At 37.4% G+C, this 144,179-nt stretch overlaps 4 protein-coding genes and 1 pseudogene across 8 annotated transcripts; 2 read left to right on the top strand and 3 right to left on the bottom strand.

Annotated features, from left to right (window-relative positions):
- Positions 1-24,647: 24,647 nt before the first annotated feature.
- On the bottom strand, positions 24,648-25,669 carry LOC113257777 (small integral membrane protein 8-like; annotated as a pseudogene).
- Positions 25,670-25,737: 68 nt separating this feature from the next.
- MED21 (mediator complex subunit 21) lies at positions 25,738-34,878 on the bottom strand. The gene is made up of 4 exons (XM_026502218.4): positions 34,793-34,878; positions 30,872-30,986; positions 30,220-30,320; positions 25,738-29,391 (listed from the first exon to the last, which is right to left on the bottom strand). Exons 1-4 carry the CDS (start codon positions 34,832-34,834, stop codon positions 29,215-29,217), a joined length of 435 nt encoding a protein of 144 aa, XP_026358003.1. The 5' UTR covers positions 34,835-34,878; the 3' UTR covers positions 25,738-29,214.
- A 7,511-nt stretch (positions 34,879-42,389) lies between these two features.
- TM7SF3 (transmembrane 7 superfamily member 3) lies at positions 42,390-77,780 on the top strand. Of its 3 annotated transcripts, XR_006409937.3 has the most exons (13): positions 42,390-42,685; positions 51,913-52,067; positions 54,938-55,088; positions 57,612-57,732; positions 58,474-58,645; positions 62,762-62,939; positions 67,824-67,910; positions 70,124-70,204; positions 70,827-70,979; positions 73,846-73,943; positions 74,511-74,673; positions 76,146-76,587; positions 77,556-77,780. XR_006409937.3 is itself a non-coding variant. In XM_026502223.4 (12 exons), exons 1-12 carry the CDS (start codon positions 42,595-42,597, stop codon positions 76,406-76,408), a joined length of 1,713 nt encoding a protein of 570 aa, XP_026358008.1. In that variant the 5' UTR covers positions 42,390-42,594; the 3' UTR covers positions 76,409-77,780. The 3 variants fall into 3 exon arrangements, 2 of the variants coding, with proteins under 2 accessions (XP_026358008.1, XP_057174751.1); XM_026502223.4 differs by having other exon boundaries at positions 76,146-77,780; XM_057318768.1 differs by lacking the exon at positions 42,390-42,685 and having other exon boundaries at positions 51,918-52,067; positions 54,997-55,088; positions 76,146-77,780.
- A 6,052-nt stretch (positions 77,781-83,832) lies between these two features.
- On the bottom strand, positions 83,833-115,656 carry FGFR1OP2 (FGFR1 oncogene partner 2). Of its 3 annotated transcripts, none has more exons than XM_057318766.1 (8): positions 115,369-115,623; positions 98,563-98,711; positions 94,647-94,764; positions 93,152-93,294; positions 90,686-90,799; positions 87,878-87,991; positions 86,290-86,434; positions 83,833-84,270 (listed from the first exon to the last, which is right to left on the bottom strand). In XM_057318766.1, the coding sequence occupies exons 2-7, from the start codon at positions 98,695-98,697 to the stop codon at positions 86,297-86,299; spliced, it is 762 nt and encodes a 253-aa protein (XP_057174749.1). In that variant the 5' UTR covers positions 98,698-98,711; positions 115,369-115,623; the 3' UTR covers positions 83,833-84,270; positions 86,290-86,296. The 3 variants fall into 3 exon arrangements, with proteins under 3 accessions (XP_057174749.1, XP_057174750.1, XP_026358011.1); XM_057318767.1 differs by having other exon boundaries at positions 83,833-84,142; XM_026502226.4 differs by lacking the exons at positions 83,833-84,270; positions 90,686-90,799 and having other exon boundaries at positions 84,396-86,434; positions 115,369-115,656.
- A 110-nt stretch (positions 115,657-115,766) lies between these two features.
- Positions 115,767-143,920, top strand: INTS13 (integrator complex subunit 13). The gene is made up of 17 exons (XM_026502227.4): positions 115,767-116,318; positions 117,285-117,519; positions 119,487-119,561; positions 123,456-123,658; positions 124,029-124,109; positions 125,200-125,290; positions 126,845-126,973; positions 128,496-128,580; positions 131,996-132,085; positions 132,306-132,395; positions 133,880-134,058; positions 135,338-135,508; positions 135,759-135,913; positions 136,221-136,451; positions 138,209-138,348; positions 142,665-142,800; positions 143,560-143,920. Exons 2-17 carry the CDS (start codon positions 117,295-117,297, stop codon positions 143,597-143,599), a joined length of 2,121 nt encoding a protein of 706 aa, XP_026358012.1. The 5' UTR covers positions 115,767-116,318; positions 117,285-117,294; the 3' UTR covers positions 143,600-143,920.
- The last annotated feature ends 259 nt before the right edge of the window (positions 143,921-144,179 follow it).

Below are 144,179 nucleotides of genomic sequence, written 5' to 3'. Positions count from 1 at the left end.
TTCATCTAACAAAGTCTAATTCTGACTTATGTTTTCTAAGATCAGAAGTATTTTTACCCATAAATCCAGTGGAAGAAATTGTTGGTAAATTTTAATGTCTTTTAAATAAATAACATATCTAAAAATATCTGCATCACAGATTATAAACAGGCTAGATGTCTAACAACAACAAATTATTAGAATACCAAGATACTTAATTTTAATGAAATACAAATTTATTTTCAATATGTGCTTACATATATAAAAGGTTACATAAAAATAATATGTATTGGGGCACCTGGGTGGCACAGCGGTTAAGCGTCTGCCTCCGGCTCAGGGCGTGATCCCGGCGTTATGGGATTGAGCCCCACATCAGGCTCTTCTGCTATGATCCTGCTTCTTCCTCTCCCACTCCCCCTGCTTGTGTTCCCTCTCTCGCTGGCTGTCTCTATCTCTGTAGAATGAATAAATAAAATCTTTAAAAAACAATAATAATAATATGTATTATGGGGGCGCCTGGGTGGCTCAGTTGGTTAAGCGTCAGGCTCTTGATTTGGTTTAGGTCATGATCTCAGGGTCATGAGATCCAGCCCTGCGTTGGGCTCTGTGCTGGGCATGGAGTCTGCTTAAGAGTCTCTCTTTCCCTCTCCCTCTGTCCCTCTCCATTCCCACCTGTGTGCACGCTCTCTTGCTTGCTCTCTAAAAAAAAATTAATAATATGTATTATGATTCCACTTTTTAATAGAAACAATATGTATTATGTAAGAATGAAAAAAAAAAAAAGTCTGAACAGATAGACACCAAAATGTTCATAGTGGTTATTTTGGGGTGATGAAATGATGGATGGTTTTTATTTTCTTCTTTTTTAAAATCTGTACCTTCTAAATTATCTCCAAGAATATTCATTACTTATGAGTAAATGGAAACTAAAAATAAAAAATATAGTTTTATGATTGTGGAAATATATTTTTTCTCTGTGGGAATCTCTAAGGAAAATGAAATATAGGGGCACCTGGGTGGCTCAGTCAGTTAAGCATCTGCCTTCGGTTCAGGTCATGATCTCGGGGTCCTGGAATCGAGCCCTATGTGGGGCTCCCTGCTAAGTGGGAAGTCTGCTTTTCCCTCTCCCTCTGCCCCTCTTCCCCCTCATGCTCTCTTGCTCTCTTTCAAATAAATAAAATCTTTAAAAAAAAAAAAAAGAAAATGAAATACATTAAATTCCTCTAATTCAATGTAATCACAATTTCCATAAACTGCAAATTTAGTAAGGAGATTTTTTTTTATCCCATTGCCTTAGATATCTTAAAGCACTGAAAGGTATTTTAAATAATCTTGCTTTCATTACCTTGGATATTTTAATCATTTATTCTCACTTATCTTCATTAGTTATAGATAAATAGTTTTATGTTGATTTAGTATAACCAAACCTTTATTTTATTTATTTTAATTTAAATTTTAGTTATCGGACATACAGTGCAATATTGGTTTCTTGAGTATAATTTAGTGATTCATCACTTACCTACAATACTCAGTACTCAACACAACAGATGCCTTCCTTAATGCCCATCACCCATCTAGCCCATCCCCCCACCTCAGCCCTCTGTGTGTTCTCTATCATTAAGAGTCTCTTACGGTTTGTTTCCCTCTCTTTTTTTTCTTTTCACCCTTCCAAAATGTTCATCTGTTTTCTTTCTTAAATTCCACATATGAATGAAATCATATGGTATTTGTCTTTGACTAACTTATTTTGCTTAGCATAATATACTCTAGCCCCATCCACTCATTGCAAATGGCAAGATTTCATTTTTTGATGGCTTAGTAACATTCCATTGTGTGTGTGTGTGTGTGTGTGTGTATCATGTCTTCTTTATCCATTCATCACTCTATGGACATTTAGGCTCTCTCCATAGTTTGGCTATTGTTGATAATGCTGCTATAAACATTGGGTTGCGTGTACATTTTTGAATTTGTATTTTTGTATCCTTTCAGTAGATACCTAGAAGTGCAATTGCTGCCACATAGTGTAGCTCTATTTTTACTTTTTGCGGAATCTCCGTGTGGTTTTCAACAGCGGCTGCACCAGTTTGCATTCCCACCAACAGTGCAAGAGGGTTCCCCTTTCTCCGAATCCTCTCCAACACCTGTTTTTTCTTGTGTTGTTAATGCTGACTGGTGTAAGGGGGTATCTCATTGAGGTTTTGATTTGCACTTCCTTGATGATAAGTACTGTTGAGCATCTTTTCATGTGTCTGTTGGCCATCTGGAAGTCTTCTTTGGAAAAATGTCTATTCATGTCTTCTACCGTTTCTTAACTGGATTGTTTTTTGGGTGTTGAGTTTGATAAAGATCTTTGTAGATTTTGGATACTAGCCCTATATCAGATATCTCGTTTGCAAATATCTTCTCCCATTCTGTAGGCTGCCTTTTAGTTTTGTTGTATAACCAAACCTTTAAAACAACTCATTACACTAAATTTGAGAACTGAAGTAGAAATTCTATGAATAATATCATTTTAACAAAGTTTCTACAATGTAGCAAATAACAGAAATGAAAAGTTTTTAGGCATTATTTGAGGCAAGATCAATGACTACTTAATTGAGTACATTTTCCAAGAGCCAGAGAGAAAAGTTAAATATACCACCTCACCAGTACTATCATTAGGGAGATTTTACTAGATCACTTTTGATTTGCCCTTCTTCAAGGGTGACTTTGTTTCTCTTCAAGCTCAATTGTTTCTTCCAGACTCATCTGTGATCCTTGTGGTTTTTCCTTCAATCTCCCTTTAAAGGGTTCAACAGATTAAGTAAAATCCTTGTGAAAATACCAGATGCTACTGTCTCTTTGTTTTTACCCAAGATGGGAATTACTTTCTCTCTCATACTGAGAACCTAAAACCTAAAAGCCACAGTAAATCCATACCTTGGGGAACTGATAAATCAATATATTTTAATTTGAGGGAAGTCAGACTTGAGGAATAGAAGTTGACTTTTGTTCTCCCACAAAACTAAGAAACCAATTTCTGTCACTGAATCAGCTATTAACTCATTAATTCACATGCCTTTTATAACCCCTAGAAAGTTATTTCGACCTTGCTAACTCTGCAACTATCCTCTCTAGCCATCTTACTTCTTTTGTCCCTCTGGGGAATTCTCATGTGGCCTGTTGAAAACTTTCCACCTTGCTTCCCTTGAATAGGTTCTCAGATTAAGAAAAAAAAAAGTTCTGAAAAGATGACCCAGTTTTCCAGAGTGAATAAAAATGTTCACCTGCAATGGAAATCTTATAGTATTTTTCCCCAAAGCTGTAAGATGGTGGGACAAGGAGTATTTTTTATTTAGAAATATTGAATAAAGGTATAAACAATGTCAAAAATCTTACTTAGAAAACCTACCAAGAATCAATAAAGAAAACACAAAAAACTACCAAGAGTTTTTTTTAAAAAATTAAGGCAAAGCTTCCTTCTCTTGTTATCTAATTTCTCTATTTACTGAAAGTTTCAATGAGCCTTTCTATTCCAAACCTTACAGTATAAAGACAGTTTGTTAACCAGTGATACTAGGTTAGGAAAATATTTTACTCAAGAAAACAGCCCTTTTATGCCATATAAAAAGAGAATAATATTTCAGAAAAACACTCAACTAAAGCTCAAAATAGAAAGTATTAAACTTCTTCAATCTATATAAGAAATTTATCAAATTTTTCTGAAAAGCTGAGTTTTTCATATTCATTCTTATATGCTATTTTCCTTAAATTTATTGGCTATTTATCTCCTGCTGCTAAATCTACAAGGAATATTTTTTAACTATCTTTTATAGTGCTTAAAAAGTTAACTCCAATTTTTCCTACTGCCTCCTCTTGCCTGCCACTTCCAGAAATCCATTCTAATTACTTACATTTAAGATCTTTCATTTATTCATTTATTCAATAAATATTTGAGTGCTTACTATGTTCCAGTCCCTTAGGCTCTCGGATGCCATGGTGAGTACAAACAGACACACGGAGCTGACTGTGAAATGGGACATTCAGGTATCAATCAAATAATCACAATGACGGAGGTATAATTATGAACTGAGGTTCATGTTCTGGAAAAAAAAAAAAAGCACAATCCTAGAGAGTGCAAACAATAGGATACTCACCTAGACTGAAGGAACAGGTAAAGCTTCTGAGGAAACAACACATCAGGAACCAAAACTGAATAGATCTATAACCCAAGATTTAATCTCTTCGTAAAAACATTTGGTAAGTCACACAGTCTATTTAGTAGTTCTAGGGTGAACAAAACAAAATTTCATCTTGACCTGACCCTTTCCCCACCAAAAGTATTCTTCTCATCTGATAGGAAATACTTACCATCACTCATCTAAGCATTATGCATTTTAGAGGTCCCCCCACAACCTGCTGGGTATTTCCGTAAATTATCTAAGTGAGAGAAAAGAGTAGAAAAAAAAAAAAACCAGCGTTTTTTCACCATTTTGCTTCTCTGTCAAATGAATTACCCTTTTGAAATATTTTCTATAAAAACAAAGATGTTTCACAGAATCTTATTTGCGATCTATTCCATAAATATTGCTATTATAGAGTTCCAGTGTATTCTTTTTATATCGTCTTTTTGCTATCAACACAGCATTTCAATCTACAGAAATCACTATGAATCCTTATTTTATTATCTGTCATTTTAGCTAATCACCCCCCACTTTTGTGTCATCAGAGAGCTTGAAAATAATTTCATCTAAGCCCTCATTTAAATCATTAATAAAAATGTCAAACCATTGAGAGGATATGGTAAGACTGGCTAAAAGAGAAAGGACAACGGCAAAGTGGCTCCCCACCCCAACTCCAGTGAAAAGACAACAGGAGAAAAAATATAGGAAGGAGCCCGCAGCTGCAGAAAAGCCTCTTTCTGGGTGCACAGCCGGAGTCCAGCATGAGAGAAAGGAGGGAAGCCAAGCTACACTGCATATCGAAAGCAGTGTGCACGGGGTTTTAGGCATTGCATGAACTGTCCTAACAGCCAAAGTGCTCAAAAAGGGGGAAAACTTTACATAAGCCTCCTAAATTAGGAATGATTGCCATAATTAAAGCAATAACACAACAAAGAGCTAGCTAGCTTCGTTGACAGGCTCTTCTCAGGGGCTCCTGGTTGGAGAGTGATAAAACCCACCCTACATCTTTTTAAAGGGGATACATTCCCCTGCGCTTTTACCCAAAGAATACAAAAACACTCATTTGAAAAGATACATGCACTTGTATGTTTATGAAACATTATTTACAACAGCCATATTATGGAAGCAGCCCAAATGTCCATCAACAAATGAATGGATAAAGAAGATGTGGGTGTGTGGGTGTGTGTGTAATGGAATAATATTCAGCCATAAAAAAGAATGAAATCTTGCCATTTGCAACATGGCTGGAGCTAGAGAGTCTGGTGCTAAGCAAAATAAGTCAGTCAGAGAAAGACAAATGCCATATGATTTCACGCATATGTGGAATTGAAGAAAGAAAGCAAAGGGAAAAAAAGAGACAAGCCAAAAACACACTCTTAAATATAGAGAACAACAACAAATAGAGAATAAACAGATGGTTACCACACGGGAGGTAGATGGGGGGATGGGTGAACGAGGCAAAGAGGATTAAGAGTACGTTTATCTTGATGAGCACCGAGTAGTATATAAAATTGTTGAATCACGGTATTGTACACCTGAAACTAATAAACACCGTTAACTATACTGGAGTTAAAATTTTAAAATAAAATTTAAAAAATAAGAAATAAAGGGGATTATATTAATCAGAAATAGGTTATTCTGGAATAACGAACAACTCTTCCATTAACAAGGGCTTACAATGATAAATCTTTACCTATTTTGGAGGTTTTCTGGCAACTGCAAAATCTGCCCGATTCTGCTGCAGCTCTGTGTTATGGCTCTGCTCCAAATGCCTTCTTCATTTGGGTTCGTAGATCAAAAGTGTTGCCCCTACCCCTCTCTTGGCAGAGGGAAGAGGGTAAAGTGAAACAATGCAATGGCTCAGAAGCCTTCTGCTTGGAAAGAGGGAGAGTTGCCCCTCTTATATCCTATAGGTCGGAGCAGGTCATAGGATCAAACCCGCTCTCAGGTGTGGCAGTTTCGATAAAGGGTTAACAAAATGTTTTCTCTGCTGCTTAAGATTTGACCTTTATGGGGCACCTGGGTGGCTCATTTGGTTAAGTGTCTGCTGCCTTCCGCTCGGGTCATGATCCCAGGGTCCTGGGATCAAGTCCCACATCGGGCTCCCTGCTCAGTGGGGAGCCTGCTTCTCCCTCTGCCTCTGCTGCCCCTCTGCTTGTACTCTCTCTCTATCAAATAAATAAGTAAAATCTTAAAAAAAAAAGAATTTGACCGTTATTGATCTCACTAGCTCTGTTCCCCCTGGAGCCCCAGGTTAGAGCTCTGTATTAGCAATATTCCTTGGCCACACTGCTTATGATTAAAATGATCTCTGACTGGAAATTGCATCTGGCCCATGATGAACTACAAATGCCCTACAGACACCTGCTGGAGGCTGTGTAGCTTCTAGCTTCCCTGAGTGTGGTGACTGTTTCACTGGGTACATCCTTGTGCGGATTTAGAAGCTCTGTTTCTGAAGTTGTTGAAGAGATACTGACTCCTATGGGGAATGAGACTCTAAGTCAGTGTGATTCCTGCACCTGCCCCAGATGGATCTCGTCTTCCTGCATTTGAGCCGTTCCTGGGCAGCCCTGCGATTTGCCGTCCCACGAAAGAGGGACATCTGACGCTGCTCTGCTGACAAACTGTGGTTCCTGTCCTGTGTTTTTTTCTGAGTGAATCAGGTGCCAAAGTGGCCGACGGTAGTTTTGTGCCTCTAAATGCTGAGTAGAACCTAAGAATACCCCCACGGTGAGCTTCCTAGACAGAAGTGCGTATTCACACACAGTGAAGCACTAGACGGATGTGTGTTCTTACGGGGAGAGGAGCAGATGACCAGAAACAATAATAAAATCGACACAGGGGATTCTACAGGGCTCCACTGCCTTTCCACAGATGATGGACTGATGGAGAACTACTCATCAACAGACGTAAACAGAAAGACGTGTGTGGCTCAGATGCTCGAATCTGCTGTTTACTTCTTATAACTTAGCACCAGAATCTCATCTATGAATGCATTATTTTTCAGGCCTTTTTACTGAAAAGAAAAAACCCAACTGGAAATCAGTTTAAAAAAAAGTGGACTTATTCATGTAATTGCAAAGGGCAGGGATGGAGCTATAATCGAGTGGACTTGAGTCTCCAGCACTCTCTCAGTTCCTATCTCTAATTATTTCAGCTTTTTTTTTTTTTTAAGATATATTCATTTATTTGACAGAGCAAGAAAGCACAAGCAGGGGGAGCTGCAGCGGGAGCAGGAAGCAAGGAGCAAAGCAGGGGGCCTGACTCAGGTCTGCACCCCAGGATCCTGGGATCATGGCCTGAGCGGAAGGCAGGTGCCCAACCAACCAACTGGGTGGTGAGCCACCCAGGTGCCCCTAATTTTTTCAGCTTCTTGGCTTCATTGCAGGCTACTCCAGGAAGGATTTTTTCACCTGACAGAGCTGATAACAGCTGTGGCTCACATTCTTACAGTGAACATCTATCTTCATTTCATTAAGGATTTCATTTAAAAATGCGATAGGGTGCTCTTATTATCTTACTTGTCTTAATTGGACTGAGCTTTCTTTTTAGGCTGATTGTTCTTCCATTTACAGATTGAAGACAATCCTTCTTGCTAGAGAATCCCGGGGGAAAGTAGAAATTGAGTAAACTGATATCATGGAGGTCTACTTATGGTAGGGACCATGGTGGGCCATGAGTTCTGCCTTCATCTAACATTAAAGTGTCCTTCCCAGGATGTGAGCCTACCCTTCATTTGTTCTTATTCAGATCATGACTGAAAAGTCTATTTTTGTTAAGGGTTTTCACAACTGCTTATTCTGGACTTTATCTCTGCATTAGATGGGTTCCCTGCAGACAGTTTCTGAGGAGTTTTACACAGGAAGTTGCTAAAGAGTGATCTCGGGAGATACACCTGTAAGGAAGTAAGGAAGGCAGGATTGGGCGGTGGGGGAAGTGGTCATAACTGAGGCCTCGGGCCTCTACAGGCTTCTCTAGAATTATTCCAAATTGGGGCAAGGCTTTTTTTATTCCTGCATCAGCCACACCTGGGAAAGCTCTAAGCTTGGGTCAGGTCAGTCGCCTGCAGCCAAGGGCAATTTCAAAAGTGGGATGCACCTGTGAGCCAGCAAGTACATTGGCCCTGAAGGTGGGGTCCTCGTGGGGAGCGTAATACCTACATTCTTCTTACAGACACATTTATATTGGGAGAGATTCCCTTCTTTTCATTCTCCTACTCGTTCTTCTACATCAGAGAGCAACTTATCGCCGCCATCTCTTTATGTGTCTCCCCTGTTTTTTTAATTACTCACATTTATGCAATTATTATTGTCAAATTTTCATTTTTTCCCTTGTACATATGGTGTTTGAATCTTTGTAAGCCTGCTTTTCTAAACCATCCATTCTGATAGAATGCCATTATTTCATACAGTTTTCTCCCACGGAACCAATCTTTCCTTCCTCATTGGATAGAAACAAGTTAGAATATTAGTTTGCCCTCTGACTTTCTCTACTTTCAAAGAATATTTCAGAGCTCTTGGCTGCAAACAGAGAAAATAAATCTAATCCAGTGAAAGAGAAAAAGAATTCTTGGAAGGGTTAAAGGTCACACATTAGGCAAGAAGGCTGAAAAGACAGACTTGGGCAGGAATGGAAGGGACAAAGCCCAGCCAATGTGTTGCTAAGAGAGTCGCGGGCACAGGACGCTTTCCGGGAACTGCCCCTGCTGGAGAGTCACGGCTGTGCCTCTGGCATCGGCTGCCTCTGGACACTCACCCTCCTCCCTGGAACTCATGGCCCCTCTGTAGACACAGTAACTATACTGACGTTACCAGAATTCACTACTAACCAGAAAGACTGTCATTCCTTTTCAGCTTCCATGCTGCAAATCAGAGCCCTCCATTCCTTATTTTTTCCTTGGGAAAAAAAAAAAAAAGATGTTCACGTGCTGGGTTACCAAACAATAAATGACCTATAGGAAAATACCCAAGAAATGTAAGGATTTGTCCGTGTTATTCCTTGAGGACAATTAATTTTCAGAATATCGGTATATTTGAATTCTTACCTTATCTCTCTAACTTGTCCCTCTGCAGTGTTTATAATTTATATGAGGAAAGCAACTTTTATGGAATCGACCTTCCTATGTCCTCATTACACTCCAGCAACAATAGCATTTTTGCTTGTCCCTGTTTTTTATCCTTGTCTGAGGTCCTAGTTTGAGATGTGAAAAATGTGTTCTGTTGGGGGAAAAACAGGTCTTTAGTCAGGTAAAATGGAGAAGCATTAAAAAAATAACTCCCTTTTGAAAAATCTCAAAGCACAGTGGCATATTTGGGGAAATTCTCTTTTTTTAAAGATTTTATTTATTTATTTATTTATTTATTTATTTATTTATTTATTTATTTGAAAGAGAGAGAGAGAGAGCAAGCATGAGCAGGGCAGAGGGAGAGGGAGAAGCAGACTCCCCCAGCTGAGCAGGGAGCCTGAGGGGGGCTCGATCCCAGGACCCTCCGATCATGACCTGAGCTGAAGGCAGCCGCTCAACCGACTAAGCCACCCAGGCGCCCCTGGGAAATTCTGAAGTAGAGAAATGGATTTAGTTTTAATTCAGCTTCGACCGTTCATTACCAGAGTACTGTTCTAGCTATTTGTTGTCTCCACTCCACACCATCCTCCTTTCTGTACCGCAGGGGCTGGAAGCCTGAATGCTCCTGAGCACAGACTCCCTCATTAGGAAGCAGGAAGAGCGAGGAGCCTTTGTTTTCCTTCTTCTGCTCTGGCTTGGGCAGTAGCAGTGGCAGCCCATTCCGGCAGAGGACGGTGAGCAGCTCCGGCAGCAGCGGCAGGTCTGTCAGCACAGATGGGACTGCAGCATCCAGCATCCTGAACCATCAGTGGGACTCCTGGCGTTAGCCTCCACCACAGCCGTGGCCGCAGTGGTGCTCCTGGGATGTGGGCAACACCCCTCTCCCTTCTGCTCCTCTAGCCTCAGGGGTTGACATCTTCCCGTGGTTATTGCAATCCAGGTAGCATCCTTTCACCTCTGCCCCTTCGACCTTCCTAACACTTTGGCCAACAATTCTCTGTATTCAAGGCTAAAGGTTGGAAATCCCTGGAGTTGTTGCTGTTGTTCTGACTGCACACAGAAAGAAACAAACATGGTATTTTCCTCCCAGAAACATAACCACCTTTATGACTATATATTCTGCCTGACGTAGTTTAGGAAATGCCAACAGCCCAAATCCTCTCTACCTTTCTTCTATTTTCCAGTTGTTGCTTTTTCTGCAAATAAGTACTTTGTTAATGCTATTATTCCTTACATTTTATTACGTATTTTTGACCCAAGTATTACTTCAATTCCATGTTCCATTCACACGTTCCACCTAAGAATTCTCACTGATACCTGTAAGATACAATATCAAGTTTATTTTGTTCACCATCCTTCTCTGCGCTGATACAGAGACAGATACAACTCCCAACCAACTATTTGTTTACTTTTGAGATAACTTACATGCAGCTAAGTGCACACATCCTAAATGTGCAGCTTGATGAATGTTTACGTATATATGTAATATACGTGTAGTATACATGATACCCCTACACACCCAATGTATAAGCATCCACTAAAGATATAGGACATTTCCAGCGTCGCAGAAGGCTTCCTCATGCCACTCAGTCAATACTGCATTAAACATAATGAGTATTCTGAACTCTATCACAGATTAGTTCTGCTTGTTTTGAACTTCATACAAATGGTATTATATAGTATATATCCCTTTATGTCTGGCTTCTTTCAGTATTTTGTATGCCAGTTTCATCCAGGCTATAGAGTAGTGGTTTGCTCATTTTTATTGGCATATTATTATTGTAGTACCACTTTATCATTCATTCACAACTTATTTATCTACTCAACTCATGATGGACATTTGAGTTTTTACCAGGTTGGAGCTATGACAAATAATGCCGCTATGAGCATTCTTACTCTATGTATCTTTTGATGGTTATAAGCACTCGTGTCTGTTGGTGTCATACTCAAAAGTGAAACTGCTGGCTCACAAGGTATATGCATGTTTGGCTTTAGTAAATACTGCCAAGAGAATTTTTCAAAGTGTTGTACAAATTTGCATTCCCATGAGAAATGTGTGAGTTCCATTTGCTTCACCTTCTCACCAAACCTCGGTGTTGACATTCTGGTATTTCGACCTTGGTATTTCATTATGGTTTATATTTGCTTTCTTGATATCTAAGCATGAGGAGAGCCCTTTACTCTTACTGGCTATGTGGACATCTTCTTTCTGTGAGGTATAAATTTCTGCTCATTTTTAAATATTGGGTTGTGTGGGGTTTTTTTTTTATTATTGTGGGAGTTTTTATGATCTAGGACAAGTCCTCTGTCAGATATATGTATTGAAAATATCTTCTCCCAGTCTATTGCCTATATTTCCGCTCAACTGATTCCATCTTTTGTTAAATAGCAGTTCTTAACTTTAATGAAGTATAACTCGTCAATCTTCCTTATTATGGACAGTGTAAGGTATTTTTATCTACACCAAGGTCTTGAGGATATTTTCCTTTGTTTTCTTGAAAAGCTTTACTTGGGACACGTTCAGGTCTTTGATCATCTCAAAGTAATTTTTTAGGTAGAGATGAGGGTGAATTTTTTCCGTATAGATATCCAGTTGATCTGGCACCATTTATTGAAATGACCACTCTTTCCCCTCCCGAATTCCAATGGGCTCTTGATTGTAAACCGTGTGACTATATATACATAGATCTATTCTAAATTCAGCATTCTATTTGCCTATTCTTGCCCCAATATTACACTGTCTTATTGTAGCTTTAAAGTTATTCTCGATATATTATAGTTTAAAGTTTCAATTTTTTACCTCCATGATTGCCTCCTTCATTCTCTGCCCTTGCATTTCCATATATATTTTTTCAAAGAGAGTCTTTAGTCCAAATTAATGTAATGATTGAAATACTTGGGTTTAACTGTAGCATTTCTACTGGTTTTTTATTTGTCCATCGGTTTTTATTCCTTTATTTCTCCTTTCTTGCCTTGTCTTGTATCACACAATTATTACTCCATTTTCCCCTCTGTTAGCTTTTTAAACAGCTTCATTGAGATACAATTTACATACTATGCAATCCACCTACTGAAAGTATACAATTCAATGGCTTTTAGTGTATTCAAAAAGGTGTGCATCTATCACTACAATCAATCTTAAAACATTTTCATTACCCCAAAAAGAAATCTCATAACCCTGAGCCATCATCTTCCAATCCTCCATATCCCCTCAGCCCTAGGCAGCCACTAATCTACTTTCTGTCTCTATAGAGTTGCCTATTCCAGACATTTCATAGAAATGGGAACATTCACTCAGTGGTTATCAATGTGGTATTTTCTAGTGTGTGCATAAGTGTGTGTGTCTGTATGTGTGTTTGTATGTATGTGTAAGAGACTGAGAAGGAAAAAGGAGAAGTTGTGAATAACACATTGAGTGAGGAGAAAATGGGAAGGAATTAAAAGTGAGGATAGAGTAAGATTTTATATTTTTTGAGCATGGACAAACAGATGTATAAATAAGGATACTGAATTTCACATCCTTGGTGAAGTCCGCTAAGAGAAACTAACATTTCACAGATGAGCCAGTACTCCTAAGTGCAAAATTTGGGTTCTCAAATATCTGCTGATGGAAGACTGTACATATTTTAGCACTATAATAAGAGTCAACAAGCTGAAACCAGTTTTTCCCTTCAAAGTACTTCAAAGGAAAGGTGTACCTCAGCCACTCCTGCCCTTTTTCTAGAAGGTAAATAAAAATGACTAATGCAGTTGGTGATCCAAAGCCTGTATTTTTCTTCAATGAACAAAAAAGACTTCTTAAGAATTTTGAGGTTCATCATGTTACATTTATTATTCATATCAACCACATAATTCCGTATGCTAGGTCATGATTATTCTTATTTTATACATACTGTATCTGAGACACAGAGTAGTGATGTACCTTGACCAACGTCATATGGCTTGTAAGTGGTATGGTCAGAGTTCAAACCTAGAGCCTATGCTCTAAATCATTATGTCTTATGTCTCCCAAATAGTAAAGAGTTATTCAAAGGTGATGTATCAATAATCTTTCAACCAAGAAGTTCTTGCAGCAATAATCAGGAGACTGCCTAGTAAGATTCTACCTCTCCTACGCTCACCTTATGCCCACTGAACTTAAAGCCAACGCTTCTGATATTTCGCAGTGGCTCCATCTAATTTCCAGCACAATCATGGGAGTGAGATTCAATGCTCAGTCACCATGTAAGTCCTGCGTTCTGCAAGGTATGCTTTAGCGGGCAACTATTTCTTTGTTTTGATTTAGCCAAACTGAAAAAAAGGCTGACATTGAACTTGCATCTCAAATCTGAAAAAGTCTTTCTGAATTCCTGTGTATCAACCATTGTTAGAAAGAATAAGTACAAATCAAGGGAATTAAGTTTAATCCCTCTAATAAATAAAGAGAGCCTCAGCCAGGGTTAGGGAGAAATCTCTCCCAGCAGGGCTCTCAGGAAGGATAGGAATTTACTGTACGATTCTGCATTATTTGCTGAAGCACTGAGAATAAGCCACTGTCTGAAAGGGCTTACTATGTCGGGGTGAAACTTAACTCTCTTCCAAAATTAAAGTGCATATTCAATCTCTTATTGGACTTTTTTCTTTGGAAAAGACTTGTCTTCCTTAAGCCATTTCTTCACTGTGGGTTGAGAACAATAATTTCAAGATCACAGATATGACCACGGTACCTAAGGATTTTCTTAAATTTTTAGCTGTGGAAAGAGAAAATTGTCATTTAAAAAGAATTTTCCAATTTTAGCCAATTCTTGGTCTGAAACATAAACATGATGAATGTAAATAGTCTGTGTAACTGCAAGGAAATACTCCACTTGCACGCCCAGCGGGGCCATGTGACTTAGGGAGGCTCACGGTATTGTCAGAATGCTTCCTGCCATGATAAAACAATTAAGATAAAATACCAAGCCATAACAGACCTCACCTACAAAAGAAGAGAGTAAAAAGAAAAATGTAACCACTAATTGTTGTATCTATCCCATCACTGTTTGATGTAAGCATCTTCTTTCACCTCTACCCTTAACCAATCTTAGCAAAGTAAAGGGATCATGCTGTCTTATCTTTCTTTTGAAGACAGCAGTTCTCAAACTTTCTGGTCTCAAGAGCCCTTTATGTTCTTAAAAATTATCGAGGATTCCAAAGAACTCTTGGTCATGTGGATTATATCCATTAAAACTGAGAAGTTGGTAAGGTATTGATTTATTTTACCATATAAATAATAAACCTATTATATGTAAATATGAATAATATAGATTTTATGGAAATTAACTGTATTTAAAAAAAACAATTAGTGGGAACAGAAAGATTTTGCAAATTCTGGATTGTCATATCTGCTTCTGCATTCAAACTATTCTAATATGCCGTTTTGGTTGAAGTATGTGGAGAAAATCTGGATACGCAATTTGAACAGGGAAGAATATTTTAATTGCCTTTTCAGATCATTATGGATATTCCTTTTTGATACTGCCCTAAGAATCAACAAGCGGCAGTTTATTAAAAGTCAGTTTCCATGTGGAATCCAAAATCCTTATCAATGAACTTTCTGAACTGCGTTACATTAAAATCCATTGCATTTGAATGGATATTTTACTCGCAGATTATTTTGTAACATCAAATATCAGCCCATTGGGGAAATTTGGTTTGCTGAGCTACTCAGATCTTCATACATTAACACATTTCATTAAACGATATTTTAAAAATCACAGTTGTTAATATCACCACTAATCTCATCAGAAAGATATCAGAAAAGTGTTTAAGGAAGCTGTCAAGGTCATGCAGAAGATAAAAGGTTTCCAGAATTCTAATTGTTTTTTATAAGCAATGAGGTTTTTAAAAATATTTTTTTTATTTATTAGACAGAGAGAGTACAAACAGGGGAACAGCAGGCAGAGGGAGAGGGAGAAACAGGCTCCCTGCTCAGCAGGGAGCCTGACTCTGTTCCATTGATCCCAGGACTGTAGGATCATGACCTGAGCAGAAGGCAGGCACTTAACCGACTGAGCCACCCAGGCGCCCCCAGAATTGTGATTTTCACTTGAAAACTCAAATTTTATCATTGGTATCAAATACTGTCAGTTGTGTTCCTTGAAGTGACAGGATTACTTGATTAATTTTTGAGATACTGTCTCTCAAGTTACTAAGTCTGAATAACCATAATTTGTCTCTTAGTCATTAGTAAGTGATATTCACTGCAAAAAGCAGCTAGTAGAACTCACAAGTCAAAAAAATTGTGTAAGTTCTTTCTCCTTGATACAACCATAGTACTTGGATATGCAGAAGTGCTGTACGTATGCTTCATATTTTTTGTCATACAGTATAATAAAAAGCTGTTTACTCGAGGGTCAGGATTTAATAAAATTAATTCAGTTTTTTGTTTCTGTGAGTGCATGACAGTGAAGAGTATCATGACTAGCTGGGACCCAGGGTCTTGATTCATGCTAAGGCGCCAGCAGTTTTATCCACCATTTCTTTTGCCCCATCAGTACACATGCCAAGAGTGAAAAAGGCAAGTAATGTCAGCATTATTATGAAAATAGTTTTGACTTTGCAGACCCAGGGGTCCGTGGGCCACACTTTAAAAACTGTTCACTAATAATAACTTAGTACATTAATACCCAAATTAAAAGTACCACTTTCCAGGTTTTTTTGAGAGGAGGACTGCCCTAGAAAAATATTTTGACTAAATGTTGCCATTGAGATGACCTGATATTTACTTAAGTATATGGATTGTTTTGTCATCACATAGGCCTATGATCCCCAAATTTTTTAACTGGACACCCCATCTAAGCAATGTTGAGCTGATATTACTGATACATGCATATTTATTTCTTTATAAACTACATTGGTAGTGCTGTAGTAATATATTTTATACATTATAAGTCACACCTCCAAAGATAGAAATTTTGAAAGGATGAGATAGAAATAAATACTATTCCTAATAATTTATATATAATATAACTTATATTAATTATATATTATATATAATAATAATTTATAATAAAATAGATTATTTTTTTATAAATAAAACATTTCTTTGCCTTCACCAAAGTAATTTTAATGAGAGAAATGTAATCAAATAGTTTGTTTCTATAAAATTTGGTTTGGTACCATGGGATAAAGTGATACGAAGTTCTAGTTACAAATTTAGTTTATTTCAATATTTGGCATTAATGGCTCTCACAGCTAAAAAAGATCTTGCAAATAATTATGAATTCAAGTTGAAGAGTTAGCTGCATTTACTAAATCAATCCATCTACCTATTTTAAAAATATTTTTTGACATTTATGTGGTAAATTTCTATCCTCCCAGATATCAATAAGTTGTTCTTGCAAACACTAAAAGTTTTTGCATTTTCATATTTTAAACAAATGGGTTCAAAACTAACCTTTTGGAATAGTTAAACATAGATTAGTTTTATTTTAGATATATTTTAAGTGTTTAGATAATAAAATTTTATAGATGACATAAATCATGTTTGGCAAAAAAAAAAAAAATCCCATAATGATGGAAATATTTTCAAACATCTGTTATCAAAATGTCTTATATGTTTGTACAATGTCTTAATATATACAAATGTCTTATACCGAGGAGTTTCTTTCAAAATGCAGATGCATATTCTTACTTATTGTTATATGTTCCCTTTTCATTGAAATGAGAGATTAAATGTGGTTTTTTGTATGTTTATTTTGTTTCTCATTCTTATTTCCATGCAACCACGTTGAAAGCAGTTTTGTAGATTCTTTTAAAAAGTTTAATATACCCCTATTATATAATCCAGTCATGCTACTCCTAGGTATTTACACAAGAGAAATGAAAACATACATCCATACAAACACTTGTACATAAGTGTTCATAGCACTGTTTGTGTTGGACAAAAATTTTTAAAAATCTAAATGTTCATTAACAGATGAATTGGTAAACTGTGGTATATCCATACAATGGAATAATACACAGCAGTAAAGTGAATGAACTATTGATACATGCTGCAACATGGGTGTATCTCAACATAATTATGCTAAGTGAAAGAAACCATACAAAATACTACTGTATGATTCCATTTATATAAAACTCTAGAAAATACAAACTAATCTATAGTGACAGAAAACAGATTAGTGGTTGCCCCGGGACAGGAAATGGTTACGGGGGTGAGGGGGGGATAAAAGAAGGAATTTTGAAGGGGCTTGACGAAACTTTTGGGAGTTACTACTACACATCTACTAGAACGGCTAAAGTTCAAAGACTTCACTAAGTGTTGGTGAGGGTGTGGAACAACTGAAATTCTCATACGTTGCTGATAAGAAAGTAAAATGGTACATATTTGTAAAATAGTTTGGCAGTTTCTTAAGAAGTTAGATACATACCTAAAAAATACTCCAGGCATTCCACTCCTAGATAGTTATTCAAGAACAATTAAAACATGTCCATACAAAGAGTTGTATATAGCAGCTATATTCATAAAAACCAAACCTAGAAACAGACCAAAAATTCATCAGCAGGTGGAAGGATAAACACATTTGGTATATCCATTAAATGGAACGCTATTCAACAGTAAAAAAAAGAATGGATTACTGATAAACTCAGCAACTCGTGCAAATCTCAAAATCATTATTCTTAATGGAAGAAACCAGACAAAAAGACTACATACTGTATGATTCCATTTATATAAAATTCTAGAAAATATAATCTACAGTGACAAAAAATGGATCAAAAGTTACCTGAGAATGGGGGTGGAAAGAGGAATAAAAGGGGTAAATTAAAAAGATTCAGGAGGAAACTTTTGGGGTTGATGGAAATGTTATCTTGACTTTGATAATGGTTTTGTGAGAGTATGTGTATGTCAAAATTTATCATCTCCCACCCACATATATCGATTGTACCTGAATAAATTTGTAAAAGAAAGAGGGGTTGGAATACGATGGTTGTTGCTAAGTGCTATCAATCAATGCAAGGTGGGGGGGGCGGGGAATAAAATGCTAAAGGTACTAATCACCAATTTAAGGCAAAGCCTAAAAGCCAGAAGTCTTCCTTGGTAGTAGACACTAAGCTCTTGTAGTCTAAAGGCAGAAAAAGGTGAAAATCAGATTCAGCCTTCAATTATAAGATAAGTGAAGCTCCAGAAATATTTGATTTTCAACCCAGGCAAGTCAGCTTTACCAAGGTCAGGGCATTGATTAGAAAGGAGTGATCCTAAGACTTAGAATGCGGACTCTGTGATTAAAGCACGCAAAAATCTTAAATCCTCAAACTCCTCCCCATTGAAAACTAGCTCTGTCTACTCCCTGGAAGGTGATGCAAAATCTCTGCTTTGCGTGATGAATGCCATCCCCATCCACCCTTGTCCAGGATATGACCATACCTTATATCCCAGCTGCCAGATAATAACCCAGCGTCAATCACAATCTGATACAGCTGAGGAGGTGCAAGACCTGCTGAGGAGGAAAAGGTGCTGTAGGACCCGACAAAGGTGTATTGGCAGGAGCCGAGAATATATGTTATGGGACTGGGACATGACAGGAGGGTACAGAATCAAGAAGATAGAACATAAAGTTGGACAAAGAAGAGTTTATCAACATAGAATCATTCTCCTATCCTATAACATTTAACATCTTCTGTTTAACAACTGGCTCATAATATTCCTAAAAAATGTAACAGCTCTTGTGAGAGCTGGGAAGAGCTACCACACCAGAGCTAGCACACCAGTGGCCAAGGAGACACTGGTACCACACTGGGCTACTTAACAGAATGGGAATGAGATGATCCCTAAAAAGCAGGGACCACATGGAAGTGCTTAACTATCAGAAGCAAGGTGGGCTCAATTATCATAATGAGCTGCAAAGTCAGGGTGGCTAGTAATGGGGACCCTGACTCAGAGAGCAATGGAGATTGTTAAGAGAGCACAGGTCCTTAAGGGCAAGAGAGAGAGTCTGCAATCCTCAATCAATACAATCAAAAGACACCAATGATGGATGATTAAACTCCTGAGAGCACCTGTCTCAATAGAAAGTCATGGTCTCTTCCCTATTTCCAAACCTAAACCCCCTTTCAGGTTCAGAACCCATTGATTTTATGTGGAGCTCCCATGAGAAAACCATACAATATAGCAAATGTTTATGATAATTCTCCCAGACCTGTACCAAAGGGACCTATGGACATTTATTCAGGTCACTGTATACAAGGGAAGGAGAAATACCAAGGCATCTTGAGGAGTGTTGGCTCTAGGATCTGATTTGACATTAATACCTAAGAATCCAAAGCACTATGATGGCTCCTCTGTTGGGGAAATTAATAATAAATAATAAATGGTGTCCTGGCCAAGATCTCACACATAGTAGGTCCATCGGTTCCATGACTCATCCAGTCATCATTTTCCCCATCACTAATCTTTATAGTAAGCAGGACTCCCCACGTCAGTTTTTCAGCCAATAGCATAAGAGCTATAGAAGTGGAAAAAGCCAAGTAGAAGCTCTGAAACCGTCCCTCCCACTCTACCTTGGCCAACATAGTAAACTAAAAACAATGCGATATTATAAATAAAAACAAATATTGTAAAAATTTGAAAAAATATTATAAAATGTCATTAGAAACATTGCAAATAAAAAAACAATATTGCCTGGAACTGTGGCAGAAATTAAAGCCACCCTTAAAGACATGAAAGGTACAGGGACTGTGATCCACCACATCCTTATATAATTCACTAGTTTGGCTCCTACAAAAGCCATGTATATCCTAGAGAATGATGCTGCACTACTGCACATAGATGAATTCATTTAATCTTGATAACAACTCCATGAGGTAATTAGTAATACTATCCCTGCTTTGCAGTTGTGCTGAGACACAGGTAACTTGCCCAAGGTCACACCGCTAGTAAGGGGCAGTGCTTAAGCAGTTTTTACATTGCTTTTCCATATAGGGCTGCCCTTCAGCTAGGATGTAGCAGATTTCTAATTTGTGCCCCCCCCCACACACACACACACACGAACATGCACATGTGGCTACTGCCACCAAAGTAGCTAATCCCCAGGCATCCCTCTGGGTCACAAAATACCCTATCCAACCAGTTCGTGAATAGAACCAAAAGTCAGGGTCAAACTGCCCTCTTGTGGTGAAATATTGCTGTTTGGTCTCAGAAGCTCCGATCTGCAGCACCAGGGCCTTAACGGAGTTCTCCTACTATCTGAGGCCTTCCTTGGGCAACCAGAAAGGAAAAAAAATGAGAACCCTAAATAGGCAGAGACAGGATGAGGAGCAGAAGCATGGTGACAAGAAGTTTATCTTGCTAAATTCTACCTACTGTTGAACTTTTGAGAAGGAGTATGGCGGACAGAATGTGGGTCAATCATGTGGAAGAAGATTGAACAGCCTCTTCCAGCAGCATCTATAATAGTTAAGAGCAAGCCAGTTTTGCCTAAATTCAAACACAGATGAAACAATATAATCATGCTGCTTAAAACTGTGCTGCTTTATGCCTTATTATTGAAAACATGACCCTTAGATATAGCTTGCATTAGGGGCGCCTGGATGGCTCAGTTGGTTAAGCATCCAACTCTTGATTTCAGCTCAGGTCATGATCTCAGGGTTATGAGATCGAGCGCCACGTGAGCTCGTGCTGGGCATGGAGACTGCTTAAGATTCCCTCTCTCCCCCTGCCCCTCCCCACCTGCTTGCACCTGTTCTTTCGCTCTCTCTCTCTCTCTCTCTAAAAAAAGAAAGAAAATAAATAGAGTTTGCATTAAATATTGTTTTATTAAATACATACCTCCCAGTTCAAGAATATTATTACATTACCTTAAAAAGTTCCTCTGTGCTCTTCCCTAATGGCATCCCTTTCCCCCCACAAGAGGTTAATCACTGCCCTAAATTTTGTCTTTGGAATCGCCTTGCTTTTCTTTAAGTTATATAAACCTACATTTACAGGCCTGCCCTGAACATATGTAGCCGTGTTCAAGAATACATGGAAACCTATGGACCACATATCCAAATGTATAAAATTTATAAATCAAGCTAGCAAAGCATTAAATTAAAAAATAAGTATGCTTATCTTCCTACTTTGAAAAACAAACCTTCCTAAAGACCTAGAAAGCCAGATTCAAATTTCTCTGATTACCAAGGAGGTGGTGCATTTTTGCTTCTTTAGTGGCCATTTCTCTACTATGAAATTTTGCAATTTTTCTAATGGGTAGTTCATCTTTTTCCTATTGATTCTTATTTCATAGGAGGGTTTTATCTATCCTGGATACTAACTCTTTGTGCAGTTACAAGTGTTGCAAATAACTGCTTCCAAGTCGAGCTTGCATTTTCACTCTCTTTATGGAGTCTTCTGATGAACAGAAGGTCTCAATTTTAATGCAGTTCAATTTAACCTTTTCTAGAATGGTTAATATATGTAAGTTTGAAACAGTGTCTGACACATATTGCTTATTGTAATTTTTGTGTTATTTTCCTTTATGATGTGAACTTTTTTATATCTATTTTTAAAAACGCTTTCCTATCCTGAAGTCATGAAAATATTTTCCTAATAATGTATTCTAAAACATTTTAGGTATTTGTCCTTCACGTGTTTTTAATCCACCTGGCATGGTTTTTTATTTTATTTATTTTTTTTTAAAGATTTTATTTATTTATTCGACAGAGATAGAGACAGCCAGCGAGAGAGGGAACACAAGCAGGGGGAGTGGGAGAGGAAGAAGCAGGCTCATAGCGGAGGAGCCTGATGTGGGGCTCGATCCCATAACACCGGGATCACGCCCTGAGCCGAAGGCAGACGCCCAACCGTTATGCCACCCAGGCGCCCCTGGCATGTTTTTTTAAAATAATGGTTTAAGATATAATTCACATACTATAAAATTAATCTTTTTACAGTACACAATTCAGTGTTTTTAGTATATTCACAGAGCTGCATGACTAATTCTAGAACATTTTCATCACCCCAAAAAGAAACCCTGTAGTCATTGACTTTGATATATGGCATATATATAACCAATGTTCCAGCACCATTTCTATTCTTTCCCCAGTGGTTTGTAGCATCATCTCTGTCAAAATCAAAATTTCCTATCTGTGTGGATTTCTTTCAGATATCTCTGTTCTCTTCCATTGGTCTGTCTATCCCTGTACTAATATGTGTTATTACTATTTTTAAAAGATTTTATTTATTTATTTGAGATAGAGCAAGAAAGCAGCAGAGGGAGGGAGAGCAGACTCCCCGCTGAATGGGACGCCCCCCATCCCAATGTGGGGCTCCATATGGGGCTGGATCCCAGGGCCCTGGGATCATGAACTGAGACTAAGGCAGACGCTTAACCAGCTAAGCCACCCAGGCGCCCCTGTGTTAGTTACTATTAAAGCAAGCTCTGTCATTATGTTATCTTTCCTCATGAGTGTCTTGATATCTATTGACACTTTGTACTTTCAACAAATTTTAGAAATAACTTGTCGATTTCCACAGACATCTCAGTTGGAAACCTAGTTAAAATTGTATTAAATCTATGAGTTGTTAAGGAAAATTGTCATATTTACAATATTGACTCTTCCGTTCCATAAAGATAGTATTACTGTTTCTTAGGTTTTTAAAAATGTTTAAAAATTAAATTTTAGAATTTTTTCCTTAATTTTTGTCTTACATTTGAGTTGTACTTATTCCTGGCAACATCATTTTTGATGCTATGGAAAAAAATTTTTTTAAAGATTTTACTTATTGAGAGAGAGAGAGAGAGAGAGAATGAGTGGGAGGGGCAGAGGGAGAGGAAGAGAGAATCTCAAGTAGACTCTGTGCTGAGCCTGGAGTCCGACAGGGGCTCCATCCCATGACCCTGAGATCATGACCTGAGCCCAAACCAAGAACTGGACACTTAACTGACTGCACCACACAGACGGCTCTGGAAAATATTTTTTGAAAGTATTTTTTCTGGGGCACCTGGGTGGCTCAGTTGGTTAAGTGTCTGCCTTTGGTTCAGGTCATGATCCCAGGGTCCTGGGATCAAGTCCCACATAGAGCCTCCCTGCTTGTCGGGGAGACTGCTTCTCCCTCTGCCCCTCCCCTACTCGTGCTCTTTCATGCTGTCTCTCAAATAAATAAAATCTTTTAAAAAATAAAAAGTATATTTTCCTACCCTTTGTGGCTGGTGTGTTGCACATTGTTTTTACATTCAACAATCATTCCAAAATATATCTATGGAATCCTCTTGATTTTCTCTTCAGGTTATTATTTCATCCTTAAATAATAAGAATTTTGTTTCCTTCTTTTTTTTAAATCTTATAATTTTTGTTTCCTTTGGTATTGGTTAGGACTATCAACACAAAAATAAGTGGATATGTTTAAAGCAGTCATCCTTGTCTTGTTCTCAAACTGAAAGGAAATACATTTGACCTTTCAATATGATGTTCACTGTATTTTGTAAGATACCCTTCATATTTTAAAAAAATTTGTTTCTCCTTGGCCAAAAGTTTTTTTCATAAATAGATGTTGAATTTTATCAAGTTACAGGATCATATGGTTCTGATTTTAACCTACTGTGACAAATTACTATTTTTAATCAAATCAAAGATTCTAGCAATTGTAAATCGTACCATTATGTTACAATAAGGAAGGAAAAAACAACCACCCATTGAATATTCCAATTAAGATACAATTAAGAAAAAAAATGGTCAGCATCTCCGTACTCATAAAAATACAAAGAACTTAGAAAGATAAAACTCTCAAGTATCCCTGGAATTAAACATAAATTTGTGATATATTCAATTTTTAATACCTAATGGCTTTTAATTTACTAATATTTTTGCATGTTCATGAGCAAGATTGGTTTTAATTTCTGTACTGTCCATGAAATTTTGATAAGCTTTGTTTTGTGTGAAATTAGAATTTTTCTCTCTGAATGTTTAACAAAACTAATAAAACTCTCTAGACTTAGTGCTTTACTCATGGAGAAGACTTTTGACTGAATTTTTTTAAAGGCTATATGACCATGATTTATATATCTCTTTGAGCCTATTTGCTACGTTATTTTTTTCTACGGATACATCCTTTTTATCAAAAATTTTCAAATTTATTGGTATAACATTCCTCAAATTTTCACAATATTTTAAAATCAATGTGGGTGCTTGGGTGGCTCAGTCAGTTAGCATATGCCTTTGGCTCAGGTCACAATCTCAGGGTCCTGAGTGGGAATCGAGTCCCATATTGGGCTCCCTGCTCAGTGGGGAGTCTGCTTCTCCCTTCCCCTCTGCCCCTCCCCGCTGCTTGTGAACTCTCTCTCTCAAATAAATAAAATCTTTTTTAAAAAATATTTTAAAATCAGTGCATGACTTCTTAGCTATTTACATCATTTTTTTTCCTTGACCAAACTTGCCTAAGTTGTCAATTTTATTACTTTTCAAGCCCAACTTTGAGCTTTCCTTATTTTCTCATAGTATGGTTTTCTTATTTCTTCTGTTGCCTTTATTTCCTTCTTTCTTTTTTTTTCAATTGGAACCTTAGCTCGTGAATTAACAGTCTCTTTTTTTCCTAATACAAGCAACGAAGGTAATACTTGCATTTTCTCCTAAATGCTTAGAAGAATGTCACAAGTTTTTGTTTCATTTTTTGTTTTAACAGTACTGGGTACTTTTATTATATGGAACTTAATAAACAAAAATGACTTCCATTCTCATGGAGGCCTCATGCGAGGGCTTAATAAAAGAAAAATATTGAGAAGCTCTCTTTGTGGAGACTGAAGTAAGGGCTGCAGTTCTGCAAGGATGAAATTTGCTCTGGTGGCCTGGTTGCAACTGGCTTTTCCTCATCAACATTCTAGAACAAGAGGCATGACACTACAGTCTTTCATCTGAAGATTCCAGAGCCCTCAATAAAGCTCCATCTGCTGTATCCAGCACTATTAATCCCATTTAGATGTTTTCCTCCTCACAGAACTGTGTCCCTCACTATCAGAGAGGTTCTTTGTATTTTCTTGTGTTGCATGTAGATAACCAATGTAAGCCACGGGAATCCAAAAGCCATTACAGGTTTGTTAGGTTTAATGAAGAGCTCTGAATTCACAACTTGAAATAACGTTGTTGTACAGACCTCTGAGCCCTGGGTTTCAAAAGTCTGTCTCTTCAGGCGGTTCCTTTTTAAAGCTGGGAGGCTCAGTCGCTGAAGACATCTTGATTAATAATTTATTACCTGCTGCAAGGTCACCTCCCTTGAACACCTACTACATTCCTCATTTCTATGCATAATATTTTCATTAAGTTCAGAATTATGTCTTAATCTCCATTATAATTTGTTCTTTCATCCCGGAGTTATTTACATCTCACAGGGTTGGCTTTTTAATGTTTACTGTTAATATCTTCTTCATGAATTTTATCCTAAATGTATATATAAGATGCTCTGAGAGATAGATTTATTACTTCACAGCGAATGAGTGTCTCAGCCCACTTTGCCCCAGCCTTAACCCCTGGGGGTATGTGATGATAGATCAGGCTTTTTTCCTACACAAGTGGTACCAAGTAAAAACAAATCCAGGCTTAGGTACAGAAAAATTTATTGGAAAATATTGTGGCAATGAGAATGCTCTGACCATAAGATCTCCAACTGTCTCAAAGACCAGGTGGAAAAGAACTTTAATAGAAAGAAGTATGTAAACAATGATAGAAAAATTTCAGTGTGAAGGAGTGAGACGAGCAGGTGATACAATGGAATGGTTGATGGGTGAAAGCCTTTTTTAGTGGTCAATTTTCAGGAGGTGTCACTGTGGAGATACTATTCCACATTCCAGTGCAGGTGCAGACAGAGGGTGGATTAAAGCTCAGGAGTTTGTGAGGGGAGAAGCCTAAAGTTTGATCAAGTCATTTTAGGGCATTTTGTCCAGATTCGTCTGTGGAGACAAAGAGTTCAACTAACCATTTATGAGACAAAGAATGGGAATTTGGAGGTCTGGGTCTAGCTTCATCACACGTGAACAAAGTCATACCAGGAAAAGGTTCTTTGCAGTAAGCCATTGCCAGGAATACAAAAGGATGGAGGAACTTAACTGTTTTCCAGGAGCACAGTGTTCAATTGTCAGTGGCCAGGCACTTCATAGACAAAGGACAGGGAGATGGGTTGGGGATTGTTTTACAGGTCACATGACTACCTCTCTACCTTTAGCGTGTCCTGAATGGGAGTATCTTCTCTGGCATTTGTGTGAGGAATTACAAGTGTACAGGATGTCTAGTCCAATAATACATTCACAGAAGCCATGACTACAGTGTTACCAGATTGGCCTCAAAGTTATATTTAGCAATAAAGTTATATTTAACTTTCTCACTGGTTACTTTGCCTAGACCCAAAGTTGAATTTGCACATCCCTTCTCCCCACTGGACCAAGTATGATAGTAACTTGGGCACCCATATCCAACAAAGCCATGAAGGGTTGTGTCCCTCCTTTCCTTATTCTCCAGAAAACTCCAAAAGGGATATGGGGTCTATGGTCCTTTGGGAAGAGAGAGACCATAGCCCCATCTTCAAGGATTTTTCTCTTAAAACAACTTATATATGGGTAGAAGGGAAGGGTGGGAGGAATCGGGAGATGAAAGACAGAGATATTCATTGTTTTCTGTCCTCCCAAAGCTGTGTACCAGGCAGCAAAACCATCACTGCCCATACAACCATTTCAGCTTTTGGGACTTTCTCATCCAATAGCCATATCCACAAAATGATGGCTAAGAGAAGCTGTTGTATAGTCTTTTTATGTTATACAATCTTTATGAATATTTCAGAATGTTTACTGTCTTTCTTCTGTAACACCTTAAACCAGAAAAAACAGACAATTTCAAATATAAAAAAATCTCAGGTAAGGATGAAGTAGTCTACCAGCTTAAGGCTGTAACTTTTTGTACTTCTCTCTTGAGGCTAACTGTATTGTTCAGTACGTTGAATATTACTTTCTTTTGTGAGTTCTTTATCTTCTATCTCATGCTAGTATTTAAAAATAAAATTCAATTTACGGGGTGCCTGGGTGGCCCAGCCGGTTAAGCGTCTGCCTTAGGCTCAGGTCACGATCCCAGGGTCCTGGGATGAGGCCCTGCGTCAGGCTCCTTGCTCAGTGGGGAGTCTGCTTCTCCCTCTGCCTCTCCCCGCTCCCCACCCCCGGCTTGTGCTCTCTCTCACCTTCTCTCTCTCTCTCTCTCTCTCTCTCAAATAAATAAAATCTTTTTCAAAAAAATAAAAATTCATTTTAAATGGGTGCCTGGCTGTCTCAGTCAGAGGAGTGTGTGCCTCTTGATTTTGGGGTTTTGAGTTCAAGCATGTTAGGTATAGGGGTTACTTAAATGAAACTTAAAAAAGAAAGAAAGAAAGCATGATTACTCATGGGGCCCCTGGCTGGCTCAGTCGGTAGAGCATGTGACTCTTGATTTCAGGGTTGTGAGATCAAGCCCAAAAGATTACTTAAAAAATAAAAAAATCTTACATAAATAAATAAAATGCATTTTAAGTGATGCCAGAAAGAATAAGCCAACATTTTAAATAGTTATTAGTATAGATAACACTTAAGATAACTTTAAAAATTAATGACGCTATAAATTGTATTTTGGAGTTAAAATGTGCCTCCAAGTAGTATTTTTCAAGAACTGTGGAAGAGCTTGATTATGATGGGAATAACAGGCAGAATCTCAGACTATTGTTCTTGCACTTTTCTTAAACTCTGGATAGTAACAGACTGCAGGAAAAGTAGCTCAGGATATCGTGAAAAATGTAGCCTCAGGAGACAGAACCAGTTACAATGTAGAATATATTTCAACTCCAGCATTCTTGTGGAAATAATCAGAGGCTTCAAGGAGAAGGAAGAGTTGGGTGCACAATCATACTTGATAATATTGACACAAATGTTAGCAATAACAAAATAAGGTGGAATGCAGAAAATAAAGTAACCAATGTAGCAGAATTATGTTCTGGTCAAATTAGAATGCAGGAATAAAGACTGAACAGTTAACAAGATCAGAAGACAGAACGTTCAGATAAAAAGGATGAGAAGGAATCGATGACTCTGGGAACATACTTCACTATGCAAATTAAGAAGAATGAAAAAAGCAGGTCAAAAGATACAGGAAAGGATAGTTCAGGATGAAGAAAAATCCTCTCACAATAGCACGGGAATGCTATAGATAGAGAAGATGATTTCTTAGTAGAAACACATGTGGAGATGAAGTAGAATGGGTATGAGGTTCTGGAAAAAGAGGAATGTTTCCAGAAAAGTGATCTAATCTCTCATCCATCCACACTAGCCCTCTGTTTCTTTCTTTTTTTGAAGATTTTATCTATTTGACACAGAGAGAGAGAAAGAAAACACAACCAGGGGCAGCGACAGGCAGAGAGAGAGAGAGAAGCAGGCTTCCAGCCGACCAGAGAACCTGATTCAGGGCTTGATCCCAGGACCCTAGGATCATGACCAGAGCCAAAGGCAGACACCTAACCAAGTGAGTCACCCAGGCACCCCATAACCCTCTTGTTTCTTAAAAACAACATGATTTCTGAAACTTTCCTTGCTCAAACTCCAAATTTATATAACGTCATCTCTGAAGAGGCAGAAGAACACCACCCTAAATTGAAATGTCCCGTATCTCTAAACTTATCATCCCTCCTCTGGCTTGAGGAATGTTTTGATTTGCAAAAAAGACTGTAGAAATTTGATAAAAATAAAGATAGAAATGTCACAATAGAATTTTAAAGTACATCTGTTTAATTACATTATAACCATTAATGCTATACCTGCCTCAATAATTTCATTTCAATAATAAAAAATGATGGTATAATGATGGTTTAAAGTTGGTTCAATTGCAATTTTAGAGGCTTAAATATCAAGAGTGAAAATAGAAGACTATTAAAAAATAGCTAAAAAGGTAACATGTGTCATAGTGCTTAATGTTTCTGTAACTGTTGGTAAGGCTTACATCTAAATTTGATGCAGAATTCTTAATGGCACTGAAATAGTTCTTTTCTCAGCCATGTGGTATATACCGGTACTATGAGTCTGGAAGAGACTGGCTATGGGTACCACTCCTTGTCTTCAGTTGTGACTGCGCAATATCAGCAAGTGCACTTTGTATCTTTTCCAGAAGCATGTCCCCTCGATAAACAACATCCTCCAGACATGTAGCAGCTTCGTGGTTTTCTTCTTCGAGCTTATACAAACTAGCAGCCTTTGTAAGAAAGAAATTAAAAAATCTTTTGAGAAATGAAAAACTTGGAGATTAGTAAGAGTTGAGAAGGGAAAAAAACTACAGAAGTATTTACTTTTAAATCTGGATGCCTCTGAAACCATTATGATAGATTTCTCAGTGTCAGAAATTCTAAAATCAGATAACTTTTAAGAGTTTTCCCTGTATGAATTATTTAAAATAATGAATTTTCAATTAGAGATCTCTGGATGTTTATATGTGACTCTCTTCCACTCTCCTTTAGACACTACAATTCTACTCCACATCCCAGAATACCACCCTCCTCTCATTCTTTGCTACAGAAAGAGTCAAACTGAGAAAAATACGTTTCCTTAAAGCTCAAAATTGGACAACCATATGTATTCAGCATGGTCTTTAATAGACCACAGTACTTTACAATTAACAAAACTTCAATTTTAAAATTTAATCTTGGGGCACCTGGAGGGCTCAGTCTGTGCAGCATGCAACTCTTGATCTCGGGGATGTGAGTTCAAGCCCCATGTTGGGTGTATAGATTACTTAAAAATAAAATTTAAAAATACATACATACATACATACATACATACATACGACTTAATCTTAAGGAAACTCTGAATACTATAATAAAAGATATTGAATCTCCTTTGGGGCACCTGGCTGGCTCAGTCAGAGGAGTATGTGACTCTTAATCTTGGGATCATAAATTCAAGTCCCATGTTGGGTGTAGAAACCACTTTTTTAAAATAAATAAATAAATCTTTAAAAAAAAATCTATCTCCTTCCATCACAATTCTCTACTAGCAAATTTCTCAAAGGAAAAAGGATTTTTACCTGTAAAGCAGCTGTAGATTCTTCACTGGGTAATGAATCTATCAAAACATCAATGTCTTTTGCTGTTCGTGCAATCAGTGCTGCAAAAAGCTGGGCATATTCTAAAGAAAGATATTACTCATTCAGAGTACTAGGGAATGTCAAGTTTTCAGAAAAAGAAATTAAATTTGAAGCTAATGAAACCAGAAAAGTTCACAAACTTTTTCTGTACTAGGCTTTGAATGATTAAAATGTAATTTTAACACACTAATCCTATTACAAGTTTGAGAATTAGCCTTACTGTTAAGTCAAATTGGGAATTAAACATAATTATTTCCTTTTTTAGGACAATATGCCAGTCAATTGAATAAAGGAATCTGTAAATGGGATGCCTTCCTTATTAAGGTCCCTCAAGTGAAATTCAGCTAAATTCATACAAACTCATCTCTAAAGGAGTAACAATCTGTTATTTGACATGAATAAAATTATGAGATGTTATATAAATTGACTGTAACAAATTCATTTCTTTTGTAACAAAACTTGCAGTAATATTCTCAAACAAGACTGTAAGAAAGCCATAAGTAAGCTACATTTCTCAATAAATTTAATTTTAAAGGATTACAAGTAATATATATGATGGTCAAACTAAGAGAAGCCAAGAAAATCTATTTACCTTCTGTAGGATTAGCTGGCTGATCTTTGTTAATTGCAGTCTGAATATTACTAAATGAAGCAGGAGGACCACACTGCTGCAACACTCCAATGGCATTACAAAACTGATCTGCAAGCTTGAGGCCAAAGAAAATGTGTCAGAATTAGAAAGGATTTATCAGCTTTCAGGATTTTATCAGTAATAGCAACAAAAATAAGTTTCTATAATAATGACCTCTGAGCAAGGGAATAGAACAGGAATAATTTTGGATAAAATTAGCCAGTTATTATTAACAATGGTTAAATGTTTTAATCATGCAGAGAAACAAGATTTGGTATCAACATATTTGAAAGTTAAAAGGAACTACAAGATAATCTTTGTTTTCTTCCCCACCTAACAGGATGATAAGAGAATTGTATGCCAATATTTGTTACAAGCATAAGTAAAGATTTTTTGGGGGGTGGTGGTGGGAAAGAGCAAATTTGACTGGCAAATAAAAGTATGGCCCTAGGACAATTTTAAAATGTGTAACTCATATACAACGTACATAGTCCCTTTTTTTTGAGATTAAAGTAGTTACAACTATAAAGAAATTGTGTGGGAAAGACTCCACCTTAAGAAGTCTTAACGCCATTGATGGATGAACGAATAAAGAAACTGTGGTATACACACACATAGGAACATTACTCAGCCATTTAAAAAAAGGGAGGGGAATCTTGCCATTTGTCACATGAATGGACCTTGTGGGCATTATACTAAATGAAATAAGTAAGAGAAAGACAAATACTACATGATGTTACTTATATGTGGAATCTGAACAAAATAAAAACTGAGCTCACACACAGAGGACAAACCAGTGGTTATCAGAGGTGACGTGGGGGTTAAGGTGGGCAAAAAGTACAACCTTTCAGTTATAAAATAAATAAGTCATGGGGATATAATGTACAGTATGGTGACTACAGTTAATACTGTGTTATATTTTTGAAAGTTGCTAAGAGAGTAAATCTTAGAAGTTCTCATCAAAAGAAAAAAATTTTAACTTTGTAACTACAGTATGGTGACATGTTAACTAGATTTATTGTGATTTCACAATATACACAAATATTGAATCATGTTGTACACCTGAAACAAATATTCTGTCAATTATACCTGAATTAAAAAAAAAAAAAAAGGACTCCACCTTAAGTATTTGGGAATGTTTTTCTCCATGACTCAAGTTGTAAATTCCCACTGCTCTAAAAGTGTCCTTAAGCAGTTCTGAAGACTGAGGATATCAATTCCTTACCATCAGCAAACTTAAGACTCCTATCCTACCCACCAGCTTCCCTCAATAGTCCTGACCTCTTGAACCTCACCTCCTTATTTCCAATCAGTGAATGACCATTTCCACTAAGCTTCTCTGCCATTATTTAAATGACAGAACTCAAAAATCAACTGTTTCCTTTGTTTAGTATCTAAGATGTATTGAGAATCTCCTAGTTACCAGCCAGTCTACCTTCAGACTCTCACTTTCCTTTCATCTTCACATCCTTCTATTTCCTTTTCCTTCTATCATCATTGCCGCTGTGTTAGTTCAATCAATTACCTCACAACAGAAATGTTGCAACAGTCTTCTTATTGTTTTCCAGTTCACTATGTTATTTTACCCTGCTTAAAAATTCTGAGCTCAGGGGCGCCTAGATGGCATAGTTAGTCAAGCGTCCGACTCTTGGTTTCGGCTCAGGTAGGTATCTCGGGGCTGTGAGATCCAGCCCTGACTTGGGCTCCATGCCGATTCGGCTCAAGATTCTCTCCCTCTGCCTTAGCCCCTCCGGCTTCTGTGCGCTCTCTCTCTCAAATAAATAAACCTTAAAAAATTTGAGCTCACTCCAACACGGCCTTTAAGATTAATCACCAATTCTTCAGGCTATTTCAAACCTTTCAATAATCTAACTCAACTCTACTTATTCATTTTCTACTAATCTTTCATATATACCTAACTAGTGACAAATTCATTCCTGACTATACTGTGTTGTTCACATTTTGCTACTTGTAATGGAGCAGTAGTAAGTGCTCAGAAGCTGTACAAATGTGGATTCCAATTCTGGTTCTAGTAACCTGAGCAGGGTTTTTCATTTTTAAATAGGGAACATTTTCACATTACACCATTGTTTTGAGGAATAGAGAAAACACACACACAAATATTCAACACAGTGTATATCTATTGTGTTCTTCAAAAGCTCTCAAAATCCATTTATTCAACAAATATTTCTAAAAATAAAACTCTATGATAAGCATTATATATAAAATTACAGTGATACCGTGAACAAGACATAGTTTCTGCCCTCATGGAGTTCTCAAGTGGGTAAATCAAATGTTATTTTAACACTTTTACAAATAATTATAATTCAGATCAACACTAAGAAAATTTCCTCTATTTTAATTCATATCACTCTATATTCTAATTTACCTCAGCACTTACAGTTGAAAACACTTGATTCATTATAACTACCTAATCAAATACTATTTTTGTATTATTTAAATGTCTCTTGAGTATATGACATCTTTCTAATTAGACTGTGAACTCCTCAAGGAGTATTTCTCTGTAAACATGATAGTGCTTACATACACAGTAGGCATTCATACTAGTTAACCTAGAGGTTTCTCCAAAATCCAATTATCAGCATGCTTACCCTGGAGTTAAGGCCATATTTACTTTCTCCTACTATCTTTCTGATTACAAGACATGTATGAATATGCAACATTTCTCCTAAAATAACATTTCTACCCAGCAGCATCATTACAATTTGATTTTGAAAAACCTCAAAGGAATATCTCCCAGAGGGAAGTTGGCTGGCAGTCCAGGCAAGTCACCATAAAGTAGAATTTATCTTACTGAATTCATCAACATTTAGAGGCTAGCCCTCTCAGTCCTGAAAAGTCTTATTTTGTTTACAGATAGATCAGTTTTTCACAAAGAGATTCACGCCCTTGAAGTGAACAAAGATTGATGCAACAATAAGAATCCTAACTTCTCAGCCTCCACTGTGAAAAAATTGGCGAGGGACCAGATACTTAAGATTTTCCAGTCAACATATTCTCTATGCAGTCATTTTACCTGGGACATGGAGTTATAAACAGAATGACAATGAGAAGTATAACTACTAATGGGAAACTCTTTTAACTGTTAATGGTAATGAGTTTATGAATCCTTCGGTTTGCATAGACCTTCCAGTTAGGCATAAAAGGAAAAATATTAAGAAAGCTCAAAGTAAGGGGGCCCTTAACAGGAAATACTTTTTGAGACACATTAAAGACGACTTAAATGGGAACATACACAGGGATTAGAAGATTCACTCCCATAAAGATGTCAGTTTTCCCCAAACTGATTTATGCTAGGGAGCGCCAAGAGATGGCATAAGACCCTTTGTCTACAGGAACCAACTAAAATTAAACAAAACTTCTCACCTCACCATCACTCCCGCCTCAACCTGAAAGTCCAGGGGAAGGAATACTCTCGGCTGACATTTAACGAAAAAGCTCCAATCATCAACAGCCTATTTTCTCCTCCGCGGCTTACCACTCATAAGGGAAAAAGAAGCTTCTGCTGCTTCTCCCCTTACCCCAAAAGAAAGAAAAGTGATCCCATAAGCACTACTGACAATAAAATAAAACTGTTCCCAGGGAACAGGACAGGACCGCGACGCCTAAGTGTCCTGATTGAAAGATCCTCTACTTTTCAGGCGAAAGAGGCTGCTTCCCTCCCTCAGCTCTCCGCAAAGCCGGCAGCCGGCCTCAAACCTCCCAGGACGCCGCGCCGCCGCCCGCCGCCTCCAGTGCTTTTTGCTGAAGACCTGCCTCGGTCCGCTCCCCACTTGGGGGTGTTTCTCTCGGATCCCTTTTCTTTTCTTGTTTTATCTCAGGAAAGGGGAAGACAGAGACTAATAGAGCGAAATTGCTCACCGAGTTCACCGCGTCCTGCAGCTGTGTGAGCCGGTCCGCCATGTTCCTTCCGCAAGCTGAGGAGGCTAAAGCAGCTGCTCGCACACGACTGGGCAGCCTCGGGACGCGTCGTGGCCAATCACAGGGCAGCGTTCTTGGAAGGGGTGGAGTCAGAGGAACTCCATGCCTGGCGAGAAGAGGGAGGGTGGGACTTTCCCGAAGCTTTATTTAGGCTAGCTCCACCCGCGAAAGAGCGCTGCTGGCCGTATTTTGAGTAACTTGGGGGTTCTTCCGACTCCGTTCGTTTTTTGGGTCCAACATACTGTTCTCGAGGTTTTTGGGTGTTAAACATTTTACGGAGATTGTTAGATTCTGCGGTTTTAAAAATAATGTTCCCTACCCTCCCTTGTATTCATGTCTAAACATTGCCTTGAATACTTGTGTTCCATTGGATTTCCAGGTGGACCCACAAAGCATATACACGGCAGGCAACTCAAGAATACTTGGGGTCGCGATACCGATTTTAACTTCAACAAATCCAAATTAAAATTCACCAGGCAATCTTGGCTGCGTTAGGGTGCCTCCTCTGTTGCTTTTGGGGTTGGGGTCTCCCAAGCGGAGAATGGGTGCGTGCTTTAATTCTGAGTGTGGGTGTGCTGGGGAAGGTGACACACATGGGATGGAAAGCATCCGAAAAATTAAGTACTAAATCGAGCAGTATTGACTGTGTAAGAAGAGAATGGTCAGAAGAGCAAGGTTTCTGTGGGCAAAGGTGAGTGACGGAAGAAGAGCAATTTGGAGTTCAGAGGTAAGGTGTGAGTGTGGGTAACTAATAAGGATTTCTTTCCTTTGACAGCGAGGAACTTATTGAGAAAAACAAGAGGGTTCGTGGAAAGGAGATTGGAGGTTTCAGTGTGTAGTTGGGAGAAAGAAGATTCCTGGAAAATGAGCCTTATGTGTAGGTAGGGCAGGAATAATTTTTAAACAGATAAGATGTGCAATTTAGACTTAGCCTTGAGATCTGTTGAGGGTTTAGGTGTGAAGGAACATAATAGAAACTTGGGTGTCTGGCTGTTTCAGTGAGTGGAGCATGTGACTCCTGATCTCCTGGTCGTGAGTTCAAGCCCCAGGTTGGATGTAGAGATTACTTAAAAAAAGAAAGAAAGAAAGAAAGAAAGAAAGAAAGAAAGAAAGAAAGAAAGAAAGAAAGAAAGAAAGAAAGAAAGAAAGAAAGAAAGAAAGAAAGAAAGAAACTTGGTATCTAAGGAAAGTTAGATAGTGTTAGGTAGTGTGGCAAGAAATGAGTCTGGAATCAGCAAATGACTGGTTTGTGGACTTGGCACAAACTCATCTCATATACCCCTCCTTCTCCGACTGATTATCCCTGATTACCCTGCTGGGGTTGGGGGAAGGTGGGGACAATTATCCATTGAAAACTCAGCTTGTCGGATTTACCCCAACGCTAGCTGGGAAGCTCTACTTCCGCTTCACCACTCCTTCCCCTCAAACCCCAATCTACAGACCTGCTGGGACCTAATTAGGAACCTCTCCAGGTGAGTCCCCCCTCCCATAATGGGATTTATGAGAGATAACTCTAATGTGTTTTAACCGTAATATGGGGTAATCTTGTGACTGTCTCTTCCCACCCTCAGTTGAGAGTATACCTTATTGAATGCTTGCCACGTACCAAGAGGTATGTTAGGTTCTGGGCTTGCAAAGATGAATAAGCCAGGGGCTCATTGGGAGGAGGGCTTTGCAGTTTCAAGAATGAAATGGGTTGGGCCTAGACGAGGGTGTTGACTATGATAAGAGAAGAAAGGCTTTATTTGAAGGAAATGTGAGTATGGATTGGTGCCCAGTAAGATATGGAGGGATGAATGAGAGAACCCATAAAGGAGAATACTGTTTTGTGGCCTAATTGAAGAGAACTTGGGCACCAGGCAGAGAGGAGCCACTTGAAGACAACTCATGTTCTGACACAGCTTTTGTCCTGTCGTTATCTTCTTACAGGTTTTCAGGAGCTCCACCGAAACCTCAGGTTGATGGACAGCCATCTCTGCCTGGTTTTCAAGGGTCACTATAATCTGTCTTCAGAGAACAGATCCAGCAGTCTCTCCCAATAATATTTTGAGTGAAATCAGATTATTCATCCATGGTCCCTGAACCCTTGGTTTTCCTGGGCTTCTCAGGACCCTTCTGGCTATGGACACCTTTAAGAATCAGATGAAATCTATGGACCCTTTCCCCAGACCAGGCTCAAAATGTTGCACACATTTTTAAGGGGTTTATGAATCTCTTGAAGCTGTGGACTTCGGGGAAAAACCCACTGCCAAAAACAGTCTCTACTGACATTTTAGGCTGGATTATTCTTTTTTTCTGGAGTGCTGTCCTGTGCTTTGTAGAATGTTTAGGATCATCACGGCCCTCTACCCATGAAGTGACAATGGCAAACTCCCCTTCCAGTTGTGACAATACAAAATATCTCCAGATAGTCCCAAATGTCTCTTGCAGGGCAAAATTGCTCACAGCTGGGAACCACTTGTCTAGCTCTTTCCTCATTCTTTACCTTTTTCCAAATAATTTCTTTGCTGCTATTTCTTTACTCTTTTACAGTTTTACCTTTTTCATGTAAATTTAATGAATTACTGGAGTCCACATGGACCTCTCCTTTTTCCCTTTTATGATTTTGACACTTTTTCATATGATTTTTCACTTGCTGTTCTTGCAACCCCAACTGGATTATATGGTTTGAAGAGCAGAAACCCAGTGTTACATATCTCTTAAACACATAATTTTGGTAAGTATGTTCTTTTAAATGTCATATTATTTTTTAAAGTTTATTTACTTATTTTCGTAGTAATTCCTACACCCAATGTGGGGCTTGAACTCACAACCCCGAGTCACATGCTCTTCCGACTGAACAAGCCAGGCACCCCTAAGCTTCATATTATTAAAAGTTTCAAACATATACAAAAATAGAATAATAAGGTGGACACTCATGTATTCACCACCAGCTTCAATGATCAACTCATAGCTAGTCTTGTGTTAATTACTTTGATTTTTTTTAAATCTGCAGTGACTCCTTATTTTTTCAGGAAAAAAAATTGTTAACAATACTTCAGCTTAGTATTCTAGATTCTTAACTACCTTTATTACCTACTCAGTCACAATTTATTAAACTTCTAAAACATTCCAAGCACTGGGCTGAAATATTATAAATAAACATTTGCTATTCTAGACTCCCTTTGTTCCCTTCCTGACCATCCACTCACCTTATTTTAAACATTTCTTTTTTTAACAAAACCCTTCCTGAAACCCTACAGTAAGTTACTCCCAATATTCATTACAATTGTTTCTTATACTTCTGTTATTGCACTTAGCATATTGAGATGTAATTATTCATATATGACGAATTCACTCACTACCATGAGCTTCTTGTGGGCAGGAAACATTTTAATTTTCTCCATGTTTCCAAACCTAGTACCTAGCATTTAGCCTGGCACATAGAAGCCAATGAATGCATGCTTGTGGACCAAATGAATACATTTTCTAACGTAAGGATTTCCATATAGTAATTACTAAGTAAACATTTATTGGATTTAATTTAGTAAACACAGTCAAAAAAATGCAACCCACAGGAACAAAAGAGTTTAAAAAAATACAGAGAAAGGTGAGATTAGAGTGGGGTAGGATAAATGGACAAGTTTCACAGAGCGCCTTTCCTGCCTTTCCCTTAGAGCCCTGTTCCCATCTCTATCCAAGGTCTTGGGTTTTATAAAGTATCTAGGATAGATTGCTGGTCTTCCTTCCTTCTTTTTCTAAATTTTAAGCAGGCTTTAGGACTCTAGCTATCTGTATCTTGGGTTTAGGAATCGTCTCAGTTTTTGCATTTCCTTTTTTTTTTTTTAAGAAATTTATTTATTTATTTATTTATTTATTTATTTGAGAGAGAGATCATGAGTAAGCAGAAGCAGGGGGAGCCGGAGAGGGAGAAGCAGGCTCCCTGCTGAGCAGGTAGCCCAAAGTGGGGGCTCAGTCTCAGGACCCTGGGATCATGACCTGAGCTGAAGGCAGACACTGAATCAACTGAGCCACCCATGTGCCCTTGCCTTTCCTTTCAAAGGAATGACAAACTCATCGGCAAAGCTGCTGAGTCCATTTGCTTCACGGGTTGCTAGTGGACCTCTGACATGAGCAAGGAAACCTCAGCCAATATTCTTCCCATGCTGTTGCAGTATTTCAGAGCCAAGGTACTAAAGCCCTCTTCTGACTGCTGACACATCTGTCACCAGCTGTCCTCTGCAAGCAAAGGGAACTGCAATACAAAGGTATGGAGGGGAGACAGTGGGGTGAGTCCAAGAAACTGAAATTAATTCAGTGTGGCTGGCATAGAGGAATTGAGTTTCGTTGCAGCATGAGCCTGGAGAGGTGGACAGGGGCTACATCATGAAAACCAGTGTGTCATACTCAGGAAAGTGGACTGTTATCCTGAATGCTTTTATAAGAAAATCTTTAAAATTATACATACCTTTTAAAAATTAATGTTTTATTCAAAACAATACATATTCAGTGTTGAATTTTTACAAAGTGCAGAAATGTGGAATGAAAACCATTCTTGAGGCACTTGGGTGGCTCAGTTGGTTAAGCCTCTGACTCTTGATCTCAGCTCAGGACTTGATCTCTGGGTCATGAGTTCAAGCCCTGCACTGAAATTAATTATTAAAAAAATTAAAAAATTAAAAAATAATCATTCTTAATCTAATCACCCAGAGATAACTATATTAAACATTTTGATATTTTTCAACTTTTCTATGCATATAAACATGATTAAAATGAAAACAAGATAAAGCTCATACTACATATATTTATTGCTTTGTAACTCACCTTTTCATAAACACTTCATAATCAGTTGCTTTCTAAAACACGATTTTTGAAGGGCTACACAGTATGCTATTATAGATGTATCACAGGTTATTTAATCAATTCCTTATTGTTGGGCATTTAGATTGGGTTTTGTTGCTCTAACACCCTGATGAAGGGGCAACTGGGTGGCTTAGTCAGTTAAGTGTCCTACTCTTGATTTTGGCTCAGGTTGTGACCTCAGGATTGTAGGATCAGGCCCCACGTGGGGCTCTGTGCTCAGTGTGGAGTCTACTTGTCCCTTTTCCTCTGCTCCTCACATCACTTGTGCTCTCTCTCAAATAAATAATAAATAAAATCTTGAATACCTTGATAGTTTTGTGCACTAATTTTATTCAGATATTTATTGTTTGTACTTATATACATACTTAAATCTCAAAGTGGAATTATCATAACAAAGGTATAAATATTTTTAAGATTTTGGGTGCAGATTATGCTATAAAAAGTTGTGTCAATTTACTCTCCCACTGGTCCTATCTTAGAATGTCTACTTCTCAGCTCTTGCACCCACACTGGATATTCTTTTAAAATATTTACGTCTTACGTCTTAATTTTTTTTTTTTTAAAGATTTTTGTTTTGGGGTGCCTGGGCGGTTCAGTTGGTTAAGCATCTGCCTTCGGCTCAGGTCATGATTCCAGGGGCCTGGGATGGAGCCCTGAATCAGGCTCTCTGCTAAGCGGGGAGCCAGCTTCTCCCTCTCCCATTGCCTGCCGCTCCCCGTGCTTGTGCTCTCTCTCACTCTCTCTTTGTCAAATAAATAAATAAAATCTTAAAAAAAATAAAGATTTTTGTTTTTAATTAATTTATTTATTTTGAGAGAGAGAGAGTGCAGACGTGCACTAGTGGGGGGAGGGGCAGAGACAAGGGAGAGAGAATCTCAAGCAGAGTCCATGCTGAGTGCCGAGCCTGAGGCAGGGCTTGATCTAACGACCCCAAGATCATGACCTGAGCTGAAATCAAGAGCTATAAGCTTAACCGACTGAGGCACACAGGCACCCCCTCAGTGTCTTAATTTGATTTTTGTTACTAGTGAGTTTAAATGTTTTTCATTTATTGGCCATTTGTATTTCTTTTTCTTCTTTTTGGTCATTAACTTGGCTCTTCTTCTTAAAGATTTATTTGTTTATTTTAGAGAGAAAGAGTACAAGCACGAAGGGCAGAGGGAGAGGGAGAGAGAATCTCAAGCAGACTGCAGGGTGGATGTCACCACCCTGAGATCACAACTGGAGCTGAAACCGATAGTCATTCACCCATGGAACTGGGCCACCCAGGTGCCCCGTAACTTTTCATAGTGCTGTTGGTGTTTTTTTGACTTTCATACAATTTAAATTTTTAAGTAGCCAAATCTATCAATCTTTTCCTTTATGGTTTCCTCCTTTGTTTTTTTTTGCTTAGAAAGTTCCTCCCCTGAATGCTTCTAACCACTTCCTGCTTGGCGCTTCCAGATTCAAATAGATTTTTGCTTAAATGAACTCTTTTAAAAGGAGGTTCCTTCCATTTTGAGATCAATTTTTTTTTTTTAATCATTTATTTCAGGTCACCTGGGTGGCTCAGTCAGTTAGTTATTAAGCATCTGACTTTGGCTCAGGTTCTATCTTGCCATCCTGGGATCAGCCCCACCTCTGGCTCCCAGCTCAGCGGGGAGTCTACCTCTTCCTCTCCCTCTGCCCCTCCCCCACTCGTGCCTGCTCTCTGTCTCTCTCAAACAAATAAAGTCTTAAAAAAATAAGCATGTATTTTTTCTCTCTCATGGTTTTAATGAATACTTTGGGATTTCATTTTGCTAGGGTGAGATAGAGTTCTAATCCTGCCTCCCCAATAGGGTGCAGTTAATCAGTTATCATACAGTTTATTAAATTTATCCATTGATTAAAATGCTACCCTTATAACCACTCGTATCATCATCCTGGGATTTCATCTGTTGAGAGTTACAGGAATGAGGACATGTGGGACAGAAGGAAAACAGGACGAGTTGTGCCTGTTCAGATTATGGTGATTGCTATAGGTGTTTAGTAGTGGAATAACCGAATATGTATTTTTCAAGATAGTTACTCATTAAAACATCTACATGAAAAGTTTAACGAGCAGGCAAAAGAGAACAGAGCAATTTTCCCCTATAACTAATTCCACAATTAGCTCACGAGCCATCTGTCACATGGACCGCTGTCCTTTAAACAGCCCTCAGGTATAAAATGTGAGAGAGGAAGTTGGGTTAAGGTTTGGAGTCTTCGAGGATATTTCGCTTTGAGAAAATGAAACTTAATTTTTAACTGTGGAGCTCACCACTACAGAAATACAATTCGCCCCGCATTTTCGTACTAACATCGGCCTGAGCAGCTAAGGGAAATGACCTATTGCTCATGGGTTTTGAGTACCGGATTCGTATTTTTCCTTTTTGCAAAGGGCAGTTAAGCCCGGGAGCAGGAGCCTGGAGACGTTAGGCCGCAACAGAAAGTTATTTTTTACTCTAACGGCGGTTTTCTTAAGTGGGAAAGATACAAAAGTGAGAAGTACGGGTTACATCACAGAACTTTCCGGGGTCTCCCCTACCCCCACCCACGCGCGGAGTGCCGCGGGGACTCTGGGGAGCGCGGCGCAGGGCAAACCCGTCGCGCGCGGGGAGGAGGCGCGCGCCGGCTGGGACCGCCCCTCCTCTTTCGCCCTTGGCGGAGGGGGACCCGCGGCGGTGACGTAAAGGGGGCGGGGAGAGGCGCGGTGTGGGGTTGCGGGGTTTTTGCCGGAACAGGAAACCTCTCGGTGGGGCGCAGGCGTGTGGCTGGCCTTGGATGCCCGCCCTGTGGGGCTGGCAGGTGTGCGGCGTGTGCGCCTCACTGGTGATGGAACCCGGCGCGAGCGCCCCGGGGTAGTGCGGGCGAGGCGGCGGGGCCCGGCCTGGGCAGTCATGGGGCTCCTTCGGCTCCTGGTTCTGGCGGTGCTGGTGTCCGAACCCAGCGTGGCCGGTGGAGCCGAGACCGTCGGGAATTTCAGCGAGGGTAAGGTCAGGGGCGCCTCACTTCTGCAACCTCAAGTTGGTTTTGCATTTCTTGCAAGGTTGCAGTCCACCTTGGGATCTGTGCATCTCGTAGGGCAGGTGGTGAGTTCAGAACCGTCAGGAGTGCATCAGGGTCCTTTCCTGCTGAAGGAAACGCGCATTGCCAAGGAGGACTCACCGTCAACCTTCCAATTTAGGCCGAGGAAATGGGAAGGGTTAAGTAACCTGTTCAGACACGTTTTTATCTCCCTTAGGGAGCAGCCCTCTGTTTGTAGGTTTAATTTAACGCATTAGTACACCTCTTTTGCTCTCCAGTGGTGTATCTGAGACTCGACAGGAGGGCTTGGTGCAGAACTAAGGGCTTTATTAATAATGTTCCTCCAAGCTGCTGCGGTTTTTTACACTCCAAAATCTCGATGCTTTTCAAATTGGTTATGCTCTACGGAGTTTGAAAGGAAAAGCGAGCCCAGAATGGGACTTTGAATAGTATAGGTCACGTGCTGGGTGAATGCCTTTTAGTGGTAGCTCCTGGTTTCTTAATGTAAACCATAAAAAAGCACTAATTGTCCTAGGCTGATGATAATCATGTGCTTTTCCGTGACGTTAATCACATTCTTAGTTTTATTTCGAGCTTAAGAGACCAGTTGCAGTTCTGAACCAATGTGTTTTCTGAATAATGTGGTTGTGTTCTAATTGCTCATCTTAGAAAAGCTCTTGTGCAAACTGAATCATAGAATCATTGCACAGGAGTTAAGGCCAAAGCTGAAAAGGGCAGTTATATTTTTGCAGAAAAAATAGCCTTGTTAATAATAAGGGCACTGACATTTCATTGTGTGCAGTAAGTGCCAGCTGCTTTCCATAGCATTCTTATTTAATCCTCACAACCTATGAGATCAATTACCTTCTTCACTCAGCAGGGGATGAAGCTGAGGCCCTAGATGATGTTCATTACACAGGAGAACAGTTAATAGGGGCACAGGCGGTATTTGAACCCAAGTGTGGTTTGCTGCAATTTTAATTTTCACAGTCCTTCCACTTCAACAAAGCTGCCCTCCTATAAGAATATTTTACTTAGTTTGGTGCTTTACACTTAATTCTGTGAATTTTCATTCCTCAAAATAGCCTTATGAGGGAGGTAGTGGTGGTGCTATCTCCATTTTATTTTTTAAAGATTTATTTATTTTAGAGGTAGCAAGTGAGCGAGTGTGAGGGCGGGGGCAGAGGGAGAAGGGGAGAGAATCCCAAGCAAACTCCCTGCTGATCATAGAGCCTGATTGTGGGGCTGGATCCTCCTGACGACCCTGAGATCATGACCCGAGCGGAAACCAAGAGTTAGGCACTCAACTGACTGAGCCACCCAGGTGCCCCAACTATCTCCATTTTAACAGGTGAAGAATTGGAGAGATTGAGTTTGTCGTTCTGTTGTAGGCTCCTGAGTCAGGAGGGCTGTGATCCAGATCTTTTCTGGTTCTGTATTTTTGTATTTAATATCTTTCGTTCTTGTTTTGGATTCATATCCAGAAATTTACATGGAATTACATAGTAATTGGAGTTGAGCAGAATGTCGTGTGGGCCTACTAGTATTTGTGTTATTGCTGGTGCTGAATTTAAGGTAGTAGGCCATTTGTGTACTTCGTTGTAAGTGATCTCTTTTAAAAGTATGTGAAAGGTAGTGTGTACATTTCTGTGTTTCCTTTCAGCTTTTAGGGCTAGTGAAAATTCATAAGATAAATGAGACTTGGGGAGGGGCAGTTGAATGCCAACCAATTTAAGTATCTGAACCGTTTTTTTTTAATAGTTCACTGAAAAGAATTATGAAGACTTAGCTTTCCGAGATCTAGAATTTGGTTGTGTCAAAGCACAAACAGGTAAATTTTAGTAAAACAAAAAATAGAGTTGGATCATTTTAAGGTTCGAGTTTAGGATCTGATTGGGAAAGAAAAGGAAAAGATTAGAATCGGGCAGCTCTTTTTAGAAAGAAATTATTGGAAAGAAAAATGACTCTGGGTAGAAATGGAGGAAGGGTATGAAAAATAGAAGAGAGTGCCTGGCTATGGGTCAGAAGGCAAAAAATATCTTTGGCAGAAAAAGCAGAGCCATTGCTTTTTTAGAGGAGAGCCACAGCCTAAGTGCTCTGTCTCCACGTTAGCCATTTGTCTGCAATATCATTTGATGTGCTTTTTCCTTCCCACTCACAAAGTCATAAGATCTAATTATGCCTCATAAAGTGAATCCTTTTCCAGATGTCTTAGAGGAGAAGTTCCTGTTAATTTCTTCAGGATATATTTTGGATACATGTCTTCTTTTGCTGTGTCTATTCTTTGAGTAGAAATTAAATGCATTTTCTGCCAGACTATACTGTTAAGTCTTGATTTTTAGTATTTTCCCCTGTCACTCCATGGAAGTCTCTTTCTCATTTTGATGTTTATGATGGACATGCTGGGTGTGTATAGTCCCCGTCTTTCTACTAGTTTATTTGTAGGGCCTTATTGAATGCCTGACTTCTTTTTTTTTTAATAAGGAGATGGGCCTCTGTAATGCTGGAAAGCTAAGGGAAGTTAGTAACGATACTTTATTGTGTAGCATTGGACAGTTTAAAATTTGTTTTTCCTATTTGTTTTATATTTTCAGCAGCCAAATGATGTATGCACTACATGACTTCCATTTCATCATGGGGAAACTGAGGCCCACAGGAAGTAAATTACTTTCCTGAGGTCATAACATTCAACCGTCATTCACCAAACATTTACTGTGTGCCAACTATGTGACTGGTACTGTACTAGACACCAGGATGTCAAATATAACAAGGCCCTGCATAGCCAAGAGTCAGACCACAACTGGTTTGGTGAATTTGCAATCTTCTATAAAAATTGTGAAATGGCTAATAGACTGCCAAGGTAATACTGCCGAAGGATTTTCACACAGAAGTTAGGTTAAAGATGACTAAAAATAGGAAAAATATATTTATCCTTTCCTAATTCATTAAACATTATGTTAGGAGTTCTCAGACCTGGCTGAACATTAGAATCACCTGGAGAACGTTTTAAAAAGGCAGATTGGTGAAGAGACAACTAGAAATTGAAATTTAAAAGAAAAAATGAATTCCCATTAGCATCAAGGAACATAGAATATTTAGGGGTAATTATAATGGAATATGTAAAGATGTCTACAGAAAAAAACCGTACGACATTCTTGAGATAAATTGAGAAGATAAATAAGCAGAGGGATATCTCAGATTCATAAATTAGAAAATTAATACATTCATTGTCATCCTAGTCAGATCCCCAGCAGCTTTTTTGTGGAAATTGATAAGCTGCTTTTGAAAATATATATGGAGTTGAAAAATGGCCAAAATAGTCAAGACGGTCTTGAAAGGAAGGAACAAATTTGAGGCAGAAATGAAGATGATATAATACTGGTGTTAGGATAGACAAAGAGACCACTGGAATACAATTAAGAGTCCAGAAACAGACCAACACTTGTGGTCACATATGTGAAAACTGGAATTGCAGAGTGGTAGGGAAATGGTGATATTTTCAATAAAGGCTGCTATGTCAACTTGATATGCATATGGAAACATGAACCTTGACCCCATGCCTCACACCATGTGTAAAAATCAACTTTAGGGGCGCCTGGGTGGCACAGTCGTTAAGCATCTGCCTTCGGCTCAGGGCGTGATCCCAGAGTTCTGGGATCGAGCCACACATCAGGCTCCTCCACTGGGAGCCTGCTTCTTCCTCTCCCTCTCCCCTGCTGTGTTCCCTCTCTTGCTGGCTGTCTCTCTCTGTGTCAAATAAATAAAATCTTTAAAAAAAATCAACTTTAGATTGATTTTAGACTTAAATGTCAAAGGTAAAAGGTCTGGAAGTTAACATGGGAATATGTCTTCATGATTTTAGAAGATGTTGGCAAAGATTGGGTTAGAATCACACAAAAAGGACTAAGCATAAAAGAAAAAATCAAGAAATTGGACTACATTAAAATGAAAACTTCTGTTAATCTAAAGGTAACAAGAGTGAAAAGATGAGCTACAAGAATCAGAGAAGATACACTGACAGAATGCTCATATCAATGATGTATAAAGAACTAAAATTCAGTAAGGATAGTCTATTTTTAAAGTGAGCAAAAGTCACGAACACAGACCCTTTTACAAAGGAAGTGTCCAAATGACCAGTAAACAAAACAAGATATTCTTAACATCTTTAATGATTAGGGAAATGCACATTGAAGTCACAGTGAGATACTACTATGCACCCAACAGAGACACTGATGATACCAAGTGTTGGTAAGACAGTTGGGCAGCCAGAATACTTTTCCACAAGTTGATAGGGGTGTAAATTGGCAGAATGATGGGGGAAAACTGTTTGGCAGTATCTACTACAGCAGAACATAAGTATACCCTGTTACCTGATAATTCTACTCTTGGGTTCTACCTGGTAGAAATGTGTACATATGTGCACCAGAAGACAGATACAAAAAATGTTTGGACTTATTCATAATAACTTCAAATTAGAAGTAATCCAAATGTTGATTAAAGAAGAATAGATAAGTAAATTGTGATATATTCCTTTTATGAAGTATACAACAATGAAAATGAGTAAGTCATGGTTACTATAGTAGCTTGGATGTATTTCACAGGTATAGTATTGATTTTTTAAAAAGCTAGGTACAAAAGAATTCATCCTGTATGATTCTAATTAAATTTCAGAAAGAGGCAAAGCCCATCTATGGTGTTTGAAGTTAGGATCGTGGTATTTCTGGGTGGGAGGGAAGGCTTAGTGATTGGAAAGGACCACAAGACCTCTAAGATGGTAGAATGCTCTTCCTTTACCTACAGTGTAAACTTTGTGCACTTCTCTGTGTGTATGTTATTTCAATAAATGTTTTTTAACTGACACTTGTACCCTAACCCCTTGGATTTTTATTTAAGCAGTCTGGAAAGGGGCCCAGGCAGCAATAGTTTTTAAAAAGCACCTCCAGATGATTATAATATACAGCCAGGAAGGATAACCACTGTATTAGAATTTCTTTCTAATAAGGACACCTTATGAGTTCTATAGAAAATTTGAAAAATAAAGAAATGAGCAAAGAAAAGGAAAAAAAAATCATTTAAAAATACAACACCAGAGGCACCTTCTTTTAAAACCACTACTTATTTTGTCAAGTGATCAGGTTTTTAAGTCATGAATACCGAATCTCTTTTATTACCTTGCATCTGCCAAGTTCCTGCCACAGGTATTTGGGGAAAGAGGGTTAGTGAGGTGTCGTCTTTCCCATGGCTTCTGGAAATCCAGGAAGTAATCAATGAAACTTGTAGCCGGGTGTTTTCTTGAAGTCAGAAACAGAGACTGTAACTTCATGTTTTGGTCCTGATCATTATATATTTTCACATGGACTGCTTGTTTTTATTTCTGATTTTCTTAATGCGAACAAGACTTACTAGGTAGTTTAACCATTTAGGATCAAAGGTGATCTGTTACGCTGTCACAGCAAAAACCTTCTCAAATAGGTTGCCTGATGTGTATGTATGCTTTCTAGAAGACTCTTTCACAAAAACAACTATTTCTTATTTTTTATGCTGGAATGGTAACAGCGTATATGTTCATCAGTTGGGGATTTGTTGAATAATTATGGTTACATACAGAGTGGAATACTACGTAACTTTTAAAATGGTAAAGCTAGAATTATCTATGTTGATACGCAGAGATGTCTAAGATCTATTAAATGGGCTATACCAAACATATTTATATTTTTCCCTGTATGTAGAAATACTCATTATGTCTGCCTAGGTCCTAAAAGATGTATACCAAACTGTTAATAGTGATTATTTCTGCACAGTATATTTGCTGTAGGTATTGATTTTATCGACATTTCTTGCCTTTTTTATAATAAAGGTTATATATTATCTGGAAAAAATATTACCATTTTAAGGGAAAAACAAAACAAGTGATGAAAGTGTTGAGAGAGTGTCATCATTTTGTCCAGGGTGTGTTCCTATTTTTATAAATTTGAGATGAAGACTTGAGGTAGAATCTGTGTTTTGAGTGCTATCAAGAATGGAGGTTTTTTCCAAATTGTGCAGTTTCTGATAAGAACATCTTGCTATTATAGAAATTTGATAAACAGTGAAAAGTGTAAAGAAAAGAAAAAATCCCTTAAAATACACTTGCAGTGATACCTATTTTTAATACCCCTATTTACCTTAAGTTATCAGTCGTTTAATAATGTGTTTTAATTTCTATGGTTCTCTTTCCTTACTGTCTTTTAAAACACTGAAATTTTTGGTTCTCCAAGTATTTCTGAGTTGTGATTTATTTTCATCCCTGTGTGATAGGTTAAGGGAAGGTTAAGAAAAGCTTGACACCAAGACTTAACTAGTTGATAGCTTTGTTTATTTATTTGTAGATTTTATATTTATTAGAGCGACAGAGAGAGAGAGAAAGCACAAGCAGGGGGAGCAGCAGGTAGAGGGAGAAGCAGAGTCCCTGCTGAGCAGGGAGCCTGATCCGGGACTGGATCCCAGGATGCCTGAATCATGACCTGAGCCAAAGGCTTGGTCAAGCTTAACTGACTGAGCCACCCAGACATCCCTAGTGGATAGCTTTAATCTCTTCCAGGGCTTTTAAACGTTCTGGGTAGAGTTTTGATTCAAGGCCTGTGTAATGGGGGATAAACATACAGATTTCTGAACAGTTTCTAAGATACACTTAAAGACAAATTTAGTGAGAACTATGGAAATCTTGGACAACCTTCACAGATTCATTTGAACCAGTTTTGATCACAGTACCCAATAGGCAGAACAGGTGGTCCATAAGAACTTCATAAATGTTTGTTCAAATAGAGAAAATGGGGGAGAAAGGGGAAGAACTAAAAAAAAAAAAACCACTTAAAGACAAAGTGTAACTAGAAAAGGCAGATGGTAAATGAGCTGACTGCTACACCTGAAGCTAATATTAAACTGTTAACTACACTGGGATTTTTTTAAAAAAAGCAAAATAAAAAATGAGCTGAGTGCTTTGAACAGTTAAAGGATGGAGATCCAGCTAGTTCCTAGGAAAACAAACATAGTGCTTTTAGTTTAACAGACAAGAATTTGTGGATATTTTGAAGACTTGGAAGACAGAGGGTAGATGGGACCAAAATTAAAGTATGATACGTGCAATGTTTTTAATGCCACTTACTGAGACCCACTTAATTTTATGTATAATTTGGTTTCCTAATAAAATAATCACGATGATGGGAAAACCTGGAAAATGTAAAAACTGTTTTTCTTGTTTCCCTTTATAAAAAGGAAAACAAAAACTCCCTCGCATTTTCTAGACTTCCCTATCCAGATTCTATTAAATTCTTCCTAATATTTTTACCTCTGTTCTGGCTGGAGTTTAGTTCTACATAAAAGGTAAAACATGTGTCTGCTTACATAAATAGGAAATATGCCATCTTCATTTGTCATTGTTGCCACTAATTAAAATTTTCCCTGGAGTTTCAGAAATTAAATCGTAGCCACCACTGACTTTTTTTTCTATCATTAATTATAAAAAAGTTATGAAGGTAATTAATGGCATCGCGAGGTTTGGGGAACTTACGCAGAGTAACCTTTGATCTCAGCCTAGCATTATTCATATATTCTGTTTGGCTTTCTTGGTTAGCCATTGTTGGTAGTCTTTTTTAAATCATCCAGATGGAGTACATGTGTTTAAAAAAAAAAAGTGTTGAAAATTAACCTGTTTGGGAAATAATACGTAAGAATGAGTTTGAAGTTGTTTAATGTCTGGAGTATTTTCCTTTACCACCCACTGACTCTGATTTCCTTCTAAAATAAAACGATGGTTCCACAGTGGGACTCTGGTGACTTAAAATCTTTTGTCAACTCTTTTTCATCTTTCTTAAATTTAAATCTTTTTTTTCTATTTTTAGACTCGAACCCCCCCAAGCCTGCTTATGTAATGTGTGGGAGCTTGTCTGCAATTTCTGCAGAGAGATGCTAACTGCAGGGTAGAGGATGGGATGGGCATCCAGGACCACACAAGTAAAGGCAACCTATTCGGTGGATTGTTTGAGAATTAGGTTGATGAAAGAAAGAACCGGGTGCAGCTGGGAGAAAGACATAGTGAATGGATGAGTGAAACAGAAGCGGAGACAAGCAGACAGACGAGAAAGGCCTAGATGAGGTGTTGCAAAACTGGTGTGGACTCTGAGCTTGATCCTTAAACAAAAGCTTCTTTTTCCAGAATGCCTGTGGTTCACGACTGTATGATTGTCTGTGAAGTGCCTCATGTAAGCACTCAGACATTTTTGTCAGTGTTGATGGTACCTTCCTTTGCAAGCTAGGTGCTAACAGTCCCATTTGACAGATGAAGAAATTGAGCTTTAAGGAAATTAAGTAACCTGCCTAAGATCACACAGCTCGTACTTGGTGGGATAAAATTGAAGCCACCTGTATCCCTCTGGCCTGGGCTGACTTCAGAATTCACTAGATCAGGTTCTGTTTTTAATATTAGTGTATTCACAATTGTTAGTGCTTCTTTAGGGTAGTTAAATCCTTAAATTCAGGGGCTCCGTTTTTGTTTGTTTTTAAAGATTTTGTTTATTTGAGAGAGAGCAAGAAAGCACGTGCACGCGCATGGGGGAGGAGGGGCAGCGGGAGAGGGAGAAGCAGGCTCTCCTCCAAGTGGGGCGTCAGCTGCAGGCCTCTATCCTAGGACTCCGAGATTGTGACCCGAGCTGAAGGCAGATGCTTACCCCACTGAGCCACCAAGGCACCCCCCCTTTTTTTTTTTAATAAAAAGAATTATTTTTTAAGTCAACTGTACACCACACGCGGGGCTTGAACTCATGACCTTGAGACCAGGCGTCACATGCTTTACTGACTGAGCCAGCCAGGCACCACCTGGAGCCCTGTTTTGAATGGAATTGTTATGGCTGCTTACAATGGGGAATGTTCTCGCTCTAGGCGCTGGGCATCTTAGGCATCCTGAGGATTCTTTTGTTTGCGTCTTTTGAAACACCTTTCTTATATTTTAGTGCTCAGTTCCACCATTTACTAGCTGCTTCCCCTTCTTAAGCTTAACTGTCCTCATCAGTAAAATAGGGGCAGTAATAATAATATTTATCTCCCCCGGTTTTTCTGAGGATTAAATTAGGAGTGCATGTATGCTTATGTCTGTGATTTCTGCACGTCGATATTACAGGTACAAATGTTACAATGAAATGCTTCTCCCATTGCAGGTCTTCTTGAATTTTCCATAGGGAAGTTTAGATACTTCAAGCTCAAGAGGCCCTCTCCAGAGGACGCCATTTTGCGTCATATTTCGAGCAATGCGTCTTTCCTTATTTTCCAAATACACTCACAGTATCAGAATACAACAATTTCTTTTTCTAAGGTAAGTACAGAGAGTTATTTCTGTAAACACCATTTCCATATTTTGGGGTCTTGTATTTAGTAGAAACATTAGAATTTGATGCCTCTTTATGTTTAACTTTATGGCCTTAGAAGAGAAAAGTCAAGATTGGAGTCTGTCAAGTTAGTGGTTTAGACTGGCTAAGAGGTGTGTGTATCAGGCCTTTCTTGAGTGTGGTGATCTCTGACTTAAAGAGGGGGTGAGCAACTGCCAAGTTTTGGAGAAGGTGGCCTTTACCAGATGTTTCCTGGCTGCAGTTAAGCTCTCCTCATGATTTCTCACCTGTTTTAATGGGTTTAATGGGTTTCATCATTGTACAGCCATATAGTGTTAGTATACTAAGTTTACTAAGACCCTTGTAGGATCACCTTTATTCTTTGGAGTCTCATGGAAACAAAAGAAGCCCAATATTCAGGTCCTCTAGCCCTGTGCTCAGCTTCCTGCATTTAAGACGCTATTTCAGAGAACATCACTAACCCCTTCAACCACAGCCTCACCTTTGGGAAGTTTTTCAGATGCCCTGGATTAGCTTAACCCATGAAGGATCTGCCATTTATATTAACTTTTTATACATCTATTTATGTTCAGCCTACATGAGCCTCATAGACTAATAAATGAATTTCACTCAGTATGAAGTCGTGCTGCTTTTCATTTGTTCTCAGCCTATCTATTGTTATAAGCCTGTCTTTTAATATTCTGGAATTTGCTAAACAAAGTGGTCTGAGTCCAGTTCATATATATTCTATAGGCATTGCTCATGTTACCTTTCAAACTAAATATTTTACATGTTTTATTCTAGCCTTCCTGCCCCTACCATGAACGTTTTGAAATTGTGTGTTTGGTAGTTTAATAGACAAGAAATGGAAGAGTATGATCAAGGAAAAGAGGAAGGAATAAATTATGTTAATTGCAAAAGAGTTAACAGTGTTTATGACCCCCACTCAGATATTGTCTGCGTTCTTTGCAGCCAGAGCCGAAATCAAAGCATGTTAAATGTCATAACTTTCTTAGAAGGCAAAATCATTCCAGTTCCTCAGGGGAGCCAACCTTTTTTTCTGACACTAAATTCAGAAGGAAGCTTCCTATTCAGGCCCTTACATAGGAGACAAAGTAAAATGCTACAAAGATGATCTCCTTCTTCATAACATCACAGCAAAGACAGCATTTGAAGGAGGAGAAAGGACTGAAAAAAAGGCATTTATATTTTTTGCATGCCTACTAGGGACTAGGTCAGTGGTTCTTAAGCTCTCCTGGGGCCACAGACTTTGAATCTGCTAAAGTCTCTGGACTCTGCCCATCAAAATGCAGGGATACATTTGTATAATTTCATGGGGACCTCTGGAAACTGATTGGGGCTCTGGGGCTCCTAGTTAGGAACCCCTGTGGTTTTCCATATAATTAATTTAATTCTCACAACAGTTCAACAAAGTACTTACAACGCAGGTTTTTACATGTGAGGAAACAGAGCTTGGATAAAGGAGTGTTGACCTAACTAATGTGACTGAAGTGGCCTGAATGGGCAGCACGCTGGGCCTCAGTTTTCACGCAGAGTGGATCTTAGTTATCCTGAATGTTCCTTTCTTGGGCTGCCCTTAGTTCTCACTGTATTTATACTACTGAGAAGATGATGACCAGAACTGCACGTCGCTCTAGAAATGAGTGGTCTGTGTGAAGAGAGTAGTTCCTGTTTCCTCTACGCTTCTGGAAGAAGTGTGGCACTTTGGATTTTTTTGGGTCATCAAAGAAGTTGGTTCTTTGAAACTGTTGACTCTGCAGCTCGATTAGTATTTGAATCGTTTTCCCTTATACTTGTCAAATTGAAACCCATCTGGCACTTTTTTCTTCCCATTTTCTTAGCTTTAAGAAAACACTCTGAATCTACTACCTCTTAACTTAGTATTTTGTTATTCTAAAAGCTTTCCAAATGGATGGTCGAGTGGAGGAGTGTGAGGGAGGATTTGAAAGGAGCACGGAGTGGATAACTTTTTTTACTGTTCTGATTGCGGTGATGGCTTACAAGTGTCTATGTATATCAAAACTTATCAAATGGTATTCTCTATGTGTAGTTTATAATACGATGATTATAGCTCAGTTTTTTAAAGAAACTTTCCGGAACTTGAATTCTTCAGGGGTGGGGCTCATGTTTGTGGTGATACAGTTATTTTGTATATTGGACCTACAAGATGGAGGCTGCCTCAGTGGCCTGGTCCATGTCCCAAATCTAAACCTGAGTCAACTTGCACTTACGGGAAACACCTGTCCAGGAAACCTACCATGACAGTCACTGTTCTCCAGCTCTGCTCTAGCCCGTTTACCTTACCTTAGAGAATAGGACCTGCTCACCGTCCTTATAAGGAAATCCCTGACCTCCTAGCCGATCATGCTAGGAAAACCATGTTTCTGTTTTGCTTTTTTCTAACACTGTAGAACTCACTTTTGTCCCAAATCCCTCAGGTGCTTCTTCACAGCTTATAAGGCACTGTACTCCCCTAATCTGTGGGTTGTTTTTCCTTGAATAAAGGACACCAAACTCTTTACTGAATTGTTTCAGTTTTGTCATTTGACAGTAGTCTTAGTACTTGACATAGTAAATCTTAATTTGGGGAATTGAAAAACTTGGAAATGTGACTGTGTGTCTCCTATTCCTATCAGAGATCATCTATTTAAATAGTTCTTCCATGATATGCTTGGGTGCCTGCATATAGAGGTGAATTCTTTATAAGGAAGGTCTTTGTTTCTTCCTTCTTGTTTTGAGAAGGTTTGGAATAGGACATACAGACTAGGTCCAGCTTACAATTTAAATATTTTGCTCAACACCCTATTCGTGATGACCCTTTTCTACCTAATTGCAGACTCCTCTTCGCAATACCTCAGGAACAGGCACTGACAAAGGACTGGTTTTCATTCTTAGACCAGAACAGAGTATGTGCACTTGGCACTTGGAGACTTTAGATGCTGAGCCTGTCCAAAACATGGCCATCCCACTCTCCTACTCAGAAAGAGGTAACCTTTCTATCTTCGACTTCCTATTGACTCTCCAAAATGTGGAACTTATTCATGAAAATTCAAGGGAAACTATAATCCTTTTAAAAGTATTTATTGCAGGTAGAGTATATTGAATCAAAGATTTTAACAGCAAGGGAGCCAAAGAATTGCATAATGATTGAAAGCCCAGGTAAGGGCATAGAAGAATGCAGTCATTAATTCAAAAAAAATTTAAGGAGCCCTTGGAGAAGCAGTAACAGGAAGGCAAGACACAGTTCTGAACACTTTAGCTGGTTATTCTAGGCAGAGGAAGGCATGGAAGAAGAATGGAGAGTATTTGGAGAATGGCAGAATGGTGGGTGTGGCTGGAACCACGAATGTGAAGGGCCATGTATGTAATTTGAGGTTTGTATTCTATTCTGAAGGAGCATAGAGAATTTTTAAGCAGAGGAATGATATGCATTTCATCTGTCAGAAAGCCAACTCTAGAAGCAGTATGGGGGGTGGTGTGGAGAGGGCATAGCAGGGTCAGGACTCAGCACACCTTTAAGGGCTCAGAGTGAGATGTTTGGAAGGTAGCATTGATGAGACACAATGACCAGTGGTTATGGATTATAAAAGGGAGGAGCGTAGGCTTCCCGTTTGGGCTGCTAAGAGATAGCTATGAAAAATAGGGGTGAAAGAGAGTTGTCGTGGTGGACAGTTTAGGCAGTCGGGATGGGATAGATGGTGACTTCAAGGACACGATGGATCTGAGATGCTGTAGGGCATCTGGATGGAAATGCACAGTAGGGAGTTCAAGGGCGTGGAGTGGAGACCTGAGGTTAGATGTCCACCTGCAAGGTTCTGAGTAAAAGCCATGGAGGCGAGTAAGATTGTCTAGGCATGTACTTAGGGATTGAGGGGCAAAAACAATAGTGGATATTTTCATAGTGCCTGCTACATGTCAGGCACTGTTTCTGGGTGATGCTAACTGCCGAGGAATAAGTGTAAGACTAAGGAGGAGTCAGGGAGGTAAGAGAAGAGCCTGGAGGTTCTGCTTTAAGTCAGGAGTGGTAAATAGTACATTGCAGAGAGGTCAAGGAGGTGACTCTAAGTGTCCATATGATAGTGCAACGAAGAGTGGCCTTTAGTGGGGATGAAAAGTAGATTACAGTGATTGAGGAGTAAAGGTGAGGTGAGGTTATTTAGACTACTCATTTACTCTTACACAGTGTTCTATGTAGCAAAAGGTCATGACCTGATAGAAAACCATAGACTTTGGGTTTTCATTAAGGACAGTATACAAAGAAAAATTAGAGTAGAGCTTCCATTACAATCCAGATCATTTTCTCGGGTGTGGTAGAGATTTGTAAATGCAGGGAAAGGAGAGTATGAGAGAAGAGCAGCGTTGAAATAGATATGCACATTGGGTTTCTCCATTCCAGATGCGTCCAGGGGAAGTCAACCACCAGAATTCCAACAGTTGGTGGAAACCAGGACCCAGCTGTGGGAATGATTGGATGAGTGTATGAAGTTGAGATCTTGTAGATCTTTAAATTGGTTTATCTTTATCTGTCTTATTTTGATCTTTCCACTTGAGTCTACCATAGACAGTCGTTTGCATAGAATTGAGCTCATATCAAGTGACTTCTCTTAAGTTTTGTCATGCTTAACGTCATGAACAGGATTCCTAATAAGAAGAGCTGTTTTAGCTACATTATTAATATAAATGAAATACCTAAAATTTGTATGAAATTAAATATTCAAATGCTATTCCAATACATGGTCTTGGGAGTCTCTGAGGTCTTTTTTATTTTTACTTTTTTATGTGCACAAAGACTTTTCCAGCACTGAGGATGACACCATCTTTTTTCCAGTTTAAAGGAGCATGTGAAAAGTGGACACCCCTTTCTTTACTGCCCATGGAGTGCCTTTTCTCTTTGGCAGTGTTTTTTCCCCTCTGTCCCTGGGTTCTTAAGCTCTTTTTATGGGATCACGGACCCCCCAAATCTAGTAAAAACATCTCTCCTTAAGAAATGCATGCATTCAACCTTTGGCATACAATTTCAAGGTGTTCATGGGACCTCTAAAGCCCATTCTTGGATACCAGCTTAAGAATATCTGTCTCCAGACCTTTTCAGCTCTAGAGCAGGGGTTGGCAAACACAGACCATGAGCCACATCCAGCCTCTGCCTGTTTTGTACATAAAGTTTTACTAGAAACAGCCATGTTCCCTTGCTGACATATTGTCTGTGGCCGCTTTCGTGCCTCAAGGGCAGGGTTGGGTAGTTGCCACAGAAACCATCAGGCGTGTGAAGCCTGAAATAGTCACCATCTTACCCTTTACAGAAAAGACTTGCTGACCTCTATTCCAGAGCCCTCAATCTCAATTAACTTTTCCCTCTTTAACCTCAGTTCATGAGGTAGTACAAAACCAGAAGCTCTATTATATTTAACTTCTGTATGGAAAGTTCTTGTAAGAGTAGAGTTCTGTTTTTCTGAGTACAATTTGAATGTAGGAGAATTCTGTGTTGAGTAACTAACTTATTTTTCGTCCAGATCCTGTCCCTGGAGGCTGTAATTTGGAGTTTGATTTAGATATTGATCCCAACATTTACTTGGAATATAATTTCTTTGAGACAACTATTAAATTTGCCCCAGCAAACCTAGGCTATGCAAGGTATGTCTGTCTTTCTATCTCTTAAAACTGCTTTTAGGACAGCATGACTAGCTGTTGTGTAGAGTCAGTGACCTCCGCAAATCCACGGTTCTCTTTCATAAAATTGAATTAATGTTTAATTTTATTTTGGAATGGAGGTAATTTAAACATTGTAAGTCATATGTGATCTGTCACTTACAATTAATATTGTCTGCCCTCCATTCTTAGCAAGAGCCAGATGTTGACTCTCTATTGTGAGCTTAGAAGTACATTTAGTTTCTGTAGAGTTTTGAATATGGAAAGCATTCTGAAGCCGTGAAACACCCTTATATTTTTGTAAGCATTTTGTTATTTTAATGAAAACTCTGCCTTAGTTTCTACTTTACTAGCAATGCTAGCTAACATTGAGTAACATGTGAATGCTGTCTGTGTATCATCCATAGTGCTGAGTGCTCTTTGTTCTTGGTCATTTAATCCTGCCAGTTTTATTAAGAAGAGGTGGTGGTTCCTTAAGGGTCACTGAGATTAAGTGACATGCCCATATACACATAGCTAACAAGTGGCAAAGCTGGCATGTCACTCCACGCCTGACTAACGTTAGCATCTGGTTATTTAACCATACTGCCTCTCAGTATGTTACTTTTCTTCATAATGCCAAAACTGGAATTGCTGCAGAAGTTTGAAATTTGAGCTTTTGGTTCCTTTTATAGATGAGACATGCACCACAAGAGATTGATGTTCCGTTTTGTTGGTTGACTTTAGAGGCACAAATCCTCTGCCGTGTGACACTGGGACGGGACGGGACTCTAGGTGGAGGTTGCTGTACGATGTCTATCAGTATTTTCTGCCCGAGAATGACCTCACCCAGGAGGGCTTGCTAAAGCATCTGCAGAGGATGGCCGAGGTGCCGCAGGTGAAGGCCAATGCTATCAAGGTAAGTCTGGTTCTTACAATTTGTGTGGCCAGATTGTGACACTTCTGTAAGAGTTGAGAAGGGGAGAAGCTACCAGGAGCTTTTTTTCTTTATAGTTTCCTTGATCTTTCTGGGGTTCTCACTATTCTCTTTCATTCTGTCATTGTCTTGCTAGTGATACCCCAAAGTAATGTTGGCTTTTGAGGAGGTGCATGTAAATTACGTTACATTTTAGTTGCTGTCACATAGATGACTGGGTAATCTTGAGCTACGGAGGAAAGTGATTTTTCTATGTACTCCCATAACTATTAGATAGAAGCTTTTGGCAAATATAAAAGTAGAGTATTTTTTTTTTTTTTAAAAAACAGCAACTGTTTAAGGATATACACATTGTCATTCATATTTACTTATTTATTTAAAATACTTTGTTTTTATTTATTTTAGGGAGAGAGCACCCATGTGCACGTGGAGAGAGGGGGAGGGAGAGGGACCAGCAGACTCTGCACTGAGTACAAAGCCCCACATGGGGCTCAGTCTCATGACCCTGAGATCACGACCTGAGCCAAAACCAGAGTCAGCTGCTTAACCCCCTGAGCCACCCAGGTGCCCCTGTCATTAATATTTAAACCCAATCTCAGAAGTCTCTAACTGGAAGCAAAAGTTTTCTCTGACCTTTGGAACCCCTGCAAGCTCTTGGAATACCCAGTGTGGGGTATGGGCCAGCAGCATCGGCACCACCTGGGAGTTTGTTAGAACTGAAGACTCCTTGGCTCCACCCCTGACCTACTGAATCAGAATTTGCATTTTGAGGTCTCCAGGTGATTCCTATGCATATTAAAATTTGAGATTCATGTTACAGATGATTTTTGTGGAGGGCAGGATTTATGTCTTAAAAGGTACCTGATAGCAGTCTAATATAGAAGTTTATCTTTCAGTCTGATGGTTTATGGGTAGAGTTTTTCTAGACTGCTCTGACTTCCAGAAGGTTGATGGGTTACCGGATTTTATAGAAAGCAGTGGCCTGTGTCTATTGCAGAGCAACGTCTCATTTCATTGTGTCCCCTAGGATGTCATGGTCACATGCTAAGAAGGAGCCTTATACAAGAGAACTTATCATGCTTATTCACAAATTTGGAAGCTCTTTGGATAAGTTTACCAGTTGCCTTTTTACATAAAAAATTTTAAAGATCATGTTTCTTCTCATGAAGGATATAAGAATTTATGTAACAGGACCGTTTTAGGTTACTCTTTAACTTTCAGTGAAGAGTTAGAATATCGTATGCCAGAGTTCAGGGAAACCCTCGTTGACTCATGAGGGCACGTTGAAAAGAGTCGGAGCCTGTTTGAAGAGGCTTGCACCGGCCAACTTTGGAGCAATTCAGTCATCAAAAAGAGTAATGATTGATTATAGGTTTTGAATAAATAAAAACAAGTCCATACTGATACTCATTGGGAGAGACTCCTATACCAAATTACTCTGGAAATCGATGTAGGGAAGGAATTTATGATTAAGCCTTTTCAAAGAGGCACTGTAATTCATCCTCATTGATGAAAGAAGGCTCCTCATGGAATAATGCTGGCCAGTCAATGTAGAAAGAATAATAAGTTTAGAAAATCACCGTTTTCCGCCCTCACTGAAATAATTCAGGGAAGAATCAGCAGGTGAAAGACTGTTGAGAACGGGGTATTCCCAGCATGCTCAGATTAATTCTAATTGCAAAGGGAAAACTTACTTTTGGAGTGGGATGATCTGATGGTCTTGGTCTTATCCATGTGGTCAGTTGGCTTCACTGGTAGCAGGTAGCTTGCCTTATGTGCTCATGTGACTCAGTCTGACATCATCCCCATCACTTGTGAAGTACTCTAGCAAAACATGTTTAACCGGAATTCAGTCTATTGGAGTTCCTGTTTATAGGAAATACGTGGGGTAGAAGAACAGGTTGGACACCTAGAGCATACTCTGACAAATCCAGATTGTGGAATGTTCTACGAAACAACTGCTTTTTTTTTTTAAGATTTTATTTTTATTTATTTTTTAAAGGGAGAGCATGAACAGGTGGTGGGTAAGGGGCAGAAGGAGAGGCAAAGGAGAATCTTAAGCAGACTCTAGCACTGAGTGTGGAGCCCGACAAGGGGCTCAGTCTCACAACCCTGAAATCACAATCTGAGCCGAAACCATGAGTGGGAGGCTTAACTGTGCCACCCAGGCACCCCTTAAGATTTTATTTTTAACTAATTTCTATATTCAACCTGGGGCTTGAACTTAACAGCCATGAGATCAAGAGTCACAGCTTTATCAGCTGAGCCAGCCAGGTACCCCTATACAGCTGATCTAGGGGTGCCGGGGTGGCTCAGTAGGTTAAGTAACTGACTCGATTTCAGCTCAGGTTATGAGCTCAGGGTCATGAGATTGAGCACTTTATTGGGCTCTGCACTGGGCAGGACGCCTCCTTAAGGTTTCTTTCTCTCCCTCTCCCCCACCCCAAAACAAACAAACAAAAGACAACTGCTCTTAATCTCTTTAAAAATCATTGGGTGGGTGGGAGAGAGTGATGGGAAGGACTGTCCTAGATATCAGAGACAAACACCATGCGTGAAATGGTTGGATTTTGGTTAAGGGGGAGAAAAGCTAGGAAGACATGGCAGGAGAGGGAGGCACCTGGGTTGCTTAGTCAGTTAACTGTCCGACTTGTGATTTCGACTTGCAGTTTTGGCTCAGATGGGTAGTAAGATGGAGCCGTGGGGACACCCCCCACCCTGCCACTTGAGATTCTCTCTCTTTCCCTCCGCCGCTCCCCCCACTTGCGTGGGTGCTTTCTCTCTCTCTCTCTCTCTCTCACAAATAGGTAAATCTTAAAAAAAAAAGATGTGGGAAAATCTGAATATGGACTGTGTATTAGAGAAGAGATTACTGATTTTTTTAGGTGAGCTAAGGTATATGGGTATAGAAGAGAATATCCTTATTCTTAATCTTGCTACTCAGAGTGTGGTAGATGAATGGGTAGCAGTGGCATCATCTGAGAGATTGCTAGAAAAGTGGACTCTCAGGTGCCTCCTCTACCAAAAGAATCAGGATCTGAATTCTAATACCCTCCCCCCAGTGACTATAGGCACATTAAATTTGAGAAACGCGTTTTAGGATGTGCCCACTGGAAGTGAAATGTCATGATATCCGACTTATTGCAAGATGATTCAGCAGGAAAAAATAGAGGGGAAGAAGGAGGAATAAAAAAAAAGAAGTAGGATTAAATATTAACAATTGTTAAATCGAAATTGTGGTATATAGTTTATTCATTGTATTATTCTTTCAGCATTTCTATAAGGTTGAATGTTTCACCATAAAAATGGAGTAGGAGGTAATGTTAACGTTTTGTTGAACTTGACCAGTCCTTTGCCAGAAACACATTTTTGAAGGCTAAGCAATATTTTTAAACAGTAGAAGTTTTCTAAGAGGCTTATAATTATTCCTGAAACTCTAATATTAAATGTTCTCACTTGTATTTGCAGGAATGTATTAGTGTATTATGGCTAAAAAGGGCTTTTGTTTCTTCTGTTACATATATTACCTAAGAGACGACCTTTAAAATGGAAGTTTTGAAGTGAAGGACCACTGCGTAATGTAACTATATGGAATGTTTTCTTATTGCAGAAATAAGGACCCAGGTAAACGGGTCCTCTCTGTGAGATGTTCATAAACACTTGTCCGTTGACAGTCCCATAGGCAGTAGTAGTAGAACACTTACTGTGTGCCAAGCATTGTGCTAAGTACTGAGGGAAGAAGGACCAGTGAGCGAGATCTAGTCCTTGCCATTGTGTTGTTTACAATCTAGTAGACGACAAAGTTTTTTTTTATTTTGTCCTGACTAGTGTTTACACTTTATATCATATTTTACTTACATTGTTAACGTCTGACGCTATACAAAAACTTGAGAAGCACTTTGTGTAAGAACTTGCTTATATTAGCACATATAACCTGTGTAGGACAGTTGTTTGAGAGCGCTGAATGGGTTGGTGTGTATTTTAAACAAGAATTATAATTTAATATTACAATTTAATATCACATGCAGGTGGGGTTATAATAGGATAGCCTTTTAAAAAAAACTCTGAACGCAAATCACACGTTATTTTTGGCTTCAGGTGGTTACCCTAACAGCTAACGATAAGACAAGTGTTTCCTTCTCCTCTCTCCGAGGACAAGGTGTCATTTATAACGTCATTGTTCGGGACCCACTTCTAAATACCTCTGCTGCTTATGTTCCTGCTCACACTTATGCTTGCAGCTTTGAGGCCAAGGAGGATAATTGTTCTTCCCTTGGTGAGTATATGGATTTAAACTTCGAAATTTCTTCTTTGACTTTGCAGATCTAGGTCAACCAATCCAGAACTTAAGAGTACTAAAAAAATGCTCTTGTCTAGTCTTCATTCATTCAGCAAATGCCTTTTGAGCCCCTCCATTGTTCTGCTCTCTGTTCCAGGCACAGGGATACAGCAGAGAACAAAACAGACAGAATACTGTGCTCCCAGAGCTTGCGTTTTCTCGGGGGAGATGAGACAGACGAGATAAATTTGTAAAATATGCATCATGTGAGACTGCTGAGCGCTAAGAAGCTACATTCAGTAGGAAAGGTGGATGATAACAAGTGACAGTGAGGGGAGAAGTTCGAGAGCCATGGCCAGGGAGGCCCATGCTGAAGCTAACCGTTGAGTGGAGACCCGAGGCGAGGCGGGGAGTCATGCGTGTCCGGGCAGTACTGCTGGACAGAGGGAGCAAAGGCCCTCAGCCAGGGGCCTTCCTGGTGTGTTTAAGAACAGCAGCGAGAGCGTGGCTGGAGGAGCCTGAGGAGGGGGAGAGGTGCAGCCTGGTAGGTCACAGTGCAGGCAGAAGCTTCTACTCAGAGCAAAATGGAAAGGCGTTGGTGGGTTTGAGCAGGGAGTGCCATGATCTGACTCCTGTTTTGGTGGGATCACTCCAGCTGCTTTTAGGAGAAAAGTCGGGGGCAGGATGAGACACGGAGACGGATCGTGGTAATTCAGGTGATAGAGGACAGTGGTTTAGATCGGAGGGTGGCGGTGGAGGCGTTGCAAGATCATCCTGTGTGTGTTTCTGAAATAGTTTCACAGAAAAGATGCAAAAACACAAAGAGTTTCTGCATCATCTTCACTCGGATTCCTCACATGTGAACGTATGATGCTATTTGCTTTTTATTCTTTATGGTGCGTTTGTGTGCACGCTCTCTCCACACGTACGTACACATACACGACTCTTTGAGCTGCTTGAGAGTAAGTTGCAGACAGAAAGATATTTTTCCCTTAAATATTTCTATGTATTTTTTATGTAACCATAGTAAAAACGACCAAATGCACAGTTAACTTTGATACAGCACTGTTATTTAATCTACAGTTGTTATTAAGTTTCACTAGTTATTCCACTAATGTCCTTTATAAAAAACAATTTGATCACATGTTGCATTTAACTGAATCATCTCTTTGGTCTTCTGTAATCTGGAACAATTCCTCAGTCTGGTTTTAACTTTCAAGACCTTGACCTTTTTGAGGAGTACAGGCTAACTTTTTAGAACCCAGTTTGGGTCGTCCGATGTTTCCTCATGATTAAATTCACATTGTGCATTTTTGGTGGGAATACAGAAAATCGATGTTGTGCCCTTCTTAGGACGCACTTGATATCTATTTGTCCCATTACTGGTGGTGATAACCCTGACTGTTTGGTTAGTGGTGTCTGCCAGGTTTCCCCATTATATTTTTCCCTTTCAGCATTTATTACTAGGTGGTTGCCAATGGCAATTTTGTAATTTCATCATTTTTTAATATTAGTTGGCATTCTATTGTAAGCAAGAGATTTCTTTTCTCCCCTATTTATTTATTTATTTATATACATGAACCCATGGATTCGTAATCCTCTGGATAATAATCCATTACTATCATTATTTTCATGTTAAATCGTCCCAGATTTGGCCAATGAGTGGCTGCATATATTTTGAAAGAGAGCCAGGGAATATTGCTGATCAGAGGAGTGGTTGAAGAAAGGTGTAAAAGATGACTACGATTTTGGCCGGGGCAACGTGAGAGCTAGAACTGCCATTCTGGGAAAGATTGTTGGAGGAGCGGGTTTGGGAGGACGTATCAGGAATTTAGTTTTGGACACGTTCAGTTTGAGAACCTTAGGAAGTATTCAAGTGGACATGTTGAATTGACGGTTTTAAGTATGCTGGAATTCAGGGGAAGGGTGTGGGCTGGAGATTACCTTGAACGCCATCCAATGAAATAGACAGCATTTAAGGCCATGGACTAGATGGCCTTCCTGTGGAGTGAGAATGTAGAAAAGATGGGTCTAAGGACAGAGCCCTGGGCACTCTGGCACTTAGAGGTCAGGAAATTAGGAACTGAAAAATGACCACCGGATTTAGCAACGTGGAGGCCGTTGGTGTCAGAGCTGTTTCGGTGGAGCACTGGGGTAACCTTACTGGAGTATGTTCAAGAACAAATAGGAGGAGGGGTGCCTGGGTGGCTCAGCCGTCAAGCGTCTGCCTTCGGCTCAGGTCATGATCCCAGGGAAGTGGGATTGCGCCCTGCATCGGGCTCCCTGCTTGGTGGGAAGCCTGCTTCTCCCTCTCCTACTCCCCCTGCTTGTGTTCCCTCTCTCACTTTGTCTCTCTCTGTCAAATAAATAAAATCTTTAAACAAACAAACAAATAGGAAAGAAATTGGAGAAAAGTCCAAATGGCACTTTCCAGGAGTTTTGCTCTAAAGGGTAAAGTCTATCCATTGTGTTCAGGGCCTAGGGTTCCTTCTCCTCTGGCATAGCTGTATCCCATCCGGTCTTCCACTGTCACACTCAGGATCCTGGAGAGATACAATGTAGGAGACCCAGGCAGATAAAAGTTCTGTATTTTTCACTGATAGACTTAATCTAGGTTCCTAGTCCCCTTCCCTTGAGCCCTTCCTCACCAGAGCCCCTCCTAATTCGAAAGCCCCCCTCCCCTGGGTTTCCGTCTCTAAGTGTTAGGCCAGGGGAAAGGGGGCTCTGATCCTGTTCCTCCAGCCTGGAGTTGACCCCTCCTAGTGATGCTGGTCCTAGTGTTGCTTTCATTTTCAAGCTTGATGTGTATCTTTCCTGAGCTTGGAGTAGGGAGGAGTTACCCACATTGCCTTTTATTTAAAAGCTCGGCCTATGTGTCATAACCTAGAGTGATACCGTGATGATTAAACACTGCTCTGCTGGACTGTCTTCTATCCTCCTAGTCCATTCACCCCTTTGTCTTCACTGCCCCCCAGAGTGCCCATTTGTCTCTAGTGTTGTCTCTAGAGTCTGCTTCTTATGAAACCTTCTGCTCTCTGTTTTTTCCTGTATTTTTTTTTTGGTCCTTTCCTGGTACCATGATAGGGGATTCCATTTAGTTCCTCTCTGCTGTCTGATATCGGGGAGGAAAGCTAACTGTGTGTGTCCGTTTTTATTGGGTTGGAAGGTCTTGCTAACTTTGATGATTGTGTTCTCTGGAAACTGCCACTAGATTTGCGTTTGAAAAAAAAACTATCCCAGCAAACTCCACGCTTGTGGTGTAAAGATTAAATCATAGAACAGCAATCAACCACAGGTCTGTAAGAAGCAGAATGTGGCGTTTTATCTTTTGTTTCATCTTTCTTTTGGGCGCTTTGTTCTCAGAAAAGCTGCTGTGCGGGTGTGTATCACGCCCTGCAAATTCTGGTCTTCTGGCTTGTGTTTGTGTAACAGTAGGTCTTCCGGGTACCTCCATGTGAGCACTCTTAAGCGTTTTATGCGTTTTCATCTGTGGTAACATTGCAACATTTTCCACATGAGATTATATGCGTGTTTTGTTTCCGTTTTGAGTTCAGGGATTACTTTCTTGTGTTGATCTCAAAGGTCATGATGGTGAATTTAGTAAGTGTCGTTTTCTCTTTGGTAAACTGCATCTTTTGGTTCATGTTAGTTATATTTAAGTTGGCGCCTATTAAGGACCATGAGCGTTGGGATTCTTGGGCATCATGGGCTATTGTGCTTTATTGTTCGTTATAAAGCTACATTTTTTCCGTTATAAAGCTTCAGTCCAACATGTGGACTGAAGACGGGCAGTAATTTGTTCATGTGTGACTTACGGTGTACGACATGTTCTTTTACTTTAATCTTAGTTTCGGTCAAAACTTTTTATGATGGAGAGCTTCAGAGAACCTTCATATACTAATTTTTCAGCATTAACGATTTCGATTCATGGCACGATTTGATTTCAGCCATATACCCACCTGGGTCTCTGCCTCCTAGTCCTCCTTACTGGATTTTTTTTTTTTTAAGATTTTTTTTTTTTTTAAGATTTTATTTATTTATGTGACAGAGAGACAGCCAGCGAGAGAGGGAACACAAGCAGGGGGAGTGGGAGAGGAAGAAGCAGGCTCCCAGCAGAGGAGCCCGATGTGGGACTCGATCCCGGAACGCCAGGATCACGCCCTGAGCCGAAGGCAGACGCCCAACGACTGCGCTACCCAGGCGCCCCTGGATTTTTTGTAATAGCAAATCCGTGGCCATCATTTTGCTCACAAAATTTCAGTGTGTACGTGTATGTGCACACGTGTGTGTGTGTGCATCTTAAAGATAAGCTCTGTTTTATCACCAACACAAGTTTCAGTGAAAAATATTGAAGATAATTTCCTAATAGCATCAAATTAACCGCCAGTATTTACATTTTCCCAATCATCCTAATTGTTTTTCAGTTTTTTTTTATTTGAATCGGGTTTCAGATGACGTCTGTACATCTTATTTAGTTGATTTGTCTTTTAAATCTTTTAATCCCTAGTTCCCCTTTCTGCTGCCTCCTTTTTTCTTGCAGTTTGTGAAGAAACAAAACTATTTTATGCACACACAGCACCCCAAGTATGTGTCAGAAGTAGTGCTGCATACCTCGTCAGGAAGCATAGATTGTCGCTTCCTCTTTTTGTTACAGCGGTAGCATTGCTATTCATTGCCCACATAAAATCATTTGTTGGGGTAGCAGGGGTATTTCCCAAGTAGGTTTATAATTTATATGCTTGTATTTGTATAGGCATATATCATGAATTAAAGTATATATATTGTCAGCTCACTTTGCTTTTTTCATGAAGCTTTGTTCTAGTAATTAAATATAAGGTATTAAATTGGACATATTATCCACTAAATTCTCGTTATTTTTAGGAAGAATATCAACCAAAGTGTTCTTCACCCTTTTTGCCCTGCTTGGCCTCTTCATTTGTTTTTTTGGACACAGATTCTGGAAAACAGGTATTACCGATGTAGTTATTTACATGGTATTTACAAGCTATTTACATGGCTTGTGGGTTTTTTGCTTAAATTCTGCTGGAAAATTTATGACCTTTAAGGAGATGAAGCAACCGCTTATCTCCAGCTATCTTCATAGATTGTGACTGGGTTCTTTTCAGTAAAGATTTTACTTAGTTGCTGTGCATTTTAATTTTTTCTCTTAGCAAGGGAGTATAACCTCCTCTTATTAAGAGGGAAGCAAAACTGGATTTACACACCAAACTTCTTCAATTGCTAGGTCAGCTAGCTGACTAAAAATAACTGGGGTTGGAAAGCAGGACATTTGTGTAAGAATGTGTGGATTTTGAAGATGGTGATTGACGTAGTTTCAGATACATCAAGCTGCAGGTCTGTGGTATATGTAGATTGAAAAGTCTGCTTAGTTCCGGGAGGTTCAGACTGCAAATAGGAAGGCCACAATCTTCTCCGTGAAACCTGTTCAGGGAGCGGAATACAGTAGTTCCCTCTTATCCGTGGGGCATACTTTCCAAGTGTTCTAGTGGATGCCTGAAATTGTGGACAGTACTTGAACCCTATATATATATATTTTTTTTTTCCTATCTATACATACCTATGATAAAATTTAATTTATAAATTAGGCACAGTAAGAGAGTAACAATAACTAATAATAAAATAGAATAATTATGGCAAGATGCTGTAATAAAAGTTATGTCAATGTGATCCCTCTTTCTCAAAATATCTTTTTGTCCTGCACTTGTCCTTCCTATGCTGATGTGAGATAATAAAATGCCCATATGATGAGATGAAGTGAGGTGAATGATGTAGGTAGGAATTGTGACATATGTTAGGCTACTATTGACCTTCTGACGGAACCTCAGAAGGATTATCATCTGCTTCTGGACCATGGGGTAACTGAAGCCATGAAAAGAGAAACAGTGGATGGGGGGACTACTATATAAATTATGCTCGCTGAATTGCTTTGAATTTTTGGGCTGTCTTTTATGTAACAGTGTTTGCAACTAAAAAAAAAATCCTTATTTAATTCATTAACAAGGAGTATAATGGAGCATCAAGGGAAGAGTGAAAATAATCCTGATCTCAAACTTTTTAAAATTGTTTTAATAAATTATGAATTATGGGGGTGCCTGGGTGCCTCAGTTGGGTAAGCGTCTGACTCTTGATCTCAGCTCAGGTCTTGATCTCAGGGTCGTGAGTTCAAGCCCCGTGTTGGGCTCCATGCTGAGCCTGGAGCCTACTTTAAAACAAAAAAAAAAATTTATGGGGCGTCTGGGTGGCTCAGTTGGTTAAGCGACTGCCTTTGGCCCAGGTCGTGATCCTGAAGTCCCAGGATCGAGTCCCGCATCAGGCTCTCTGCTCAGCAGGGAGTCTGCTTCTCCCTCTGACCCTCCCCCCTCTCATGCTCTCTCATTCTCTCTCTCTCTCAAATAAATAAATAAAATCTTTTTAAAAAATTGTGAATTGAAGTAGGCAACTCCTTCATTATTATGGATGAAGACAGTGATTAATTATTCATCCTAAAGGATGAATAAAAGAAAGATATAAAAGTCACTTTTTAAAAAAAGATTTATTTATTTATTTGTTTGTCAGAGAGAGAGAGAGTGAGCACAAGCAAGGGGAGCGGCAGGCAGAGGGAGAAGCGGGCTCCCTGCTGAACAAGGAGCCCGATGTGGGACTCGATCCCAGCACCCTGGGATAATGACCTAAGCTGAACGCAGATGCTTAACTGACTGAGCCACCAGATTTCCCAAAAGTCACTTTTGACTTTGGAATATTTTGTTGTTTTTCCTTACCTTTTATTTTTGCTCATGTAACAAATTGAAATGTAGTGTGTTGTTTCAGATCAGACACAGTGACAAAAGTATACTATTCTTGTTTTCAGTGGGAAGTATGAGGATGTTAAAATGAGCTATGAAATTAACAGTTAACAACTTACCAATTGAAATTGACCTCTGTGCAGTGTATCTAATAGTTAATACTTTAATATTATATTCACTTAATAATATTTACTCCCAGTGACTTCTAAATTTTTCCTGAAAGACAGAAATTTATTTCTTTCCCTGAATGTCCTAATGTGTGTAAATTCTGGAAGTTTAAGCATGTATCTGTAGGTTAGAAATTTAAATTGCGCTGTGAAAAGAATACCTAACCATACTTGTATTTTTTTTTTTCTTTTTCTGATGGTTTGCTGCTAGAATTATTTTTCATAGGCTTTATCTTCATGGGTTTCTTCTTCTACATACCGATTACAAGACTGACACTTATTACATATGATGGTAAGTGAAAATAATACAGTTTGATTGGGAAGAAAGGGGTTGTGTTCATACTCCCCCTTTCTTTCTATAGTTTGACCAGTACTGTGTGTGATAGATATGCTGTTATGTGTGTAAATAACGGGCCACCTATACTCGAAACATCTTTTCTAGGCAACTCATTTAGATCTTCTCTTCTGGATTTTTAGTTTGCATGGTGAATTCGTTGGTACTTAGGAAAGTGAAGGGCTATGTTGATTATAAACCCGTGTTCCAGCTATGTGGTATATTGAAGATACGAGATTTACAACAATCAAAATATTAAGATTTTCTTTACCTTAAACACAACCCATCCTTCCTTGTCATATTTGACAGAATGCGTGTCGCCCCTTCTTCCTTAGTCCGGTTTTGTGGGTTGTGCCAAGCCACACCTACCACTTGCCTGGGAGGTTTAGCTCACCTGCTGGTTTCTGCGGCTCAGAGCAGCCCCTCCTCAGAGGCCTCCCCACGCTGGTTTCATGGCACCGCCTTAGTGCCTGACGTGCTGAAAGGCTAAGGTTGCGTCTGGTAATGGTACTGTGTGTCTAATGCATGTGGTAGGAAAAGCTGCCTCTGATCAAACAGTTCATCTTCTCCTTCTGTGCAGTTCGTCTGATTCTGACAGCCGTCGCTGGAAGCGTTGGGGGGGTTCTCTTGGTAGCTGCTTGGTGGCGATTTGGAATCCTCCTGTTCTGCATGCTGTGTGTCGGATCAGTGCTGGGCTTCCTCATCTCCTCAGTGATGTTCTTCACTCTGCTGGGTAGGACGTGTGTAATGTTTTCTGTGTTCAGTTTACTGTTTGCAAAACCTTGTGTGGGTTCTCTAGGTACAAACACTGCCCCATCAGGGGCTTGGGGCCTTGCCTGTAGAGTTCTGGAAATCTCTATGGATGATGTGGCACTTTAGAGAAGGCCAGTACAAAGTGAATCTTAAGCAGAAGCCCAGTATATCCCACAGATAAACTTGGCACTGCTCTGCCAGCAGCGGAGTTGCAGCCTGGTGCTTCGTTCCTGGTTGTCTTATACCCCAGCCTTCACTCCCACCATCTGCCAGACCCCAGGCGTTCCGACGTACCTACTTGTCATCTAGGGCCGTGGCACAGGGGATAGTTCAGGGGATTTTTTTTTTTTTTAAGTAATTCAGTTTCTATCAATTTTTAGAATGTGGTTAACTTGTAAGTTAACTTTCTTTTGTAGGGGAGGAAAATTTTCCCTTTTATCCTTCCAAGGTTCTTTGGCTGGTCTAATCATTAAATTGACATAAGATAGATTAATAAGAGAAGAACAAATTTAACTTTGTATGTACAGGAACCCCTTAAAAATAGACCAAAAGGCAGTCAGGCCCTTGAGGCTTCTTTGTCATCCTGAGCTAAGGAATGGGGTAGTCGCTGGGAGTTTCAGAGGTGGGGAGGGCATTTTGCAAGAAAAGAAGAGCAGACGTTTGGTAATCAGGCAGTTTGCCCTACCAGGCAGTTAAGTATTTCAGATAATGTTGTTACCACTGGTAGTTGCTCTTTCTGGGTCCGGTTCCCTATGTAAATTCTTTTAGGCAGTTATCGAAGCGATTCAAGTTTTTCTGACTCTGCTGGATCTTGATTGCCTTCAACTCAGAATAATCCACATGCCAAAGTGGCACGTTTTGGAGTGGCAACTTCTGCCCCCCTTCACTTGGCAGTTGTAATAATAACTTACATTTCGGGATTGTTGCCAAAAATGCAAAAAAAAGAAAAGTATTTATATTCTAAGGTACACTTTTAGGCTATTTCCTTCTTGTGATAATGTTTAGTTCTTCTGTTATGTATATCCACATCAGATTAAAGTTAATGGAAATGTTAGATATAAGAAGAGCTGTCTCTGGAGGCTGTCCTCTCTTGAGAACACAGGATGTAATTTACAGAGTGCGGTTGGCTCGCTGAAACTTTTCTTTTTTTTCCAAGACCAGAAAGAATTGACATTGTAACTGACCACTCCAAGGCCCTTAATTCTGATTTTAGCCAAATCTATGGTCAGGTTCATTCCCACAGGCCTCTTGCAGGTAGCTTTTTATCTACACAGTCTGAGGCAAAGTAGCAATGTTTAGATTTGGCTCAAGGACAGGTTCACAGGGATGTTTGTTGAAAATGCAGATTCAGGGCCCTACTCCAAAAGTGCTAAATCAATTACTTAATGAGCTCCCTTCCCTTTCTTTGTTAATGCTTGGAGAATGGAGGGATGATTGGTTGGACCTTTTAATAGTTAATGTGTTTTTTTGTGAACTGTCTCATTGATGAAGGACAGTTAGGGTGAGTGTCTCCAGTGGGTGCAAAATCATATTTTTTAAGCATTAAAATTTGAAAAATATTGGCTAACGTCTCTGATCTAATTAAATTACTACTGTTTTCACTTTATGATGTTGCTGGCAAAGAGCTTATACTCTGAAAGGGTCAGTCTTCACGTGCCTGCATCACAACTACCATTTTTTTTTTTTTAAGATTTTATTTATTTATTTGACAGAGAGAGAGACAGCCAGCGAGAGAGGGAACACAAGCAGGGGGAGTGGGAGAGGAAGAAGCAGGCTCATAGCGGAGGAGCCTGATGTGGGGCTCGATCCCAGATCGCCGGGATCACGCCCTGAGCTGAAGGCAGACGCTTAACCGCTGTGCCACCCAGGCGCCCCACAACTACTATTTTTAATCCCTGGATTCCTTGACTTTTTTTTTTTTTTAAAGCTACATGTGTATTTTGTGAAAGTTAATACAGCTAACCTACAGAATATGATCCATAAATTCATCTCACTGCAACATGTTGTAATTCACTTTCTGAGAATGTGGAGTCCCAAGGTCACATCTTACTACAGAACTCCCCCTCTTCTGGGATTTATGGGTCTCAAGATACAGGGCTACCTCCAGTTGAACTGAATGATGGTGCCAGTATCAGTATAGTTGTCAGGCTTATGTTCTTGCTATTTAAATTTAATTTATAAATAGGAGTTCTACTAGAGTCTTCCTGGGTCACCGCAGGCGTGCCGCATTTTGGAGAAGGGTTTAGTAGAAGCGCAGGTAAGCGGTTAGCTCCTTTCTTTCCGGATGCTTGAAGAATCGCATCTTCCAGGATGCAGTGGCTGGGCAGGAAATGCATTGATGGTAAAAATCTAGTAAGTGGATTTTGCTGCTCCTCTTGGGTAGGAGTTCATATAGTTAGCTCTGAATGCCATTTACTTGCACTTTTTACTTTGCAGTACAAAATCATAGTGTGATAGAAACATAGAGCAAGGAAGGATGATTTGGAGCTTGGACACGAAATAGTTCAGTCTTCTCATTTTATGGTTTGGGAAACTGAGGCCCAGTATCACAGCTAGTGAATGGAAGAGCTTGGACTAGTCCAGCCTCTTCTAAGTTTTCCTGGGAATAAATGCAGAGCATTTACCTGCTTGATTTTCCTCCCACCCCTCAACCTTCTAAGACACAGCCTTCAAAGGGGATTGTATTGGCAGTTAAATGAAAAAAGTCAGAATTCATTTCTAATTGCCAACCTCTTCCCTGGTGGTTATAATAAACCTTCAGTGCATGTCTGTGTTTAGATGTTGAGAGAATGAAATTGAACTTGGTAAACCTGTTGTTAACTCCTGCTTTCTTTTTGCTTTTTCAGGAAACCTGAAGATTTTTCAAGACGATGGTGTGTTCTGGGTGACCTTCTCTTGTATAGCTGTTATCATTCCAGTAGTTTTCATGGGCTGCCTAAGAATAGTAAGTGTTTCATCAAGTGAGATTTATTCATCCTGTTGTCCCGGACCTTCAGTTGTTCCCTTACTGCATCATTTTGCATGTTTCATTTACCTGGGAGAGCTACACGAGACGCTGTAGGAGATGATTAATTTTAAATAGCCTTGTTACTGTGAAAGCAAGAGAAGTTCTGATTACAATTAGCGCACAGTGTTTTTTTCATCAAGTGGGGCAGGTCGCCGCTGTCAGTGCTTTGAACGGTGGGAGCAGAGAGGTTGGGCTCACTGTAAACGCACAAGCCGGTAGATCATTAGTTTCAACGGTCTCTCCAGAGGAAGCGTTCTTCGTCTAATTAGACTTTATTATTGAGGTTCTTTCACAGGGAAGACATTTCCTATGATTAAGGTAAACTGTGTTTGAAGAACTCACTATGGGTGTCAAAGGTGGTTTTCAGTTTACTTTATTCAGCTCTGAGACTTGACCCTGTTTCATGTGCCCTGAGGGAGAAGTGATTCCCTGTGAGTGAGCAGGGTTAGAAACTATTCCTTGTTCTACCAGTGGCGATGCCTAAACGCTTGTATTCTTCCACAGCTGAACATACTGACTTGTGGATTCATTGGCTCCTACTCGGTGGTCTTGGCCTTTGACAGTTACTCGTACACAAGCCTTTCTCACATCACTTTGAATGTACTCAAGAGAGCACTCAACGTGAATTTCCACAGAGCTTTCACAAATGTGCCTTTTCAAACTAACGGTAAGACTAAATCCAAGAACCAGAGTGACAGCCAAGTAAGAATAGTGGCCCACTTGTGCTAATAAGAGCACTCGGTAACTAGATTGAAAGAAGGTTAACTGGACAGGAGGAGGAAAGTCACACGATACAAATGCTATTAGAGCCTTCTGTTAATGAGCATTTATCATAGGAACAAAGAATTTAAATTTGTAAGGTGGTTGAAGTTCACACTTCTAAAAATCTTCTAAATGAACTTTGTTAAGAAATTTCTCAACCGGGGGGTGCCTGGGTGGCTCAGTCGTTAAGCATCTGCCTTTGGCTCAGGTCATGATCCTGGGGTCCTGGGATTGAGCCCCTCATCGGGCTCCCTGATCAGTGGGAAGCCTGCTTCCTCCTCTTCCACTCCCCCTGCTTGTGTTCCCTCTCTCCCTGTCAAATAAACAAAATCTTAAAAAAAATAAAAATAAAAATAAAAGAAATTTCTCAACCAGGATTACTTACGTTACCTGGTCAATTCCCAGTGGTGAGAAAAATCCTGGGAAAAAGCTGTTTGGTTGGGGTGGGATGAGGGATGAGAATGACAGCCTGATTGTTAAAGTTATTCCCTTGTTTCCCTCTGTTAAAGAAACATGTAATTTGCTACTTCAAAGTGAAAAAGTGATTTTCAATCAGTAGGTGTTATTGTTTCTGCTATTGTAAGATTCTACCCATTGAAGGTTCTCTATTAACTTTTTGAAGAAAAAAAATGACTAAATGTTCACAACGAATGTAGGATGTATTGGTTTCAGAAGTGTTAAAATATGGAAGCTAGAAAGGCATGTCTTGGAATTGAAGATATATAAGCAGTCATGATTGCTGTGAATATTTAAGGACAAGTCTTTCCCTCTACCATCCTGAGCCTGCCCTCAGTGGTAAGAGGTTGGTGGTGGAGACCTTGAAATCCACGTATCTTGCAGGTTTTACATGCAAAACATTATTTTGTCAAGCCTTTTACTGGAAGCTCAGTTACAGTTTGTTGAATCTCTCCAGGCATTTCTGTATCCACTCTGTGTGAGGGCGTGGGGCCCCATATTGAGTGGAATGGGAAAAAAGAGAGCAGGGTGGCATCTAGTTTCTGTGATATATGTTTGTGAGGTGTAGCTAGAGGACTGCTTTCTCCCCACCCGAGCCCCAGAAAAACACAACCACCACACCTGTGGGCACTGGTCGTAGAATACTGGAATTCCAAGGATGCAAACAACGGATTCCTTACAGCCTTTCTGGACTTTCAAATGCCTATACTAGAAAATTCCTGTTTTAAAACTGAAGACTGTAGCTTCCTTATTCATTCCTTGGTTGTAAGTGAAGAGGTAGACGTTTGGCCAAACTCACCAGAAAGTCTAATATTGCTGAGAGAGAATGACACAGATTTATTAAACTATGAAAGGTTAAGTGTTAGAGCTGTTTAGGGTTTAAAATACAAGAGTTCAAACTGCTTTTCTGCTGTTTTTTAGACTTTATCATCCTGGCAGTATGGGGGATGCTTGCCGTAAGTGGAATTACATTACAGATTCGAAGAGAAAGAGGGCGACCGTTTTTTCCTCCCCACCCGTACAAGTTATGGAAGCGAGAGAGGGAGCGCAGAGTAACAAACGTTCTGGACCCTAGCTACCACATCCCTCCATTGAGAGAGAGGCTCTATGGCCGACTAACTCAGATCAAAGAACTCTTCCGGAAGGAGCAGACGGCTGGAGAGAGAACACCCCTGCTTCTGTAGATGCCGAGGGGCTGGGTCGGTGTGATCTCGAAGTACAACTCGAGCGTTGGCCCAGCTTTGGTGTGTGTGCCCAGCCTGCTTCGGCCATCTCCGGTGCACGTCTGAGAAGAAAACAGGCTTTTGTATCTATCTGTGCTTTGCACAATATTGTGGTGTCCTTACTGATATATTATCAAAAGGTACCTTTCTTTTGTTTATTTTTAATTATGGTAAAATTGCACATTTACTGTGTCAGTCATAAAGTGTATATAGTTCAGTAGGCACTTTGTTTTTGCCTTTTATTGCTCCAAATGCTAATTTGAATACTAAATTATGTCAGTTATTTGAAAATAGGTCAGCTTATATGGATAATAAAACTTTGATCTGGATATAATGGCCTCGTTTTTTTTTCTTTAAGGGCCTTTTAAAGTAGCATTGACATCTGATTTCCAGTTTAAAGCATTAGAATTGTTTCTCAGGAAACCAGTTGGCTCCTACCCCAATCTATAGTCTCATTAGTAAGGAAACCTTTTCAAATTTGCATTTTGTAGTTCTTTCTGCTAAATCGGTTTTTATTAGCATTGATGTAAAACACAGGTTTCAAAAATTTTCTCTTTCGTATAAAGACTTCGTACCATCTGTGTTTTAGTGATGAGGAGGGAGTCAAAAAGGAATTAGGTGTTTAAAGGAGCTGCTTTGAATTAGGACCTTGGATTCTGTAAGCAAAGTCCCTTCAGTGTTGACCCTGTTTGCCCACAAGCAAGCACCTGGATGCCCTGGGCTGCACACCGATTCCTCATGGCCTTTTCTCTTAAGTGTCAGAGATGCTGCCTCTGGTTCTGTTGTGGATTGTAAGCTGGTGATTCTGACATAGGCCTGAGTCACAGCGAGGGTAGTTGTGGTTGGTGGCATACACATTGTGAGTTAACCACTATTTAAACGATGCTGCTTTTAAGAGTTTTTTCAAAGTACAGTAGATTTTTGAAGTTTCAGGTAACTGGAAAGTTTTCAGTTTTTGCACTTAAAAGTGTTTTGAAAAGGCCGAAACAAAGTGCAGACATACAAAACTAATCATTTTTGCTTTGCAAAATTACACAGGTGTTTACCATTCTGTAATCCTGTTTATATAAGTTCAGTAATACTTGAAATTTTTTTTTAATCACTTTAGGGATTCTGGCATCTGCCATATCTTCGTGCATTCTAACAAAGTTCTATGGAATGTTTGTGAGTTATTTTCTATACCATCAAAAGGTATTGCCACTGAAGACTGTAAACACAGAGCACACTTTTTTGGAGGCTTGAGACAAATTGTTTAAAATTTTTCATAATTTGTGTAATAAAAAGCCAGTTTGTATAATTTTTTAATAATAAATACCACCTATTTTGAAAAAAATGCTGAAACGTCTCATTATTACTAAATTTTTATAAAAATTTGTTACCAACTGTGTGTACCGCAGCAATAAGACAAGATAGAAGTTTCATAGGTATAGCATTACTTCATCTGGAGAAGTAAATCTTTATTTTCAAAATTCAGTTTAAGCCTAAATGAAATAATAGGAAACGAAGGAAATCTGAGGCAGTGTGTTCGAATTTATATCCCTTGTTAGAAGGAGAGCTGAGGGCTTCGGTGGCTTACTTTGTGTCGGTGTCCTTAGCACTTCAGGTTTGTCCAACCGAAGACAAGTAAAAAGTAGTAGTATTACCTCAAGTGTTTTAGTTCTGATTAACCTGTTACGGGTTAGCTACCAGGTTGCCAAACCACAGCAGCTAACTAGTGCTATGGACCAGTAGAGTTCTGTAGAAGGTTGGGATGAAAAATTGATTCTACCGAGGAAATTGCTAGACTGTTAGACCAGGTAGACCTTAGAGATCATGTGATCTGACCCCTTACTTTATAACTGAGGAAATTCTTGATGACAGAGTCAATTATATGAAGTCACTATTATCAATAATGGTGCCCAGATCAAAATTTGGGATACCTGACTTCGCATCCAAGTGTGCTTTACGCTGTATCATAATGGAAATGTAAATCATTATTTTCAATTTTCTTCTGCTGGTGAATTGGTGACAACACAGTGAGACGGCAGCCTTCTGCAGGCAGAGAGGCGTCAGTGGAAACCCATCTCGATCTGGGACTTCCAGCCTCCAGAATGGTGAGAAAATAAATTTCTGTTGTTTAAGCCATCCCGTGTGCGGTATTTTATGGCAGCCCTAGCTAGAAACTAACATACTTTAGGAATCATTTTACCCTGATTGTTGATTGAAAGACTTCTGGGCAATGTGACCAGTGCGTTTGCAAGGACCACTCTATGCAAGGGAGGTAGAGACGGGCTCAAGCTAGCGGAAACTTGGACTTACCCAGGGACTACCACATAACCATTACACTGGGGAGGTTGGCAGGTCTGGATCAGGCTATATCAGCAGAAGAGGCAAACAACAACAAAACCCCCCCACATACAACCCCCCCCCCATACTTGGATCTCACCTTTACTCATTACATAAATCTGTGTTGAGTTCCTAAGTGCCAGGCTGTGCCTTGGGTACTAGGAAGAAGATGGTAACCTATACTGGCAAGGCCCCCGCTTCAGGGTTTAGAGTGCGACGGGACGGATACAGGGTAGTTAGAGGAGGTGCTGTACGCGATGAAATTTAAAATGGACGAGGGCATGGAAGCCGGGATGCCAGGGAAGAATTCCCTGAAATGACACTTAAGCTGAGACTTGGAAGATGAGTAGGAGTAACCGAACCACAAGGAGGCTGAGTGCGTTCCATGTAGTGGGGTTGAAAGCCTACGGAGAAGCTTTGAGGCCTGCCCTTCTCTGTGGAGAGCCCCCAGTGGAGTCTCCCCCGTGTGCCCTGCCAGTCCTTGCAGCCCTTCACTTCAGTGCTTGATGGGGTTAGTGAACCGATTCTCAGCTTTTCACGTTTTGATCCAGAAAGGATGTTGTTGTTTTTTAAAAATTGAGATGTTGGGGCGTCTGGGTGGCTCAGTTGTTAAGCATCTGCCTTCGGCTCAGGTCATGATTCCAGGGTCCTGGGATCGAGCCCCGCATCGGGCTCCCTGCTCTGCTGGGACCCTGCTTCTTCCTCTCCCACTCCCCCTGCTTGTGTTCCCTCTCTCGCTGGCTGTCTCTCTCTCTGTCAAATAAATAAAATCTTTAAAAATAAATAAAAATTGAGATATATTGACCTGCAACACTATGTAAGTTTAAGGTGTACAGTATGTTGATTTGATATTTATATATTACAGTATGATTACCATAGAGTGAGCTAATGCCTCTGTCGTGTCACATAATTATCATGCTTTTTGTGAAAACAGGATCTAGTCTCTTGGCAACCTTGAAGTTTATAACATAGTATTGTTGACCATAATTCCTAGTGCATTTGAGCTCCAGATTTTATCTACTAATTGTGAGTTCATTCCTTCCTTAGATAACATTTCCCCAATTCTCCCACCTCCAGCTGCTGGTAATCACCATTCCACTTTCTGTTACTAGGAATTTGGGTTTTTTAGATTCCAACATAGACGTGATATCATCCAGTGTTTGTCTTTCTCTTGACTTCTCTCACTTGGCATAATGCCCTCAAGGTCTATCCATGTTGTTGGAAATGGCAGGATTTCTTTCTTTCTCACGGCTGAATAATATTCAAATATAATTTATGTATATATATAATATATTCATTATATATATATTCATTATATATATATATTCATTATATATATATTCATTATATATATATATTCACTATATATATATAATGAATGCCACATCTTTATCCATTCATCCATTGATGGACACTTAGGATGTTTCCCTGTCTTGGCTATTGTGAGTAATACTGCAGTAAACATGGGAATTAGCCATTTTTTTCAAGGTCTCGCTTTTCATTTCCTTTGGCTATATACCCAGAAGTGGGATTAATAGATCATATGGTTGTTCTGTTTTATTGTCTGTCTTCCTCATTAAATTTAATCTGTACTGTAAAACTACTCAGAGCATACCTTGTCTTTTTATTTACCTTTCTTTTTCATTTCCTCCCAAGCTCCTAGAATTTACCAATTGTGCCCTGGCAGGTGGGTCAGAACACTTGAGTGATCCACAAGCTGTGGTCCTCAAATTCTTTCCTTCTGTTCCAGAGTATACAAGTATAATATACAAGTATATTCTACACAAGTAAACAAGTATACTCTATGCAAGTATAACATATCTGACTGTTGCCCCCAGGGTGAATTCCTTCCCTTGGAAGGAGGTAAAAGGATGGCCACAATAACCTTTTTACTTTGACGTTCTTAGGAGCTAGAAGGCTTATTCACCTGAGGTGCATGGCTCCTCCTGCTAATGGTATCTCTGTTGTCCGGACTGGTTTGCATGTTCTCTGGCCTGCCTGAACTTGTGGTGGGTGCACTGGGCAGGGCATGGATGCCTGTGTCTGGGAGCTTTAAGGAAGGGGGTGGAAGAGCAGAGAATGATGCAGGTGGAAGAAATAGTTGAAACACATTAAGTGTGCCTTTGCTCTCCAATTCTCCAGTGTTTTCAGCAATTGAACTGGACCTCAATGTTTTTGGTTTTTTAAAATTTATTTTGGGCGATGAGTGCATAAGCAGGGGGAAGGGCAGAGGGAGAAGGAAAGAATCCCAAGCAGACTCCACGCTGAGTGCTGAGCCTGGCGCGGGACTCAGTTTCATGACCCTGAGATCATGACTTGAGCTGAAACCAAGAGTCAGACACTTAACCAGCTGAGCCACGCAGGCTCCCCAACACCTTTTTAAAATAAACTAGCTGCCTCATTTGGAGGAGACCATCTATCAAATTGCTTAAAACTGAAATATATGTATTTCGAGGGCTGGGCCTAGGGTTCTAGAGGACTACTCTCATGGACAGAATTAAAGGCTTTTCTCTGAAAAAAAAAAAAAAAAACAAAAACCCAAAAACAAAAACAAAACCCAACTCATCTTGCTTATTAATGCCTGAAAGTTTTGGGGTGCCTAAGTGGCTCAGTTGGTGAAGTGTCTGCCTTCGGCTCAGGTCATGATCCCAGGGTCCTGGGATGGAGCCCCACGTCGGGCTCCCTGCTCAGCGGGGAGTCTGTTTCTCCCTTTGTCCATGCTCTCTTTCTCTCAAATAATTAAAATCTTTTAAAAAATGCCTGAAAGTTTTTCAACACAGGACAGTCTTCCATTTTACAAGTAGAGCTACTCTTCTTCCAAACCAGCTCTCCCTCCTGAATTCCTGTACCAGTGATTCTCTACTTAATTTTCTCCTGAATGATGTTCTTAAACCTCTTATATTCTATAGGTCTAGAGTCTGCATGACCAGGAATAAAAATCCTTATATAGAGTTTTTATTTAAATTTCAGTTAGAGATAGGTCTTAAAATGAACATATTCCAGAAGTTAACATTTGAGAAATTCATTCACTTGATCTCATCTTGCATCAACCTGTGATTTGATAGCACTGAGTACTTGACCACTGAGTGGTGCTGAAATTTGGGATGAAGCTGATAAATCCTTGGCATTTTAAAGTAGCCAAGGGCTAGCCCTATTCATCTTGAACTGTGTATACACACAGAAGCAATGTGCTGAGGCTTGAGGTTATCCACTTGACAGGGACAAGCTCTTGTAACACCGATTCTAACCAGCTTTCTTCTTCGTTTTATAGAAAGCCCAAATGTAGCTTTCCTAGCAATGTCTGATACCCAAGAAGTATATATCCTTTGCTTCAAGATTAGGATGTTTTTACTCTGGGTCCAGTTCTACCTACTGATACTGATTTCAATACAGTGAATTTTCTGAAGGCTTTAGTTATTCCAAAGCTGTGCGTTTATGCTTTTCCTTTTATGTAGGTTTACTCCTTTTGTCCTCACATGGAAAAAAAAAACTTGCAAGGGATATCATTAACTGAAAAAAAAATTGATGAACCAAGGTGTATTTGAGATTCCAATTTTGTGTGTGTGTGTGTGTGTGTGTGCGCGCACATGTTTAAAAGCATTTATAGATTAAGTTTTTCTGATTCACAAGAAACTTGTAATTACCTCCGGGAATACATAGGTTGTAGGAAGATACTGGCCTTGAACTGTAATATTTTCTGTATGCTGGATTTTTAACTATGTACATTTACTTTTTCCTTTATGTAAAAGATGAATTGTAACAAAAAGGAACATAACAAACTTTTGAGAATTTATACACCAAAAATAGGTACAGTACATAAAATATGTACATAGATGTTAAAGGAAGCATTGTTTTATGTTAGCAAAAATTACAGTCTGAATATCAGTAGGAGAAATAGTTGAATAAATTATGACATCTATACAAAGATAGTTTCTGTTGCCTGCAAACCAAAGATTTTTGTAACTGGCTAGTGTATGTAAAACAACAGACTTAGTTGGAAGTATACTGATGTTATTTGCTTCTGGACATTTCCCCCTATGCATTTGATTTTTACATAGTTGTAATTATATGTGCAATTTAGTATTAAGGTTTTTGTTATGTAAATTTAGGTACATATTTTTGTTCCTGTTGCTAAAATCTTTAAGCTGTAGTATATAATAAACTGTACTGGGTAGATACTGAGAGTAAATTAATGATCTGGACATAAACTATTTCCCTGTTGTATGATATTTAGGTTGAATCTAATTTGTTCACTGTAGCACCTATCATAATGTGGCTTTAACCTGGGGAAGCAGTGGAGACGGTGAGAAATGGTAGGATTCTGATCTATTTAGAAGAGGGGGTCAATAGGATTTGCTGATGATTTGGGTGTGTGATAGGAAGTAGAGTCAAAGATGCCACCAAGGTTTTTGGCCTTAGCGGCTGAAAAGATGGAGTTGTCATCAGCTGAGATGGCTGGAGAGTAAGACTGCTTTGAGCATGTTGAGTCTGAGATCTCTCTTTGATAGAGTTGAAGGAGTCTGGAGTCAATGAGAGGTTTAATGAGAGCTGTAAATTTGGGAGTCATCAGCATTACAGGTGGTATTTAAAGTCATGCGACTGGATGAGATCACCAAGGAAGTCAGTAGGAATACAGAATAGAAATAAGGACTGAGCCCTGGGGCTCTCTAATTTTAAGTCAGAAGAAAGAACAAAAGCAGCCACTGAGGTAAAAAGAGAGCCCCTTCAAATTCCAATTAGAAGTTATACTTCATTGATGTTTCACTGAAAAATGCACTCCTATTTTACTCTGACCATAAGAAAATACCGGTAGAGATCACCAAAAATTGAGTTATGGATCTATGATCTTCCAATCATTGAGACAGTTTAGAAATAAAAAATTTTGGAAGTCACCTTTATATTAAAGAATATCAATTTGAGCAGATAACAATAACACTTTATCTGTGAGGTTGTATGTAATTGGTTTTTTAGAATTGTATTTCCGATATAAAATAAAAAGTATAGTGGATAGATGATAGATACTCGTTTTCCAGGGCTGTCATAACAAATCACCACAGGCTGGGTGGCTTAGCAGAAATTTATTCTCTCACAGTTCTGAAAAATCAAGACCAGAAGTCTGAAATCAAGCAGGGTTGGCCCCTTCTGCAGGCTCTGAGGGACAATGCATTCCATACCCTTCTCCTGACTTCTGGTGGTACCACAGGGCCCTGAGGCTTGCATAACTCTCTGCCTCTGTCTTCACATGGCTTTCTCCTCATGCCTCTGTTTCAAATATCCTTCTCTCTTCTAAGGATACCAGTCACTGGAGATAGATAGGGCCCATCCTGGACTTAGGGTAATCATATCCCAAGATCCTTAAATCTGCAAAAACTTAAAATATGGTCACATTCATAGGTGCAGGAGGTTAGAACCTGGACATACCTTTGCGGGGACACTCTCAAACCCACCACATATAATAAAAAGGCTTGCAGGATCAGGAATAAGTTGCTGGCCAATTCCTAAGAAATACAGATAGAAGTTGTTGCTAAGTACTAGTTCTATGGTAAGAGAGAAAATGCCATAAAGATAAACTATATGTAAGAATAAATATAGGCGTTGTTCTCAAATTAACTTGGAGACCATATCAATTTCAGCCATTCATCTTTATTGATAAAATAGGCTCCCATGCAGTACACACTCTCTGACATAAATTTAAGGTTTTGCTTTAAAAAAAAAAAAAAAGTATGGATGGAAAACGGTTGCTATATAACAAAGTAAATGTCTTTAAACACCAAGATCTTAAAATTATATCCAAGTAAGACCAAGAATAAATTAACTTGGTTTATAAAAATAATTATCAAGTAACAAGTAACATTTTGAAATAGAGCTGCCTCAATGAATTGCCTCAGACTTAATCTCAACTGTGTAGCTTATTTTCTTTAATTCTGACTTGGGATTAAAACTATATGAATGAATTAACAGATACTTCCCCCAAAACCAATAGAAAAGTTTAAAAATAAAAACTGTCATTTATAAAATATCAATTAAGGCCTCTGAGGAAAGAAATCTATTCAGTGTTTGGGCCAGTAGCCCTTTGCAGTCAGCCCCATCGACCCCACTTACCCCAAACTTAAGATAGAAAAATTCCAAAGTGAAAAGCAGTTTTGAATTTTACCAATATATGAAATTATACACAAAAATTACCATGTGAATATTTCTTTAACAAATTACATACCCAAAAGCGGAATTTGCTACTGTGCTAATTTTAATATAAATCAGTATATTTATCATATGTGACATTTTTCTTTTATCCTTTTATTCTATAATCACAAAATAAGAAAAATTTAGATTTCAATTGATGTTAAAGTACATTTCTATTTCTAGTGGCTTTTAAAAATTTACATACTGGATATTATTTTGTAAAAAATAAAACAAATACTTATAAATCCATAGATTCCCCCCCCCCCATTCCCCTTTTGACTGAGAGGTTATAAGAAAAATCTTACAGGTTATGAGGGTGAGATAGAGCTTAAGAATAGATCCAGAAAACAATTTTTTTTTGAAATTTTAACTTACTTCCTGTATCTCTTAAGAATACTTTTTAAAAAGGGTTCAATGAGGCAGAGCAATTCTCAATTTACTTTGAAATGACCATACCTAGCTTGCTATATCAAACGTTTCACCTCTGTTAGCTAAAAGAGCTACATAATATCCTTAAAGATCAACCAGAGAAGAGAAAAATCTCATCTTCATTATTGATTTAGAACCAAAACTTAATCTTCCAAAGGAGTAGTTTAACCTACTAATATGTCTCTTATAAGATCTTCTTTCTTAGAAAGTAATATTCTTTCTCTTTCATTCCTGAAATGATTATTTCATATACTTAAACAACTTATGGACAATTGTTCGCTGACTATTTTAATTATGGTAAATTAGCTAAAATTAAATTACCTCTTTTGTTTATGGTGCATATAAAACATCCTTACAGCCTTGCTAACTGAATTTTCTTTGACAAAATTTATATTTATGGGAAAGTAGACAGGCAATCATTAAAGCTGAAGTCTCATTGTACATAAAGCTGTTGTTAACTCTGACACGATACAGTGAGGAGAAATAAAATTTAGTATGACAATCTTCCATTCACAAAACTGTGGCAAAATGTGTATTTTAAAATTTGGATAATTTTATGAATCCCCAAACATTTACTGGGGATATTCATGCTTATCCAGGTATCATCCAGAATGCCAACTGCACTGCTGAAAGCTCTTGACAGTTCAGCAGTCACTCAGAAAATCTTTAGTTTGTTCATCAATTAACAAAGTTTCTATTTTAAATTTATTTTGGAATAAAGTCTATGACCATTAACTATGCATTTTTTTTGTTGCTATCTCAAGAATGTCATTGCCAGTGCACTGTACATACTATAGAAAAAAATAAAGCAAAGGGTAGCTTGAGACAGATTATTCTGTTAATTCATTCACTTTAGTAGGCCAGTCCCAGTGACCATTTGGAGCCTTGTAAGAAGCTCACAGACTTACAGGCTCTTCAGCTCTTCCTCAGACTCAGGTCACTATTGGTCACTAATGCTGACAAAGATGAACTTTCAGACATATCATCCTTCCTAAGGTTCAGAAATGATTCTCGAGTTATTTGAAGGATCTCTCTCAAGCCTTTGTTTTCTTGCTAAAAGAGGGCAAAAACAAAGATGTAGTCAGCAAGATAGCCCCAAGAATACAAACATATCTTAAGCCAAACGAAGGTGTGTCAGAAGGTTCTAGCATTCAAAAACAACAACAACAACAACAAAGTTCTATCATTAGCAGACATATACTAAATCATATATGCAGTTGAAGTTGACAACTTGAATCCAGAGAATACTTTTTTTTAAAGAGATGGGAACTGTGCTCAGTGTTTTGCACCAGTGCAAAGCCTTCTTATTTATGCAGCTGTGACTGTCGATGGAACCTCCGAAACGGCCTTATTTTACACTCACAGTACAGATGAAAAAGATAACATCTAGATTTATGTTTCTATAAACTCAGCAAAGCCTGAGAATAGTACCCTGGGACTAGAATGTCTTAGTACTTTAGTACTTGTACTCCTTTCCACAAGAGCATGGAATGCAGGACAAGCCATCTGGTTTGGTTTGTTGTCTTCACTGGAATTTGAAAGCAACAGGGCTGGCTGAGTGAATCGTGGTATTTTTCAAGAAGGGAAGTGACTAGATCTAGCACTGATAAACAACTTTTTTTTTTTCTAAATTAGTTACTATAAGAAATTAGACATTTAAAAATAACTTTTGTAATTCTCAACCACTTTGTCTTTAGTCTTACTTTCTAAGTTTCATTGGTACAAAGCAGGGATCAGCAAACTACATACAACCTGGCTTGAGGTCTGTTGTTTGTAAATTACACGTTACAGGACTATAGGTAAGCTCAATCTTTTTTGTGTAATTGGCTGCTTTGTGTTACAACGGCAGAGTTGTGTAGTTGCAACAGAGAATGTCCGGTTTGCAAAGACTAAAATATTTTCTCTCTGGTCCTCTACTGAAAAAAGTTTACTTACCCCTGTTGTAAAGAACGCTCAGAGACAGAAATCACTTCTGGCCCTCTATAACCAATAATATCGCCACCATGATTTCAAAATGGAGCTTTTAAAGTATAAAAGTCTATTCTACTGATTTGAATTATTCAACAATGACTTATGCTTTTGCTACCACAAAATAAAGGACGGAAAAGCTTTTACACCCCCTAGAAAAATACGAGTGCCCAAGAAATCTGTAGATTAAAAAAGTTTTTCCTGCATCATCATGATCTCCAACAGAATGGAGAAATTTTTTAAATTACTAAATTAAAAAGCATATTCACCCAATAACAGGAAGCAACGTAGGATCAAAACATTAATTTTCTCAAATATTGCTGTAAGTTACTAATGATCCTGGACTCTTCTATTACTATGGAAATGGTCTTGCATTATATACCTGTATAACCAGTATCCAGGTTAAGAAAGAGAACATTGCCAGTTTTTCAGAGAAGTGTATACATATATTTTTCAGTAGGATGTATTTTCTGGCATAAATCTTTTTGTATGGGCAGTTTTCACGCACATTTGCAATTTAAAACTTACTTCAAGTTGAAATATTCGCTCCTGTTCCTTGCAACCCTGTTGCTCGTCAATTTCAATGGCTTTCCTCATTACTGCTGCCATTTCCGTTATCTGATCAACATGTGCTTGTAATTCCTGAAAAAAAAAGAGATGAGAGTTGCAAATCAGTGAAATACTTTATTTTTATTTTTGGATTATCTCCTTTTAAAAAAATTTGCATTGCCACTTAACATGAATGTAATATTCTCACATTGCCATTTAACATGAAACTACTACGTCAAACATATTTACAAGAAAGTTGACTGACCATGAATGTGCTTTTGAAGTCAGATTTCTGTTAGGATTACAAGTAAGGATAAGCAGCACAGTATAACTAAACCCACTAGCAAGAAGATTACTCATATTTCACATTCTTCTCACCACAAATGATCAACACTTTTTCCTTTTTTATACCTACATATACTAATCAAAGTAATGGGGAAGACAAAAATTATTGACACATTTGATCTTTTTACCCCTAACATCTTCATGATTTACAAATCTTTTCTGTATTATCCATGCCTAAAAATTGATCTCAAACCAACCTAGAAACTTTTCCAGATTATAATCTTCCTTGAGAGCAGGAACTGTATCTTTATATTTGCCTGTGTCTGATACATAATGGATAATAAATATTGAATAAAATGAACAGAAGCCTGCTTTTGAGTATTAAAATATTAAATGGCCTTCTTTGCAAACTGTTCAAAATATCACTTACGTATAAAATAGCCATATTTATTTGGTGCAGCAGGTAGCATACATTTCTTCCAATCTCATGCTATTATCCTTTTTTGCACACCTATGATATGTCAGGCACCATGCCAGGCAAACGGGAATATGAAACCTATCAAGACATGTTCCCTGATTTCAAGGAGCTTAGAGTCAAGTGAAAGAGACAGATAGGAGGTATAAAAACCAACAGAAACTTGAGAATAATCATTTTTTCAACAAACAGCTTCTAAGACCATTGTTCACTGGCAGTTGAGGGTGATTTTATTAAGGTCAAAACTCAAAAGCTAAAAACTCCCCCAATAAACTTGTCTCTTAAGTAATTGCATTTATCTGATTTGTAAAAATCAGAGGACCTCCAAAACCTTCAAAACTAGTAAACTGTGGAAGAAATATGTAGAACAAATAGTATCTTTAGCAAACCACACATTTAGTACGTTCTAACCAACAAAAATGCAGGTCCCTATATTATTTTAATGGGGACACCTATACAATGCCAGTATGCAGAAAGAAGGCAAAACAGAAGGACTAATCTACACCATCCAATATGATGCTATATAAATGTCAACTAAATAAAATTAAACACTTCTTAAAAAGTGAATTCAGTCCCTGAGTTGCACTAGTGACACTTCAAGCGCTCAGTAGCCACGTGGGGCTGGTGGCTTCTATGTTGAACAGCACAGATAAAGAACATTTCCATCATTTCAGGAAGTGCTATTGGACAGTCCTGGATTAGATTATGGTAGCAAGAATAACATCAAGACAAACATCTGTCATATTCTGAAATAGTTCTTTAAAAATAATTAAAATTCCTCCCCCTGGAAAGGGAGCAAATGTCTAAAAACAAGTACAGACAACTGCAGCAACAGACTGAGGATGATGAGTAAAAATTCTGAATACCAACATTTTCTTCAGTTTATCATTTAGTGTCCTCTTAGGGTAAAAGGCTGTACAAGAAGCAAATAATTCTTTGCCTTTAAAACAGAAGAAAACGAGATTCCACTAACTTTTTCAGGACAGAGTCTGTTCTAATTAAATCATAAGAAAAAAATATCCCAAGACTTCAACACAGAATAGTATTTTTATGGCCCAGTTCATGGATGGTTCATTTATTACAATAAAATCTTTAGGGAAGTATCCTAGGTCTTTTAATGAACACAAGAGGCCAAGAGCTGTGCTTTCAAAACTGTTTGAAAGGCAAGAAGTGTCAGTAACATAATCCTTGAACTGTCAGTAATATAATCCTTGAACTTTCTTTAAGTGCCTTTCATTTGTAAATTTTGTTTAGGGTTATTTCAAATTTGCTCGATAAAGACCTGCTGCAATAATAATAACAAAAAAAAGAAAATATAGCATATATTACTAACATATACATATAGTATAAAACCTAAACAAAGGTATTTTAAGTTATAGAGAACTCAAACTGAAGAACTACAAACTATCAAAAATCTGAATTAAAATTGTTCCTTTAGAGATGCCTGGATGGTTCAGTTGGTGAAGCATCTGCCTTTGGCTCAGGTCAGGATCCCAGGGTCCTGGGATAGAGTCCCGCATTGCGCTCCTTGCTCAGTGGGGAGCCTGTTTCTCCCTCTGCCTGCTGTTCCCCCTGCTTGTGCTGTCTCCCCTGCTCTCTGACAGATACATAAAATCTTTAAAAAACAAAAACAAAACCAAAAACTGTTCCTTTAATAGTTCAAACAAAGTTTTTATGAAATCAGATTAAAATCGCTTCTAAGAGAACACTTTGATGTCCACAAAGAGGATAGCTGTTCATAAAATTCTGCAGCAACAAAATGAAAATCTGGCTTCAACAACCTTTAAAGCCTGCAATTATCTAACAGGCTGTGTGTGATACAATACACAGAGAATTAATGACAGATTTAAAGTTTCTACACTGAATTATTTCTGCATGGCTATCAAAAGCATAGTATATTTTTTAAAAGCAATTTCATTTATTTGCTGATTTAAACTGGCAGGAAAATTCAATGTCAAAAAATGTTTTAAATGGACCTCCCCCCCTTCCATCCACACCCCAAAAGTTGACTGTCTTATTTAGTGTACATTCTGATTTGCTTCCAAGTGCCTCCTCTCCAGTCCATGTTGAGATGCTTCAAAGATGTGTCGAGATGCATCAAGGAAGAATCCTTCGGAGCTGTTACGATGTACCAAGTCAATCTGTAGTACAGAGTCATTATAATGTTAATACGGATATTATCCGTAATTTAAAAACTGAATGAGTGTTAGTTCATGCGTGTTAGCCAACTGTTTGAAATGTTTGTTTTTTTAAGATTTCCAAAAAGGCATGTGGTCAAAAATAATGTAAAAATGAGTACTTGGACAAAAATGAGTTCTTCTCAAACTTTCTATTGATTTTTCAATCTGTGCTCAAAACCTTCTAAGTGAGGGTGAAATTCTGTACTACAGTGGTCTCAAAATGATCTCTTATGCCAAAATGCTGTTATGTGTAACTGCTTGTTACCCTTAAATGTATTATTAGATTTTTTTGTGTTCAGGCTCATCAGAGTGTCAATACTAAACACGTCCTGGAATCTCATATTTCTGCACCTTTAGCATACTAGTTTCTCTGCTCACCCACTTCTGCTTATTGACCCTCCCCCCCCATAATTAATTCAAGGCTAGATTTAGATGACCTTGTCTTTCTTTCCTGATACTTGCCCAGATTCTCCTCATGAGAACTCATCTTGCTTCCACTAGTATTCCCGTATTAAATCATCTCTCTATTTTAAGGATTCATTACATTTTACCCTATATATTATGTTCCTATTTCCCTTTATACTATAAGCTCTTATGGCAGAGTAATGGAACTTATTATTTCTTCATCTTATTATTAATAAACTAAGCCAGTGCAAGTGTTAATAAATGTTTGTTTAACTGAGTTGAAGTGTCTCCTTTTTGGGAAAAATCAAAATCACAAACATTAATATGTATTAGTTGGAATTAACAACAAGTAACTGAACAGTCATTTTATGGAAGGATCAGCACTTAGATGAATTCAGTCTACATAATAAAGGATGGTTTACAGCTACCTTAAGAAACGTTTAACTTTGCTAATTAATGAAACTGCTCTAGTGAATGGTAAAATCTGATGTGTTCTAGAAAATACTTGCTTTTGGCATAGCTGCTACCCAGTGGAACTAGCAACCCACAGTAGCTTACACTAAACATTTTTTGGTAGAGCAATCTCTTTAGATCTTAACAAATTTATTTCTTAGGTTTTAAACATAAAGGCCTTTTGAAATTTCTCAAGATTATATTTATTTTACCAATAATTTAAGTCAATTCATCTTTGTATCTTTAAAAGAAACACTCAAGTTATACATTTAAATTTATGTTTTTATAATGATATCTCATTAATGATAGATAAATTTATATTCAAAAGGCCGCTACTTAAACATCCAAGGTTATTCCTTTCGGTTAGAAGATGAATAGTATAATTAGATAACATTAAACCCATATTTATTAATTATTATATAACCGACACAAGAGGTATCTATTAATAATTCTCTTAATATGTAAACTTGTCACACAAAGACCTATTTACTAGATATTTAATTTTAATAGAATAATTAATACCTTAAAAATACTTACAAGCACCAAGATGGAAGAATTATTTTAAGGACTCTAAGATGTGTTTCAGTAATTGAGAATGATAAAAACTTGTCTTAAAACAGTATTTCTTAAATAATGTTAGTTTTAACCAATAATAGCTCCCCATTATCCAATGCAAGTAATAGCTAGAAATCACAATATTCTAATATTTTTATTTCACACCAGCAGTTAAAATTCAGCTTAAAATGTAAATAGGAAAGGATTATTCTACTTGTCTTCATAGCAGTTGCTAACGAACACGGGGACAAACAAAAAGCAAACAGACACAGCGATGGTAATAAGTAAAATGAACAGAGGAAAAAACACTAATTTCTACCCAGTTCAGCTCTGTCTCTAAAAATGGTGTTAAGTGATATGTGATCGGAGAGTGGGGTGGGGTCAAATCTTAATATGTTGGTTCTTTTCCTTCCCGCCCCTCATGGTTTTTCCATCATAATCAGTATTATTTACAGTCTGGATTAATTAGCCTCATTCAGAAAACAGTCTTAAGAAAAATAAATCTACCTTTAGCTGGTTTCAGATTTCTGAAAACATTTTTCAGCATTTCAATTTTTGTTTTTGCAACAAATGTCAACACACAAATTTATTAGAAGAAATATTTCTTAAAAGCAGATAACCTTATAAAATGATTTTGAATTGAATATACTTACCTTTACTTCCCAAATAAAGTTTATTTTTGAAAATATGTTAAAGCTACTAGGGAACAACAGGAGTTAAGAGAGTAAATCAAACAAAATATGTAACAAGAAATGACAAAAATAAGGAAAAGCAGAAAATGCCAGAAAGATGAAATATTCAGTATCATGTTAGATACCTGTGATTTAAAAAAAACCCTCAACACAAGTTAACCAATTGTGCTTCTTTTTCATTTTAAATTATATTTATAAAATGGATTACCTTGGAGTGCTGCTCTTTTAACTTCGTTATTATACCCGGATCATCTTTTTTGCTAGCCATTAGTAGTCTAAACATTTGCTCTCGATACTTGCTCATGATAAGTTCCAAGGCAGACTGATGTTCTTCCAGGGATGTACGCAATTCTATCAAGAATCACAAGGATAACAGTATATTTTACTCAAACTTGAGTTAAAGATGTACAAAATATTCTCTTCCCTATTGTATTTACCAAAAAAGCAACTTACAAAGAGGGTGTTTTGAAAAGAAAACGTGTAAATCTCTTGCCATAAAGAAAGAAAGCACACCAAATGGAGTCTTTTTAAGTTTTTTAAATGACCATTTAAAGCTCATTTAAAAAAAAATCATTTCAACAAACATTTACTGAATAATTAAGTACCAGATAATGCTCTATATTAGGAATACCCAAAAGGCCAAGAAGCTCAGAGTCTAGTGGAGAAAGCAAATACACTCTAATTATATTACAATATGTAAAGTACAGAGCTCTACCTAAATATATATATAAACAAAGTCTGTGAGGAGAAACTGGTGCAAGTTTCACATTATTGAGATGAACTTGCACTCAAGCTGAAAAATAAAGGAAAGGGCATTCTACACAGGGAGGCATGAAAGCAGATGCTGTGTTCAGGAACTGGTTCAGGAGGGCAAGAACAAAGGTTTCATGAAGAGAGATACGGGAAGAAGACAGAGTAAAAGGCCTCGAGTTGATTTTGAAAGACTGGATAAGGAAGTTAAGTACACAATGAAGGTTCTAAAGCAAAAGAGTAACACGGCCAGATATGTCTAGGAAAAAGGAATCTGATGCCTGTGTTGGAGACAGACTGAAGGGGGAAAAGAGACTAAAATCACAGAAGCCAATTAGGACAGATCAGGCAAGAGACTATGAAAACCAAAGCAAGGGACCAAAGCCCTGGTTCTGCAGAGAAGGAAAGTGTTACTTCACAGGTAACAACAATGGCACAAACTGGATATTGAGGGTAAGAATCTAAGATGACTCCAAGCAAGGCAGACATTCATAAGTAGGAAAGGATAACGACTAGTGCATATGATTTGGGCATATGGATCAGAAATGAGAATACCAAAAAGGAAATTTAGTTGGCCATTTCCCCATTTTTGAAAATACTAATTGGTCCTAAGTTAAGAGTCCAATTGTGTATTACAGGTCTTTTAATTTTAACTAAATTCAATTTTAATTAAAATCCAATGAACTATGTCCTTCAAAAGGGTATACTTTATGGTATGTGAATTATATCTCAATAACGGTAATAAAAGATCACGGGCAAAAGAAATGAAAAATGTTTTTAAATAAATGCGAATCTAACTTTAAAGCCCACTCCTTTATTCCCAAGGCATTCTGTTGAGCCACTGAGTAACATAATTCATTATAACATTCCTGGTTCTTAATTTTAGTTGTCAAACTCCTTTTTTTTTTACAATGACATGTTCTTACATATAATCTTAAGATTATATGTCTTACCTTTGTTCTCTTGTTGCAGTTCTCGGATTTGCCTGTTTTCTTGCTGGATTCCCATAACTAATGTGGCCCGTGGTCGATGCCTTGCAACTTCATTAAGTTCTTGAATTTCTTCCTGATACTAATAGAAAGAACATGGGGGGAGAAAATACTTGAAAGTATATATCTCAGATATATATCTGATAACGGTCTAATATCCAGAATATATAAAGAATTCTTACAACTCTAATAATAATAATCCTAACTTAATAATAATACATTTAATACATTAAAAAATGGGCACACACGATGGGTAAGTTCTGGGGAATCTAATGTACAGCATGGTGACTATAGTTAACAAGATTGTATTATATGCTTATAAGTTAGTAAGAGATTTTAAATGTTTTCATCACAGTAATTATGTGAGGTGATACAGGTGTTAACTACTGTGGTAATCACTTTGCAATATATATATATGTATCAAATCATCTTGCACACCTTAAGCTTACACAATGTTATATATCAATTCTATCTCAATAGAGCTGGAAAAAAGTGGGCAAGGGTTTTGAAGAGACATTTCTTCTCTAGAGAAGGTATACAAATGGCCAGTAAGCACATAAAAAGATGTTTAATATTACTAGTCATTAGGGAAATGCAATTCAATACAGTAGTAAGATACCACTTCACAACCACTAGAATCCAGAATGTATTTTATTTTATTTATTTATTTTTTGGCTTTTTAAAAAATTAATACATAATATATTGTTTCAGGTGTACAGGTCTATGATTCATCACTCTTGCACAATACACAGCGCTCCCTACAACACATACCCTCCCCAGTGTCCATCACCCAGCCACCCCATCCCTCCTACCTTCCTCCACTCCAGCAACCCTGAGATTGAGAGTTTCTTATGGTTTGTCTCCCTCTCTAGTTTCATCTTGTTCATTTTTTTTCCTCCCTTCCCCTATGATCCTCTGCCTCGTTTCTCAAATTCCACATTACTCAGCGAGATTATATGATAACTGTCTTTCTCTGATTGACTTATTTCACTTAGCATAATACCCACGTCATTGCAAATGGCAAGATTTCATTTTTGATGGCTGCATAATAATTTCATTGTATATGTGTGTATATATATACACACATCATCTTTATCCATTCATCTGTCAATGGACATCTGGGCTCTTTCCATAGTTTGGCTATTGTGGACATTGTTCCTTTGAACATTGGGGTGCAGGTGCCCCTTCAGATCACAACACTTGTATCTTTGGTGTAAATCCCTAGTAGTGCAATTGCTGGATTGTAGGGTAGATCTATTTATAACTTTTTGAGGAACCTCCATACTATTTTTCAGAGTGGCTGCACCGACTTGCATTCCCACCAGCAGTGTAAACGGGTTCCCCTTTCTCTGTATCCTAGCCAACATCTGTCATTTCCTGACTTGTTAATTTTAGCCATTCTGACTGGTGTGAGGTGATATCTCATTGTGGTTTTGATTTGTATTTCCCTGATGCCAAGCAATGTAGAGCACTTTTTCATGTGTCTGTTGGCCATTTGGATGTCTTCTTTGCAGAAATGTCTGTTCATGTCTTCTGCCCATTTCTTGAATGCATTATTTGTTCCTTGGGTGTTGAGTTTGATAAGTTCTTTATAGATTCTGGATACTAGCCCTTTAACTGATAAGACATTTGCAAATATCTTCTCCCGTTCTGTCAGTTGTCTTTTGGTTTTGTTGACTGTTTCCTTTGCTGTGCAAAAGCTTTTTATCCTGATGAAGTTCCCAATAATTCGTTTTTGCCCTTGCTTCCCTTGCCTTTGGTGATATGTCTAGAAGTTGCTGTGGCCAAGGTCGAAGGGGTTGCTGCCTGTGTTCTCCTCAAGGATTTTGATGGATTCCTGTCTCACATTTAGGTCTTTCATCCATTTTGAGTCTATTTTTGTGTGTGGTGTAAGGAAATGGTCCAGTTTCATTCTTCTGCATGTGGCTGTCCAATTTTCCCAACACCATTTGTTGAAGAGACTGTCTTTTTCCACTGGATATTCCTTTCTGCTTTGTCGAAGATTAGCTGATCATGGAGTTGAGAGTCCATTTTCTGAGTTCTCTATTCTGTTCCATTGGTCTATGTGTCTCTTTTTGTGCCCCACTAGGATGACCTTAATCAAAAAGTCAAATAGTAAGTGTTGGACAGAATGTGGAGAAATTGTACTGTTGACTGGAATGTAAAATGGTGTAGCTGCTTTGGAAAACAGTCTGGCAGATCCTCAAAAAGTTACACACAGAGCCGATGACCCATTCATTCTACTCCCAAGTATGTGTATGTATGTATGTATGTATATATATACACACACACACACACACACACCCAAGATAACTGAAAATATGTCTACACAGAAACTTGTACACAAATATTCATAGCAGTATTATTTATAATCGCTCCCAAATAGAGACAATCCAAATGTCTATCAACTGATGGAGAGACACAATGCACTATATCCTTATGATGGAATATTATTCAGCAATAAAAAGGAATAAAAAACTTATTAACATGCTACAACATGGATGAACCTCAAAAACATTACGTTAAAAAAATAGTTACAAAAAGCCACATACTGTATGATTCCATTCATATGAAATGTTCCAAAGAGATACATCCACAGAGATAGAAAGATTAGTTGCCAGGGGCTGAGGGAAGGGAGAGCTAGGGAACAGCTGCTAATTGGAGGTGAGCATTTGGAGTGATAAGACTGTTCCGGAATTAGATAGTGCGTATGGTTGCACAACCTGTGAATGTACTAAAATCCAATGAACTATGCCCTTCAAAAGGGCTAATTTTATCGGTATTGTGAATTATATCTCAATAACAATAGTAAAAGAACATGTGCAAGAGAAATGGAAAAAAAACTATAAATAAATGTGAATCTAACTTTAAAATTGTACTCCTTCATTTTCAAGGCATTTTGATGTGCCATTTAGTAATGTATTCATTATAACATTTCTTGTTCTTTAGTTGTCAAACACCTTTGGTTTTACAACTCAATACCATATATATGTTCCTTGGAATGCATGAGTCAAGCTGGAGAGTTAGGGAGATATATAATCTGTTTAGGGCAACAAAACAAGTAAACTTGCTCCATTATTTCCAGCAGCTTTGTTAAAAGCGATATCCCAGGGTTGCTTCCTTTTACAAAATGGATGAATTTCACAAGAGTAGGCTATGAATATACATTTCCCCCAACTGATTTCCATCATAATATAAGAAATTGTATAATTCTCTTTGAGTTGAAAATTTTTATCCTAAGAAGGTTTTTAAAATGGTAGCTAAACTCCATGGACCACTGGAAAGTTCTTAAATACAAGGTCTTATATGAGAAAGTTCTTATATATATTATAAGGATAATTAGAAGTGAAGCCCTTTTCATTTTTTAACTGGTAGCATTAAATGAAAATTAAGGTAGGAAGTACAAATTCAACAACTGTATAATGTATAAACCAGATATCGCCTTACATCGCTTTTGAAAACTACTTTGTTGTTAAATAACATCACCTAAGTACTTTTATAAAGAAAAACATAAACATTTCTACATTATAAAATTTGAGACAGAGCAAAATATGTCACTATTAGTAAAAGATATTATTTGATCTTTGTCAAATATCTCTGAACATAATATATTCATATAATTTCTAAACAATATACAACTTTGTCAGAAAAACAAGTAATCAAATAAACAGTTTTCAGAATATACATACATATATATATCACCTGGACATGACAAAATGATATGATAATCTAAAGTAAAATTAAAACCTACAGATCAAACTACTTTTCAAGTTTTACAGAACATTAAAAAATGACTAATTAAGAAGTTTATGACTCAAGCAATACATAAATGTCTGACTGCTTTTTTCAAAATGGAATCAACAAGAAAGAAAAATCAAACCTGCTTCATCGCTTCTACTCGCTTATTGAGAGCTGTGGTTTGCTCAATCAGAGATTCTGCTGCATCGTCATGATCTCTCAATCTTTCAACAAGAGCTTTAGCATCAGCAAGTGCCTTCTCAATTGTGCAACTCATTTCTAAAGGAATGCCTGTAAAATTAAGGTACATTTGTTACAGGATTGTTCACTACACAGAAAAACATGTAAGACACTTGCGGTTTTGCTTCTGTTAGGATGGCAAAAGCTTGAGAGTGAATTTATAATATTAAAAGAAAAATTAGAGCATATATAAATGATTTGCAGACATAATCAGAGTGTATTTAAAACACCCTGAATTTATGATGGGGAAAAAAAATACAAATCAAGTGAATACATTTTATATTATATAGAAATTATACTCTTCATGAGAGCATTCCCTTATCTTGTTATTTGTGAAAAAGGTCACTTTACTAAGTCTGTACTCTGTGGTCCATGACTGTGAGCTGCTAACTATGAGATCCTTCCTAGCCTCTGCTTGGTCAGGTGACCTGAGACACCATTCACAACACACACTTATTGACCAGCCAGAGTGGTCTCTGTGTCATGCTATGTCAAAGTGTCCTTCTTTTGGAGGAACTGCTTCTTATATGAAGTACTATAATCCTAACGCCTGTGCTTCCTTAGTAAATGGTTAAAAAAAATATGACTTAGAACACCAGCCATTATGGGAAATTTTTGATATGTTAAAATCAATAAATAATATGTTTAAGAGGAGCTCAAAAAATTAGCAGACAAAATATGAAACAAGTTAGCTTCTTTCTTCACTTAGTATGCAGAGACCTCAAAACAAAATCGTAATTTTAAAATAATCTCTCTCAAACACTTTAACCTTCTGAAATTTACTATCTTTGAATTTTTCTCTTTATACTAAGTTTTACTTTACCTTCTATATGAGCCATCCTTTCTTCAGGGCTTTCTCAAAAAGTAAAGTCACACTGTAAAATTACGAGGCCAGAACTTCTATAGAAGTTAAATTAAAACTCTGGTATAGATTCAAGCTAAGGGCTATCATTAAGGATTTCATCAACTTTAGGAAGACAGAAATTTGCTACAGAATGCAAGACAGATTCTACTGTGCTAGTTTAAACCTGCATAAGAGGATTTAATCAGAATAAATTAAAACTGCCAATTTAGAAAATACTCAATATACGACATTTCCAGAGAGCTTTAAAAATTAAACAAGCTGGAAATTAATACAATTTCTGGCTCTCCAGATAAAACAATAAAGAGATTTGTCTTCCAAGATTTGAGAGACTTAGAAAAAGGTACTTGAAAAAACGATAAGCAAAGGGGTCATTAAAGTTACAACTGTCCCGTACTGGCTAAAACACAAAAGGACGATTATCTAATATCTGTCCAAGATGCTGCTCCAAGGAAGACATTGGCATCCAACAATGCCCTGTCCTTTTTCTAAACTTCCAAGGAGAATTATCTAAAATGATAGATGAATAATATAGCCACCGTATCTCTCATTAACCCCACTAGTATGAAACACCAGATCCTTCAGAGTAAAATTTTAAAGTTATTTAAAGCCCTCTCACCAAAAGGAAACAAAAACAAAAACAAAAAAACAAAACTGGGAGGGGGAAGAGGGGGCAAACTGACTTGTAATGAGTAAAAAAGAAAAAAAATTAAAAATAAGACATATATGTCTTACTAGATAATTGGTTGTACCAGATAGTCAAAGAAAATAATAAAAAAAATTTTTTTGAAAGTCTAGAGAAAATTGTAAAAGACTTTAGAGACATGAAATTTATCTTGGCTTAATAGAACAACTCAAGTACTAAGAACCTCTAACAATCCCAGGTCCCAACCTGTAAATAATATTATTGGGACCACTATTTGAAGAATACTTCTGTATGGTCTGTAACACAACATCTACAAATATAATACACGGGATCTGTTTCCAAACAGAATACACTAAGGCTCCTACATACGATTAGATGATAGGTGATGTAGACATTAAAAAAACTATACTGTGTATATAATTCAGTAAGTTCCCCCCCCCACCCCAAATAAAAGGGGGAGAAGAAAAAAAAAACAAACTAAGCTCTTAGGTTCCTCTAGGCAAAAGAATCCACAGAGACTGACAGATTAACTGGAAGACAGCCCTGAATCTAAACGAGTCTTTCTTTTTAAAATATGAAAAAGTTATGCTGTATTCTGGGGATATTAACTTCACAACATGGCACCAAAGAGCCACTGATTATTAAATCCTATGCCTTAATTGAGTAGCTAAGATATCCTTCTTCCCTCAGAGCAATCACAGGCCTAACTAAATTGGTTAAAGCATCTTCCGGACTTAAACTAGGTCTTTAAACCTAATGTTGCCATGTCGCAAATCCCTATTGCTAAAGGAAATCACTCTACATTTTCTACTAATTGAGTAATTATGAAATATTGTTACTTTCTCCTTTTCATATTACCATCCACTAGTGACATTCTTACCCCAACAACCAACCAACTGAACGAAAATCTCATGATTGTGTCTCCATTCCATAAATCAAGAAGTGTCCAAGACCCAAATAAAACTTTTGAATTCTCTAGGAACAAATCTTGACTTTACTGCTTGTTAATGGGCTTTATAGTAAGCACAAAAAGTGACAATACCAGGCATGATATACAGTAGGTATATTTGATACCTATTCTGATAAAATTAATTTTCTTACTGGGAGCCAAACTGATCAAATGACTTAACTGTGGCTGTTTAAGATAGAGCAACTTGCTTAAAAAAAAAAAAAAAAAAAAGTAAACTTATATAGTAATAGCTGGATCATTTTTGGGATAATTCACTTCTTTGAAATACTGCAAAAAAAAAAAGTTTCTCAGATATCCCTTAATAAACAATGACTACATTAACTATTTGATGGCTTGATACTACCTAAAATAACAGAGACAAACAATAATAAAAAAAAAATACCATACAAGCTAGGATGCTAAGTATGTACTAGCATACATAGTATAATTAAGGAACTACCCTTGCTACAAACAGATTTCTTTGACTCAAAGTCCTTATGCAAGGACCTCACATAAAACAATAAAATCATAAATCTATGGAGAAGTTAAAGATTCCATCATAGACACGCAAAATCTGGCCTGACAAATTCCAAAAAGAAACATGAGATGATCAAGTTGTAAAATCCACAAGGATAAGAGCTGCCACAATCAGAATGGTGTCTTCACAGCACCAGATGAAACCTCAAATGGACACTAGAAACTCCAGGAAACATCTCATTCCAGTAGGAAAAAAAAATTGGCCACAATATTAGAAACACTGATGGGAAAATTTTTTGGATGGCCCAGTGCAAGCTTTATTTGTATATAAATTAATCTGGAAAAATTTAAAAGATGAAGTGAGGACTAAAACCATTCCTAAAGATGTTTTTAACATCTCCCAGTGGATTTTATAGGGCTGTCTCTCTATGCTCTAGCAATAGGTAACATTCCTTAATATACTAGTATGTTTATAATATGGACAGGCTGAAAAAGTCCCCTGTTGAAAAGCCATAATAATTGCAGTAGTTAAAATACTACTGTAGTTTGTATTTCCTACCAATGACATTCTAACTTCTCAATCAAGTAATATGGAAACATACTTAACTGGCACAATTATTTATGAATTTAAATTATGAAACACTGTCTCTTCCTCAGAAATCTTCCTGTCTTCATCATTCTCAGTCCTCAGCAAAACTCAAACAGAATAAACCCAAGAAGGTCTAAACTCATACACACCATAATCAAATTTCTGAAAACTAAACACAGAGAAAAATTCTTAAAAACAGAAAGACACAAATGACACTTATGAAGAACCAACAATTTGAAGGACAGCCAGAAGCCAAACTGATTGAAATAGAAAGTAGAACACTTAAAATGCAGAAAGAACAGAACTGTCACACCAGAATTCTATATCCAGCAAAAATACTCTTTATATATGAAGGTGAAATAAAAATCACTCCCAGAAGAAAAAGAATTCATTTTTTTTTTAAAGATTTTATGTATTTATTCGACAGAGATAGAGACAGCCAGAGAGAGAGGGAACACAAGCAGGGGGAGTGGGAGAGGAAGAAGCAGGCTCATAGCGGAGGAGCCTGATGTGGGGCTCGATCCCAGAACGCCGGGATCACACCCTGAGCCGAAGTCAGATGCTTAACTGCTGTGCCACCCAGGCGCCCCAAGAATTCATTTCTAACAGATGTTTTCTAAAGGTATCAGAAGGAAACTTAGAGCATTAGGAATAAAGGAAGCATGACATAAATAAGTAGGCATATACCATAAACTATTCTTGAATGCTTTAAAATGTCTGACATTTGAAAACAAGAACTATAACTTCCGTCTGACAGAATTTTCAGTTTATGTATATGTAATATATAACTATGACATAAAGGTGGGAGGATAAATGGACCTATATAGTGATAAGGTTTCAACATGTCCCCTGAAACTATTAAATGTCAACTGTAAGTAAAAGTTTTATATAAGTGTATATATATGTATACACACACACACACACACACACACACACACACACACACACACAAATTCCTAAAGAAACTCCTAAAGAGCCTGTACAGAGATAATAGTCAAAACCACAATAGATGAATTAAAATAAAGTGAAAAGTGTTCAATAACCCAAAAGAACGAAAAGGGGGAAATAAAGGAACAAAATGTTGAAGGAACAAATTACGAGATGTTGGACCTAAATCCAAATAGATTAATAATTACACTAAATGTAAATGTTCTAAACACACTAATTAAAAGATATATTATCAGAATGAATTAAAAAACAGGACCCAGGGAGGGGCTAAGATGGTGGAGTAGGAGGATCTTCAGCTTACCCTGTCCCACAGACACACAAAAAGACAACAGTTACATCTGTACAAATAACTCTAAAAACGACCCAAAGACTGGCAGAACACACCTTCCACAGTTAATGGCAGAGATGAGGCCACATTAGAAAAGGAGAGGTAGAGACTCCTTGGGAACCAAACCCCTGGTGAGACAAACCACAAAGGGGAGGGATACCATAAGCACAGAGAATCAAGAGTATCAGGCCCCACCCCAGACACCCCAGGTACCTCAAGCCCTGGGGACTTTCACTATGAAGACAAATCCTTGTAACATTGGCTATGGAAACCAATGGGGCTTAACTTCTGGAGCTTTAAAAATCAGTGGACTTAACAAAAGAGGGGGGAGGTAATAGGAAACTGAGATCCTGACCTTAAAGAGCCAGGATAACAAATAATTCGGGCACAGAAACAGCAGTTTGAAAAGTGCCTGGGGTGTATGTGAAGCAGATTTATTTCCTAGTCTCAGAACATATGCTGGAGGAGCAGGGATCTTCAGAAGATTTCTCTAAGAAAAAAGTGATGGTGGGGGCCATTTCTCTTCCCCTCCCCTAGCCTGGATAGCCGGACAGCTGCAGGAACTAGCACTAAAATTCTCCACACTTAGCACTGCATGCCCTGCCCCCACATTCCCCTGCCACATGCCTGTTCCAACCCTGCTTGCCCACCTTGGTAGGCATCCTTCTAAAGAGGCTCCTGCTCCTCCACATCCTGCAAGCAGCCCTGGCAGGGAATGGTGCTATTCCAAAGGAACTCCTGCCTTGGGGAGGAGGCAGATAATTCTACACACCAGCTTGCCCACGGTTCCAGGAGTCAAGTCTTTTAGCAGACTGTACAGGAAGAAAGCTCTACCATAGGGTGTGCCTGCAGCTGCAGCCAGAGGCGGACTATAAATATGTAGTCTGACTGCCAGTACTGGCCCTCAACAAAAGCCTCTGTGGGCTCTGCAGGGAGAAAGCCCTTCCTTTCGATGTACCAAGAGAGAGGCTAATTGCAGACAGCTAGCCTGACTGCTGACCCTGCCCACCTCTCAGCCAACCGAGATCTCATATAGGTTCCTCAACAACTCAGGGACTAAACCCTGCCAGTGCACCCACAGGAGGCAAGGCAGGTTATGCAGCCACATGTGGGCTGAAGGCAAACATGGCTCAGCCACAACAGGAGGGCACATACAGCCCACACAGGGGATATTGCTTGAATACCTGAGCCTGGTGACCAGGAAACACTGTGCTATAGGGCACCATAGAACTCTTCTGCATAAAGTCATGAAGATACTCACTGAACTTGAGAAAAAAGTGAATGAACTCATGAGAACTTCAACAAAGAGAAAATATAAAACAGAACCAGCAAGAAATGAAGAACTCAATAACTGAAATAAAAAACACACTAGAGGGAATCAACAGAGGATTAGGGGAAGCAGAAGAATTGGTCAGCGGTCTGGAAGCCAGGGTAATGGAAAGCAACCAAGCTGAACATCAAAAAGAAAAAAGAATTAAAAATGAGATTATTGATTAAGGGAACTCAGTGATATCATCAAGCATAATAACCTCTGCAATACAGAGATCCCAAAAGGAGGGGAAAAAAAGGACAGAAAACCTGTTTGAAGAACTAATAGCTGAACACTTCTCTAATCTAGAGAAGGAAACAGACATCTGGATCCAGGAAGCACTGAGGAGCCCCCACAAGATTAGCTCAAGGAGGTGTACACGAAGACACATAATGATTAAAATAGCTAAAAGTAATGACAGAGAATTTTAAAAGGAGCAAAAGAAAAGAAAGCAATTCATACAAGGGAAACCCTACAAGGCTATGAGCTGATTTTTCAGCAGAGACTTTGCAGACCAGAAGAGAGTGACATGATATATTCAAAGTGCTGAAAGGAGAAACTAGCAAGTTATCATTGAGAATAAAAAGAAAGGTAAAGTTTCCCAGACAAAAAAAGTTCAAGGAATTCATCACCACTAAACTAGCCTTACAAGGTATGCTAAAGGGAATTCTTTGAGTAGAAAGAAAAGGCCCTTATGAAAGGAAAAAAATTCACAGGTAAAATCAAATCTATAATAAAAGTAGTAGGATATCCACTCTCACCACTTTTATTCAACACAGTACAAGAAGCTCTAGATACAACAATTAGATGAGAAAAATAAAAGGCATCCAAACTGCTAAGGAAGAAGTAAAACCATCACTATGCACAGATGACATGACACTATACATAGAAAACCCTAATGATGCCACCAAAAAACCATTAGAATAAATGAATTCAGTAAAAGTTGCAGGACACAAAATTAATATGTAGAAATCTGTTGCATTACTATACATTGATAATGGGGTAGCAGAAAGAGAAATTAAAATAATCACATTTACAATTGCACTAAAAATAATAAAATACCTAGGAATAAAGTTAACCAAGGAGGTGAAAGATATACTCTCTAACCTATAAAACATGGTGAAAGAAATTTAAGATGACACAAACAAATGAAAAGATATTCCATGCTTATGGATTGGAAGAATTAATATCATTAAAATGTCCATACTACTAAAGCAATATACAGATTCAATGCAATCCCTATCAAAATACTAACAGCATTTGTCACAGAACTAGAATAAACCCACAATTTGAATGGAACCACAAAAGACACTGAATAGCCAAAGCAATTGTGAAAAAGAAGAACAAAGTAGGAGGTATCAAAATCCCAGATTTCAAGATGTAGTAGAGAGCTGTACTAACCAAAACAGTATGGTATGGCACGCACACACACACACACAAGACACAGAGATCAACAGAACAAAATAGAGAGCCCAGAAACAAACCCATTATTTATATGATCAATTAATCTATGGCAAAGGAGGCAAGAATACAGAATGCGGAAAAGAAAGTCTCTTCTGTAAATGGTGCTGGGAAAACTGGATAGCTACATGCAAAAGAATGAAACTGGACCATTTTCTTACACCATACATAAAAATAATATGGATTAGTGTCTTAAACATGAGACCTGAAACCATAAAACTCCTAGAAGAAAACATAGGCAGTAATCTCTTTCACATCAGCCACAGCAACATTTTTCTAGATTGGTCTCTTCAGACAAGGTAAACAAAAGCAAAAGCTATTAGGATTACACCAAACTAAAAAGCTTTTGCACACTGAAGGAAACCATTAATGAAACAAAAACCCAACCTACTAAATGGGAGAAGATATCTGTAAATGATACACCTGATAGGGGGTTAATATATCCACTATATAAAGAACTAACACAACTCAACACCAAAAAATGGCAGAGGATCCGAATAGACACTTCTCCAAAGAACATATACAGATGGCCAACAGACCCATGAAAAAGTGCTCAACACCACCAATCATCAGGACAATGCAAATCAAAGCCACAATGAGGTATCACGTGCCACGTGCCACAATGACTAGAATAAAAAAAGACAAGAAATAACAAATGTTGGCAAGAATATGGAGGAAAAGGAACCATCAGGCACTGTTGGTGGGACTGTAAATTGGTGTAGCCACTGTGGAAAATAGTTTAGAGGTTCCTCAAAAAATTAAAAATAGAACTACCACATGATCCATTAATCTCACTACTGGGTATTTACCCAAAGAAAACAAAAACACTAATTCAAAAAGATATATGCACCCCTATGTTTATAGTAGTATTGTTTTTAATAGCCAGGATATGGAGGAACCTAAGTGTCCATCAATACAGGAATGGGTAAAGATGTGGTATATACATAGAATGGAATATTACTCAGCCATAAGAATGAGATCTTGCCATTTGTGAACAACATCGGTGGACATACAGAATATTATGCTAAGTGAAATAAGTCAGACAGAGAATGACAAATACCATATGATTTCACTTACATGTGGAATCCAAAAAAAAAAAAAGAAAGAAAGAAAGAAAGACACAAGCAAAACAAAACAAACCCAAAACCAGATTTTAAATACAGAGAACAAACTGGTACGGTGCCAGAGGGATGGTGGGTTGGGTGGGGGATGGGTAAATAGATAAAGGGGATTATGAGGTACAAGCTCCCAGTTATAAAATAAGTAAGTCATGAAGATGAAAAGTACAGAATAGGGAATACAGTCAATAATGCTGTAATAATATATGGTGACAGATGGTGACTATACTTTTCATGGTAAGCAATAAGTAATGTTGGAATTGCTGAACCAATCTGCTGTATACCTGAAACTACTAATATTGTAAGTTAATTATAATTCAATAAAAAGAAAAAGGGAAAAGAAAAAGCATAGAATAGAAATTTAAAAAATAGGGGCGCCTGGGTGGCTCAGTCGTTACGCGTCTGCCTTTGGCTCAGGTCATGATCTCAGCGTTCTGGGATCGAGCCCCGCATCGGGCTCCCCGCTCAGCGGGAAGCCTGCTTCTCCCTCTCTCACTCCCCCTGCTTGTGTTCCCTCTCTTGCTGCCTCTCTCTCTGTCAAATAAATAAGTAAAATCTTTAAAAATAAAAATTAAAAAAATAAAACAAGATCCATCTATAAATAATCTATGTGAAACTCCCTTCAAATATGACATAGGTAGGTTAAAAGTAAAAGGATGGAAAAAGATATAGTATACAGACACTAATCAAAATAAAGTCGGAGTGTTAATAAGCATGGGAAAAGATACTCAACATGATTAGCTATCAAAACCACAATGAGATGCTTCACACCCACTAGTATGGCTATAACAGAGAAGACAGATAATAAGAACTGATTAGAATGCAGAGAATTTCTTTCTCAGGAATTGATAGAATTTGTACCCAGAAAATCAACAAGGATACAGGTGGCATGAACAAACATCTAGATGGACTGAATATCAACAACAGAATACACATTAAGTGTGGATAGGACATTCACTAGGATAGATCTTATCCTAGACAACAAAATAAACCTTAACACATTTAAAAGAATTGCAATCATACAAATTATGTCCTGTAATGATATTAAACTAAAATAGGTAACAGATAAGAAAATCTCCAAACATTTGGAAAGTAAAAAACACACAAGTAATCCGGAAGTAAAAAAAAAAGTCTTTTTGGAAATCAGAAAATATTTTCATCTAAACAAACATGAAAATACAAGATATCAAAATTTTGATATGCATATATAGCAGTACTTTGAAGAAAATTTGTAGCATTAAATTCTTTTATTAGAAAATTAAAAAGATCTTAAATCAATTACCTAAGCCTCAAACTTATGAAATGAGGAAAAGAGCAAACAAACTCCAATGTAAATAGAAAGAAGGAAATAATAAAAGAGCAGAAATCAATGAAACTGAGAACAGGAAAACAACAGAGGAAAACAAGTGAAACCAAAACCTAATTCTTTGAAAAAGCAAAAGAAGTGGATAAACCTCCAGCAAAACTGATCAAGGGGGAAAAAAAAGAGAGAGAAGATATAAATTACCAATGTCAGGAATGAAAGATGGGACATCACTTCAGACTCCTAATTCATTAAAAGAATAAGTGAATACAGTAATAAATTTCATACACAGTAATTGGATAATTTAGATGAAATGGACTAATTCTCTAAAAATCATAAACTACATAGTCACACAAGAGGAAATAATTAATAATAGACCTATAATCACTAGGTATAGTAATTATAGTTATAACTACTAATATCCTATAACTATTCCATAATAGTCCTATTAACTATTAAAGAAATTAAATTTGTAGTTAAAAATCTTCCACAAAAAATCTCTATTTGGATGATTTCAATGGCAAATTCTACCGAATACATACAGAATACCAATCTTGTACAATCTCTTTAAGAAAATAGAAGAAAATACTTCCAAACTCATAAAATGATACAAGCATTACTCTAAAACCAAAACCAGACACATTCCAGAGAGACAGAGAGAACCACAATCCAATATCCCTCATTAACATAAATGTAAAAATCCTCAAGAAAATATTAGCAACTCAAATTCAGCAACATATAGAAAGAATAATACACCATGACCAAGTAGGGTTTATCCCAGAACTCAAGGCTGTTTCTATTTTTAAATATCAATCAATGTAACCCACCATAAAAACAACAACAACAAACACCTCATCATACTAATTGGTGCATTTGAAAAAAAAATCCTTTCATAATAACAATTCTCTGCAAATAGCAGGCAATTGCCTCAAAACGAGAAAGGGCATCTTCAATATAGCCAATATCATACTTAAGTGAAAGACTGTATTAAAAAAAAATGAAATTTTGGGGTATAAATCTAACAAAACATATGTAGGATATGCACACTGATAACTACAAAGTGCTAATGAAAGAAACCAAAGAGGGTTTAAATAAATGGAGACACACCGTGTTCATAAATTGGAAGACTCAACATAGTAGGGATGTCAAACATCTACAACTCATCTATAGACTTAATGCAACTTCCAATCAAAATCACAGGCCTTGTTGTAGAAATTGACCAGCCAATTCTAAGATTTCTATGAAAATGCAAAGAGACTAGAATAGCCAAAAGAATTTTGAAAACAAAGTTGGAGAAATCACACCACCAAATTTTAGGACTTACTACAAAGTTACAGCAATCAAGACAGCATGGTATTGGCAGAGACAGAAAACAATAGAGGTCAGAAATAAGCCCACAGAAACATGGTCAACTGTTTTTTGAAAAAGGTGCACAGACACTTCACAGCGGAAAAGGCAGTCTTTTTTTTTTTTTTTTTAAGATTTTTTATTTATTCATTTGAGACAGAGAGAGAGAGAGAGAGGCAGAGGGAAAGGGAGAAGCAGACTCCTTGCTGAGCCAGGAGCCCAGTTCGACTCGGGGCTCCATCCTAGAACCCAGAGATCATGACCTGATCCCAAGGCAGAAGCTTAACCATCTGAGCCAACCCAGGCGCCCCAGCAAGGACAGTCTTGTCAACAATTGGTTACATGCCAAAAAATTAACCCCAACATAATTCTTACACTTTATACAAAAATTAATTCAAAGTAGACCATAGATCTAAATGTAAAACGAAAAGTGAAGAAAATCCTTGTGACTTGGGATTAGGCAAAAAATTTTTTAGACATGATATCAGAAGCTTGATTCACTAAAAAATATTAATAAACTAGACTTCATCAAAACTAGAAACTTTTGCTCTGGGAAAGGTACTTTAAGACAATTTGAAAAGAAAAGCTACAGACTGGAAGGCAAAATATGCAAAACGCAGATCTGACAAAGAACTTTATTTAGAATATATAAAAAACTCTCAGAAATAACAGTAAGAAAATCATCCAATTTTTAAAATAAGCAAAAGACTTTAACACTTAACCAAAAAGATATAAAGATGGCAAATAAGCACACGAAAGTATGTTCAAAACTATTAGCTATTAGAGAAATGCAGTTAGAACAATGAGATCCACTATAGCCCTATCAAGATGGCTAAAAAAAAGAAAGTACTGACATTCCAAGTGCTGCAAGGATACAGTGTGACTGGAACTGTCATACAACGCTGGTGACAATGCAAAATGATATGGCTATTTCAGAAAACGGTTTGGCAGCTTCTTACCAAGTTAAACATCTAGCTACCATATGACCTCGCAATACTACTTCTGGGCATTTACTGTAGAGAAACAAGTGGATGAGCAAACTGTAGTACAGCAATAATATGGAATGAAGTACTGATACGACAACAATATAGATGAATCTCAAGGGCATTAATGCTAAGTGAAAGAAGATAGTTTTTGGCATTGCCAAAAAGACAAAACTACAGTGCACTTCCTGTCCCCAAGGTTTTGCCTTTGTCATTAATTCATCTGCTTGTTATTTGCACGTATGGTATAAGGAAGCTATCTACTTGTATTTCCCTTGTCTTATGGGGACAGCTAGTTTCCCCAGTCTCATTTATTGCACAGTACATTTTTCCAGCACTGAATTTTTTTCTATTGAAATATATTTGACATATAACATTATGTAAGTTTAAGGTGGACAGCATACTGATTTAGTATTTATATACTGTAATATGACTGCCATTGTAATGATAATTGGCATCTCTATCATGTCACATTATTTCTTTCTTACGGTTGGAATACCCCCCTCATTTTAATGCCACACCTGTTTTTTCAATAAATTTATGTATGGGTATGTTTTTGAGCTCTCTATTCTACCTCTGGGTCTTTTTATCTACATCAACACTATGCTGCTTCAACTGTTATAGTTGTAAAATACACCCTTACTATCTGGTATGGCAAGTAACCCTTTTCTCTTTAAAAATTGTTTACTTATTCTTAGTTTTCTCTTCAACCTAATGCAATCCAAATGGAACTCCAGGGGCACCTGGAGTTTTGGCTCAGATCATGATCTCAGGGTTTTGAGACTGAGCCCTGCGTCAGGCTTGGAGTGAAGTCTGCTTAAGAGTCTTTCTCTCCTTCATCCTCTGCCCCTCCCCTCCTCTAAAAAATAATTTAAAAACAACAACAAAAAAACAAATGGACCTCCAAAGCACTCTAGATCAAACTGCTAGGTATTAATTTTAATTAATTCAAATGTTAGTAGACTTCTGAACCCAAGGAATACTACCTTATATTCTCTTGGTCAATAGGACAAGTGTTATTCCCATTTTATCCATAAGGAAATAGACTCAGGGTTCCCAAATGTAAGGAGCTGAATGACAGTACCATGCAGTAAGGAAGGAGCCAAGCTAGTACCAGAAATAGAATTTCTGATCCTGAGTCTAGTGCTCTACTGAGAAGCCAAGGTGGATCCTCAGGACCATTTGCTTTTAGCAATGTAAAAACCGTCTGTCTCCTTGAGTGAAAGAACAAAGCAAATTCCCTGAACCAATGGGATTTCCAAGATATTAGAAAAACTGTATATCAATCCAGCAACAGAACATGAATGGAGGTGTAAATGAAGAAAAAATTAAAAAAACCCAAATTCCAAATATTTTCCCTTATAATAAAAACCTACCCATCCACTTTAATTAGGCATCACAGTTAATTATAAAACCAATTAATGTTATTAATGTTTACTGACAGGTTTTTTGAAATTACAATTAACATCCACTTTAAAAAACCTTCTCTAGATGGCATAATGAAATACTGTCAAAATGAACTATATTTAAAATTTGCTTTGTAACTATAAAAATATACCTATTCAGAAAAAAGAATAAACATCAGGTAATTGAAGGCATAATTTTGTTAACACTTCAGAAAGATAGTGACACAGTTTCTAAGAATCTGCATGTTCATTTCCTATATGTGAAACAACAGAAAAGTTTAAAATATTTTATAACATGCATTTACTTTGCCACCTTTTTTGAAAATCATTGTTTTCTCCCCCTTTTTTGGCTAGTAAGTGGAGTGGGAAGAAGACTGTTTTCCTAACTCTCTAACAATTTTTAAGTATTTAAAAATAGACTCCTGTAAAAAAAGGGAGTATTTTCCATTATCTGCCTATTTTTACAGTGCCTGTCGTAACTGGTCACGGTGCACTTACATTATTTTCTATAGGTAGGCCCAAATTATAGGTGAAATTTTTCTAAAGGTTTTCCCCGGCCTGCATTAGCCACATTCTGCCCACTTTGCCACCCAAAGATATCTGCAGACTCCTGGCAGAGGATTCAGAACATTCTGCTGCTCATAAAAGAGAAACCACTACCCACTCAAGATAGCAACTGCCAGCTGTTTAGTTTTACATTTTGGTCAAGAAAAATTTAAAGACATTCAAGTCACTCTTCTTTCTCTTTTATCCACAAATCCACTATCCCATAACTGGACATACACAGAAACACTGTGACTATTGATACACCATGAGTCTGTCTTTAAGTATCAACAACCCAGTTTAGTTAAAAATTTTTATTGGATTGTTCAGGCAGGTGCCACAAATATTAATTAGTGGATAATATTAACAGATATATATGGAGGGGCGCCTGGGTAGCTCAGTCAGTTAAGCATCTGCCTTCAGCTCAGGTTGTGATCCTGAGGTCCTGGAATGGAGCCTGGCATCGGGCTCTCTGCTCAGTGGGGAGTCCGCTTCTCCTTCTCACTCTCCCTCTCTCACTCTAATAAATAAATAAATAAATAACATCTCAAAAAAAAAAAAAAGAGATACATATGGAAACAGAAAAATAAAAAGGCATAGTTATGGCTTTCTTAGAAACTTTTAATCTAAAGAAATCAAGAATGTATGTAAATTACATATATAAGCATCTTATACAGACAATATATTACTGTATTTGAAAGCACAGAAAATTTTCACGATCTTTGAAAATGATGGAAACAACACGTTTGGAGCTTTATGAAGAGGCTTTATGAAGAAGATACATTTTTAAAGTTGGAAGGAACAGAATTTAAAAGGACACAGGAGAATTTTTTTTTTACCTTAGAATTGTAGCTAAATATAAGTTGCATATACATATAGATTCAAACGGGTATGACAGGTCAAGGAATTAACCTAATCTAAACCAGTTATTTATAACCTATGGGCCAAGGAGTCATTGGAAGAGTTACATGGATGTACACACACCAAGTATGATCTTTAGTCTAAAATATTTTTCTTACACATTTAAATATTTCTCTACTTTTCAAATACAGATACTAGTATAATAAAATATAAAATCATTTAAAAGCACAGCAGTTTTTTCCATTATGCATAAACTCAATCAATGAATACTAAAAATACAATTACTTGTGTGTTGGGGTACAGAGTTTCTCATATTCAAAACAGGTCAGGGCCTTTAGCTAACATACAAGGTTCCTTTTGGCTCTAAAATTCTGTGATTTTAAGAGCACTAAGGACTCTTACTATGAATCTTTAGAACTATTACATTATAAATATGTATACATATTTACAAATGTATATACAAATGATGCCTACTATGTTTATACAAATAATGCCTACTATGCCCCCAAGCACTGGACTAGCTTTTGTTACAAAGATGAACAAGCCAGAATTCCAGACTTAACCTCAAATTGACATAAGAGACAGATACATGAACAAATAAGTGCTCTGGGAGCACAACGTTATTAATATCACCTGGGGGGGGGGTCTGAGAAGACAAGGCTCTATGAACTGGGTCTTGATAGGTGGGAAGTGGGGTAGAGAGAAAGAGTAAGTATTCTAGACAGAGGGTAAAGCACATATAAAGGCACAGAGTTGTGAAAGTGAACGACATGTTTGGGCAGCCAATTCTGGTATGGCTGGATATTAAGGTATCTGGAGGAAAAGCAAGAGGGGACTAAAATATAAAATGGCCTGGAACAAGATAGTTAAAGGTCCTGAATGATATGCTTAACAATTAAGACTTAATTCCATTAGGAATAGGGTTACTGAAAAAGTTTAAGGAAAGGAGTGATATAAACAGATTTTAGGATGATAACTCTATGGAAGGATGATGGTGGAGAAACTAGTGTGTGGGGCCGGGTTGGGCAACTGCAATAATTCTGGTTAAAGAAGAAGGAATAATTTAGAGCAGAGGAAGTGGAAATGCAGAATCAAGGATAAAGGTTTCCACTTGGACAACAGGATGGATACTGGTACCATTATCAGATATGGGATACAGAAGAAAGGCAGGAAAAAAACCAGTAAAAGTAGTATTCCTTGGAGGGCAGTTTCAAGACAGAGGGAATAGTTATATACATGTAATATGCTGCAAAGCTGAAAACTGAAAACTGAAGGGTCCCTCTTTCCTCCTCTCAGTGGTAAGCTCCCAAGTGGGTTTAGGCAGGAAGAGAAGAGAAACGGAAGATGCGTCCAGACAAGGTTACGGCCAAGGCTTCAAGAAACTTTCCGCACCTCAGACCCGGAAAGAGGAGCACACAGCTGGGGCCGTGGAAAAGGATACCGCTCCAAGGAGCGGGTAAGCAGCACAGGGAAACGGCTAGTGCCAGTTCGAGAGATGCAAAGCACCACAGCGGCCCAGGGAAAGGAAACTTCCAACTCCCTACGCCCGCTCTTGTCCCTCGATTTATTTCCACTTACTCTGGTCTCAATCCCTCGCAGCCGTCTGATGTGGCGTTAGGACTCAAAGCCTCTGCTAACAGGGACCTACACACCCAAGGGAAGAGACTCCTCTCGCCTGTTCAGCTTCTTCAGCTAGCAGACGCAGAACCCAGCAGAGACAGTCAGCGGTGGGGCTGCTGCAGAGGTCAGCGGAGCTCAGCCCCATCACTGGCCCGAGGAAAACCTCCACTGGTCGACTCGGACCAGAGCTCGCAGAACGCTCAAACCTCGCGAGATTTCCTGCCTCACGTTACCGTGGGGGGCAGAGCCGAGAGGTATTGGCGGCTTCTCGCAGACTTGCGCGAGAGGTGGGGGCGTTCCATTCTACGTCCCTCCCCATCGATCTACTCAGGTTTTTGCTTGGCTTCTCGCAAAGTGTCGCGAGTTTTGCCGGGGGAAGCCGACCTGGGTGGAGAGACCAAGAAGGGGAGGCCGGGTGGGAGGGTCTTGCACTTAAGGGGCCGTGGCTGGTTTAGTTGGTGCTGTGGTTGGTACTTCGCTGTTGGGGAGGCTCTGAGGTCGCCCGGATCAATCTTCCCAATGGGTTATTGGGAAAATTAGCGGGTAGAAAGTCTTGAGGGTCGGAGGCATTATTTCTTGGCTCCGCCCTCTTCCTGTTCTGCGAGCTGGGCGTCTGGCCCACCGAGGGGGAAGGGCCGCTTGGCGGGGCTGAGGAAGAGGGCTTTGCGCACGCGCGAGTCAGAGTGTGTGAGTGTTTGTGTTCACGCGCACGCGCGCGCGCTCCTGCATTTAGGAAGCCTGGGAAGGACCGGTGTGCTAGGAGATGAGCGGGGAAAGCATAGTTCCCTGTCTTTGGTACCAGACACTCCTGACTGTGTGCTGACCCTCCCCACCCAGCCAGCAGCCTTTTCCAGAGAGGCTGTGGTCCATAGCCTCTGTTCGTTTTCACTGCAGGACCAGGCACGAAAGTAAGCGAACCTCGATCCTGAGGTCTTCCCTATCCACTCACCTTGTACTTTCCACCCCCCACCCTCCAGCAGAGTGTGTTTAGGTTTCTCAAAGAAGAGTTTGCATGAAGGGGAAATGCGTTTGAAAGCAGAAGAAAATAGCTAGATCGTAAAAAGTCAGTTCGTTTTGATGAACACTTTTGCTCTGCTTACCATGTGCTTTTTGAATGTGGATTGTCTATTCAGTATAGGTTTTATTAGCGAAGCAAGGGAGTTTTTATAAGAAAAAGTTTAAAAGTTTCTCCTCCCCAGCAATGTGAATGGTAGCAACTAAGTTTTTCTATTCTACATGATAAATTACTTTGGCGTTACAAAAGCTAAGGGGGAGAGTGTGGATTTGGGGTCGTTATCCTAATGCGAAGACCCGATATGTGTTAGGAGATGTTTATTATATTTGGGGCTTTCCTTTTGCTGTCACTCCTCTTTTCCTGTTAATTCTGGCCCACCTTAACCTTTCTCAGAAGTCTTGAGACTTTGGAGGGAAGTCCAAATTGCTTACTTGGGTTAGTGTGGGGGTTTATATGTGATTAATGTCAGTTAGCAAGAATCATCAGAAGTGTATTTTAAGAATATTTGTCATTTATTGTGTTTGGTATTATGTAAGGGAATCAAGTACAATTATTTGTAAACATTTTTTTCTGACAATTTTAAGTTCATTAAAAAAGCAAAAAATATATATGGACTGTAATTTTGCCTGTGACTGATAGAGTGACAGCTTAATATGGTGTGGCTTATCCCTCCAATTGATAGTTACTTTCTGGTCATGACCTCATTAAATCTTGTCCTTTGTTGGATAAATTTCTTTGAATGCTGATTATTCATGTTCCCTACCAAATCTTTTTGAGGAAAAGACATTAATTAGGGACAATTTAAAGATATTAAATATCATGTATGAGACATTTGGCTAATATATTTTATCCCTTACAGGTTAAAAAAAATGAAGATTTTTTCTGAATCTCATAAAACAGTATTTGTTGTAGATCACTGCCCTTACATGGCAGAATCATGCAGACAGCATGTCGAATTTGATATGCTGGTGAAGAATAGGACCCAAGGAATCATCCCTTTGGCCCCCATATCTAAATCATTGTGGACTTGCTCAGTAGAATCTTCCATGGAATATTGTAGAATAATGTATGATATATTTCCTTTCAAAAAGCTGGTGAGTGTGAAGTACAAGCAAAATGACTTTGGGGGATGAACTTAAGTGCCTGGTACAGTTTTTACATAAGAATTTACTATAGATTTGACTTACAACTGTTTACTACTTTAAAAATGTGGTATGTAGAACTCTTTTTCAGAATTAACATGCTGTGTATATTTAATTGGGGCCAACAACAATAATAACAGCTAACAGTTATGGAGCATTTACACATGCCAGTCATTTCCAAAGTGCTTCATATATATTAACTTCTTTAATTCTCACAACAATTCTATAAGGTAGCTACTGTAATTACTGGGAGAATATTCAAAGTATATAATAACCAGAATAGAATAGGCACTGACCATGGAGAACTGTTACTGGCCTAAACAGAAGAGATGTTGGGTGTAAGCAATGTCAGATTATGTTGGTCTGTATCCTCTGAATATCAGCTTTGCTTATTATTGCCATGTTGGAGATCTAGAAATTGAGGCAAAGAGAAGAAACTTGTCCTGAGTCACACAGCTAGTTAGAGGCAGAGCCAGCATTTGAACCTAAGCAGCGTGGCTGCTTATAGATTTAGTGAATGCACACTAAACTGCTGCAGGATTTGGCCTTATTAGAAAGAAAAGCTCTTAAGAATGCTAAGTGGAATTTTTTTTTTTCACAAGAAGAGAGATTGAAGATTTATAGATTCCAAATATGAAAATTATCTTCAGGTTTCATTATCTCAGCTGTTTTATTTTGAGAGTCATTTGGTTAGCCACAAGTGGATGATTTGCTTTGTCTCATTTGGAGCAGCCTAGGCTGGGACCTAGCCAGTTCTTAGACTAGCACAGGCAGGGCAGTAATAGTAAGGCTGAACATAGAGAATCTAATACATTTAGATATATTCCAAATTAAAATGTAAGTTGTTTTTAGTCCCTCCGTGAATTGTGCATTATGTGGGGTAAAAGAACATGAAGGGGAGGATAAGTAGTAATTTGGGATGCAGGCTTTGGTTCAAATTCTGGCATCATTAGGGACCACAGTGTGACCTTGATCATATTGCTTAATTTCTTCAGGCCTCAGTTTCCTCCCATGTAAGCATAACGTCTCTTTCTATGATGTAAGATTTCAATAAGATAATATAACTGAAGTGTCTAGTAGACTATGTCCCTGTCAGAGAAGCCTTAGGAGAGAAAACTACTTATCAGATTTTTTAGGAATGCAAAACTCATATTTCATGAACAGTAGGAAAAAAGATCATGGGTTAGATCATATAGTCCAGGGGAAAGAAAGAATCTCACCCTCCTTCAAAAGGGAGTGATCATCATTTTATGTATTTTCTAATATATCTTTCCTAGCATTATCATCTTTCTCGATAGTATTTTTTTGTTTGCATATTACTTTAGAATAAAGTCCAAATGCACTATTTTGACTTTCAGTGCTTTTTGTGATATGGCTACTACCTATTTCTCTGAGCTTATCTCCCACCCCTTTGCCTGCTTTGACCTTTTCACCCTTTTGAGGGTACACATTTAGAGGCCTTCGCATTTGCTGTTTGTTGTACCAGGAATTCCCTATCCCCAGCTCCATTTATGGCTGGTCTCTTGGTCATTTGGATTCCAATCAGTTGCCAGTTCTATAGAGAGCCCTTCCCTGACCACCCAACCTAAAGCAGCTAACCAATTTCGTTTTCATGGCATTTATCACTCACTGAAATTATCTTGTGCATTTGTTTGTATTCTTCCTATACTGCCCGTTATCTTACCACTACCCCCAAACCCTTGACTTTCCCCGCATTGTGAGTAATATAACTTTTATTCATTGCTGTATTTCCAAATCCCCAGTGCCAAGGATAGCACCTGGCACATACTAGCATTCTTTAACTATAAAGTGAATGAATGAATCAGCAAGCCAGTGCTAGAGACTGCATATTATTTTAAATATGATGTGATTAAGTGGAATTGGATGTGAATACTAATTATGTCTTTGAAATCTATCAGGTGAATTTCATTGTGAGTGACTCTGGAGCACATGTTTTAAATTCTTGGACTCAAGAAGACCAAAATTTGCAGGAGGTATGGTTAGGTTTTGAGCTGTGGCCCTTTCTGAAAATTATCTGAATGTGGTAATACTTTCTTGAAAAATGATTTAAAGATTTTTTTATCAGTATAGTATTTGCACATAGTTTTAAAACAACTAATACTAAATGAAAAACGGCTATCTTCATTACAGTCTTTTCCCACTTCTTAGAAGCAGACTTTCAACTCTAGCTCATCTAGTCTGTATTTCCATATTTCTAAGTAACAGTTTTTACTGCTATTGATAGAGTTCTCAGTTAATCTTTATTTTTTATCTTTATTAATGAAGATTTAACTTCTTTCTGTCACCCATGCCCTTATGCCTACCCTCTTACCTTCCCTCATTTTCTCGGTGTTGTTATATCAGAATTTTATTAATTTAAAATCGCATATTTGCATTATGATATCTATATAAAGTGTTGTTCATTGCTAAGCTAAGTAGTATATGTGGTTATTTCCTTTCTCTTTTTTTTTAGGTTTTATTGAGATATCATTGACATACAGCCCTGTATAAGTTTAAGGTGTACAACATAATGATTTGACTTACATAGTCTTTCCTTTTTTGTGTAACTTTTTGTTCATTCCTGCAATTTATCATTACTTTTTTTGTTAATTTGCTTAATTTTGTGTGTATCTGTTGCTGCTTTTCCTCATGTCTCCATAAAACTTGCCAATATTTTATCATAAATGTGTGAGAAATTTAGCAGCTTGTTTTTTTTTTTTTTTTCCTTGAGAAACTTCTTGGAGCACAGTCTTCTGCACTAGTTGCTTTCAGTGAACTAGCTGCTTTCTAGGTCTGGTGCTTTTTAAACATTATCTATCTAAGGATATTGAGATTTGTGATAGATTATGTTCTTTGCTGTTGAGTTGGATGGAAGACTTCAATTCACTGGGTTATTTACTGATGAATATGAATATGAGAGACAGGCATTAGTGAAGTATTTGAATACATTTTTTGAATGATTTCATGTTAAAATTTTTTTTGTTGGTGGATATCCTTCAGTGGAAATAATTTCATCTAAATGTGTTTTAAATGGAACATTTTTAAAGAAAATGTGTTTATCATAGTGTTTGGTCTTAAAATGTTGTGATTAGCGTTTTAATGTGTAAACATATCTAATCTTTTATTCTTTTGAGGTAACTTGAGCAGTAGGCTTTTATTGGTTTAGCTTTGCATTAATATTACTCCAGAGTGTTCTTTATTCTTTCTTTACTTTAAAAAATAATGTTAAGGATTCTGTACATTCTCTCTGCATTGTCTTTTTGAAAGGGCATGTATTTTGCTCTACGTCTTTTATGAGGTGCTGTGAAGGAAGCTTGAAGCCTGTCTAGTTGTGTATAAATAAAAATCAGTACAAATTTGTATAGATTGTCCTTACTTCACCTCTGCAGTGCAGTAAAAGTTGTGCATTTGATAATGGTACATGCACTAATGATAAGAGAATTGCTATTTCCCTCTGCTTTCTGAATGTGAAGGCACATCCTATCAGGCTTATTGCTTTTAAATTGTGAACAGAGGAGAAACTCTATTTGGAAGGCAACTATATAGCAGATCACTGGTTTTTAAGATTATAAAAAATAATTGGCATTTTGTATAAATTATGTGTGATCTTGTTTGGGTTAACACATTTAATGTTTAGCTTTGGTTATCCATGTCACACCTTTCCCTAGTTACTGTGAACAATCATGAGTAACAAGTGAAGTAGATTGAAGACGAATTTTTGGGCTAGAAGGATTGTAGACATCCTTTCCTTTGACTCCTTCAATGTGCAGATGAAGGAATGGAGGCCTGCTGGGGCCAGAGGTTGTTTGACTTATACCTGGGTCCTGGGTTCTTTCTGTTATAGCACATAACTCTATCCTATACATCTTAAATTTTGTCACCAAAAATTGTTGGAGTTCAGAAGTTTCGTTCTGGTTTTTGTAGGCTTAATTAAGTAAAGTTTGAAAGTATTGCACTAATGTGGGGCAGGTTATATTATTTTCACTTTCAGGTTAGGAGAGATTGACCAGGGTTACATAGTATTAAAAGGCCTAGCCAGAATTTCATTCCATCTCTTTCTGACTCCGAAAGTTAAGCTTGCTTTCTGCTACTTTCCCCAGGACCACAACATCCCTAAAAAGCTACTTTTTATTAAGTTTCTCCTATGTACCAGGGACTTTGTATGATCATTTATGCACAGTCTTTTTTTTCTTTGTTTTCTGATTACTTTTTATTAATAGGTAATACCTATGTAGTTTAGAAATTAAATTTACATATATACATACACATGTACATATGTACACTTATGCGTATGTGTAGTAAAAGGTAAACCTTAAAAACTTTACAGTTCATCCCCTGACCTAGTTAGTGGTGTGCTAGGCCCTGCTTATACCAGTTTCGGAGAGGTGAGTGTGTTCAAGTCCTACCAACTTAGTGTTCAGTGAAGCTTGAAACCTGCCGTGGTGGGAGTATTTTATTTAACCATAGATATTGGCAAACACAAATTAGGGCTCCCCTCCCCGCCCCCCCCCCCCAGCCTCCGACTTTGGAGAGCTGATTTACCAGCAAATCACTGTTTATCCCCACCACTGTTAATTTTTTGTGGCTCATTCCAGGGTGTCTTTATGCATATACAAAGCAAAGTCCTTCCAGTTTGTTCTCTTTCAAGATTGTTTCAGCTATTCTCTGACCCTTGTAATTCAATATGAATTTTAGAATCACTTTGTCAGTTTCTACAAAGAAATCAGCTGTAATTCTGCATGGATTAAGTTTACTCTGTAGTTCATTTTAACAATATTAAGTCTTCCAACCCATGAATATGGGATGATTTACATTCATTTAGATCTTTAATTTCTTTCAACAATGTTTCATAGTTCTCAGAGTATAACATTTGCATTTCTTTTGTTGATTTTATTCCAAAGATTTTATTCTTTTTGGTGCTATTATAAATGGAATTGTTTTCTCCATTTTCAGATTGTTCATTGCAAGTGTGTAGCAGTACAATTTGGTTTTTTTGGTATTGATTATGTATCCGGCAAATTGCTGAACTTGCTTATCATTTTTAATAGTTACTTAGTGGATTCCTTATGATTTTCTACATACAAGATCACGTAGGGGCACCTGGGTAGCTCAGTTGGTTAAGCATCTGCCTTCATCTTGGGTCATGACCCTGGGGTCCTGGGATTGAACCCTGCATCGGGCTCCCTGCTCTACAAGGAGTCTGCTTCTCCATCTCCCTCTGCAGCTGCCCGTTTGTGCTCTCTTTTTCAAATAAATAAAAATCTTAAAAAAAAAAAAAAGCTCCAAGAAAATTAAAAAAAAAAAATCGCATCATCTCCAACATAGAGGTAATTTTACTTCTTCCTTTCCAATCTGGATTCCTTTTATTTCTTTTTCTTAATTACCCTGGCCAGGACCTTCAGTACAGTGTGGAATAGAAGTGATGAGACAAGACATCCTTCTTCTGTTCCTGATTTTAGTGGGAACATGTCCAGTCTTCACTATTAAGCATAATGTCATCTGTAGGTTTTTCGTAGGTACTATGTTCTGCTTGAGGAAGTTCCATTCTGCATCTAGTTTGTTGAGTGTTTTTATCATGAAAGGTCCTGGATTTCATGAAATCCTTTCTCTGTGTTTATGAAGATGATCATGTGATTTTTGAAATATTCTATTGGTATTTACGTTAATTGATTTTCAGATGTTAAATCAACTTCACGTTCCTGGGATATAAGTCCCATTTGTCATGGTGTATAATTCTTTTTGTATGTTGCTGGATTCAGTTTGCTAGTATTTTGTTGAGGATATTTGTGTCCATATTTGTAAGGTATAGTGGCTGTAGTTTTCTTGTGATGTCTTTGTCTGACTTGTACATACTCTTGTCAACATAATTATTTTCTCATTTACTTTAGCTAATGGCAGCATTAGCTGCTGTTGGGCCTCCTAATCCACGAGCAGATCCAGAATGCTGCAGCATTTTGCATGGTCTCGTTGCAGCAGTGGAAACCCTGTGTAAAATTACAGAATACCAACATGAGGCTCGAACTCTCCTAATGGAAAATGCAGAACGTGTTGGTAATAGAGGCCGAATAATTTGCATTACTAATGCAAAAAGGTGAGACATTAATCACAGTAATTCTTTCTCTGAGGGAATTTTAATGTCTTATTACAGTTTTTATTTTAAAAAACAGGGGCAGCATGTTAGCATTTAAAGTATATCTCAAGTAGCCTTTTTAATATTGAAGCCGTATTTATCCAATTCTAAAATAAAGACTCACTTCAGTGAAAGCTGTTTAGATTGTCATCATATAGGTTAATTTGACTTTTTTCTCATTAGGTTTTCAGCTGATTCTTTGATATTATGAGTGAACATGCTTAAGACAGTTCTTATTGAAGTAATTTTAACTGCCTATAACAGGATACTACAGCTGAATAGCATGTTTGGTTTTTTTTACCGTTTATTCACATTGTTTTTAATGCCGTAGTGATAGCCATGTGCGAATGCTTGAGGACTGTGTCCAGGAAACAATTCATGAGCATAACAAGCTTGCTGCAAATTCAGATCAGTGAGTATAATCATAAGTGAAATAAATATTCCATTTTATAGTCATGTATTTCATTATAATTATTCCAGTATAGTAATAGTAATTGATGGCATTCCCTTGAATTCTCCACTGACTCTACAGATTAACCAGAAAATGTATGCTTGATCAGAAAATTTTTCCATTTTCTCTTTCACTTTAAAATTTTACTTTTTTTTTGATAGGAAAGGTGATCAGAAGGATAAAATAATACATACATTTATAAAACATTTGTTTTGATGGCTTGGTCTCATACTCTGTGTTACAAATTTGTAAAATGAACAGATTGTTGCTAGCGTTATTTAATATGTACCAAATCAAAACACAACAACTAATTGCATTGTATGAATTTTTTTAAAAGAATAAAGCTGGGGTGCCTGGGTGGCTCAAGCTCAGTTGGTTGAGTGTCCGATTCTGGATTTTGGCTCTGGTCATAATCTCAGGGTCATGAGATCAAGCCTCGTGTTGGGCTTGGTGCTGAGCGTGGAGCCTGCTTGGGATTCTGGGTTCTCTCTCTCCCTCTGCCCCTTTCTCCACCCCCCCATCTGCTCTCATAAATAAATAAATAAATAAATAAATAAATAAATAAATAAATAAAGCTATTAAAGACAGGTTTAGGGCAGTTGCAATGTGGAGTTTGTACTAGACTGAGCTATTACTGATTTTCTTAAGTGGAGTACTGGTATTACTGTTAATGAGTAGGATTATTTTCAATTATTATTTCCTGATTTTGTCCTTAAAAATCATTAGTAAAAGGGAAACCAATATACAATATATTTATTTTCTCTGTGGTATTTATCTATTGAAAATTATTCCTGATTACAAGACATTTTCCTTTATTTTTCAGACACACAAAGTATCATTTTTGCATTTGAACTAAATTCTTATATTCATTAAATGTTCATACTAGTATAGCAGTTATACAGTTTTTCTGAATATTTAGCTTTTGTGTTAACAGTAACATCTGATAATAGAGATACACTGTTTTGGTATAGTAAACTTTTAATAGTTTACCTATCTGGATTCTTTACAAACTATGTATTCTTATATGCTAAGTAAAAAGTTTCTCTTTAAGTCTCATGCAGATTCAGAAGTGTGAACTGGTCTTGATCCATACTTATGCAGTTGGTGAAGACAGCCTTGTATCTGATCGTCCTAAAAAGGAAGTAAGTGCAGAAGTAATAGAAGGAAAGATCACTTATATATAAAGAATAAGTGCTGAGAAGGGTTAGCATAACAATGATCATATTGCTGACATTTTTCTGCCAAGAACGTGTTTAGAGTTTTCAAAGCAATCTCTATGGCAAAACACCTAGGATGATTCTTTATAATTGTAGATGTTAAAATGTTTTCTGTTTTACTTGCCGGGTGAAGTTTAACTAAATGTGTTGCAAAACCATACATAGTCTGTATTGTTCCTAAAATTTCAATTACTGTAATGGTTTCAGTTGCTTTAATGACTTTTTATTGTATAAAAATCTTTTTTTCATTATTAGAAGGACAACACACTTTATAACAAAAATAGACTCCAGTAACAATTAATTTTACCTGTCCAGAGGACGAAAGGCTAAACCTAATTTCTAATCTTGGTTTTACTTTTTAAATATAAATTCAAACAATTTAAAGGAAAAGATGAGTCTGTTGATTTTTAAATGGATTTGCATCACATAATATTCTCCATCAGTGTGTTTAGAAATACAGATGTATGTATTTATATAATTATATTAAATGTGTATGTTGTTATGTTCTGGTTTTTCATTTAGCCTTAGTTCATATAAACATGTCTTAGTCTGAGTGTTTTATAGTTAAGTGGTATTTCTAGGTCATTAGCTCTATCACTGTGTTTTTAGGTAGTTTCCAGTGTAAGCCTTTTTTTTTTGTTAACTTTTTTCTGCCTCTTTTGATAATGTGGCTGCATGTTGGCTCTATTTTATGATAACTAAAAATTTATTTACACTAAATAGTATACCTTGGACTGAGTGAAGGTTTATGTTATCTTGTTGTAAGTAACTTTTGGCTGCTTAGTCTCATTTATTGGTGAAGAAATATGGTGTTGTGGCAATTTCCACATTCTTTATTATAATAAATTGTTTTATCTACGGGGGTTTTTCCTCTCCACAAAATTAGTTATTTTCTACAGTATTTCTGTGGGCCATTTCAAATCCACTTTGCATATAGATAAATAGAAGTAAAAATTATAAATTAAAAAATATTTAAATCAAAGACTATTCCACTGTGAGTTTGAAGAGGACAAAGACTTTGCCTATTTACTGCTATATCTTCTAATAGCTCACGTTTCTGGCACATAATATGAATGAATGGGTGTATGAAAATTTTTTGCTAAAATAACGATCATAAAGGCGCCTGGGTGGCTCAGTCGTTAAGTGTCTGCCTTTGGCTCAGGGCATGGTCCCAGAGTCCTGGGATCGAGCCCCACATCAGGCTCCTCCGCTGAGAGCCTGCTTCTTCCTCTCCCACTCCCCCTGCTTGTGTTCCCTCTCTCGCTGGCTGTCTCTCTCTCTGTCAAATAAATAAATAAAATCTTTAAAAAATAAATAAATAAAATAAAATAACAATCATAGTTAATTTATGGGCCTTTTTATTTTTCTAAATTCTAAAAAGTAAAAGTACTTATATTTTACTTCAATCTATAAATATTTTGGCACTAGGTCACACTATATTAATGTTTTATGGGTTTTTTTTTTAATACTTTTTTGTAGTTATCTCCTGTTTTAACCAGTGAAGTTCATAGTGTTCGTGCAGGACGGCATCTTGCTACCAAATTAAATATTTTAGTGCAGCAACATTTTGACTTGGCTTCAACTACTATTACAAATATTCCAATGAAGGTAGGCAGCTCTTTTTCTTGCTATTTTGAGAGCTCTGCTTTGCTTTTTAAATATTTGTTTGACATGTATTATTTATTTTAATTGAACCTTAACTTTTTCTCCCCATATCATATTTTCTATTTTGCTAGCCCACATTCAGTGTCTTTGACCAGGTCAGTACATAGTGAAAAGCAACAAGAAAGGATCACAGAACAAAATTCTGTATTTTTTTTTTTTTTAGTAGGAGCACTGTATATCAACTTTTTTGTTTTTAACTATATTCTCATTATTTTCATCAAAATATAATCTGTATCTTAAATGATGACTTTTTCTGTGATTCTTTTTCTGACAATTATTAGATTTTACTTTGTGCATCCTAGTGGATCTTTTATTTCCTATATTTTTGTTCTTGCTCATCTAGTATGAAGGTGTTTGTAACTAATAGGTCTGACAAGGAAAAATAGCTCCTAGTTTTAAAAAGTTTATTATATCCTAGCTGAGAAACCAAAGATATAAGCCATATGATTTTACTAATGGATTTTCTTAGGAATCTATTGGTATCTGTTCATTTCCATTATTTTATCATTAAGTTGCCTAGGACCAGCACAATGCCTGGCCTATAATAAGCTTCACGTGAATTTTTATTGAGTGGCGTTGAATTTTTTTATCAGTTATGTTTGCAAATATAAAGTGATCACCATCTCTAAAAATTCAAATTGGCTTTAAATTCAGTTTCATTGTTTTGCCACCACATGATCAACACTAAATTTCATGAGAAATATGATCTGTTCATTATTAATTTCCTCCTATACCAATGTCTGGCTCTTTAGTAGAAATTGTAGCCTTATCCAATAGAATGATTTGGATGCAGAAGCAATTATCAAGTAAATTAGTGTAATATATTTTAATATTTGTAATTTCATGAAGTACAAGAAAAATACTCTGAAGGTGACAGATACCTTGCTTTTTAAATTTGACCACATTTGTGTGCAACTGGTGTGACTCTTCAATCTTTGTCTTTTTCTTATAAATAGATAGTATTGAAGGTCTTATTTAATACTTAGTGCAAACAAGTTACTAAACTTGTTTATTAGTCTGTATTTGCTATTTTATATAACTGGTGTTTGCTAATTTCCTATAGGTATTTAAAGATGCTGTTTCCTCCTTTTAACAACTGTTTCACTTTTAATTTGTATGAACTATTTCAATTACATTATATTTATGTATAAAATGTATTGGCAAGACAATGCACTTGGAGTAAAAAATCTAAAGTTTTTGAGGAGTCATTTATGTTAATTCTGATATAATGTAAGAAAAATCATTAAATACTTTATTACTTACATATAGCTAGTAGTTTTTAAATAGAGTTCATATTACCTTGGAAAACTATTGCATCTTTAAATAGATCAATTACTGAGCAAACTGTCCCATTACAGCTAATTATTGTTGGGTGTATTTTACCTCAATTTAAGCAAAAAGCAAAATGAATAATAACTTAATTATTTTGAAAATAAAACCAAGTTATTTTAAATTTTGCTTTAAGGAAGAACAGCATGCTAACACGTCTGCCAATTACGATGTGGAGCTGCTTCATCACAAAGATGCACATGTGGATTTCCTGAAAAGTGGTAAGTAAGAGATGCTGGAAACTAGCATTTTCTAAGATCTAACATATGAAAGCATACTAACAACTTTGAGAAGTTTGTCAGTAAACAAACCTAACGGACAGTAATTCATTTCTTTCCAGACTTGTTCCACAGTATTGTCTATGAATGACCATGGAACTGGCGTTCTGTAAAATTTTCCTCTGGGAAACACTAGGCTACTGGAATAAATACTGAGAAAGACAGCCATAACAGTCATGTCATAGTTTCTCTTTTGCAAGCAAACTACTTTGGGAAAGCAAAGACAGCAAGAACTGACTTGAAAAAGTGATAGACTTCCAGCTTGCCTGCATAAAAACCAGTTGTTTTGAAATTTAAATTTGTTTTCTTTCCTCTAAAAATTATTTGAATCAGTAGGTCTCGTTGCCAAAATCATGATTTCTGTAACTGTATCAGCATGGTTTTGGGGGGAAAGACTCTGGAGATAATAGATAAAAGTCTTAGCTAAATCTTTGCCACCAGCTAGCAAGACCCATGTTTCTGGACTTCATGTTGCACACTTTACTGAATTAAAGATGCTGATTAGATGAACTGTAGTATTCCATCCATTCCTGAAATTCAGTGACATTGCCTTTAAGTTTTGACATTTGGTTAAACCCTTTAGAATGTTTTCTGTGTAATTTGATGCTATCAGAAAATTAAATGGTTGACTTCGATCACGTTGTATGCATCTTTTCTGAAGTTAATACCTTCAACCAGTCATAACAGTTGTTACGTGTATAAGGAATCTTGAAATTAACCTAATACAAATTTCTAACATGAGAAAACCTAAGATAAATGGATATATTAATGTTTAACAAAGGAATGTAGAGAACTTGTTTTTATAGTATGTGGAAATTATTAAGAATCTGTGAGGTAATATCAACTTTTAAAATATTTATTTTTAAAACAAAAAATGTTAAGAGTGTTCTTTGTGATACAAAATATTTCTCTAAGAGTTATTGCTTGACCTGTGGTTGTATGCGTGACACATGGGCACCATGTGTAAATGCTAGAGTGGCCATAGAAACAGGGTGCTGTGGGAACACGGGTTGCGTGTGATTATGCCTCCATGAGTTAGGCAAGCTTTACAGAGATGATATCAGAGCTGGATTTTGATGAGTAAGCTTACACTTTAGCCCACATGCCTTACCTGAACTCCAGATCTACAAGATTCTGCTGGCTAGTAATAGCTATTAAATGTCTCTCAGGCACCTAAAACTCAACATTCCCAAAACAACTGAGGAGCTCCCTGAATTGTTCAGGTCTTCTTCTTCTTCTTCTTCTTTTTTAAGATTTCTTTTTTAAGTAAATCATTTTTAAAGATTTATTTATTTACTAGAGAGAGAAAGAGAGAGAATGAGCATGAGTGGGGGGAGGGGCTAACGAAGAGGGAGAAGCAGTCCCGGGACTCTGAGATCATGTCCTGAGTCGAAGGCACATGCTTAACCAACTGAGCCACCCAGGTGCCCCTTGGTCTTCCAATGTTCCCTCTCTAAGTGAATGACCCTATTGTCTGTCCAGCTATTTAAGGCAGAAACCTCAGTCATCTTTGAGACAGCTTTCTGACATTCTTCATATCTAGTCCATCATCATATTTTCTTGATTTTATCTACTAAGTATCTCTAAAATACATCCATACAACTGCATCTCTACTACCATTACCATCTCTCTGATCTAGCCCATTATTTTCTTACCTAGTATCCCATAGTAGCCTGCTAAATGGTTTGTCTACTCTTGACCTGCTAGCTAGAATAGCTTTCAGAATGCTAATCCTGACCATGTTCCCCTTAGTTTACAATCCTTTATTGCTTTTCTGTTACCCTTAGGATAAAGACTCAACTGTTTAAATGTCTTACCAGGCCTTGCATTGCCTGGTCCGTCCTCCTTTCCATTCTTCTCACAATGTACTCCTCTCCTCTGTTTCAGCCACACGGACCTAAACTTTTCATGCTCCTTCCTTTCACAGTATCTTGGCATCTGCTGTTTTTCTTTCTTGCTCAAATATTCCTCATTTCCTTCACTTTATTTCTTTAGTTAATTTCTACTTATCCTTTTAGACTGAAACTAGTTTTCACTTCTCAAAGAAACCTTCTCCTAATCTCTTAGATTAGGTCAGATCTCTGTATAGATGCTCATGGTACTGTATACATCGTCTTCAAAGCTTTGTCAGCTTTATAGTTTGTGTTTGTTCAATATTACTGTTTTTTTTCATGGAGGAATACTTTATTTCAATTAATATATTGGCTTAGGAAATTAAAAATACCATCCTTTAAAGCTGGACAAAATTATCTCAGCATTTCTCCGAAATAATAGACAGTTGAGAATAGTTAGGACATTTTGACAGAAAAGATGATTTAAGGAGGATTTGCCTTACCAGATACCAAAACCAATTTAAAGACATGTTAATTAAAACACACGGTACTGACATGAGAATAAATAAACAGATCAATGGAATAGAAAAAAATGATTATAAAATGAGCCTTCGAATATTTAAGACATTTGGGTATCATATTTACTTCTTATTTTTTTACGTTTGTTTTTTAAATCACAGATCAATGAGGAAGGGATGGAGTGTGTGACAAATAGTGTTTAAGAAAAATGACTAATTATTTGGGGGGAAATCCTCCTTACCTCTTAAACAGCAAAATAAATCCCAAATGCATTAAAGAATTTAAAGTGAAAGCATTAACAGGAACTAGAAGAATATAATGGTGACTGTTTAAACACACTGAAGATAGGAAAGGGTTTTCTAGGTATAAAATGTAGGAAAAGAAACAACGGAATAAAATACTGATCAATTTTGACCCCACGAAATTTTAAGTTCCTGAATTTAAAAAATAGAACAAACAAAATTAAAAGGAAAAGAGGAAATTGAACAATATTTGTAATGTATATGTTCATTATTATTTTATTAGCATCTGTGCACTCTATTTTACTGTAGACCCCCTTAAGGCAAAACATGTTCACTGTTCCATCTTTTTATATATTTATTTTCTAGACCTCTCATTTTATGTTTCTTACAAATTCATTAGGATTCAGTATGATCAGTTGTGAATTTTAGATTCCTGAACCTTTCTTTCAGTATTTAACCATATTAATACTTATTTAATGTTGTCAGAGGGGAGCAGTTGTAGATTCTTAAATTTTTAAAGAATTTTTGCTCTTGATTTTCATTGCAGTGACTGAAATGATTAATTAATGGGAAATTTGGAGGATAATATTTTAATCAGAGCTAATATCCAAATCCACTTGGTATTTTTCTAGGAGACTTGTATAAAAATGATGTTCTCCCAGAGGTATTTTCTCTTCTAGAGTTTAAACTGTTTTTGGAAGACTTGGGTAAACAATTTTAAGTTTGTGACCTATTTAATAATGTTTTTCTGGCTTATTCTTAAAGGTGATACCCACATAGGTGGCAGCAGTAGAGAAGGCTCATTTAAAGAAACGATAACATTAAAGTGGTGCACACCCAGGACAAATAACATTGGTAGGTATTTTAAAGAAATTGGAAGAGAAGAGAATATATCAAAAGTTCTTTATATATATATATATATATATATATATATATATATATATGGATAATTAGTCTTTCTTTTTGAATTTTTGTTTTTCATTGTTTTAGGGGCTCAGTGAACACTTTTTTTCCTCTTTTAATTATGGACATATTCCATTATATTCTTTCAAATCAGTGTTTTCTTCCATTTCAGAATTACACTATTGCACTGGCGCTTACCGAATTTCACCTGTAGACGTAAATAGTAGACCTTCCTCCTGCCTTACTAATTTTCTTCTAAATGGTAATTTTCAACATTTAGTTGTTTTGTCTGAGAATATTACAAGTGAAATTATTAGTAAGAAATGTGAAAATCTGAACTCTAGAAAGCTCTTTTCTTTAAGATAGTCTAAACATATTTTACCTCCCAAAAGTTATGTAATCGTAAGTACCCTTTTAGCAGTTTTACTGATGTTTAAAAATAAGATGACTTTATGCTTTTCAGATTGTTATATCTAAAAATGTTGCGTAATATATTTTTAAAGTATTTTTAATTTAAAGATTTGGTTGTTAGAGTCTAAGTTGATTTTTTTGGTAGAATAATACAGACCATTTATTTTGGCCTGTTGTATTTTAAATTGCAAAGTATACATTGACTTCTTTTTTGCACAGTTTACCTTAATCATAAGTAAACATATTTTCAATATTATGCCATATGATTCTTAACACATATGACTTTAAATCCATGGTTTCCTTGTGTGAAAATTTAAAAAAAAAAATTAGAGTCCATTTACTAGATTTATTTATTTATTTTAAAGATTTTATTTATTTATTAGAGAGAGAGGCAGTGAGAGAGGGAACACAAGTAGGGGGAGTGGGAGAGGGAGAAGCAGGCTTCCCGCCAAGCAGGGAGCCCGATGCGGGGCTCGATCCCAGGACCCTGGGACCGTGACCTGAACCCAAGGCAGATGCTTAACGACTGAGCCATTCAGGCGCCCCAGTTTACTAGATTTAAATTCTTAATAGCTTCTCCAGTGATTCTTGTGATCAACTAGGTTCGAAACCACTGATGTGGCAGGTCAAAATTAAGCAAAATTTGATTATCAGACTGTATAAAGTCCAGATTAAATAACCTTTGGTCATGTGAAATAGAAAGTAGTTATCATAGCCATGCTGATATATAGGAGGTATTGTGGAAGTGAATAGAGACTTGGCTTTCTCCCCCAAATATTGTGTAGCTTTGTTAACTAGAGAGTTAGCTAACAGTTATCTCACTTTTCTTTTTGATGTCCAGGAGAAAAATTTTATGTACTTGTAATGTATGAAGAATGTAACCAAACATTATACCAGAAACCACTATCCTTATTTTGAAAATGTAAGCTTGGAGTGACCAAGAGAAAGCTAAGACTAGAATTCAGACTTTTAGGACTGGAAATGCAGATATACTGAATTAGCCAGTGCTGCTTAAAATATGAGGTTTAAGGGGCGCCTGGGTGGCACAGCGGTTAAGCGACTGCCTTCGGCTCACGGTGTGATCCCGGCATTATGGGATCGAGCCCCGCATCAGGCTCTTCCTCTATGAGCCTGCTTCTTCCTCTCCCACTCCCCCTGCTTGTGTTCCCTCTCTCGCTGGCTGTCTCTATCTATGTCGAATAAATAAATAAAATCTTTAAAAAAAAATTAAAATATGAGGTTTAATGAAATGAAAAATCTAGACATAAATTTTAAGGGAAAAAATAAGAGGCTATTTTAACTTTATCACTGATAGCATAATCTTGCTTTTGACAGGTCGTTCTGTTTTGTTGGAACAACCACGAAAGTCAGGTTCCAAAGTCATTAGTCATATGCTTAGTAGCCACGGAGGAGAGATTTTTTTGCATGTCCTTAGCAGTTCTCGATCCATTCTAGAAGATCCGCCTTCAATTAGTGAAGGATGTGGAGGCAGAGTTACAGACTACCGGATCACAGTAAGATTCTAATATTTATAAATTGTGTGTTTTGACTATGTCACATTCAGCAAGTAGTTATTGAATGCCTATTACATGTTGAGACCTGTGACAAAATGGGGTTTGGAGAAGTTGATGATATATTATTATTTTGATTAGGTGACTTTTCTATAATACTTACAAGAGCTATTTATCACTATATAGTCTTCCTTATGTATTCAGTGTATATCTAGAAGTATATGGATAGCAATGACACCTATAAGGAAACAATGGAAATTGATTTAAACTAGTATTTCAAGTGGAAGTTTATTTTCTAGTAACTTAATGACAAATAAAAACATTTCAATATTTGGCTGCTGCTACTTTGAAATGATACTAAATTTTGTTATTTAAAGGTATATACAAAGAAGTTGTGTCTGTTTTTGGTAGAAATTCTGTTCTGATTTTAATTTTTCAGTCCCCCTCCCCTCTTTTATGTTCGGTACTTCATGGTTGTTTACTTTGAGGTGGTTGTGAAAATTAAATGTGATTAATGTGTAGGAATGTACTTTGTAAATCATGAAATGTTACATACTGATCAGAATTTTCTTTATTATTTTTATATCTTTTTTTTAATAAGGAGAAAACAAAGTATTTGTTGTAGAAAATTTAGGGAATATAGATATCTTTTTGATCAGAATTTTCTTTATTATTTTTATATCTTTTTTTTAATAAGGAGAAAACAAAGTATTTGTTGTAGAAAATTTAGGGAATATAGATATCTTTTTGATCAGAGTTTTCTTTTTTATTTTTATATCTTTTTTTTAATAAGGAGAAAACAAAATATTTGTTGTAGAAAATTTAGGGAATATAGATATCTTTTTAAATCAAAAACAAGGACTAAATCACCTATAATTCCATCATTCAAAGATCACCACTGTTAACATTTTTTTGATGTTATGTCAAGGAATTTTTAAGTAAGCATTGGTATTCTAATATGATTAATCCCTTCCTTTATCTGTGTATGATATAAAAGAGTTAAATTATAGAAGTGAAGAAATATGAGTGTTCCTTGGTTTTTAAAAAGTAGAAAGAACCATGAATGCATTTATGTTTGAGCCTTTCTTCATCTCCACTGTAATAAAGGCTGATAGGCTTCATGTTCAAAAAGAAGGGAAAAAATTAGTAAGGGGACTGTTAGAGGAAATACTTTGTTGCATATCACAGGACAGAAGACATCAGGGAAACAGACTATTACATGTAATCCATACTGAAACATTAGAAAATAGTTTCTAATTTTATTTTATTTGGTTATCATTAGGATTTTGGTGAATTTATGAGGGAAAACAGATTAACTCCTTTTCTAGACCCCAGATATAAAATCGATGGAAGTCTTGAGATCCCTTTGGAGCGAGCAAAAGATCAGTTAGAAAAACACACCCGTTACTGGCCTATGATTATTTCACAAACCACCATTTTTAACATGCAAGCGGTAAGTATTAAATAGTTTTCAACCTTTCTTCTAGATTAGTTATATGTTCTTTACAGATATCATTTCGTGAGCAAAGAATCAAATATATGAGTTTGCTACAGATAAAGAATTACTAATAGAAAATTGAAATGGTGGTTATGGGTTATCTCACCATGGTGATGTTTAAAATCAATTGAAGTTCTCCCTAGATGCTTTGATATTTGTTTTTCAAGACAGATTTTCTTTTTATTTCTTAAAAAAATTCTAACAGGTAGTTCCATTAGCCAGTGTTATTGTGAAAGAATCTTTGACAGAAGAAGATGTGTTAAACTGTCAAAAAACAATATACAACTTAGTTGATATGGAAAGGAAGAATGATCCTCTGCCTATTTCCACAGTTGGTACAAGAGGAAAAGGCCCTAAGAGGTAGTTTTTCTTACTTTCTCTCTATATCACATTACTTGATACATACTGTTTTTTAAGCTAACGCATTTCATATGTAAATTATATGGTTGGAGGTGTATATAGGTACATATATATGATTGAGATGAAATGATATAAAATACAGAATAGCAGAAATGTATATTATAACTTAGAATTACACCATGAACTAGCTAGGAAGAAAAAGTCCATGTTTAATGATTCCTTTTATTTTATTTTACCAGTAGCAAGTGACACTTCAATATTATTTAAAGAGTATTTCTAAGAACCTTATTTTAAATCTTTACTTCAGAGATGAACAATACCGTATCATGTGGAATGAATTAGAAACCCTTGTCAGAGCTCATATCAACAACTCGGAGAAACATCAGAGAGTCTTGGAATGTCTGATGGCATGTAGGAGCAAACCCCCAGAAGAAGAAGAACGAAAGAAACGAGGAAGAAAGAGGGAGGACAAAGAGGACAAATCAGAGAAAGCAGTGAAAGATTATGAACAGGAGAAATCTTGGCAAGATTCAGAGAGGTGACTTGTTGATAATGTAGTGCCATGGTGCCTTTTGGCGTATCACATTCTGTGTATAGCACATTCGTACATTCATTCAATATGTATTTATTTCACTTTATAACTATAATTTTATCATTTTTAAAATCTAGGATGTCTTGTTGGGGTTAAGAGTTGTAGGGACACCTGGGTGGCTCAGTTGGTTAAGCGTCTGATTTGGTTTCAGCTCAGGTCATGTGATCTCAGCGTTGTGAGATGGAGCCCCAAGTCTGGCTCCTTGCTAGGCATGGAGCCTGCTTAAGATTCTCTCCCTCTCCCTCTGCCCCTACCATGCTACCCCTGTGTGTATAAGCATTTGCGCATGTTCTCTCTCTCTCTCCTCTCTCCAAAAAAAAAAAAAAAATGTAATTTTTTTTTACTGTTGGGGCAAAGGTAGTGTTTAATTTTTTCCTAATGAACTTCTGAAAATCATAATATACCGTGTTTGGTATCAGTCTTTGCTTTATGCATTATGAATATCAAAGATGTAGTTTTATTTCTTTGTTCGGTAAATACTAAATGCCTTGGATATGTCAGGCATTTGGTGTCAGATTTCTTGCCCTGGAAGAACATACAGTGTTGTGGTAGAGAGAGGCATGTAAGTCACTGATTATAGCAAAGTATGGAAAATGCAGTTATAAAAGTAGGCACAGGATGTCCTTGGGAGCATAGAGGAAGAGCAGTCTTATTTCTGAAAACCTTCTGCAATAATGCACTCTTTTTCCTTAGTTTGTGATTTATATGATAACATCAAGGTTAAATTTAAAAAAAAAACATAGAAAGTAATAAAGGCTTCTAAATAAAAGTATCATAACATTTCAGCTGGCTTTGTCTTCTGCCTCCTTGCCAGAAATCAGGCAAAGAATCAGGTAAATACTATAATGGCGATGTTAGTTAAGGCCCTTAAAAACAAAACGGAACCTACTATGGAAAATTTCAAACATCTACAACAATAGAACAAATAGTTACTCATTTATTTTTAACAATTCATGGCAGATCTCATTTCATATATATCCACAGTCACTCACCTCACCACCACCACCACCACTATTCCTCCCACATGGGAATATTTTGAAACTAATTCTAGAAATCATATCATTTCATCCAAAAATAAGTATAACATTTTATTCTCTTTGACCATAGAAGTTCATTTCTTTCTTAGGCCTATTGAACTTCTGAAACAGAATTAGCTCACTTTAAGAAGAGGGGGAAGAAACGTATTCTCGTTCAGACACACTGATCTTTATATATTTTGAGGTGTTTCTGTTCTCTGATGAAACTCAAAATGAGCTTAGAGGTTAGTTCTTAATTTGCGGACTGTAAATACATTTCTACAGCACATAAACTAGGACACAAATGATGATAGATTTCTTAATCTTATTTGTAATTTGAAATAGTGTTTTGTCCACATTTGTAAAAATTAAAATTGTGACATTTCTTCTAAAGATTACATTTCTGACATTTTTAACTTCTTAAATTTTCCTCCCATGTTTTCTTATTTTACAGCGAACTATATTACTGAATTATTACATTATTGTGGGAGGAAAAGGGAAATATGTTTAATTCATTAAGTTTTCTTACCCGATTCTAGGTTGAAGTTTATCTTTTGATTAGTTTCTGGGTTTCCTCCGTGAGAGCAGCTTTTATTAAAACCAGTTTGCAAAGTTTAGTTTAATTATTGAACCAGTTAGATTTTTCAAAACTTAAACTTTAAATTTTATTGTTTGTCCCTCTAAAAGATTGAAAGGAATCTTAGAACGTGGAAAAGAGGAGTTGGCTGAAGCTGAGATTATAAAAGATTCACCTGATTCCCCAGAACCTCCAAACAAAAAGCCCCTTGTTGAGATGGATGAAACTCCACCAGTAGAAAAATCAAAAGGTAGGGTAAGAATTGTGTTGGTAACTATGTTTGTTAAAAGTTTTCTAATTTAGTTCGTTTTCTGCAGTGTCATTTAATATTGTTGTATATATGAGGAAGAGCTACTAACTGTTCCTGGATATCCTTTGGGAGATTCTTTTTACAGCCTTGGAAAATACAGGTGGAAAATGTATTTGTTGGCACTAAAGAAAAAGTAGTGTCATACCTTCATTAATGAAGCCTTTGGAAAATAAGCACTTTTATTATAAAGTCTGTGTTTTAAGAAATTTTAATTATGTAAACTTGACTTCATTTACATTCCTGATTCTGTACTAAGTATGCTAAGTTTATTGAAGACAAACTCTTTTCCTTAAACTCCTACTGAACTTAGGAATAGATCTAATATTACCCATCTACAGTGTGGTGTGAATGAGTTTCAGTAAAGGAATTATAAGTAATGTTTTCATTGTAAAAAAAAAAGCCACAATGTTTTAATTTCATTTTATCTCTTATTTATAGACTGAAATGCTTAATTCCTTCTTGAAGGAATTCTGGGTATCAGAGATATGAGTTGGGTTTGGGGGCTCCTGAAATTGTAGGCTTTAGTTGTCTTGAAGATAAATTAGATTTAGTCCTTTTGGGATAAATGGCAAGGTAATAAGACCTGGGGGCTGGCCATATTATGATTTTTGGGAGCTCATCCTAGGGAGAAGCCTTGTTTGTGTTCTTATATACTTCTCCTTAGTGTATATATAATGTGATACCTGTAAATATTCTCCATTCACTGATTTCTTTGAAGTCAGAGATAAAGGTGATCTTACAATATTTGCCTTTCAGGCATTAACCAGAGTGCCTGGAAAATAAATAAATGTCTGATAAATTATTCTAGTTCTTACAGGCCAAAATATGCCGATTGATTAGGATGAGAAATTTAGGCTTAATCTAAACAATGCTTCGATGTTGCTTGGAAAATAGAACTCCAAAAATTATTTGTTAGTGACAGAATTACAAGCAACCAAACCCTATTAGTAAGAAAATAATTAAATAACAGTGTGTCGGTAGGGTGGAATTTATATAATAAGCCCAAGAATAATGATTACTGTTCCCTCTTGCTAATGTGTGTCATTCAGATCTCAACTTTAAGTCCTTTTTCAGGAATGACTTCCTGACCTCCATTCCTAATTAAGTTAGGTGCTTCCATTACACCCCAGGATTACACTGGGGTAGCACTTAGAGTCCTGCATTGATACTGCTTATTGACTTCATGACTCTACTACTAATCTGAAACATTTTAAAATATTGGGCTTTTTATTTTTTTAAGTAGGCTCCATGCCCAATGTGGGGCTTGAACTCGCGGCCTGGTGACTAAGAGTCTCATGTTCTACCTGCTGAGCCAGCCGGGTACCCAAAATGCTGGGACTTTTAAGAATTTATTGTTATGGGACGCCTAAGTGGCTCAGTCAGTTAAGTGTCTGCCTTTGGCTCAGGTCGTGATCCCAGGGTTCTGGGGTCAAGTCCCACATCAGGCTCCCTGCTCAGTGGGGAGCCTGCATCTACCTCTGCCTGCTTCTTCCTCAGCCGGTCACTCCTGCTGCTAAATAAATAAAATCTTTAGAAAGTATTAATAAGAAGAAAAAATAATAAAATAAAATTTACTCTTATATCACTACCACTCAATTTCCTGGCCCATAGTAGAAGTTCAGCTATTACTTGTTGAATGAGTGAATGAATGAATATATAAGGTAAAGAGAAAAAAAGCAGGCTACAAAACCATATACACCATGATCTCCATTTTATTTTTAAAAAGAAGTTTGTATACACACATAAACCCGCTTGTCACTTTATTTTTTTTTTTTTGTCACTTTAAATTAAATAGATCCCTGATGCTTCACACATTGGAAGCACTAAATGTAGTGGCCCATATGAGAAGCAGCTTAGTTGCAAATCGCTGTCTTCAACTCTTATAACTTTCCTTTCAAGGCTAGTACTTGAAATTTGTTTCTTCTTCCATTACAACCTAAGTCACATGTCTCTTCTAATCAGCAACTTATATGGACCTTTTATTATAGACTGTAGTTTCATCTGTTTTGGGAAATGACTTCCCAAGACTCTCCAAAGTGAATTTTGTGCCTGAGATATACTCTGCCTATGAGGTTGGGCTATTCCAAATAGGCCCTCTAGATTTGGTGAAAATCTCTTCAGCTCTCTTTGTATGATGAAATAACAGAAAAGCCAAAATGTCATTTTCTTGGCATTGAAGAAAGACCAGAATATTTATAGCTGTTAGAGCCAGGGGTATTATGGATGATTTCATTTCTTCCTTTGTATGTTGTTTTCTAAATTTTATCTAATGAACATGTATTAGTTTTATAATAAGAAAAAGAAAAGACTTTTGTTAATTTAGTTTTGGAAAAGGTATATGCAGTAATTTTAACTTGTTTTGGTGTGCAATTCTGTGAGTTAAACAGTTCCATCACCCAAAAGATTCTCTAGGACTGCCCCTTTGTAATCATCCTACACTGTTCTTACTCCCGGTCGTGTATAACCATTTATATGTTTTCTTCTCCTATAATTGTGCCTTTTTCAGAATACCATATAAATGAAATCCTAAAGTATAGTGCCTTTTGAGGTTGGCCGACTTGATATAGCATAATGCATCTGAGATTCATCTGTGTTGTGTGTTTGTCAGGTTTTTTTTTTTAACCTATTGTATATAACTAGCTTTATTAGAATCCGCCAACTCATTTTTCCAAACTGGGTGTATCATTGTGCATTCCCACCAGCAGTTAATGAGAGTTCAGGTGGTTCTGCATCCTCAAGAGCACTTGTTAGATTTCTTTCTTTTTCCTCCTCTGCTAGGTATGTAGTAGTATTTCATGATGGTTTTCATTTTCTATTTCCCTCATGACTGATGATGGTGAGCCTTTTTTCATTTGCTTATTTTCCATCCGTATATATTTCTTTAATAAAGGGCTTATTCAGATATTGTGGTTATATTTAAATTGGGTTGTCTGAGAGTTTTTTGTTGGATTTTGAGAATTCTTTATTTATTCTGGATACACATGCTTTGTTGGATATGTGATTTGCAAATATTTTCTCCCAGTCTGGTTTGTCTTTCTCCTAACATTAGGTGACTTTTGCAGAGCTGAAATTTCTAATTTTGATGAAGTCCAGTATATCAGAAAATTTTTTATGGTTATCCTTTTGGTGTTATCTATAAGAAATCTTTGCATTGCCCAAAGTCACAGAGGTTTATTCTAACCTACATGTTTTTTTAGGAGTTCTGTAATTTTAGATTTTACATTCAGGCCATGATCCATTTTGAGTTTGGTTTTTTTATTTTTTCCATATGGTGTAAGATATGAGTCAGTGTTCTTTTTTTTTTTTTTTAATGTAATATCCTAATTGTTCCAGCAGCATTTGTTGAAAAGACTATTTTTTTCTTCATTGAATTGCCTTTGTACCTTTATCAGATATCAGTTGATTTTATATGTGGGAGTCTATTTCTGGATTTTCTCTTCTGTTCCATTGGTCCACGTATCTGTCCTTTTGCCAGTACAATACTGTCATGATCACTATAAGCAGAGTTTTAAAATCAGGTAGTGAGTCTTCTTTTTTCTACTTTTCAGAATTGTTTTGGCTGTGCTAGTGCTTTGCCTTTTTTTATATTGTGCAGGAAAGAGAGAACATAGTAAGCTTGAAACTATTATCATTAAGAAAGCCTCCTTACAAGTTTGGCCCATGGTTGGCATCTGGGAACTTGGCTTTTAAAACATTCCCTATATGATGAAGTTATTTTGTCTTACATCTGAACTGAACACTTGCCTTCCACCTTAGAGTCTGGACTTTTGGTAATTGTAGTTTGGCAGAGAATGCCTTTGTGTCCAGCTCTTAATAATCCAGGATTCTGAGTCTTACACAGGCTTCCTGGCAGAAATTTTGTACACACATGGCTACATTTTTGCTGCTGGAGGGACTATGCACTTGGTGTGACCCCCTCACTGCAGGGAGAGAGCATGGAAAGCCTACAGGTGGATTCTTCCATCCTTTGCTTAGTGTATCTTTTGCTCTTACTGATCTGGCTGTGTATCCTTACTCTGTTGCTGCAGTGATTCTTAGCTCAGATTATAACTTTATGTTTAGTTACTTGAATCCATCCAACAAATCACCAAACTAGTAGCTGGTCTTGGGGACCCCTGAACATTTGGAATAAGGAAAGATGATATTCTTTAATTATATAAAATTAACAATGGAATTAAAGGTGAATTTTTTAAATTTGAAAAATTTGAAGTAATAAATTGTTCTACCTTTTCCTCTTCTTTCACATGTAACACCAGGGCCGGTGTCCTTATTATCCCTGTGGAGTAATAGAATCAATACTGCCAATTCCAGAAAACATCAGGAGTTTGCTGGACGTTTGAACTCTGTTAATAACAGAGCTGAATTATATCAACATCTTAAAGAGGAAAATGGGTCTGTATTATTTATTGTAGAAATTGGTTTTCCTAATTGCTTTATTATAAGTTAAAGTAATAAACACTGCTTGTTTGTTGTGTTCAGCAATTTTTTTATTACTAATATAATGAGCTGATACATGTTACCTATAAAGAGAAAGAATTAACTGCTTTGATTCTTGGTACTTATAAAAGATTTGATTATATTGATCATAACCCTGAAAGTAATCCTTAGAGGGTGTCATTGCTCAGTAAACATCACAGAGGGAAAAATCGGGGAACAACTTAATATACAATACTGAATCTTATAAAAAATGGGGGAGAAATACTTTTCTATTAAGCAATACAGTATTAGCAATGTTGATTTTAATTGAATTAAGTCTCAGGTCTGGTTATTTTAATATCCTTTTTGGAAGACCTCTTGAAAATGTATTGGTAAAGGAGTTTCTTTAGTGGAAAAGGAAATAAATTTTTGACTAAATGGTAGAGATTTTTTTCCTTAGTTTTCAAGCTTGAGCAGGTAACATGAAAAAAGTGACTTTTGAAATGAAACCTTGGGAAAGTGACTATTTCTCTGCGCTTCAGTTTTCACTCTTATCTGTGAAAAAAGGAAGGTAGAGTAACCTGAGGGACCCTAACTGTAGTCCTTTTCTAAAGGACTGATGTTCTTTTGTCTTATGAATATATAGAGTTTAATTTCGTGTGAAAGTTGAAGAAAAAATCTGGGTAGTTACTGAATGATTTATTTTACCACTCATCTTTTCCTTCTGTTTTTCAGAATGGAGACAACAGAAAATGGCAAAGCCAGCCGGCAGTGAGCAATGACTTGAGGAACTAAAATTTACTATATTGCATACGTATTTTGGGCAGAATTTGTTATAAGTACTTTTACAGCAAGATTGTACAGTTATGTTGCCTGGACTGGTTTTTACATTTTTAAAATATTTCAACTAACTTTATCTTTTTTGTATTAATTGTAAAATTGGCACATATATCAAAAAATATACATTTGAAATTTGTCCTTCCAAATCACACAAATTTATTTTATGGTAAAAGGATGTTCCCTCTGGAAATGTTTTTTAAAAAATTCTTAGGCTTCTCTTTGCCAAATAAAACTATTAAAATTTCTGAATGCAAAATATTAGAGTGTTCTTTTAGAAGAAAGATAATTCATTTGTTGACTAACAATTTTTAAGCATTAAAAAAAACTATCAGGATTTAGGTGAGATTTGTAATATTTAATATAAAATCTTTTCTATTAGTCCACATCATATACAGTGCTTTTCCAAATAAGAATGTTGTTTTGTTTATTTTATATCTTACTTTAAATTATTTTGTGTACATGTTGGCCATTTAAAAGCAGAATTTATATTTACCCATTTGAATAATGTTGCATTT

Source organism: Ursus arctos, unplaced genomic scaffold (genome assembly GCF_023065955.2).
Source record: "Ursus arctos isolate Adak ecotype North America unplaced genomic scaffold, UrsArc2.0 scaffold_26, whole genome shotgun sequence".
NCBI lineage: Eukaryota > Metazoa > Chordata > Mammalia > Carnivora > Ursidae > Ursus > Ursus arctos.
This window is presented reverse-complemented; position numbering and strand designations above follow the sequence as displayed.

Coding starts and splice junctions, on each gene's coding strand:
- MED21 (XM_026502218.4), bottom strand. CDS start 34,834: ATGGCGGACCGGCTCACACAGCTGCAGGACGCGGTGAACTCG. Junction 30,987..34,792: donor TGCAGGACGCGGTGAACTCG/GTGAGCAATTTC, acceptor TTTGGCCTCAAG/CTTGCAGATCAGTTTTGTAA. Junction 29,392..30,219: donor AATCTACAGCTGCTTTACAG/GTAAAAATCCTT, acceptor TTTCTTACAAAG/GCTGCTAGTTTGTATAAGCT.
- TM7SF3 (XM_026502223.4), top strand. CDS start 42,595: ATGGGGCTCCTTCGGCTCCTGGTTCTGGCGGTGCTGGTGTCCGAACCC. Junction 57,733..58,473: donor GCAAACCTAGGCTATGCAAG/GTATGTCTGTCT, acceptor GGTTGACTTTAG/AGGCACAAATCCTCTGCCGT. Junction 67,911..70,123: donor ACACAGATTCTGGAAAACAG/GTATTACCGATG, acceptor GTTTGCTGCTAG/AATTATTTTTCATAGGCTTT.
- FGFR1OP2 (XM_057318766.1), bottom strand. CDS start 98,697: ATGAGTTGCACAATTGAGAAGGCACTTGCTGATGCTAAAGCTCTTGTT. Junction 90,800..93,151: donor TAAAAGAGCAGCACTCCAAG/GTAATCCATTTT, acceptor TCTGTACTACAG/ATTGACTTGGTACATCGTAA. Junction 86,435..87,877: donor AGCGAATATTTCAACTTGAA/GTAAGTTTTAAA, acceptor GCCCTCTTTTAG/CAAGAAAACAAAGGCTTGAG.
- INTS13 (XM_026502227.4), top strand. CDS start 117,295: ATGAAGATTTTTTCTGAATCTCATAAAACAGTATTTGTTGTAGATCAC. Junction 123,659..124,028: donor TGCATTACTAATGCAAAAAG/GTGAGACATTAA, acceptor TTAATGCCGTAG/TGATAGCCATGTGCGAATGC. Junction 128,581..131,995: donor TGTGGATTTCCTGAAAAGTG/GTAAGTAAGAGA, acceptor TTATTCTTAAAG/GTGATACCCACATAGGTGGC.